Below are 144,179 nucleotides of genomic sequence, written 5' to 3'. Positions count from 1 at the left end.
ACAGTATATATAACATATATTTGGTGTACTTTTTTATATTTTATGTACAGTATGTAATATATATTTACTGTAATTTTTGATAATTTATTTACAGTATATAAAATGTATTTGGTGTACTTTTAGTTAATATTATATGTACAATATATGAAATATATTTACTGTACTTTTTGATATTTTATGTACAGTATAGAAGATATATTTGGTGTCCTTTTGATATTTTATGTAAATTATATAATATATATTTGGTGTAGATTGTGATATTTTACATAGGGTGTGTAAGATATATTTACTGTACTTTTTGATATTTTATTTACAGTAAATAATATACATTTGGTGTAATTTTTGATATTTTATGTACAGTATATTAAATATAATTACTGCAGTTTTTGATACTTTATTTACAGTATATATAACACATATTTGGTGTACTTTTTGATATTTTATGTACACTATGTAATATATATTTACTGTAATTTTTGATATTTTATTTACAGTATATAAAATGTATTTGGTGTACTTTTAGTTAATATTACATGTACAATATACGAAATATATTTACTGTACTTTTTGATATTTTATGTACATTATAGAAGATATATTTGGTGTCCTTTTGTTATTTTATGTAAATTATATATTATATATTTGGTGTAGTTTGTTATATTTTACTTAGGGTGTGTAATGTATATTTACTGTACTTTTTGATATTCTATTTACAGTATATAACATACATTTGGTGTAATATTTGATATTTTATGTACAGTATATTAAATATAATTACTGTAGTTTTTGATATTTTATTTACAGTATATATAACACATATTTGGTGTACTTCTTGATATTTTATGTACATTATGTAATATATATTTACTGTACATTTTGATATTTTATTTTCAGTTTACAAAATGTATTTGGTGTACTTTTAGTTAATAATATATGTACAATATATGAAATATATATACTGTACTTTTTGATATTTTATGTACAATACATAAGATATATTTGGTGTCCTTTTTATATTCTATGTAAATTATATAATATATATTTGGTGTAATTTTTGATATTTTACATAGGGTGTGTAGTATATATTTACTGTCCTTTTTGATATTTTATTTACAGTATTTAATTTATATTTGGTGTAATTTTTGATATTTTATATACAGTACATTGGATATGATTACTGCAGTTTTTGATATTTGCAGTATATATAACACATATTTGGTGTACTTTTTGATATTTTATGTACAGTATGTAATATATATTTACTGTACTTTTTGATATTTTATTTACAGTATATAAAATGTATTTGGTGTACTTTTAGTTAATATTATATGAACAATATTTGAAATATATTTACTGTACTTTTGATATTTTGTGTACAGTATAGAAGATATATTTGGTGTCCTTTTGATATTTTATGTAAATTATATAATATATATTTGGTGTCGTTTTTGATATTTTATATAGGGTGTGTCATATATATTTACTGTACTTTTTGATATATTATTTACAGTCTATAATATACATTTGGTGTAATTTTTGATATATTATGAACTGTATAGTAAATATAAATACTGTAGTTTTTGATAGATTATTTACAGTATATATAACACATATTTGGTGTACTTTTTGATATTTTATGTACAGTATGTAATATATATTTACTGTAATTTTTGATAATTTATTTACAGTATGTAAAATGTATTTGGTGTACTTTAGTTAATATTATATATACAATATATGAAATATATTTACTGTATTTTTCATATTTTTTGTACAGTATAGAAGATATATTTGGTGTCCTTTTGATATTTTATGTAAATTATATAATATATATTTGGTGTAGTTTTTGATATTTTACATAGGGTATGTCATATATATTTACTGTACTTTTTGATATTTTATTTACAGTAAATAATATACATTTGGTGTAATTTTTGATATTTTATGTGCAGTATATTAAATATAATTACTGTAGATTTTTATAGTTTATTTACAGTATATATAACACATATTTGGTGTACTTTTTGATATTTTATGTACAGTATGTAATATATATTTACTGTAATTTTTGATAATTTATTTACAGTATATAAAATGTGGTGTACTTTTAGTTAATATTATATATACAATATATGAAATATATTTACTGTACTTTTTGATATTTTATGTACAGTATAGAAGATATATTTGGTGTCCTTTTGATATATTATGTAAATTATATAATATATATTTGGTGTAGTTTGTGATATTTCATAGGGTGTGTAATGTGTACTTACTGTACTTTTTGATATTTTATTTACAGTATATAATATACATTTGGTGTAATTTTTGATATTTTATGTACAGTATATTAAATATAATTACTGTAGTTTTTGATAGTTTATTTAAAGTATATATAACACATATTTAGTGTACTTTTTGATATTTTCTGTACAGTATGTAATATATATTTACTGTAATTTTGATATTTTATTTTCAGTATAAAAAATGTATTTGGTGTACTTTTAGTTAATAATATATGTACAATGTATGAAATATATATACTGTACTTTTTGATATTTTATGTACAATATATAAGGTATATTTGGTGTCCTTTTTATATTCTATGTAAATTATATAATATATATTTGGTGTAATTTTTGATATTTTACATAGGGTGTGTAGTATATATTTACTGTCCTTTTTGATATTTTATTTACAGTATTTAATGTATATTTGGTGTAATTTTTGATATTTTATATACAGTACATTGGATATGATTACTGTAGTTTTTGATATTTACAGTATATATAACACATATTTGCTGTACTTTTTGATGTTTTATGTACAGTATGTAATATATATTTACTGTAATTTTGATATTTTATTTAGAGTATATAAAATGTATTTGGTGTACTTTTAGTTAATATTATATGTACAATATATGAAATATATTTACTGTACTTTTTGATATTTTGTGTACAGTATAGAAGATATATTTGGTGTCCTTTTGTTATTTTATGTAAATTATATAATATATATTTGGTGTAGTTTTTGATATTTTACATAGGGTGTGTCATATATATTTACTGTACTTTTTGATATTTTATTTACAGTATATAATATACATTTGGTGTAATTTTTGATATTTTATGAACAGTATAGTAAATATAATTACAGTAGTTTTTGATAGTTTATTTACAGTATATATAACACATATTTGGTGTAGTTTTTGATATTTTATGTACAGTATGTAATATATATTTACTGTAATTTTTGATAATTTACTTACAGTATATAAAATGTATTTGGTGTTCTTTTCGTTAATATTATATATACAATATATGAAATATATTTACTGTAATTTTTCATATTTTTTGTACAGTATAGAAGATATAATTTGTGTCCTTTTGATATTTTACGTAAATTATATAATATATATTTGGTGTAGCTTTTGATATTTTACATAGGGTATGTCATATGTATTTACTGTACTTTTTGATATTTTATTTACAGTAAATAATATACATTTGGTGTAAATTTTGATATTTCATGTACAGTATATTAAATATAATTACTGTAGTTTTTTATAGTTTATTTACAGTATTTATAACACATATTTGGTGTACTTTTTGATATTTTATGTACAGTATGTAATATATATTCACTGTACTTTTTGATATTTTATTTACAGTACATGAAATGTATTTGGTGTACTTTTAGTTAATATTATATGTACAATATATGAAATATATTTACTGTACTTTTTGATATTTTATGTACAGTATATAACATATATTTGGTGTCCTTTTGATATTTTATGTGAATTTTATAATATATATTAAGTGTAGTTTTTGATATTTTCCATAGGGTGTGTAATATATATTTACTGTAATTTTTGTTATTTTATTTACAGTAAATATTATACATTTGGTGTAATTTTTGATATTTCAAGTACAGTATATTAAATATAATTACTGTAGTTTTTGATAGTTTATTTACAGTATATATAACACATATTTGGTGTACATTTTGATAATTTATGTACAGTATGTAATATATATTTACTGTAATTTTTGATAATTTATTTACAGTATATAAAATGTATTTGGTGTACTTTTAGTTAATATTATATATACAATATATGAAATATATTTACTGTACATTTTGATATTTTATGTACAGTGTAGAAGATATATTTGGTGTCCTTTTGATATTTTATGTAAATTATATAATATATATTTGGTGTAGTTTGTGATATTTTACATAGGGTGTGTCATATATATTTACTGTACTTTTTGATATTTTATTTACAGTAAATAATATACATTTGGTGTAATTTTTGATATTTTATGTACAGTATATTAAATATAATTAGTGTAGTTTTGATAGTTTATTTACAGTATATATAACACATATTTGGTGTACTTTTTGATATTTTATGTACAGTATGAAATATATATTTACTGTAATTTTTGATAATTTATTTACAGTATATAAAATGTATTTGGTGTACTTTTAGTTAATATTATATGTACAATATATGAAATATATTTACTGTAATTTTTGATATTTTATGTACAGTATATAAGATATATTTGGTGTCCTTTTAATATTTTATGTAAGTTATATAATATATATTTGGTGTAGATTGTGATATTTTACATAGGGAGTGTAATATATATTTACTGTACTTTTTGATATGTTATTTACAGTAAATAATATACATTTGGTTTAATTTTTGATACTTTATGTACAGTATATTAAATATAATTACTGCAGTTTTTGATAGTTTATTTACAGTATATAAAACAGAAATTCGGTGTACTTTTTGATATTTTATGTACAGAATGTAATATAAATTTACTGTACTTTTGATATTTTATTTACAGTATATAAAATGTATTTGGTGTACTTTTAGTTAATATTATATGTACAATATATGAAATATATTTACTGTACATTTTGATATTTCATGTTCAGTATATAAGATATATTTGGTGTCCTTTTGATATTTCATGTAAATTATATAATATATAGTTGGTGGAGTTTGTGATATTTTACATAGGGTGTGTAATATATATTTACTGTACTTTGTGATATTTTATTTACAGTATATAATATACATTTGGTGTAATTTTTGATATTTTATGTACAGTATATTAAATATAATTACTGTAGTTTTTGATAGTTTATTTACAGTATATATTACACATATTTGGTGTACTTTTTGATATTTTATGTACAGTATGTAATATATATTTACATTATTTTTGATATTTTATTTACAGTATATAAAATGTATTTGGTGTACTTTTAGTTAATATTATATGTACAATATAGGAAATATATTTACTGTACATTTTGATATTTTATGTACACTATATAAGATATATTTGGTGTCCTTTTGATATTTCATGTAAATTATATAATATATATTTGGTGTAGATTGTGATATTTTACATAGGGTGTGTAAGATATATTTACTGTACTTTTTGATATTTTATTTACAGTAAATAATATACATTTGGTTTAATTTTTGATATTTTATGTACAGTATATTAAATATAATTACTGCAGTTTTTGATAGTTTATTTACAGTATATATAACACATATTTGGTGTACTTTTTGATATTTTATGTACAGTATGTAATATATATTTACTGTACAATTTGATATTTTATTTACAGTATATAAAATGTATTTGGTGTACTTTTAGTTAATATTATATGTACAATATATGAAATATATTTACTGTACATTTTGATATTTCATGTTCAGTGTATAAGATATATTTGGTGTCCTTTTGATATTTTATGTAAATTATATAATATATATTTGGTGTAGTTTGTGATATTTTACATAGGGTGTGTAATATATATTTACTGTACTTTTTGGTATTTTCTTTACAGTAAATAATATATATTTGGTGTAATATTTGATATTTTTGTACAGTATATTAAATATAATTAGTGTAGTTTTGATAGTTTGTTTACAGTATATATAACACATATTTGGTGTACTTTTTGATATTTTATGTACAGTATGTAATATATATTTACTGTAATTTTTGATAATTTATTTACAGTATATAAAATGTATTTGGTGTACTTTTAGTTAATATTATATATACAATATATGAAATATATTTACTGTATATTTTGATATTTTATGTACAGTATAGAAGATATATTTGGTGTCCTTTTGATATTTTATGTAAATTATATAATATATATTTGGTGAAGTTTGTGATATTTTACATAGGGTGTGTAATATATATTTACTGCACTTTTTGATATTTTATATACAGTATATAAAATGTATTTGGTGTACTTTTAGTTAACATTATATGTACAATATATGAAATATATTTACTGTAATTTTGATATTTTATGTACAGTATATAAGATATATTTGGTGTCCTCTTGATATTTTATGTAAATTATATAATATATATTTGGTGTAGATTGTGATATTTTACATAGGGTGTGTAAGATATATTTACTGTACTTTTTGATATTTTATTTATAGTAAATAATATACATTTGGTGTAATTTTTGATATTTTATGTACAGTATATTAAACATAATTACTGCAGTTTTTGGTAGTTTATTTACAGTATATATAACACATATTTGGTGTACTTTTTGATATTTTATGTACAGAATGTAATATATATTTACTGAAATTTGATATTTTATTCACAGTATATAAAATGTATTTGGTGTACTTTTAGTTAATATTATATGTACAATATAGGAAATATATTTACTGTACATTTTGATATTTCATGTTCAGTATATAAGGTATATTTGGTGTCCTTTTGATATTTTATGTAAATTATATAATATATATTTGGTGTAGATTGTGATATTTTACATAGGGTGTGTAAGATATATTTACTGTACTTTTTGATATTTTATTTACAGTAAATAATATACATTTGGTTTAATTTTTGATATTTTATGTACAGTATATTAAATATAATTACTGCAGTTTTTGATAGTTTATTTACAGTATATAAAACACAAATTTGGTGTACTTTTTGATATTTTATGTACAGAATGTAATATATATTTACTGTACAATTTGATATTTTATTTACAGTATATAAAATGTATTTGGTGTACTTTTAGTTAATATTATATGTACAATATATGAAATATATTTACTGTACATTTTGATATTTCATGTTCAGTGTATAAGATATATTTGGTGTCCTTTTGATATTTTATGTAAATTATATAATATATATTTGGTGTAGTTTGTGATATTTTACATAGGGTGTGTAATATATATTTACTGTACTTTTTGGTATTTTCTTTACAGTAAATAATATATATTTGGTGTAATATTTGATATTTTATGTACAGTATATTAAATATAATTAGTGTAGTTTTGATAGTTTGTTTACAGTATATATAACACATATTTGGTGTACTTTTTGATATTTTATGTACAGTATGTAATATATATTTACTGTAATTTTTGATAATTTATTTACAGTATATAAAATGTATTTGGTGTACTTTTAGTTAATATTATATATACAATATATGAAATATATTTACTGTATATTTTGATATTTTATGTACAGTATAGAAGATATATTTGGTGTCCTTTTGATATTTTATGTAAATTATATAATATATATTTGGTGAAGTTTGTGATATTTTACATAGGGTGTGTAATATATATTTACTGCACTTTTTGATATTTTATATACAGTATATAAAATGTATTTGGTGTACTTTTAGTTAACATTATATGTACAATATATGAAATATATTTACTGTAATTTTGATATTTTATGTACAGTATATAAGATATATTTGGTGTCCTTTTGATATTTTATGTAAATTATATAATATATATTTGGTGTAGATTGTGATATTTTACATAGGGTGTGTAAGATATATTTACTGTACTTTTTGATATTTTATTTATAGTAAATAATATACATTTGGTGTAATTTTTGATATTTTATGTACAGTATATTAAACATAATTACTGCAGTTTTTGGTAGTTTATTTACAGTATATATAACACATATTTGGTGTACTTTTTGATATTTTATGTACAGAATGTAATATATATTTACTGAAATTTGATATTTTATTTACAGTATATAAAATGTATTTGGTGTACTTTTAGTTAATATTATATGTACAATATAGGAAATATATTTACTGTACATTTTGATATTTCATGTTCAGTATATAAGGTATATTTGGTGTCCTTTTGATATTTTATGTAAATTATATAATATATATTTGGTGTAGATTGTGATATTTTACATAGGGTGTGTAAGATATATTTACTGTACTTTTTGATATTTTATTTACAGTAAATAATATACATTTGGTGTAATTTTTGATATTTTATGTACAGTATATTATATATAATTACTGTGGATTTGATAGTTTATTTACAGTATATATTACACATATTTGGTGTACTTTTTGATATTTTATGTACAGTATGTAATATATATTTACTCTACTATTTGATATTTTATTTACAGTATATAAAATGTATTTGGTGTACTTTTAGTTAATATTATATGTACAATATATGAAATATATTTACGGTACATTTTGATATTTTATGTTCAGCATATAAGGTATATATGGTGTCCTTTTGATATTTTATGTAAATTACATAATATAAATTTGGTGTAGATTGTGATATTTTACATAGGGTGTGTAATATATATTTACTGTACATTTTGATATTTCATTTACACTATATAAAATATATTTGGTGTACTTTTAGTTAACATTATATGTACAATATATGAAATATATTTACTGTAATTTTGATATTTTATGTACAGTATATAAGATATATTTGGTGTCCTTTTGATATTTAATGTAAATTATATAATATATATTTGGTGTAGATTGTGATATTTTACATAGGGTGTGTAAGATATATTTACTGTACTTTTTGATATTTTATTTACAGTAAATAATATACATTTGGTTTAATTTTTGATATTTTATGTACAGTATATTAAATATAATTACTGCAGTTTTTGATAGTTTATTTACAGTATATAAAACACAAATTTGGTGTACTTTTTGATATTTTATGTACAGAATGTAATATATATTTACTGTACAATTTGATATTTTATTTACAGTATATAAAATGTATTTGGTGTACTTTTAGTTAATATTATATGTACAATATATGAAATATATTTACTGTACATTTTGATATTTCATGTTCAGTGTATAAGATATATTTGGTGTCCTTTTGATATTTTATGTAAATTATATAATATATATTTGGTGTAGTTTGTGATATTTTACATAGGGTGTGTAATATATATTTACTGTACTTTTTGGTATTTTCTTTACAGTAAATAATATATATTTGGTGTAATATTTGATATTTTATGTACAGTATATTAAATATAATTAGTGTAGTTTTGATAGTTTGTTTACAGTATATATAACACATATTTGGTGTACTTTTTGATATTTTATGTACAGTATGTAATATATATTTACTGTAATTTTTGATAATTTATTTACAGTATATAAAATGTATTTGGTGTACTTTTAGTTAATATTATATATACAATATATGAAATATCTTTACTGTACATTTTGATATTTTATGTACAGTATAGAAGATATATTTGGTGTCCTTTTGATATTTTATGTAAATTATATAATATATATTTGGTGAAGTTTGTGATATTTTACATAGGGTGTGTAATATATATTTACTGTACTTTTTGATATTTTATATACAGTATATAAAATGTATTTGGTGTACTTTTAGTTAAGATTATATGTACAATATATGAAATATATTTACTGTAAATTTGATATTTTATGTACAGTATATAAGATATATTTGGTGTCCTTTTGATATTTTATGTAAATTATATAATATATATTTGGTGTAGATTGTGATATTTTACATAGGGTGTGTAAGATATATTTACTGTACTTTTTGATATTTTATTTACAGTAAATAATATACATTTGGTGTAATTTTTGATATTTTATGTACAGTATATTAAACATAATTACTGCAGTTTTTGGTAGTTAATTTACAGTATATATAACACATATTTGGTGTACTTTTTGATATTTTATGTACAGAATGTAATATATATTTACTGAAATTTGATATTTTATTTACAGTATATAAAATGTATTTGGTGTACTTTTAGTTAATATTATATGTACAATATAGGAAATATATTTACTGTACATTTTGATATTTCATGTTCAGTATATAAGGTATATTTGGTGTCCTTTTGATATTTTATGTAAATTATATAATATATATTTGGTGTAGATTGTGATATTTTACATAGGGTGTGTAAGATATATTTACTGTACTTTTTGATATTTTATTTACAGTAAATAATATACATTTGGTGTAATTTTTGATATTTTATGTACAGTATATTATATATAATTACTGTGGATTTGATAGTTTATTTACAGTATATATTACACATATTTGGTGTACTTTTTGATATTTTATGTACAGTATGTAATATATATTTACTCTACTATTTGATATTTTATTTACAGTATATAAAATGTATTTGGTGTACTTTTAGTTAATATTATATGTACAATATATGAAATATATTTACGGTACATTTTGATATTTTATGTTCAGCATATAAGGTATATATGGTGTCCTTTTGATATTTTATGTAAATTACATAATATAAATTTGGTGTAGATTGTGATATTTTACATAGGGTGTGTAATATATATTTACTGTACATTTTGATATTTTATTTACACTATATAAAATATATTTGGTGTACTTTTAGTTAACATTATATGTACAATATATGAAATATATTTACTGTTATTTTGATATTTTATGTACAGTATATAAGATATATTTGGTGTCCTTTTGATATTTAATGTAAATTATATAATATATATTTGGTGTAGATTGTGATATTTTACATAGGGTGTGTAAGATATATTTACTGTACTTTTTGATATTTTATTTACAGTAAATAATATACATTTGGTTTAATTTTTGATATTTTATGTACAGTATATTAAATATAATTACTGCAGTTTTTGATAGTTTATTTACAGTATATAAAACTCAAATTTGGTGTACTTTTTGATATTTTATGTACAGTATGTAATATATATTTACTGTATTTTTGATATTTTATTTACTGTATATAAAATGTATTTGGTGTACTTTTAGTTAATATTATATGTACAATATAGGAAATATATTTAATGTACATTTTGATATTTTATGTACAGTATAGAAGATATATTTGGTGTCCTTTTGATATTTTATGTAAATTATATAATATATATTTGGTGTAGATTGTGATATTTTACATATGGTGTGTAATATATATTTACTGTACATTTTGATATTTTATTTACACTATATAAAATGTATTTGGTGTACTTTTAGTTAATATTATATGTACAATATATGAAATATATTTACTGTACATTTGATAATTTATGTACAGTATATAAGATATATTTGGTGTCATTTTGATATTTTATGTGAATTTTATAATGTATATTTGGTGTAGTTTTTGATATTTTACATAGGGTGTGTAATATATATTTACTGTAATTTTTGATATTTTATTTACAGTAAATAATATACATTTGGTGTAATTTTTGATATTTTATGTACAGTATATTAAATATAATTAGTGTAGTTTTTGATTGTTTATTTACAGTATATATAACACATATGTGGTGTACTTTTTGATATTCTATGTACAGTATGTAATATATGTTTACTGTAATTTTTGATAATTTATTTACAGTACATAAAATGTATTTGGTGTACTTTTAGTTAATATTATATGTACAATATATGAAATATATTTACTGTAATTTTTGATATTTTATGAACAGTATAGAAGATATATTTGGTGTCCTTTTGATATTTTATGTCAATTATATAATATATATTTGGTGTAGTTTGTGATATTTTACATAGGGTGTGTAATATATATTTACTGTACTTTTTGATATTTTATGTACAGTATATAATAAATATTTGGTGTCCTTTTGATATTTTATGTGAATTTTATAATAGATATTTGGTGTAGTTTTTGATATTTTACATAGGGTGTGTAATATATATTTACTGTAATTTTTGATATTTTATTTACAGTAAATAATATACATTTGTTGTAATTTTTGATATTTTATGTACAGTATATTAAATATAATTACTGTAGTTTTTGATAGTTTATTTACAGCATATATAACACATATTTGGTGTACTTTTTGATATTTTATATACAGTATGTAATATATATTTACTGTAATTTTTGATAATTTATTTACAGTATATAAAATGTATTTGGTGTACTTTTAGTTAATATTATATATACAATATATGAAATATTTTTACTGTACATTTTGTTATTTTATGTACAGTATAGAACATATAATTGGTGTCCTTTTGATATTTTATGTAAATTATATAATATATATTTGGTGAAGTTTGCGATATTTTACATAGGGTGTGTAATATATATTTACTGTACATTATGATATTTTATTTACAGTATATAATATACATTTAGTTTAATTTTTGATATTTTATGTACAGTATATTAAATATAATTACAGTAGTTTCTGATAGTTTTTTTACAGTATATATTACACATATTTGGTGTACTTTTTGATATTTTATGTACAGTATGTAATATATATTTACTGTACTTTTTGATATTTTATTTACTGTATATAAAATGTATTTGGTGTACTTTTAGTTAATATTATATGTACAATATATGAAATATATTTACTGAACATTTCGATATTTTATTTACACTATATAAGATATATTTGGTGTCCTTTTGATATTTTATGTAAATTATAAAACATATATTTGGTGTAGATTGTGATATTTTACATATGGTGTGTTATATATATTTACTGTACATTTTGATATTTTATTTACACTATATAAAATGTATTTGGTATACTTTTAGTTAATATTATATGTACAATATATGAAATATATTTACTGTACATTTGATAATTTATGTACAGTATATAAGATATATTTGGTGTCCTTTTGATATTTTATGTGAATTTTCTAATATATATTTGGTGTTGTTTTTGATATTTTACATAGGGTGTGTAATATATATTTACTGTAATTTTTGATATTTTATTTACGGTAAATAATATACATTTGGTGTAATTTTTGATATTTTATGTACAGTATATTAAATATAATTACTGTAGTTATTGATTGTTTATTTACAGTATATATAACACATATTTGGTGTACTTTTTGATATTTTATGTACAGTATGTAATATATATTTACTGTAATTTTTGATAATTTATTTACAGTATATAAAATGTATTTGGTGTACTTTTAGTTAATATTATATGTACAATATATGAACTATATTTACTGTAATTTTTGATATTTTATGAACAGTATAGAAGATATATTTGGTGTCCTTTTGATATTTTATGTAAATTATAAAATATATATTTGGTGTAGTTTGTGATATTTTACATGGGGTGTGTAATATATATTTAGTGTACTTTTTGATATTTTATTTACAGTATAAAATATACATTTGGTTTCATTTTTGATATTTTATGTACAGTATATTAAATATAATTACTGTAGTTTTTGATAGTTTATTTACAGTATATATAACACATATTTGGTGTACTTTTTGATATTTTCTGTACAGTATGTAATATATATTTACTGTAGTTTTTGATATTTTATTTTCAGTATACAAAATGTATTTGGTGTACTTTTAGTTAATAATATATGTACAATGTATGAAATATATATACTGTACTTTTTGATATTTCATGTTCAGTATATAAGGTATATTTGGTGTCCTTTTGATATATTATGTAAATTATATAATATATATATGGTGTAGTTTCTGATATTTTACATAGGGTATGTAATATATATTTACTGTACTTTTTGATATTTTATTTACAGTAAATAATATATATTTGGTGTAATTTTTGATATTTTATGTACAGTATATTAAATATAATTAGTGTAGTTTTGATAGTTTATTTACAGTATATATAACACATATTTGGTGTACTTTTTCATATTTTATGTACAGTATGTAATATATATTTACTGTACTAATTGATATTTTATTTACAGTATATAAAATGTATTTGGTGTACTTTTAGTTAATATTATATGTACAATACATGAAATATATTTACTGTAATTTTTGATATTTTATGTAAATTATATAATATATATTTGGTGTAGATTGTGATATTTTACATATGGTGTGCAATATATATTTACTGTACTTTTTGATATTTTATTTACAGTAAATAATATACATTTGGTGTAATTTTTGATATTTTATGTACAGTATATTAAATATAATTACTGTAGTATTTTATAGTTTATTTACAGTATATATAACACATATTTGGTGTACTTTTTGATATTTTATGTAGAGTATGTAATATATATTTACTGTACTTTTTGATATTTTATTTACAGTATATAAAATGTATTTGGTGTACTTTTAGTTAATATTATATGTACAATATATGAAATATATTTACTGTACATTTTGATATTTTATGTACAGTATAGAAGATATAATTGGTGTCCTTTTGATATTTTATGTAAATTATATAATTTATATTTGGTGTAGATTGTGATATTTTACATATGGTGTGTAAAATATATTTACTGTACTTTTTGATATTTTATTTACAGTAAACAATATACATTTGGTGTAATTTTTGATATTTTATGTACAGTATATTAAATATAATTACTGCAGTTTTTGATAGTTTATTTACAGTATATATAACACATATTTGGTGTTCTTTTTGTTATTTTATGTACAGAATGTAATATATATTTACTGTACTTTTTGATATTTTATTTACAGTATATAAAATGTATTTGGTGTACTTTTAGTTAATATTATATGTACAATATATGAAATATATTTACTGAAATTTTTGATATTTTATGTACAGTATAGAAGATATATTTGGTGTCCTTTTGATATTTTATGTAAATTACATAATATAAATTTGGTGTAGTTTGTGATATTTTACATAGGGTGTGTCATATATATTTACTGTACTTTTTGATATTTTATTTACAGTATATAATATACATTTGGTGTAATTTTTGATATTTTATGTACAGTATAGTAAATATAATTACTGTAGTTTTTGATAGTTTATTTACAGTATATATTACACACATTTGGAGTACTTTTTGATATTTTATGTACACTATGTAATATATATTTACTGAACTTTTTGATATTTTATTTACAGTATATAAAATGTATTTGGTGTACTTTTAGTTAATATTACATGTACAATATATGAAATATATTTACTGTACTTTTTGATATTTTATGTACAATATATAATATATATTTGGTGTCCTTTTGATATTTTATGTGAATTTTATAATCTATATTTGATGTAGTTTTTGATATTTTCCATAGGGTTTGTAATATATATTTACTGTAATTTTTGATATTTTATTTACTGTAAATAATATACATTTGGTGTAATTTTTGATATTTTATGTACAGTATATTAATATAATTACTGTAGTTTTTGATTGTTTATTTACAGTATATATAACACATATTTGGTGTACTTTTTGATATTTTATGTACAGTATGTAATATATATTTAGTGTAATTGTTGATAATTTATTTACAGTATATAAAATGTATTTGGTGTACTTTTAGTTAATATAATATATACAATATATGAAATATATTTACTGTACTTTTTGATATTTTATGTACAGTATAGAAGATATATTTGGTGTCCTTTTGATATTTTATGTAAATTATATAATATATATTTGGTGTAGTTTGTGATATTTTACATAGGGTGTGTAATTTATATTTACTGTAGTTTTTGATATTTTATTTACAGTATATAATATACATTTGGTGTAATATTTGATATTATATGTACAGTATATTAAATATAATTACTGTAGTTTTTGATAGTTTATTTCCAGTATATATAACACATATTTGGTGTACTTTTTGATATTTTATGTACAGTATGTAATATATATTTACTGTAATTTTTGATAATTTATTTACAGTATACAAAATGTATTTGGTGTACTTTTAGTTAATATTATATGTACAATATATGAAATATATTTACTCTACTTTTTGATATTTTATGTACAGTATAGAAGATATATTTGGTGTCCTTTTAATATTTTATGTAAATTATATAATATATATTTGGTGTAGATTGTGATATTTTACATATGGTGTGCAATATATATTTACTGTACTTTTTGATATTTTATTTACAGTAAATAATATACATTTGGTGTAATTTTTGATATTTTATGTACAGTATATTAAATATAATTACTGTAGTATTTTATAGTTTATTTACAGTATATATAACACATATTTGGTGTACTTTTTGATATTTTATGTAGAGTATGTAATATATATTTACTGTACTTTTTGATATTTTATTTACAGTATATAAAATGTATTTGGTGTACTTTTAGTTAATATTATATGTACAATATATGAAATATATTTACTGTACATTTTGATATTTTATGTACAGTATAGAAGATATATTTGGTGTCCTTTTGATATTTTATGTAAATTATATAATATATACTTGGTGTAGATTGTGATATTTTACATATGGTGTGTAAGATATATTTACTGTACTTTTTGATATTTTATTTACAGTAAACAATATACATTTGGTGTAATTTTTGATATTTTATGTACAGTATATTAAATATAATTACTGCAGTTTTTGATAGTTTATTTAGAGTATATATAACACATATTTGGTGTTATTTTTGTTATTTTATGTACAGAATGTAATATATATTTACTGTACTTTTTGATATTTTATTTACAGTATATAAAATGTATTTGGTGTACTTTTAGTTAATACTATATGTACAATATATGAAATATATTTACTGCAATTTTTGATATTTTATGTACAGTATAGAAGATATATTTGGTGTCCTTTTGATATTTTATGTAAATTACATAATATAAATTTGGTGTAGTTTGTGATATTTTACATAGGGTGTGTAATATATATTTACTGTACTTTTTGATATTTTATTTACAGTATATAATATACATTTGGTGTAATTTTTGATATTTTATGTACAGTATAGTAAATATAATTACTGTAGTTTTTGATAGTTTATTTACAGTATATATTACACATATTTGGAGTACTTTTTGATATTTTATGTACACTATGTAATATATATTTACTGAACTTTTTGATATTTCATTTACAGTATATAAAATGTATTTGGTGTACTTTTAGTTAATATTACATGTACAAAATATGAAATATATTTACTGTACTTTTTGATATTTTATGTACAGTATATAATATATATTTGGTGTCCTTTTGATATTTTATGTGTATTTTATAATCTATATTTGATGTAGATTTTGATATTTTCCATAGGGATTGTAATATATATTTACTGTAATTTTTGACATTTTATTTACAGTAAATAATATACATTTGTTGTAATTTTTGATATTTTATGTACAGTATATTAAATATTATTACTGTAGTTTTTGATTGTTTATTTACAGTATATATAACACATATTTGGTGTACTTTTTGATATTTTATGTACAGTATGTAATATATATTTACTGTAATTGTTGATAATTTATTTACAGTATATAAAATGTATTTGGTGTACTTTTAGTTAATATAATATATACAATATATGAAATATATTTACTGTACTTTTTGATATTTTATGTACAGTATAGAAGGTATATTTGGTGTCCTTTTGATATTTTATATAAATTATATAATAAATATTTGGTGTAGTTTGCGATATTTTACATAGGGTGTGTAATGTATATTTACTGTACTTTTTGATATTTTATTTACAGTATATAATATACATTTGGTGTAATTTTTGATATTTTATGTACAGTATATTAAATATAATTACTGTAGTTTTTGATAGTTTATTTACAGTATATATAACATATATTTGGTGTACTTTTTGATATTTTATGTACAGTATGTAATATATATTTACTGTACATTTTGATATTTTATTTTCAGTATACAAAATGTATTTGGTGTACTTTTAGTTAATAATATATGTACAATGTATGAAATATATATACTGTATTTTTGATATTTTATGTACAATATATAAGATATATTTGGTGTCCTTTTTATATTCTATGTAAATTATATAATATATATTTGGTGTAATTTTTGATATTTTACATAGGGTGTGTAGTATATATTTACTGTCATTTTTGATATTTTATTTACAGTATTTAATTTATATTTGGTGTAATTATTTTATATACAGTACATTGAATATGATTATTGTAGTTTTTGATATTTACAGTATATATAACACATATTTGGTGTACTTTTTGATATTTTATGTACAGTATGTAATATATATTTACTGTGCTTTTTGATAATTTATTTACAGTATATAAGATGTATTTGGTGTACTTTTAGTTAATATTATAAATACAATATATGAAATATATTTACTGTACTTTTTGATGTTTCATGTTCAGTATATAAGGTATATTTGGTGTCCTTTTGATATATTATGTAAATTATATAATATATATGGTGTAGTTTCTGATATCTTACATAGGGTGCATAATATATATTTACTGAAATTTTTGATATTTTATTTACAGTAAATAATATATATTTGTTGTAATTTTTGATATTTTATGTACAGTATATTAAATATAATTAGTGTAGTTTTGATAGTTTATTTACAGTATATATAACACATATTTGGTGTACTTTTTCATATTTTATGTACAGTATTTAATATATATTTACTGTACTATTTGGTATTTTATTTACAATATATAAAATGTATTTGATGTACTTTTAGCTAATATTATATGTACAATATATGAAATATATTTACTGTACATTTTGATATTTTTTGTACAGTATATATGAGATATTTGGTGTCCTTTTTATATTTTATGTAAATTATATAATATATATTTGGTGTAGAATGTGATATTTTACATAGGGTGTGTAAGATATATTTACTGTTCTTTTTGATATTTTATTTACAGTAAATAACGTACATTTGGTGTAATTTTTGATATTTCATGTACAGTATATTTAATATAATTACTGCAGTTTTTGATAGTTTATTTACAGTATATATAACACATATTTGGTGTACTTTTTGATATTTTATGTACAGAATGTAATATATATTTACTGTTCTTTTTGATATATTATTTACAGTATATAAAATGTATTTGGTGTACTTTTATTTAGTATTATATGTACAATATATGAAATATATTTACTGTACTTTTTGATATTTTATGTACAGGATATAAGATATATTTAGTGACCTTTTGATATTTTTTGTAAATTATATAATATATATTTGGTGCAGTTTTTGATATTTTACATCGTGTGTGTCATATATATTCACTGTCTTTTTGAAATTTTATTTACAGTATATAATATACATTTGGTGTAATTTTTGATATTTTATGTACAGTATATTAAATATAATTACTGTAGATTTTGATAGTTTATTTACAGTATATATAACACATATTTGGTGTACTTTTTGATATTTTATGTACAGTATGTAATATATATACACTGTAATTTTTGATATTTTATTTACACTATATAAAATGTATTTGGTGTACTTTTAGTTAATATTATATATACAATATATGAAATATATTTACTGTACTTTTTGATATTTTATGTACAGTATATAAGATATATTTGGTGTCCTTTGGATATTTTATGTAAATTATATAATATATATTTGGTGTAGATTGTGATATTTTACATATGGTGTGCAATATATATTTACTGTATTTTTGATATTTTATTTACAGTAAATAATATACATTTGGTGTAATTTTTGATATTTTATGTACAGTATATTAAATATAATTACTGTAGTATTTTATAGTTTATTTACAGTATATATAACACATATATGGTGTACTTTTTGATATTTTATATAGAGTATGTAATATACATTTACTGTACTTTTTGATATTTTATTTACAGTATATAAAATGTATTTGGTGTACTTTTAGTTAATATTATATGTACAATATATGAAATATATTTACTGTACATTTTGATATTTTATGTACAGTATAGAAGATATATTTGGTGTCCTTTTGATATTTTATGTAAATTATATAATATATATTTGGTGTAGATTGTGATATTTTACATATGGTGTGTAAGATATATTTACTGTACTTTTTGATACTTTATTTACAGTAAACAATATACATTTGGTGTAATTTTTGATATTTTATGTACAGTATATTAAATATAATTACTGCAGTTTTTGATAGTTTATTTACAGAATATATAACACATATTTGGTGTTCTTTTTGTTATTTTATGTACAGAATGTAATATATATTTACTGTACTTTTTGATATTTTATTTACAGTATATAAAATGTATTTGGTGTACTTTTAGTTAATATTATACGTACAATATATGAAATATATTTACTGAAATTTTTGATATTTTATGTACAGTATAGAAGATATATTTGGTGTCCTTTTGATATTTTATGTAAATTACATAATATAAATTTGGTGTAGTTTGTGATATTTTACATAGGGTGTGTAATATATATTTACTGTACTTTTTGATATTTTATTTACAGTATATAAAATGTATTTGGTGTACTTTTAGTTAATATTATATGTACAATATATGAAATATATTTACTGAAATTTTTGATATTTTATGTAGAGTATAGAAGATATATTTGGTGTCCTTTTGATATTTTATGTAAATTATATAATGTATATTTGGTGTAGATTGTGATATTTTACTTATAGTGTGCAATATATATTTACTGTAATTTTTGATATTTTATTTACAGTAAATAATATACATTTGGTGTAATTTTTGATATTTTATGTACAGTATATTAAATATAATTACTGTAGTATTTCATAGTTTATTTACAGTATATATAACACATATTTGGTGTACTTTTTGATATTTTATGTACAGTATGTAATATATATTTACTGTACATTTTGATATTTTATTTACAGTATATAAAATATATTTGGTGTATTTTTACTTAATATTATATGTACCATATATGAAATATATTTACTGTACATTTTGATATTTTTTGTACAGTATATAAGATATAATTCGTGTCCTTTTGATATTTTATGTAAGTTATATAATATATATTTGGTGTAGATTGTGATATTTTACATAGGGTGTGTAAGATATATTTACTGTACTTTTTGATATTTTATTTACAGTAAATAATATACATTTGGTGTAATTTTTGATATTTTATGTACAGTATATTAAATATAATTACTGCAGTTTTTGATAGTTTATTTACAGTATATATAACACATATTTGGTGTACCTTTTGATATTTTATGTAGACTATGTAATATATATTTACTGTAATTTTTCATATATTATTTACAGTATATAAAATGTATTTGGTGTACTTTTAGTTAATATTACATATACAATATATGAAATATATTTACTGCACTTTTTGATATTTTATGTACAGTATAGAAGATATATTTGGTATCCTTTTGTTATTTTATGTAAATTATATAATATATATTTGGTGTAGTTTGTGATATTTTACGTAGGGTGTGTAATGTATATTTACTGTACTTTTTGATATTCTTTTTACAGTATATAATGTACATTTGTTGTAATATTTGATATTTTATGTACAGTATATTAAATATAATTGCTGTAGTTTTTGATAGTTTATTTACAGTATATATAACACATATTTTGTGTACTTTTTGATATTTTATGTACAGTATCTAATATATATTTACTGTACTTGTTGATATTTTATTTTCAGTATACAAAATGTATTTGGTGTACTTTTAGTTAATAATATATGTACAATGTATGAAATATATATACTGTACTTTTTGATATTTTATGTACAATACATAAGATATATTTGGTGTCCTTTTTATATTCTATGTAAATTATATAATATATATTTGATGTAATTTTTGATATTTTACATAGGGTGTGTAGTATATATTTACTGTCCTTTTTGATACTTTATTTACAGTATTTAATTTATATTTGGTGTAATTTTTGATAGTTTATATACAGTACATTGAATATGATTACTGTAGTTTTTGTTATTTACAGTATATATAACACATATTTGGTGTACTTTATGGTATTTTATGTACAGTATGTAATATATATTTACTGTACTTTTTGATATTTTATTTACAGTATATAAAATGTATTTGGTGTACTTTTAGTTAATATTATATGTACAATATATGAAATATATTTACTGAACTTTTGATATTTTGTGTACAGTATAGAAGATATATTTGGTGTCCTTTTGATATTTTATGTAAATTATATAGTATATATTTGGTGTCGTTTTTGATATTTTACATAGGGTGTGTCATATATATTTACTGTACTTTTTGATATTTTATTTACAGTATATAATATACATTTGGTGTAATTTTTGATATTTTATGAACAGTAAAGTAAATATAAATACTGTAGTTTTTGATAGATTATTTACAGTATATATAACACATATTTGGTGTACTTTTTGATATTTTATGTACAGTATGTAATATGTATTTACTGTAATTTTTGATAATTTATTTACAGTATGTAAAATGTATTTGGTGTAATTTTAGTTAATATTATATGTGCAATATATGAAATATATTTACTGTACTTTTTGATATATTTGTACAGTATAGAAGATATATTTGGTGTCCTTTTGGTATTTTATGTAAATTATATAATATATATTTGGTGTAGTTTTTGATATTTTACATAGGGTGTGTAATATATATTTACTGTAATTTTGATATTTATTTCCAGTAAATAATATACATTTGGTGTAATTTTTGATATTTTATGTACAGTATATTAAATATAATTACTGTAGATTTTTATAGTTTATTTACAGTATATATAACACATATTTGGTGTACTTTTTGATACTTTATGTACTGTATGTAACATATATTTACTGTACTTTTTGATATTTTATTTACAGTACATGAAATGTATTTGGTGTACTTTTAGTTAATATTATATGTACAATATATGAAATATATTTACTGTACTTTTTGATATTTTATGTACAGTAGATAATATATATTTGGTGTTCTTTTGATATTTTATGTGAATTTTATAATATATATTTAGTGTAGTTTTTGATATTTTCCATAGGGTGTGTAATGTATATTTACTGTAATTTTTGATATTTTATTTTCAGTAAATAATATACATTTGGTGTAGTTTTTGATATTTTAGGTACAGTATATTAAATATAATTACTGTAGTTTTGATTGTGTATTTACAGTTTATATAACTCATATTTGGTGTACTTTTTGATATTTTATGTACAGTATGTAATATATATTTACTGTAATTTTTGATAATTTATTTACAGTATGTAAAATGTATTTGGTGTACTTTTAGTTAATATTATATATACAATATATGAAATATATTTACTGAATTTTTCGTATTTTTTTACAGTATAGAAGATATATTTGGTGTCCTTTTGATATTTTATGTAAATTATATAATATATATTTGGTGTAGTTTGTGATATTTTACATAGGGTGTGTAATATATATTTACTGTACTTTTTGATATTTTATTTACAGTATATAATATACATTTGGTTTAATTTTTGATATTTTATGAACAGTATAGTAAATATAATTACTGTAGTTTTTGATAGTTTATTTACAGTATATATTACATATATTTGGAGTACTTTTTGATATATTATGTACACTATGTAATATATATTTACTGTATTTTTGATATTTTATTTACAGTATATAAAATGTATTTGGTGTACTTTTAGTTTATATTTCATGTACAATATATGAAATATATTTACTGTACTTTTTGATATTTTATGTACAGTATATAATATATATTTGGTGTCCTTTTTATATTCTATGTAAATTATATAATATATATTTGGTGTAATTTTTGATATTTCACATAGGGTGTGTAGTATATATTTACTGTCCTTTTTGATATTTTATTTACAGTATTTAATTTATATTTGGTGTAATTTTAGATATTTTATATATAGTACATTGAATATGATTACTGTAGTTTTTGTTATTTACAGTATATATAACACATATTTGGTGTACTTTTTGATATTTTATGCACAGTATGTAATATATATTTATTGTACATTTTGATATTTTATTTACAGTATATAAAATGTATTTGGTGTACTTTTAGTTAATATTATATGTGCAATATATGAAATATATTTACTGTACATTTTGATATTTTTTGTACAGTATAGAAGATATATTTGGTGTCCTTTTGGTATTTTATGTAAATTATATAATATATATTTAGTGTAGTTTTTGATATTTTCCACAGGGTGTGTAATATATATTTACTGTAATTTTTGATATTTTATTTACAGTAAATAATATACATTTGGTGTAATTTTTGATATTTTATGTACAGTATATTAACTATATTTACTGTAGTTTTTCATTGTTTATTTACAGTATATAACACACATATTTGGTGTACTTTTTGATATTTTATGTACAGTATGTAATATATATTTACTGTAATTTTTGATAATTTATTTGCAGTATATAAAATGTATTTGGTGTACTTTTAGTTAATATTATATATACAATATATGAAATATATTTACTGTACTTTTTGATATTTTATGTACAGTATAGAAGATATATTTGGTGTCCTTTTGATATTTTATTTAAATTATATAGTATATATTTGGTGTAGTTTGTGATATTTTACATTGGTGTGTAATGTATATTTACTGTACTTTTTGATATTTTATTTACAGTATATAATATACATTTGGTGTAATATTTGATATTTTATGTACAGTATATTAAATATAATTACTGTAGTTTTTGATAGTTTATTTACAGTATATATAACATATATTTGGTGTACTTTTTGATATTTTATGTACAGTATGTAATATATATTTACTGTAATTTTTGATAATTTATTTACAGTATATAAAATGTATTTGGTGTACTTTTAGTTAATATTATATGTACAATATATGAAATATATTTACTGAAATTTTTGATATTTTATGTACAGTATAGAAGATATATTTGGTGTCCTTTTGATATTTTATGTAAATTATATAATATATATTTGGTGTAGATTGTGATATTTTACATAGGGTGTGTAAGATATATTTACTGTACTTTTTGATATTTTATTTACAGTAAATAATATACATTTGGTGTAATTTTTGATATTTTATGTACAGTATATTAAATATAATTACTGCAGTTTTTGATAGTTTATTTACAGTATATATAACACATATTTGGTGTACTTTTTGATATTTTATGTACACTATGTAATATATATTTACTGTAATTTTTGATATTTTATTTACAGTTTGTAAAATGTATTTGGTGTACTTTTAGTTAATATTACATGTACAATATACGAAATATATTTACTGTACATTTTGATATTTTATGTACATTATAGAAGATATATTTGGAGTCCTTTTGTTATTTTATGTAAATTATATATTATATATTTGGTGTAGTTTGTTATATTTTACTTAGGGTGTGTAATGTATATTTACTGTACTTTTTGATATTCTATTTACAGTATATAACATACATTTGGTGTAATATTTGATATTTTATGTACAGTATATTAAATATAATTACTGTAGTTTTTGATATTTTATTTACAGTATATATAACACATATTTGGTGTACTTCTTGATATTTTATGTACATTATGTAATATATATTTACTGTACATTTTGATATTTTATTTTCAGTTTACAAAATGTATTTGGTGTACTTTTAGTTAATAATATATGTACAATATATGAAATATATATACTGTACTTTTTGATATTTTATGTACAATACATAAGATATATTTGGTGTCCTTTTTATATTCTATGTAAATTATATAATATATATTTGGTGTAATTTTTGATATTTTACATAGGGTGTGTAGTATATATTTACTGTCCTTTTTGATATTTTATTTACAGTATTTAATTTATATTTGGTGTAATTTTTGATATTTTATATACAGTACATTGGATATGATTACTGCAGTTTTTGATATTTGCAGTATATATAACACATATTTGGTGTACTTTTTGATATTTTATGTACAGTATGTAATATATATTTACTGTACTTTTTGATATTTTATTTACAGTATATAAAATGTATTTGGTGTACTTTTAGTTAATATTATATGAACAATATTTGAAATATATTTACTGTACTTTTGATATTTTGTGTACAGTATAGAAGATATATTTGGTGTCCTTTTGATATTTTATGTAAATTATATAATATATATTTGGTGTCGTTTTTGATATTTTATATAGGGTGTGTCATATATATTTACTGTACTTTTTGATATATTATTTACAGTCTATAATATACATTTGGTGTAATTTTTGATATTTTATGAACTGTATAGTAAATATAAATACTGTAGTTTTTGAAAGATTATTTACAGTATATATAACACATATTTGGTGTACTTTTTGATATTTTATGTACAGTATGTAATATATATTTACTGTAATTTTTGATAATTTATTTACAGTATGTAAAATGTATTTGGTGTACTTTAGTTAATATTATATATACAATATATGAAATATATTTACTGTATTTTTCATATTTTTTGTACAGTATAGAAGATATATTTGGTGTCCTTTTGATATTTTATGTAAATTATATAATATATATTTGGTGTAGTTTTTGATATTTTACATAGGGTATGTCATATATATTTACTGTACTTTTTGATATTTTATTTACAGTAAATAATATACATTTGGTGTAATTTTTGATATTTTATGTGCAGTATATTAAATATAATTACTGTAGATTTTTATAGTTTATTTACAGTATATATAACACATATTTGGTGTACTTTTTGATATTTTATGTACAGTATGTAATATATATTTATTGTAATTTTTGATAATTTATTTACAGTATATAAAATGTGGTGTACTTTTAGTTAATATTATATATACAATATACGAAATATATTTACTGTACTTTTTGATATTTTATGTACAGTATAGAAGATATATTTGGTGTCCTTTTGATATATTATGTAAATTATATAATATATATTTGGTGTAGTTTGTGATATTTCATAGGGTGTGTAATGTGTACTTACTGTTCTTTTTGATATTTTATTTACAATATATAATATACATTTGGTGTAATTTTTGATATTTTATGTACAGTATATTAAATATAATTACTGTAGTTTTTGATAGTTTATTTAAAGTATATATAACACATATTTAGTGTACTTTTTGATATTTTCTGTACAGTATGTAATATATATTTACTGTAATTTTGATATTTTATTTTCAGTATAAAAAATGTATTTGGTGTACTTTTAGTTAATAATATATGTACAATGTATGAAATATATATACTGTACTTTTTGATATTTTATGTACAATATATAAGGTATATTTGGTGTCCTTTTTATATTCTATGTAAATTATATAATATATATTTGGTGTAATTTTTGATATTTTACATAGGGTGTGTAGTATATATTTACTGTCCTTTTTGATATTTTATTTACAGTATTTAATGTATATTTGGTGTAATTTTTGATATTTTATATACAGTACATTGGATATGATTACTGTAGTTTTTGATATTTACAGTATATATAACACATATTTGCTGTACTTTTTGATGTTTTATGTACAGTATGTAATATATATTTACTGTAATTTTGATATTTTATTTAGAGTATATAAAATGTATTTGGTGTACTTTTAGTTAATATTATATGTACAATATATGAAATATATTTACTGTACTTTTTGATATTTTGTGTACAGTATAGAAGATATATTTGGTGTCCTTTTGTTATTTTATGTAAATTATATAATATAAATTTGGTGTAGTTTTTGATATTTTACATAGGGTGTGTCATATATATTTACTGTACATTTTGATATTTTATTTACAGTATATAATATACATTTGGTGTAATTTTTGATATTTTATGAACAGTATAGTAAATATAATTACTGTAGTTTTTGATAGTTTATTTACAGTATATATAACACATATTTGGTGTAGTTTTTGATATTTTATGTACAGTATGTAATATATATTTACTGTAATTTTTGATAATTTACTTACAGAATATAAAATGTATTTGGTGTTCTTTTCGTTAATATTATATATACAATATATGAAATATATTTACTGTAATTTTTCATATTTTTTGTACAGTATAGAAGATATAATTTGTGTCCTTTTGATATTTTACGTAAATTATATAATATATATTTGGTGTAGCTTTTGATATTTTACATAGGGTATGTCATATGTATTTACTGTACTTTTTGATATTTTATTTACAGTAAATAATATACATTTGGTGTAAATTTTGATATTTCATGTACAGTATATTAAATATAATTACTGTATTTTTTTATAGTTTATTTACAGTATTTATAACACATATTTGGTGTACTTTTTGATATTTTATGTACAGTATGTAATATATATTCACTGTACTTTTTGATATTTTATTTACAGTACATGAAATGTATTTGGTGTACTTTTAGTTAATATTATATGTACAATATATGAAATATATTTACTGTACTTTTTGATATTTTATGTACAGTATATAACATATATTTGGTGTCCTTTTGATATTTTATGTGAATTTTATAATATATATTAAGTGTAGTTTTTGATATTTTCCATAGGGTGTGTAATATATATTTACTGTAATTTTTGTTATTTTATTTACAGTAAATATTATACATTTGGTGTAATTTTTGATATTTTAAGTACAGTATATTAAATATAATTACTGTAGTTTTTGATAGTTTATTTACAGTATATGTAACACATATTTGGTGTACATTTTGATAATTTATGTACAGTATGTAATATATATTTACTGTAATATTTGATAATTTATTTACAGTATATAAAATGTATTTGGTGTACTTTTAGTTAATATTATATATACAATATATGGAATATATTTACTGTACATTTTGATATTTTATGTACAGTGTAGAAGATATATTTGGTGTCCTTTTGATATTTTATGTAAATTATATAATATATATTTGGTGTAGTTTGTGATATTTTACATAGGGTGTGTCATATATATTTACTGTACTTTTTGATATTTTATTTACAGTAAATAATATACATTTGGTGTAATTTTTGATATTTTATGTACAGTATATTAAATATAATTAGTGTAGTTTTGATAGTTTATTTACAGTATATATAACACATATTTGGTGTACTTTTTGATATTTTATGTACAGTATGAAATATATATTTACTGTAATTTTTGATAATTTATTTACAGTATATAAAATGTATTTGGTGTACTTTTAGTTAATATTATATGTACAATATATGAAATATATTTACTGTAATTTTTGATATTTTATGTACAGTATATAAGATATATTTGGTGTCCTTTTTATATTTTATGTAAGTTATATAATATATATTTGGTGTAGATTGTGATATTTTACATAGGGAGTGTAATATATATTTACTGTACTTTTTGATATGTTATTTACAGTAAATAATATACATTTGGTTTAATTTTTGATACTTTATGTACAGTATATTAAATATAATTACTGCAGTTTTTGATAGTTTATTTACAGTATATAAAACAGAAATTTGGTGTACTTTTTGATATTTTATGTACAGAATGTAATATAAATTTACTGTACTTTTGATATTTTATTTACAGTATATAAAATGTATTTGGTGTACTTTTAGTTAATATTATATGTACAATATATGAAATATATTTACTGTACATTTTGATATTTCATGTTCAGTATATAAGATATATTTGGTGTCCTTTTGATATTTCATGTAAATTATATAATATATATTTGGTGGAGTTTGTGATATTTTACATAGGGTGTGTAATATATATTTACTGTACTTTTTGATATTTTATTTACAGTATATAATATACATTTGGTGTAATTTTTGATATTTTATGTACAGTATATTAAATATAATTACTGTAGTTTTTGATAGTTTATTTACAGTATATATTACACATATTTGGTGTACTTTTTGATATTTTATGTACAGTATGTAATATATATTTACATTATTTTTGATATTTTATTTACAGTATATAAAATGTATTTGGTGTACTTTTAGTTAATATTATATGTACAATATAGGAAATATATTTACTGTACATTTTGATATTTTATGTACACTATATAAGATATATTTGGTGTCCTTTTGATATTTTATGTAAATTATATAATATATATTTGGTGTAGATTGTGATATTTTACATAGGGTGTGTAAGATATATTTACTGTACTTTTTGATATTTTATTTACAGTAAATAATATACATTTGGTTTAATTTTTGATATTTTATGTACAGTATATTAAATATAATTACTGCAGTTTTTGATAGTTTATTTACAGTATATAAAACACAAATTTGGTGTACTTTTTGATATTTTATGTACAGAATGTAATATATATTTACTGTACATTTTGATAATTTATTTACAGTATATAAAATGTATTTGGTGTACTTTTAGTTAATATTATATGTACAATATATGAAATATATTTACTGTACATTTTGATATTTGATGTTCAGTATATAAGATATATTTGGTGTCCTTTTGATATTTTATGTAAATCATATAATATATATTTGGTGTAGTTTGTGATATTTTACATAGGGTGTGTAATATATATTTACTGTACTTTTTGGTATTTTCTTTACAGTAAATAATATATATTTGGTGTAATTTTTGATATTTTTTGTACAGTATATTAAATATAATTAGTGTAGTTTTGATAGTTTATTTACAGTATATATAAAACATATTTGGTGTACTTTTTGATATTTTATGTACAGTATGCAATATATATTTACTGTAATTTTTGATAATTTATTTACTGTATATAAAATGTATTTGGTGTACTTTTAGTTAATATTATATGTACAATATATGAAATATATTTACTGTACATTTTGATATTTTATGTACAGTATATAATATATATTTGGTGTCCTTTTGATATTTTATGTAAATTATATAATATATATTTGTTGTAGATTGTGATATTTTACATAGGGTGTGTAATATATATTTACTGTACTTTTTGATATTTTATTCACAGTAAATAATATACATTTGGTTTAATTTTTGATATTTTATGTACAGTATATTAAATATAATTACTGCAGTTTTTGATAGTTTATTTACAGTATATAAAACACAAATTTGGTGTACTTTTTGATATTTTATGTACAGAATGTAATATATATTTACTGTACTTTTGATATTTTATTTACAGTATATAAAATGTATTTGGTGTATTTTTAGTTAATATTATATGTACAATATATGAAATATACTTACTGTACATTTTGATATTTCATGTTCAGTATATAAGATATATTTGGTGTCCTTTTGATATTTTATGTAAATTATATAGTATATATTTGGTGTAGTTTGTGATATTTTACATAGGGTGTGTAATATATATTTACTGTACTTTTTGGTATTTTCTGTACAGTAAATAATATATATTTGGTGTAATTTTTGATATTTTATGTACAGTATATTAAATATAATTAGTGTAGTTTTGATAGTTTATTTACAGTATATATAACACATATTTGGTGTACTTTTTGATATTTTATGTACAATATGTAATATATATTTACTGTAATTTTTGATAATTTATTTACAGTATATAAAATGTATTTGGTGTACTTTTAGTTAATATTATATATACAATATATGAAATATATTTACTGTACATTTTGATATTTTATGTACAGTATAGAAGATATCTTTGGTGTCCTTTTGATATTTTATGTAAATTATATAATATATATTTGGTGAAGTTTGTGATATTTTACATAGGGTGTGTAATATATATTTACTGTACTTTTTGATATTTTATTTACAGTATATAATATACTTTTGGTGTAATTTTTGATATTTTATGTACAGTATATTAAATATAATTAGTGTAGTTTTGATAGTTTATTTACAGTATATATAACACATATTTGGTGTACTTTTTGATATTTTATGTACAGTATGTAATATATGTTTACTGTAATTTTTGATAATGTATTTACAGTATATAAAATGTATTTGGTGTACTTTTAGTTAATATTATATGTACAATATATGAAATATATTTACTGTACTTTTTGATATTTTATGTACATTATATAAGATACATTTGGTGTCCTTTTGATATTTTATGTAAATTAGATGATATATATTTGGTGTAGATTGTGATATTTTACATAGGGTGTGTAATATATATTTACTGTACTTTTTGATATTTTATTTACAGTAAATAATATATATTTGGTTTAATTTTTGATATTTTATGTACAGTATATTAAATATAATTACTGCAGTTTTTGATAGTTTATTTACAGTATATAAAACACAAATTTGGTGTACTTTTTGATATTTTATGTACAGAATGTAATATATATTTACTGTACATTTTGATAATTTATTTACAGTATATGAAATGTATTTGGTGTACTTTTAGTTAATATTATATGTAGAATATATGAAATATATTTACTGTACTTTTTGATATTTTATGTACAGTATATAATCTATATTTGGTGTCCTTTTGATATTTTATGTAAATTATATAATATATATTTGGTGTAGATTGTGATATTTTACATAGGGTGTGTAATATATATTTACTGTACTTTTTGGTATTTTCTTTACAGTAAATAATATATATTTGGTGTAATTTTTGATATTTTATGTACAGTATATTAAATATAATTAGTGTAGTTTTGATAGTTTATTTACAGTATATATAACACATATTTGGTGTACTTTTTGATATTTTATGTACAGTATGTAATATATATTTACTCTAATTTTTGATAATTTATTTACAGTATATAAAATGAATTTGGTGTACTTTTAGTTAATATTATATATACAATATATGAAATATATTTACTGTACATTTTGATATTTTATGTACAGTATAGAAGATATATTTGGTGTCCTTTTGATATTTTATGTAAATTATATAATATATATTTGGTGAAGTTTGTGATATTTTACATAGTGTGTGCAATATATATTTACTGTACTTTTTGATATTTTATTTACAGTATATAATATACATTTGGTGTAATTTTTGATATTTTATGTACAGTATATTAAATATAATTAGTGTAGTTTTGATAGTTTATTTACAGTATATATAACACATATTTGGTGTACTTTTTGATATTTTATGTACAGTATGTAATATATGTTTACTGTAATTTTTGATAATGTATTTACAGTATATAAAATGTATTTGGTGTACTTTTAGTTAATATTATATGTACAATATATGAAATATATTTACTGTACTTTTTGATATTTTATGTACATTATATAAGATATATTTGGTGTCCTTTTGATATTTTATGTAAATTAGATGATATATATTTGGTGTAGATTGTGATATTTTACATAGGGTGTGTAATATATATTTACTGTACTTTTTGATATGTTATTTACAGTAAATAATATATATTTGGTTTAATTTTTGATATTTTATGTACAGTATATTAAATATAATTACTGCAGTTTTTGATAGTTTATTTACAGTATGTAAAACAAAAATTTGGTGTACTTTTTGATATTTTATGTACAGAATGTAATATATATTTACTGTACATTTTGATAATTTATTTACAGTATATGAAATGTATTTGGTGTACTTTTAGTTAATATTATATGTAGAATATATGAAATATATTTACTGTACATTTTGATATTTCATGTTCAGTGTATAAGATATATTTGGTGTCCTTTTGATATTTTATGTAAATTATATAATATATATTTGGTGTAGTTTGTGATATTTTACATAGGGTGTGTAATATATATTTACTGTATTTTTGGTATTTTCTTTACAGTTAATAATATATATTTGGTGTAATTTTTGATATTTTATGTACAGTATATTAAATATAATTAGTGTAGTTTTGATAGTTTATTTACAGTATATATAACACATATTTGGTGTACTTTTTGATATTTTATGTACAGTATGTAATATATATTTACTGTAATTTTTGATAATTTATTTACAGTATATAAAATGAATTTGGTGTACTTTTAGTTAATATTATATATACAATATATGAAATATATTTACTGTACATTTTGATATTTTATGTACAGTATAGAAGATATATTTGGTGTCCTTTTGATATTTTATGTAAATTATATAATATATATTTGGTGAAGTTTGTGATATTTTACATAGGGTGTGTAATATATATTTATTGTACTTTTTGATATTTTATTTACAGTATATAATATACATTTGGTTTAATTTTTTATATTTTATCTACAGTATATTAAATATAATTAGTGTAGTTTTAATAGTTTATTTACAGTATATATAACACATATTTGGTGTACTTTTTGATATTTTTTGTACAGTATGTAATATATATTTACTGTACATTTTGATAATTTATTTACAGTATATGAAATGTATTTGGTGTACTTTTAGTTAATATTATATGTAGAATATATGAAATATATTTACTGTACTTTTTGATATTTTATGTACAGTATATAATCTATATTTGGTGTCCTTTTGATATTTTATGTAAATTATATAATATATATTTGGTGTAGATTGTGATATTTTACATAGGGTGTGTAATATATATTTACTGAACTTTTTGGTATTTTCTTTACAGTAAATGATATATATTTGGTGTAATTTTTGATATTTTATGTACAGTATATTAAATATAATTAGTGTAGTTTTGATAGTTTATTTACAGTATATATAACACATATTTGGTGTACTTTTTGATATTTTATGTACAGTATGTAATATATATTTACTGTAATTTTTGATAATTTATTTACAGTATATAAAATGAATTTGGTGTACTTTTAGTTAATATTATACATACAATATATGAAATATATTTACTGTACATTTTGATATTTTATGTACAGTATAGAAGATATATTTGGTGTCCTTTTGATATTTTATGTAAATTATATAATATATATTTGGTGAAGTTTGTGATATTTTACATAGGGTGTGTAATATATATTTACTGTACTTTTTGATATTTTATTTACAGTATATAATATACATTTGGAGTAATTTTTGATATTTTATATACAGTATATTAAATATAATTAGTGTAGTTTTGATAGTTTATTTACAGTATATATAACACATATTTGGTGTACTTTTTGATATTTTATGTACAGTATGTAATATATGTTTACTGTAATTTTTGATAATGTATTTACAGTATATAAAATGTATTTGGTGTACTTTTAGTTAATATTATATGTACAATATATGAAATATATTTACTGTACATTTTGATATTTTATGTACAGTATATAAGATATAATTGGTGTCCTTTTGATATTTTATGTAAATTAGATGATATATATTTGGTGTAGATGGTGATATTTTACATAGGGTGTGTAATATATATTTACTGTACTTTTTGATATTTTATTTAGAGTAAATAATATACATTTGGTTTAATTTTTGATATTTTATGTACAGTATATTAAATATAATTAGTGTAGTTTTGATAGTTTATTTACAGTATATATAACACATATTTGGTGTACTTTTTGATATTTTATGTACAGTATGTAATATATGTTTACTGTAATTTTTGATAATGTATTTACAGTATATAAAATGTATTTGGTGTACTTTTAGTTAATATTATATATACAATATATGAAATATATTTACTGTACTTTTTGATATTTTATGTACATTATATAAGATATATTTGGTGTCCTTTTGATATTTTATGTAAATTAGATATATATTTGGTGTAGATTGTGATATTTTACATAGGGTGTGTAATATATATTTACTGTACTTTTTGATATTTTATTTACAGTAAATAATATATATTTGGTTTAATTTTTGATATTTTATGTACAGTATATTAAATATAATTACTGCAGTTTTTGATAGTTTATTTACAGTATGTAAAACAAAAATTTGGTGTACTTTTTGATATTTTATGTACAGAATGTAATATATATTTACTGTACATTTTGATAATTTATTTACAGTATATGAAATGTATTTGGTGTACTTTTAGTTAATATTATATGTAGAATATATGAAATATATTTACTGTACATTTTGATATTTCATGTTCAGTATAGAAGATATATTTGGTGTCCTTTTGATATTTTATGTAAATTATATAATATATATTTGGTGTAGTTTGTGATATTTTACATAGGGTGTGTAATATATATTTACTGTATTTTTGGTATTTTCTTTACAGTTAATAATATATATTTGGTGTAATTTTTGATATTTTATGTACAGTATATTAAATATAATTAGTGTAGTTTTGATAGTTTATTTACAGTATATATAACACATATTTGGTGTACTTTTTGATATTTTATGTACAGTATGTAATATATATTTACTGTAATTTTTGATAATTTATTTACAGTATATAAAATGAATTTGGTGTACTTTTAGTTAATATTATATATACAATATATGAAATATATTTACTGTACATTTTGATATTTTATGTACAGTATAGAAGATATATTTGGTGTCCTTTTGATATTTTATGTAAATTATATAATATATATTTGGTGAAGTTTGTGATATTTTACATAGGGTGTGTAATATATATTTATTGTACTTTTTGATATTTTATTTACAGTATATAATATACATTTGGTTTAATTTTTTATATTTTATCTACAGTATATTAAATATAATTAGTGTAGTTTTAATAGTTTATTTACAGTATATATAACACATATTTGGTGTACTTTTTGATATTTTTTGTACAGTATGTAATATATATTTACTGTACATTTTGATAATTTATTTACAGTATATGAAATGTATTTGGTGTACTTTTAGTTAATATTATATGTAGAATATATGAAATATATTTACTGTACTTTTTGATATTTTATGTACAGTATATAATCTATATTTGGTGTCCTTTTGATATTTTATGTAAATTATATAATATATATTTGGTGTAGATTGTGATATTTTACATAGGGTGTGTAATATATATTTACTGAACTTTTTGGTATTTTCTTTACAGTAAATGATATATATTTGGTGTAATTTTTGATATTTTATGTACAGTATATTAAATATAATTAGTGTAGTTTTGATAGTTTATTTACAGTATATATAACACATATTTGGTGTACTTTTTGATATTTTATGTACAGTATGTAATATATATTTACTGTAATTTTTGATAATTTATTTACAGTATATAAAATGAATTTGGTGTACTTTTAGTTAATATTATATATACAATATATGAAATATATTTACTGTACATTTTGATATTTTATGTACAGTATAGAAGATATATTTGGTGTCCTTTTGATATTTTATGTAAATTATATAATATATATTTGGTGAAGTTTGTGATATTTTACATAGGGTGTGTAATATATATTTATTGTACTTTTTGATATTTTATTTACAGTATATAATATACATTTGGTTTAATTTTTTATATTTTATCTACAGTATATTAAATATAATTAGTGTAGTTTTAATAGTTTATTTACAGTATATATAACACATATTTGGTGTACTTTTTGATATTTTTTGTACAGTATGTAATATATATTTACTGTACATTTTGATAATTTATTTACAGTATATGAAATGTATTTGGTGTACTTTTAGTTAATATTATATGTAGAAAATATGAAATATATTTACTGTACTTTTTGATATTTTATGTACAGTATATAATCTATATTTGGTGTCCTTTTGATATTTTATGTAAATTATATAATATATATTTGGTGTAGATTGTGATATTTTACATAGGGTGTGTAATATATATTTACTGAACTTTTTGGTATTTTCTTTACAGTAAATGATATATATTTGGTGTAATTTTTGATATTTTATGTACAGTATATTAAATATAATTAGTGTAGTTTTGATAGTTTATTTACAGTATATATAACACATATTTGGTGTACTTTTTGATATTTTATGTACAGTATGTAATATATATTTACTGTAATTTTTGATAATTTATTTACAGTATATAAAATGAATTTGGTGTACTTTTAGTTAATATTATACATACAATATATGAAATATATTTACTGTACATTTTGATATTTTATGTACAGTATAGAAGATATATTTGGTGTCCTTTTGATATTTTATGTAAATTATATAATATATATTTGGTGAAGTTTGTGATATTTTACATAGGGTGTGTAATATATATTTACTGTACTTTTTGATATTTTATTTACAGTATATAATATACATTTGGAGTAATTTTTGATATTTTATGTACAGTATATTACATATAATTAGTGTAGTTTTGATAGTTTATTTACAGTATATATAACACATATTTGGTGTACTTTTTGATATTTTATGTACAGTATGTAATATATGTTTACTGTAATTTTTGATAATGTATTTACAGTATATAAAATGTATTTGGTGTACTTTTAGTTAATATTATATGTACAATATATGAAATATATTTACTGTACATTTTGATATTTTATGTACAGTATATAAGATATAATTGGTGTCCTTTTGATATTTTATGTAAATTAGATGATATATATTTGGTGTAGATGGTGATATTTTACATAGGGTGTGTAATATATATTTACTGTACTTTTTGATATTTTATTTAGAGTAAATAATATACATTTGGTTTAATTTTTGATATTTTATGTACAGTATATTAAATATAATTACTGCAGTTTTTGATAGTTTATTTACAGTATATAAAACACAAATTTGGTGTACTTTTTGATATTTTATGTACAGAATGTAATATATATTTACTGTACATTTTGATAATTTATTTACAGTATATAAAATGTATTTGGTGTACTTTTAGTTAATATTATATGTACAATATATGAAATATATTTACTGTACATTTTGATATTTGATGTTCAGTATATAAGATATATTTGGTGTCCTTTTGATATTTCATGTAAATCATATAATATATATTTGGTGTAGTATGTGATATTTTACATAGGGTGTGTAATATATATTTACTGTACTTTTTGGTATTTTCTTTACAGTAAATAATATATATTTGGTGTAATTTTTGATATTTTATGTACAGTATATTAAATATAATTAGTGTAGTTTTGATAGTTTATTTACAGTATATATAAAACATATTTGGTGTACTTTTTGATATTTTATGTACAGTATGCAATATATATTTACTGTAATTTTTGATAATTTATTTACTTATATAAAATGTATTTGGTGTACTTTTAGTTAATATTATATGTACAATATATGAAATATATTTACTGTACATTTTGATATTTTATGTACAGTATATAAGATATATTTGGTGTCCTTTTGATATTTTATGTAAATTATATAATATATATTTGTTGTAGATTGTGATATTTTACATAGGGTGTGTAATATATATTTACTGTACTTTTTGATATTTTATTCACAGTAAATAATATACATTTGGTTTAATTTTTGATATTTTATGTACAGTATATTAAATATAATTACTGCAGTTTTTGATAGTTTATTTACAGTATATAAAACACAAATTTGGTGTACTTTTTGATATTTTATGTACAGAATGTAATATATATTTACTGTACTTTTGATATTTTATTTACAGTATATAAAATGTATTTGGTGTATTTTTAGTTAATATTATATGTACAATATATGAAATATATTTACTGTACATTTTGATATTTCATGTTCAGTATATAAGATATATTTGGTGTCCTTTTGATATTTTATGCAAATTATATAGTATATATTTGGTGTAGTTTGTGATATTTTACATAGGGTGTGTAATATATATTTACTGTACTTTTTGGTATTTTCTGTACAGTAAATAATATATATTTGGTGTAATTTTTGATATTTTATGTACAGTATATTAAATATAATTAGTGTAGTTTTGATAGTTTATTTACAGTATATATAACACATATTTGGTGTACTTTTTGATATTTTATGTACAATATGTAATATATATTTACTGTAATTTTTGATAATTTATTTACAGTATATAAAATGTATTTGGTGTACTTTTAGTTAATATTATATATACAATATATGAAATATATTTACTGTACATTTTGATATTTTATGTACAGTATAGAAGATATATTTGGTGTCCTTTTGATATTTTATGTAAATTATATAATATATATTTGGTGAAGTTTGTGATATTTTACATATGGTGTGTAATATATATTTACTGTACTTTTTGATATTTTATTTACAGTATATAATATACATTTGGTGTAATTTTTGATATTTTATGTACAGTATATTAAATATAATTACTGTAGTTTTTGATACTTTATTTACAGTATATATTACACATATTTGGTGTACTTTTTGATAATTTATGTACAGTATGTAATTTATATTTACTGTATTTTTGATATTTTATTTACAGTATATAAAATGTATTTGGTGTACTTTTAGTTAATGTTATGTGTACAATATAGGAAATATATTTACTGTACATTTTCATATTTTATGTACACTATATAAGATATATTTGGTGTCCTTTTCATATTTTATGTAAATTATATAATATATATTTGGTGTAGATTGTGATATTTTACATAGGGTGTGTAAGATATATTTACTGTACTTTTGGATATTTTATTCAGAGTAAATAATATACATTTGGTTTAATTTTTGATATTTTATGTACAGTATATTAAATATAATTACTGCAGTTTTTGATAGTATATTTACAGTATATAAAACACAAATTTGGTGTACTTTTTGATATTTTATGTACAGAATGTAATATATATTTACTGTACATTTTGATAATTTATTTACAGTATATGAAATGTATTTGGTGTACTTTTAGTTAATATTATATGTAGAATATATGAAATATATTTACTGTACATTTTGATATTTCATGTTCAGTATATAAGATATATTTGGTGTCCTTTTGATATTTTATGTAAATTATATAATATATATTTGGTGTAGTTTGTGATATTTTACATAGGGTGTGTAATATATATTTACTGTATTTTTGGTATTTTCTTTACAGTAAATAATATATATTTGGTGTAATTTTTGATATTTTATGTACAGTATATTAAATATAATTAGTGTAGTTTTGATAGTTTATTTACAGTATATATAACACATATTTGGTGTACTTTTTGATATTTTATGTACAGTATGTAATACATATTTACTATAATTTTTGATAATTTATTTACTGTATATAAAATGTATTTGGTGTACTTTTAGTTAATATTATATGTACAATATATGAAATATATTTACTGTACATTTTGATATTTTATGTACAGTATATAAGCTATATTTGGTGTCCTTTTGATATTTTATGTAAATTATATAATATATATTTGGTGCAGATTGTGATATTTTACATAGGGTGTGTAATATATATTTACTGTACTTTTTGGTATTTTCTTTACAGTAAATAATATATATTTGGTGTAATTTTTGATATTTTATGTACAGTATATTAAATATAATTAGTGTGGTTTTGATAGTTTATTTACAGAATATATAACACATATTTGGTATACTTTTTGATATTTTATGTACAGTATGTAATATATATTTACTGTAATATTTGATAATTTATTTACAGTATATAAAATGAATTTGGTGTACTTTTAGTTAATATTATATATACAATATATGAGATATATTTACTGTACATTTTGATATTTTATGTACAGTATATAAGATATATTTGGTGTCCTTTTTATATTTTATGTAAATTATATAATATATATTTGGTGTAGATTGTGATATTTTACATAGGGTGTGTAATATATATTTACTGTACTTTTTGATATTTTATTTACAGTAAATAATATACATTTGGTGTAATTTTTGATATTTTATGTACAGTATATTAAATATAATTACTGCAGTTTTTGATAGTTTATTTACAGTATATAAAACACAAATTTGGTGTACTTTTTGATATTTTATGTACAGAATGTAATATATATTTACTGTACAGTTTGATATTTTATTTACAGTATATAAAATGTATTTGGTGTACTTTTAATTAATATTATATGTACAATATATGAAATATATTTACTGTACATTTTGATATTTCATGTTCTGTATATAAGATATAATTGGTGTCCTTTTGATATTTTATGTAAATTATATAATATATATTTGGTGTAGTTTGTGATATTTTACATAGGGTGTGTAATATATATTTACTGTACTTTTTGGTATTTTCTTTACAGTAAATAATATATATTTGGTGTAATTTTTGATTTTTATGTACAGTATATTAAATATAATTAGTGTAGTTTTGATAGTTTATTTACATTATATATAACACCTATTTGGTGTACTTTTTGATATATTATGTACAGTATGTAATATATATTTACTGTAATTTTTGATAATTTATTTACTGTATATAAAATGTATTTGGTGTACTTTTAGTTAATATTATATGTACAATATAGGAAACATATTTACTGTACATTTTGATATTTTATGTGCAGTATAATATATATATTTGGTGTCCTTTTGATATTTTATGTAAATTATATAATATATATTTGGTGTAGATTGTGATATTTTACATAGGGTGTGTAATATATATTTACTGTACTTTTTGATATTTTATTTACAGTAAATAATATACATTTGGTTTAATTTTTGATATTTTATGTACAGTATATTAAATATAATTACTGCAGTTTTTGATAGTTTATTTACAGTATATAAAACACAAATTTGGTGTACTTTTTGATATTTTATGTACAGAATGTAATATATATTTACTGTACTTTTGATATTTTATTTACAGTATATAAAATGTATTTGGTGTACTTTTAGTTAATATTATATGTACAATATATGAATTATATTTACTGTACATTTTGATATTTCATGTTCAGTATATAAGATATATTTGGTGTCCTTTTGATATTTTATGTAAATTATATAATATATATTTGGTGTAGTTTGTGATATTTTACATAGGGTGTGTAATATATATTTACTGTACTTTTTGGTATTTTCTTTACAGTAAATAATATATATTTGGTGTAATTTTTGATATTTTATGCACAGTATATTAAATATAATTAGTGTAGTTTTGATAGTTTATTTACAGTATATATAACACATATTTGGTGTACTTTTTGATATTTTCTGTACAGTATGTAATATATATTTACTGTAATTTTTGATAATTTATTTACAGTATATAAAATGAATTTGGTGTACTTTTAGTTAATATTATATATACAATATATGAAATATATTTACTGTACATTTTGATATTTTATGTACAGTATAGAAGATATATTTGGTGTCCTTTTGATATTTTATGTAAATTATATAATATATATTTGGTGAAGTTTGTGATATTTTACATAGGGTGTGTAATATATATTTATTGTACTTTTTGATATTTTATTTACAGTATATAATATACATTAGGTGTAATTTTTTATATTTTATCTACAGTATATTTAATATAATTAGTGTAGTTTTAATAGTTTATTTACAGTATATATAACACATATTTGGTGTACTTTTTGATATTTTTTGTACAGTATGTAATATAGATTTACTGTAATTTTTGATAATTTATTTACAGTATATAAAATGTATTTGGTGTACTTTTAGTTAATATTATATGTACAATATATGAAATATATTTACTGTACTTTTTGATATTTTATGTACAGTATATAAGATATATTTGGTGTCCTTTTGATATTTTATGTAAATTATATAATATATATTTGGTGTAGATTGTGATATTTTACATAGGGTGTGTAATATATATTTACTGTACTTTTTGATATTTTATTTACAGTAAATATTATACATTAGGTGTAATTTTTGATATTTTATGTACAGTATATTAAATATAATTACTGCAGTTTTTGATAGTTTATTTACAGTATATAAAACACAAATTTGGTGTACTTTTTGATATTTTATGTACAGAATGTAATATATATTTACTTTACATTTTGATATTTTACTTACAGTATATAAAATGTATTTGGTGTACTTTTAGTTAATATTATATGTACAATATATGAAATATATTTACTGTACATTTTGATATTTCATGTTCATTATATAAGATATATTTGGTGTCCTTTTGATATTTTATGTAAATTATATAATATATATTTGGTGTAGCTTGTGATATTTTACATAGGGTGTGTAATATATATTTACTGTACTTTTTGGTATTTTCTTTACAGTAAATAATATGTATTTGGTGTAATTTTTGATATTTTATGTACAGTATATTAAATATAATTAGTATAGTTTTGATAGTTTATTTACAGTATATATAACACATATTTGGTGTACTTTTTGATATTTTATGTACAGTATGTAATATATATTTACTGTAATTTTTGATAATTTATTTACAGTATATAAAATGTATTTGGTGTACTTTTAGTTAATATTATATATACAATATATGAAATATATTTACTGTACATTTTGATATTTTATGCACAGTATAGAAGATATATTTGGTGTCCTTTTGATATTTTATGTAAATTATATAATATATATTTGCTGAAGTTTGTGATATTTTACATAGGGTGTGTAATATATATTTACTGTTCTTTTTGATATTTTATTTACAGTATATAAAATGTATTTGGTGTACTTTTAGTTAACATTATATGTACAATATATGAAATATATTTACTGTAATTTTGATATATTATGTACAGTATATAAGATATATTTGGTGTCCTTTTGATATTTTATATAAATTATATAATATATATTCGGTGTAGATTGTGATATTTTACATAGGGTGTGTAAGATATATTTACTGTACTTTTTGATATTTTATTTACAGTAAATAATATACATTTGGTGTAATTTTTGATATTTTATGTACAGTATATTAAACATAATTACTGCAGTTTTTGATAGTTTATTTACAGTATATATAACACATATTTGGTGTACTTTTTGATATTTTATGTACAGAATGTAATATATATTTACTGTACTTTTGATATTTTATTTACAGTATATAAAATGTATTTGGTGTACTTTTAGTTAATATTATATGTACAATATATGAAATATATTTACTGTACATTTTGATATTTCATGTTCAGTATATAAGGTATATTTGGTGTCCTTTTGATATTTTATGTAAATTATATAATATATATTTGGTGTAGATTGTGATATTTTACATAGGGTGTGTAAGATATATTTACTGTACTTTTTGATATTTTATTTACAGTAAATAATATACATTTGGTGTAATTTTTGATATTTTATGTACAGTATATTATATATAATTACTGTGGATTTGATAGTTTATTTACAGTATATATTACACATATTTGGTGTACTTTTTGATATTTTATGTACAGTATGCAATATATATTTACTCTACTATTTGATATTTTATTTACAGTATATAAAATGTATTTGGTGTACTTTTAGTTAATATTATATGTACAATATATGAAATATATTTACGGTACATTTTGATATTTTATGTTCAGCATATAAGGTATATATGGTGTCCTTTTGATATTTTATGTAAATTACATAATATAAATTTGGTGTAGATTGTGATATTTTACATAGGGTGTGTAATATATATTTACTGTTCATTTTGATATTTTATTTACACTATATAAAATATATTTGGTTTACTTTTAGTTAACATTATGTGTACAATATATGAAATATATTTACTGTAATTTTGATATTTTATGTACAGTATATAAGATATATTTGGTGTCCTTTTGATATTTTATGTAAATTATATAATATATATTTGGTGTAGATTGTGATATTTTACATAGGGTGTGTAAGATATATTTACTGTACTTTTTGATATTTTATTTACAGTAAATAATATACATTTGGTGTAATTTTTGATATTTTATGTACAGTATATTAAACATAATTACTGCAGTTTTTGATAGTTTATTTACAGTATATATAACACATATTTGGTGTACTTTTTGATATTTTATGTACAGTATATTAAATATAATTAGTGTAGTTTTGATAGTTGGTTTACAGTATATATAACACATATTTGGTGTACTTTTTGATATTTTATGTACAGTATGTATTATATATTTACTGTAGTTTTTGATAATTTATTTACAATATATAAAATGTATTTGGTGTACTTTTAGTTAATATTATATATACAATATATGAAATATATTTACTGTACATTTTGATATTTTATGTACAGTATAGAAGATATATTTGGTGTCCTTTTGATATTTTATGTAAATTATATAATATATATTTGGTGAAGTTTGTGATATTTTACATAGGGTGTCTAATATATATGTACTGTACTTTTTGATATTTTATTTACAGTAAATAGTATACATTTGGTGTAATTTTTGATATTTTTTGTACAGTATATTATATATAATTACTGTGGATTTGATAGTTTATTTACAGTATATATTTCAGATATTTGGTGTACTTTTTGATATTTTATGTACGGTATGTAATATATATTTACTCTACAATTTGATATTTTATTTACAGTATATAAAATGTATTTGGTGTACTTTTAGTTAATATTATATGTACAATATATGAAATATATTTACGGTACATTTTGATATTTTATGTTCAGCATATAAGGTATATATGGTGTCCTTTTGATATTTTATGTAAATTACAAAATATAAATTTGGTGTAGATTGTGATATTTTACATAGGGTGTGTAATATATATTTACTGTACATTTTGATATTTTATTTACACTATATAAAATATATTTGGTTTACTTTTAGTTAACATTATATGTACAATATATGAAATATATTTACTGTAATTTTGATATTTTATGTACAGTATATAAGATATATTTCGTGACCTTTTGATATTTTATGTAAATTATATAATATATATTTGGTGTAGATTGTGATATTTTACATAGGGTGTGTAAGACATATTTACTGTACTTTTTGATATTTTATTTACAGTAAATAATATACATTTGGTTTAATTTTTGATATTTTATGTACAGTATATTAAATATAATTACTGCAGTTTTTGATAGTTTATTTACAGTATATAAAACACAAATTTGGTGTACTTTTTGATACTTTATGTACAGAATGTAATATATATTTACTGTACATTTTGATATTTTATTTACAGTATATAAAATGTATTTGGTGTACTTTTAGTTAATATTATATGTACAATATATGAAATCTATTTACTGTACATTTTGATATTTCATGTTCAGTATATAAGATATATTTGGTGTCCTTTTGATATTTTATGTAAATTATATAATATATATTTGGTGTAGTTTGTGATATTTTACATAGGGTGTGTAATATATATTTACTGTACTTTTTGGTATTTTCTTTACAGTAAATAATATATATTTGGTGTAATTTTTGATATTTTATGTACAGTATATTAAACATAATTACTGCAGTTTTTGATAGTTTATTTACAGTATATATAACACATATTTGGTGTACTTTTTGATATTTTATGTACAGAATGTAATATATATTTACTGTACTTTTGATAAATTATTTACAGTATATAAAATGTATTTGGTGTACTTTTAGTTAATATTATATGTACAATATATGAAATATATTTACTGTACATTTTGATATTTCATGTTCAGTATATAAGGTATATTTGGTGTCCTTTTGATATTTTATGTAAATTATATAATATATATTTTGTGTAGATTGTGATATTTTACATAGGGTGTGTAAGATATATTTACTGTACTTTTTGATATTTTATTTACAGTAAATAATATACATTTGGTGTAATTTTTGATATTTTATGTACAGTATATTATATATAATTACTGTGGATTTGATAGTTTATTTACAGTATATATTACACATATTTGGTGTACTTTTTGATATTTTATGTACAGTATGCAATATATATTTACTCTACTATTTGATATTTTATTTACAGTATATAAAATGTATTTGGTGTACTTTTAGTTAATATTATATGTACAATATATGAAATATATTTACGGTACATTTTGATATTTTATGTTCAGCATATAAGGTATATATGGTGTCCTTTTGATATTTTATGTAAATTACATAATATAAATTTGGTGTAGATTGTGATATTTTACATAGGGTGTGTAATATATATTTACTGTTCATTTTGATATTTTATTTACACTATATAAAATATATTTGGTTTACTTTTAGTTAACATTATATGTACAATATATGAAATATATTTACTGTAATTTTGATATTTTATGTACAGTATAGAAGATATATTTGGTGTCCTTTTGATATTTTATGTAAATTATATAATATATATTTGGTGAAGTTTGTGATATTTTACATAGGGTGTGTAATATATATTTACTGTAATTTTTGATATTTTATTTACAGTATATAAAATGTATTTGGTGTACTTTTAGTTAACATTATATGTACAATATTTGAAATATATTTACTGTAATTTTGATATTTTATGTAGAGTATATAAGATATATTTGGTGTCCTTTTGATATTTTATGTAAATTATATAATATATATTTGGTGTAGATTGTGATATTTTACATAGGGTGTGTAAGATTTATTTACTGTACTTTTTGATATTTTATTTACAGTAAATAATATACATTTGGTGTAATTTTTGATATTTTATGTACAGTATATTAAACATAATTACTGCAGTTTTTGATAGTTTATTTACAGTATATATAACACATATTTGGTGTACTTTTTGATATTTTATGTACATAATGTAATATATATTTACTGTACTTTGATATTTTATTTACAGTATATAAAATGTATTTGGTGTACTTTTAGTTAATATTATATGTACAATATATGAAATATATTTACTGTACATTTTGATATTTCATGTTCAGTATATAAGGTATATTTGGTGTCCTTTTGATATTTTATATAAATTATATAATATATATTTGGTGTAGATTGTGATATTTTACATAGGGTGTGTAAGATATATTTACTGTACTTTTTGATATTTTATTTACAGTAAATAATATACATTTGGTGTAATTTTTGATATTTTATGTACAGTATATTAAATATAATTACTGCAGTTTTTGATAGTTTATTTACAGTATATAAAACACAAATTTGGTGTACTTTTTGATATATTATGTACAGAATGTAATATATATTTACTGTATATTTTGATATTTTATTTACAGTATATAAAATGTATTTGGTGTACTTTTAGTTAATATTATATGTACAATATATGAAATATATTTACTGTACATTTTGATATTTCATGTTCAGTATATAAGATATATTTGGTGTCCTTTTGATATTTTATGTAAATTATATAATATATATTTGGTGTAGATTGTGATATTTTACATAGGGTGTGTAAGATTTATTTACTGTACTTTTTGATATTTTATTTACAGTAAATAATATACATTTGGTGTAATTTTTGATATTTTATGTACAGTATATTAAACATAATTACTGCAGTTTTTGATAGTTTATTTACAGTATATATAACACATATTTGGTGTACTTTTTGATATTTTATGTACAGAATGTAATATATATTTACTGTACTTTGATATTTTATTTACAGTATATAAAATGTATTTGGTGTACTTTTAGTTAATATTATATGTACAATATATGAAATATATTTACTGTACATTTTGATATTTCATGTTCAGTATATAAGGTATATTTGGTGTCCTTTTGATATTTTATATAAATTATATAATATATATTTGGTGTAGATTGTGATATTTTACATAGGGTGTGTAAGATATATTTACTGTACTTTTTGATATTTTATTTACAGTAAATATACATTTGGTGTAATTTTTGATATTTTATGTACAGTATATTAAATATAATTACTGCAGTTTTTGATAGTTTATTTACAGTATATAAAACACAAATTTGGTGTACTTTTTGATATATTATGTACAGAATGTAATATATATTTACTGTATATTTTGATATTTTATTTACAGTATATAAAATGTATTTGGTGTACTTTTAGTTAATATTATATGTACAATATATGAAATATATTTACTGTACATTTTGATATTTCATGTTCAGTATATAAGATATATTTGGTGTCCTTTTGATATTTTATGTAAATTATATAATATATATTTGGTGTAGTTTGTGATATTTTACATAGGGTGTGTAATATATATTTACTGTACTTTTTGGTATTTTCTTTACAGTAAATAATATATATTTGGTGTAATTTTTGATATTTTATGTACAGTATATTAAATATAATTAGTGTAGTTTTGATACTTTATTTACAGTATATATTACACATATTTGGTGTACTTTTTGATATTTTATGTACAGTATGTAATATATATTTACTCTACTATTTGATATTTTATTTACAGTATATAAAATGTATTTGGTGTACTTTTAGTTAATATTATATGTACAATATATGAAATATGTTTACGGTACATTTTGATATTTTATGTTCAGCATATAAGGTATATATGGTGTCCTTTTGATATTTTATATAAATTACATAATATAAACTTGGTGTAGATTGTGATATTTTACATAGGGTGTGTAATATATATTTACTGTACATTTTGATATTTTATTTACACTATATAAAATATATTTGGTGTACTTTTAGTTAACATTATATGTACAATATATGAAATATATTTACTGTAATTTTGATATTTTATGTAGAGTATATAAGATATATTTGGTGTCCTTTTGATATTTTATGTAAATTATATAATATATATTTGGTGTAGATTGTGATATTTTACATAGGGTGTGTAAGATATATTTACAGTACTTTTTGATATTTTATTTACAGTAAATAATATACATTTGGTGTAATTTTTGATATTTTATGTACAGTATATTAAATATAATTACTGCAGTTTTTGATAGTTTATTTACAGTATATAAAACACAAATTTGGTGTACTTTTTGATACTTTATGTACAGAATGTAATATATATTTACTGTACATTTTGATATTTTATTTACAGTATATAAAATGTATTTGGTGTACTTTTAGTTAATATTATATGTACAATATATGAAATATATTTACTGTACATTTTGATATTTCATGTTCAGTATATAAGATATATTTGGTGTCCTTTTGATATTTTATGTAAATCATATAATATATATTTGGTGTAGTTTGTGATATTTTACATAGGGTGTGTAATATATATTTACTGTACTTTTTGGTATTTTCTTTACAGTAAATAATATATATTTGGTGTAATTTTTGATATTTTATGTACAGTATATTAAATATAATTAGTGTAGTTTTGATAGTTTATTTACAGTATATATAACACATATTTGGTGTACTTTTTGATATTTTATGTACAGTATGTAATATATATTTACTGAAATTTTTGATAATTTATTTACAGTATATAAAATGTATTTGGTGTACTTTTAGTTAATATTATATATACAATATATGAAATATATTTACTGTATATTTTGATATTTTATGTACAGTATAGAAGATATATTTGGTGTCCTTTTGATATTTTATGTAAATTATATAATATATATTTGGTGTAGATTGTGATATTTTACATAGGGTGTGTAAGATATATTTACTGTACTTTTTGATATTTTATTTACTGTAAATAATATACATTTGGTGTAATTTTTGATATTTTATGTACAGTATATTAAACATAATTACTGCAGTTTTTGATAGTTTATTTAGAGTATATATAACACATATTTGGTGTACTTTTTGATATTTTATGTACAGAATGTAATATATATTTACTGAAATTTTGATATTTTATTTACAGTATATAAAATGTATTTGGTGTACTTTTAGTTAATATTATATTTACAATATATGAAATATATTTACTGTACATTTTGATATTTCATGTTCAGTATATAAGGTATATTTGGTGTCCTTTTGATATTTTATGTAAATTATATAATATATATTTGGTGTAGATTGTGATATTTTACATAGGGAGTGTAAGATATATTTACTGTACTTTTTGATATTTTATTTACAGTAAATAATATACATTTGGTGTAATTTTTGATATTTTATGTACATTATATTATATATAATTACTGTGGATTTGATAGTTTATTTACAGTATATATTACACATATTTGGTGTACTTTTTGATATTTTATGTACAGTATGTAATATATATTTACTCTACTATTTGATATTTTATTTAGAGTATATAAAATGTATTTGGTGTACTTTTAGTTAATATTATATGTACAATATATGAAATATATTTACGGTACATTTTGATATTTTATGTTCAGCATATAAGGTATATATGGTGTCCTTTTGATATTTTATGTAAATTATATAATATAAATTTGGTGTAGATTGTGATATTTTACATAGGGTGTGTAATATATATTTACTGTACATTTTGATATTTTATTTACACTATATAAAATATATTTGGTTTACTTTTAGTTAACATCATATGTACAATATATGAAATATATTTACTGTAATTTTGATATTTTATGTACAGTATATAAGATATATTTCGTGTCCTTTTGATATTTTATGTAAATTATATAATATATATTTGGTGTAGATTGTGATATTTTACATAGGGTGTGTAAGATATATTTACTGTACTTTTTGATATTTTATTTACAGTAAATAATATACATTTGGTTTAATTTTTGATATTTTATGTACAGTATATTAAATATAATTACTGTAGTTTTTGATAGTTTATTTACAGTATATAAAACACAAATTTGGTGTACTTTTTGATATTTTATGTACAGAATGTAATATATATTTACTGTACATTTTGATATTTTATTTACAGTATATAAAATGTATTTGGTGTAGTTTTAGTTAATATTATATGTACAATATATGAAATCTATTTACTGTACATTTTGATAATTCATGTTCAGTATATAAGATATATTTGGTGTCCTTTTGATATTTTATGTAAATTATATAATATATATTTGGTGTAGTTTGTGATATTTTACATAGGGTGTGTAACATATATTTACTGTACTTTTTGGTATTTTCTTTACAGTAAATAATATATATTTGGTGTAATTTTTGATATTTTATGTACAGTATATTAAATATAATTAGTGTAGTTTTGATAGTTGATTTACAGTATATATAACACATATTTGGTGGACTTTTTGATATTTTATGTACAGTATGTAATATATATTTACTGAAATTTTTGATAATTTATTTACAGTATATAAAATGTATTTTGTGTACTTTTAGTTAATATTATATATACAATATATGAAATATATTTACTGTACATTTTGATATTTTATGTACAGTATAGAAGATATATTTGGTGTCCTTTTTATATTTTATGTAAATTATATAATATATATTTGGTGAAGTATGTGATATTTTACATAGGGTGTGTAATATATATTTACTGTACTTTTTGATATTTTATTTACAGTATATAAAATGTATTTGGTGTACTTTTAGTTAACATTATATGTACAATATTTGAAATATATTTACTGTAATTTTGATATTTTATGTACAGTATATAAGATATATTTGGTGTCCTTTTGATATTTTATGTAAATTATATAATATATATTTGGTGTAGATTGTGATATTTTACATAGGGTGTGTAAGATATATTTACTGTACTTTTTGATATTTTATTTACAGTAAATAATATACATTTGGTGTAATTTTTGATATTTTATGTACAGTATATTAAACATAATTACTGCGGTTTTTGATAGTTTATTTACAGTATATATAACACATATTTGGTGTACTTTTTGATATTTTATGTACAGAATGTAATATATATTTACTGTACTTTTGATATTTTATTTACAGTATATAAAATGTATTTGGTGTACTTTTAGTTAATATTATATGTACAATATATGAAATATATTTACTGTACATTTTGATATTTCATGTTCAGTATATAAGGTATATTTGGTGTCCTTTTGATATTTTATGTAAATTATATAATATATATTTGGTGTAGATTGTGATATTTTACATAGGGTGTGTAAGATATATTTACTGTACTTTTTGATATTTTATTTACAGTAAATAATATACATTTGGTGTAATTTTTGTTATTTTATGTACAGTATCTTATAGATAATTACTGTGGATTTGATAGTTTATTTACAGTATATATTACAGATATTTGGTGTACTTTTTGATATTTTATGTACGGTATGTAATATATATTTACTCTACTATTTGATATTTTATTTACCATATATAAAATGTATTTGGTGTACTTTTAGTTAATATTATATGTACAATATATGAAATATATTTACGGTACATTTTGATATTTTATGTTCAGCATATAAGGTATATATGGTGTCCTTTTGATATTTTATGTAAATTACATTATATAAATTTGGTGTAGATTGTGATATTTTACATAGGGTGTGTAATATATATTTACTGTACATTTTGATATTTTATTTACACTATATAAAATATATTTGGTTTACTTTTAGTTAACATTATATGTACAATACATGAAATATATTTACTGTAATTTTGATATTTTATGTACAGTATATAAGATATATTTGGTGTCCTTTTGATATTTTAGGTAAATTATATAATATATATTTGGTGTAGATTGTGATATTTTACATAGGGTGTGTAAGATATATTTACTGTACTTTTTGATATTTTATTTACAGTAAATAATATACATTTGTTTTAATTTTTGATATTTTATGTACAGTATATTAAATATAATTACTGCAGTTTTTGATAGTTTATTTACAGTATATAAAACACAAATTTGGTGTACTTTTTGATATTTTATGTACAGAATGTAATATATATTTACTGTACATTTTGATATTTTATTTACAGTATATAAAATGTATTTCGTGTACTTTTAGTTAATATTATATGTACAATATATGAAATCTATTTACTGTACATTTTGATATTTCATGTTCAGTATATAAGATATATTTGGTGTCCTTTTGATATTTTATGTAAATTATATAATATATATTTGGTGTTGTTTGTGATATTTTACATAGGGTGTGTAATATATATTTACTGTACTTTTTGGTATTTTCTTTACAGTAAATAATATATATTTGGTGTAATTTTGATATTTTACGGACTGTATATTTAATATAATTAGTGTAGTTTTGATAGTTTATTTACAGTATATATAACACATATTTGGTGTACTTTTTGATATTTTATGTACAGTATGTAATATATATTTACTGTAATTTTTGATAATTTATTTACAATATTTAAAATGTATTTGGTGTACTTTTAGTTAATATTATATAAACAATATATGAAATATATTTACTGTACATTTTGATATTTTATGTACAGTATAGAAGATATATTTGGTGTCCTTTTGATATTTTATGTAAATTATATAATATATATTTGGTGAAGTTTGTGATATTTTACATAGGGTGTGTAATATATATTTACTGTACTTTTTGATATTTTATTTACAGTATATAAAATGTATTTGGTGTACTTTTAGTTAACATTATATGTACAATATTTGAAATATATTTACTGTAATTTTGATATTTTATGTACAGTATATAAGATATATTTGGTGTCCTTTTGATATTTTATGTAAATTATATAATATATATTTGGTGTAGATTGTGATATTTTACATAGGGTGTGTAAGATATATTTACTGTACTTTTTGATATTTTATTTACAGTAAATAATATACATTTGGTGTAATTTTTGATAATTTATGTACAGTATATTAAACATAATTACTGCAGTTTTTGATAGTTTATTTACAGTATATATAACACATATTTGGTGTACTTTTTGATATTTTATGTACAGAATGTAATATATATTTACTGTACTTTTGATATTTTATTTACAGTATATAAAATGTATTTGGTGTACTTTTAGTTAATATTATATGTACAATATATGAAATATATTTACTGTATATTTTGATATTTCATGTTCAGTATATAAGGTATATTTGGTTTCCTTTTGATATTTTATGTAAATTATATAATATATATTTGGTGTAGATTGTGATATTTTACATAGGGTGTGTAAGATATATTTACTGTACTTTTTGATATTTTATTTACAGTAAATAATATACATTTGGTGTAATTTTTGATATTTTATGTACAGTATATTAAACGTAATTACTGCAGTTTTTGATAGTTTATTTACAGTATATATAACACATATTTGGTGTACTTTTTGATATTTTATGTACAGAATGTAATATATATTTACTGTACTTTTGATATTTTATTTACAGTATATAAAATGTATTTGGTGTACTTTTAGTTAATACTATATGTACAATATATGAAATATATTTACTGTACATTTTGATATTTCATGTTCAGTATATAAGGTATATTTGGTGTCCTTTTGATATTTTATGTAAATTATATAATATATATTTGGTGTAGATTGTGATATTTTACATAGGGTGTGTAAGATATATTTACTGTACTTTTTGATATTTTATTTACAGTAAATAATATACATTTGGTTTAATTTTTGATATTTTATGTACAGTATATTAAATATTATTACTGCAGTTTTTGATAGTTTATTTACAGTATATAAAACACAAATTTGGTGTACTTTTTGATATTTTATGTACAGAATGTAATATATATTTACTGTACATTTTGATATTTTATTTACAGTATACAAAATGTATTTGGTGTACTTTTAGTTAATATTATATGTACAATATATGAAATATATTTACTGTACATTTTGATATTTCATGTTCAGTATATAAGATATATTTGGTGTCCTTTTGATATTTTATGTAAATTATATAATATATATTTGGTGTAGTTTGTGATATTTTACATAGGGTGTGAAATATATATTTACTGTACTTTTTGGTATTTTCTTTACAGTAAATAATACATATTTGGTGTAATTTTTGATATTTTATGTACAGTATATTAAATATAATTAGTGTAGTTTTGATAGTTTATTTACAGTATATATAACACATATTTGGTGTACTTTTTGATATTTTATGTACAGTATGTAATATATATTTACTGTAATTTTTGATAATTTATTTACAGTATATAAAATGTATTTGGTGTACTTTTAGTTAATATTATATATACAATATATGAAATATATTTACTGTACATTTTGATATTTTATGTACAGTATAGAAGATATATTTGGTGTCCTTTTGATATTTTATGTAAATTATAAAATATATATTTGGTGAAGTCTGTGATATTTTACATAGGGTGTGTAAGATATATTTACTGTACTTTTTGATATTTTATTTACAGTATATAAAATGTATTTGGTGTACTTTTAGTTAACATTATATGTACAATATATGAAATATATTTACTGTAATTTTGATATATTATATACAGTATATAAGATATATTTGGTGTCCTTTTGATATTTTCTGTAAATTATATAATATATATTTGGTGTAGATTGTCATATTTTACATAGGGTGTGTAAGATATATTTACTGTACTTTTTGATATTTCATTTACAGTAAATAATATACATTTGGTTTAATTTTTGATATTTTATGTACAGTATATTAAATATAATTACTGCAGTTTTTGATAGTTTATTTACAGTATATAAAACACAAATTTGGTGTACTTTTTGATATTTTATGTACAGAATGTAATATATATTTACTGTACATTTTGATATTTTATTTACAGTATATAAAATGTATTTGGTGTACTTTTAGTTAATATTATATGTACAATATATGAAATATATTTACTGTACATTTTGATATTTCATGTTCAGTATATAAGTTATATTTGGTGTCCTTTTGATATTTTATGTAAATTATATAATATATATTTGGTGTAGTTTGTGATATTTTACATAGGTTGTGTAATATATATTTACTGTACTTTTTGGTATTTTCTTTACACTAAATAATATATATTTTGTGTAATTTTTGATATTTTATGTACAGTATATTAAATATAATTAGTGTAGTTTTGATAGTTTATTTACAGTATATATAACACATATTTGGTGTACTTTTTGATATTTTATGTACAGTATGTAATATATATTTACTGTAATTTTTGATAATTTATTTACAATATGTAAAATGTATTTGGTGTACTTTTAGTTAATATTATATATACAATATATGAAATATATTTACTGTACATTTTGATATTTTATGTACAGTATAGAAGATATATTTGGTGTCCTTTTGATATTTTATGTAAATTATATAATATGTATTTGGTGAAGTTTGTAATATTTTACATAGGGTGTGTAATATATATTTACTGTAATTTTTGATATTTTATTTACAGTATATAAAATGTATTTGGTGTACTTTTAGTTAACATTATATGTACAATATTTGAAATATATTTACTGTAATTTTGATATTTTATGTACAGTATATAAGATATATTTGGTGTCCTTTTGATATTTTATGTAAATTATATAATATATATTTGGTGTAGATTGTGATATTTTACATAGGGTGTGTAAGATTTATTTACTGTACTTTTTGATATTTTATTTACAGTAAATAATATACATTTGGTGTAATTTTTGATATTTTATGTACAGTATATTAAACATAATTACTGCAGTTTTTGATAGTTTATTTACAGTATATATAACACATATTTGGTGTACTTTTTGATATTTTATGTACAGAATGTAATATATATTTACTGTACTTTTGATATTTTATTTACAGTATATAAAATGTATTTGGTGTACTTTTAGTTAATATTATATGTACAATATATGAAATATATTTACTGTACATTTTGATATTTCATGTTCAGTATATAAGGTATATTTGGTGTCCTTTTGATATTTTATGTAAATTATATAATATATATTTGGTGTAGATTGTGATATTTTACATAGGGTGTGTAAGATATATTTACTGTACTTTTTGGTATTTTATTTACAGTAAATAATATACATTTGGTGTAATTTTTGATATTTTATGTACAGTATATTAAATATAATTACTGCAGATTTGATAGTTTATTTACAGTATATAAAACACAAATTTGGTGTACTTTTTGATATATTATGTACAGAATGTAATACATATTTACTGTATATTTTGATATTTTATTCACAGTATATAAAATGTATTTGGTGTACTTTTAGTTAATATTATATGTACAATATATGAAATATATTTACTGTACATTTTGATATTTCATGTTCAGTATATAAGATATATTTGGTGTCCTTTTGATATTTTATGTAAATTATATAATATATATTTGGTGTAGTTTGTGATATTTTACATAGGGTGTGTAATATATATTTACTGTACTTTTTGGTATTTTCTTTACAGTAAATAATATATATTTGGTGTAATTTTTGATATTTTATGTACAGTATATTAAATATAATTAGTGTAGTTTTGATACTTTATTTACAGTATATATTACACATATTTGGTGTACTTTTTGATATTTTATGTACAGTATGTAATATATATTTACTCTACTATTTGATATTTTATTTACAGTATATAAAATGTATTTGGTGTACTTTTAGTTAATATTATATGTACAATATATGAAATATATTTACGGTACATTTTGATATTTTATGTTCAGCATATAAGGTATATATGGTGTCCTTTTGATATTTTATGTAAATTACATAATATAAATTTGGTGTAGATTGTGATATTTTACATAGGGTGTGTAATATATATTTACTGTACATTTTGATATTTTATTTACACTATATAAAATATATTTGGTGTACTTTTAGTTAACATTATATGTACAATATATGAAATATATTTACTGTAATTTTGATATTTTATGTACAGTGTATAAGATATATTTGGTGTCCTTTTGATATTTTATGTAAATTATATAATATATATTTGGTGTAGATTGTGATATTTTACATAGGGTGTGTAAGATATATTTACTGTACTTTTTGATATTTTATTTACAGTAAATAATATACATTTGGTGTAATTTTTGATATTTTATGTACAGTATATTAAATATAATTACTGCAGTTTTTGATAGTTTATTTACAGTATATAAAACATAAATTTGGTGTACTTTTTGATATTTTATGTACAGAATGTAATATATATTTACTGTACATTTTGATATTTTATTTACAGTATATAAAATGTATTTGTTGTACTTTTAGTTAATATTATGTGTACAATATATGAAATATATTTACTGTACATTTTGATATTTCATGTTCAGTATATAAGATATATTTGGTGTCCTTTTGATATTTTATGTAAATCATATAATATATATTTGGTGTAGTTTGTGATATTTTACATAGGGTGTGTAATATATATTTACTGTACTTTTTGGTATTTTCTTTACAGTAAATAATACATATTTGGTGTAATTTTTGATATTTTATGTACAGTATATTAAATATAATTAGTGTAGTTTTGATAGTTTATTTACAGTATATATAACACATATTTGGTGTACTTTTTGATATTTTATGTACAGTATGTAATATATATTTACTGTAATTTTTGATAATTTATTTACAGTATATAAAATGTATTTGGTGTACTTTTAGTTAATATTATATATACAATATATGAAATATATTTACTGTACATTTTGATATTTTATGTACAGTATAGAAGATATATTTGGTGTCCTTTTGATATTTTATGTAAATTATATAATATATATTTGGTGAAGTTTGTGATATTTTACATAGGGTGTGTAATATATATTTACTGTACTTTTTGATATTTTATTTACAGTATATAAAATGTATTTGGTGTACTTTTAGTTAACATTATATGTACAATATATGAAATATATTTACTGTAATTTTGATAATTTATGTACAGTATATAAGATATATTTGGTGTCCTTTTGATATTTTATGTAAATTATATAATATATATTTGGTGTAGATTGTGATATGTTACATAGGGTGTGTAAGATATATTTACTGTACTTTTTGATATTTTATTTACTGTAAATAATATACATTTGGTGTAATTTTTGATATTTTATGTACAGTATATTAAACATAATTACTGCAGTTTCTGATAGTTTATTTAGAGTATATATAACACATATTTGGTGTACTTTTTGATATTTTATGTACAGAATGTAATATATATTTACTGAAATTTTGATATTTTATTTACAGTATATAAAATGTATTTGGTGTACTTTTAGTTAATATTATATGTACAATATATGAAATATATTTACTGTACATTTTGATATTTCATGTTCAGTATATAAGGTATATTTGGTGTCCTTTTGATATTTTATGTAAATTATATAATATATATTTGGTGTAGATTGTGATATTTTACATAGGGAGTGTAAGATATATTTACTGTACTTTTTGATATTTTATTTACAGTAAATAATATACATTTGGTGTAATTTTTGATATTTTATGTACATTATATTATATATAATTACTGTGGATTTGATAGTTTATTTACAGTATATATTACACATATTTGGTGTACTTTTTGATATTTTATGTACAGTATGTAATATATATTTACTCTACTATTTGATATTTTATTTAGAGTATATAAAATGTATTTGGTGTACTTTTAGTTAATATTATATGTACAATATATGAAATATATTTACGGTACATTTTGATATTTTATGTTCAGCATATAAGGTATATATGGTGTCCTTTTGATATTTTATGTAAATTACATAATATAAATTTGGTGTAGATTGTGATATTTTACATAGGGTGTGTAATATATATTTACTGTACATTTTGATATTTTATTTACACTATATAAAATATATTTGGTGTACTTTTAGTTAACATTATATGTACAATACATGAAATATATTTACTGTAATTTTGATATTTTATGTACAGTATATAAGATATATTTGGTGTCCTTTTGATATTTTAGGTAAATTATATAATATATATTTGGTGTAGATTGCGATATTTTACATAGGGTGTGTAAGATATATTTACTGTACTTTTTGATAATTTATTTACAGTAAATAATATACATTTGGTTTAATTTTTGATATTTTATGTACAGTATATTAAATATAATTACTGCAGTTTTTGATAGTTTATTTACAGTATATAAAACACAAATTTGGTGTACTTTTTGATATTTTATGTACAGAATGTAATATATATTTACTGTACATTTTGATATTTTATTTACAGTATATAAAATGTATTTGGTGTAGTTTTAGTTAATATTATATGTACAATATATGAAATCTATTTACTGTACATTTTGATATTTCATGTTCAGTATATAAGATATATTTGGTGTCCTTTTGATATTTTATGTAAATTATATAATATATATTTGGTGTAGTTTGTGATATTTTACATAGGGTGTGTAATATATATTTACTGTACTTTTTGGTATTTTCTTTACAGTAAATAATATATATTTGGTGTAATTTTTCATATTTTATGTACAGTATATTAAATATAATTAGTGTAGTTTTGATAGTTGATTTACAGTATATATAACACATATTTGGTGGACTTTTTGATATTTTATGTACAGTATGTAATATATATTTACTGAAATTTTTGATAATTTATTTACAATATATAAAATGTATTTGGTGTACTTTTAGTTAATATTACATATACAATATATGAAATATATTTACTGTACATTTTGATATTTTATGTACAGTATAGAAGATATATTTGGTGTCCTTTTGATATTTTATGTAAATTATATAATATATATTTGGTGAAGTTTGTGATATTTTACATAGGGTGTGTAATATATATTTACTGTACTTTTTGATATTTTATTTACAGTATATAAAATGTATTTGGTGTACTTTTAGTTAACATTATATGTACAATATTTGAAATATATTTACTGTAATTTTGATATTTTATGTACATTATATAAGATATATTTGGTGTCCTTTTGATATTTTATGTAAATTATATAATATATATTTGGTGTAGATTGTGATATTTTCATAGGGTGTGTAAGATATATTTACTGTACTTTTTGATATTTTATTTACAGTAAATAATATACATTTGGTGTAATTTTTGATATTTTATGTACAGTATATTAAACATAATTACTGCAGTTTTTGATAGTTTATTTACAGTATATATAACACATATTTGGTGTACTTTTTGATATTTTATGTACAGAATGTAATATATATTTACTGTACTTTTGATATTTTATTTACAGTATATAAAATGTATTTGGTGTACTTTTAGTTAATATTATAGGTACAATATATGAAATATATTTACTGTACATTTTGATATTTCATGTTCAGTATATAAGGTATATTTGGTGTCCTTTTGATATTTTATGTAAATTATATAATATATATTTGGTGTAGATTGTGATATTTTACATAGGGTGTGTAAGATATATTTACTGTACTTTTTGGTATTTTATTTACAGTAAATAATATACATTTGGTGTAATTTTTGATATTTTATGTACAGTATATTAAATATAATTACTGCAGATTTGATAGTTTATTTACAGTATATAAAACACAAATTTGGTGTACTTTTTGATATATTATGTACAGAATGTAATATATATTTACTGTATATTTTGATATTTTATTCACAGTATATAAAATGTATTTGGTGTACTTTTAGTTAATATTATATGTACAATATATGAAATATATTTACTGTACATTTTGATATTTCATGTTCAGTATATAAGATATATTTGGTGTCCTTTTGATATTTTATGTAAATTATATAATATATATTTGGTGTAGTTTGTGATATTTTACATAGGGTGTGTAATATATATTTACTGTACTTTTTGGTATTTTCTTTACAGTAAATAATATATATTTGGTGTAATTTTTGATATTTTATGTACAGTATATTAAATATAATTAGTGTAGTTTTGATACTTTATTTACAGTATATATTACACATATTTGGTGTACTTTTTGATATTTTATGTACAGTATGTAATATATATTTACTCTACTATTTGATATTTTATTTACAGTATATAAAATGTATTTGGTGTACTTTTAGTTAATATTATATGTACAATATATGAAATATATTTACGGTACATTTTGATATTTTATGTTCAGCATATAAGGTATATATGGTGTCCTTTTGATATTTTATGTAAATTACATAATATAAATTTGGTGTAGATTGTGATATTTTACATAGGGTGTGTAATATATATTTACTGTACATTTTGATATTTTATTTACACTATATAAAATATATTTGGTGTACTTTTAGTTAACATTATATGTACAATATATGAAATATATTTACTGTAATTTTGATATTTTATGTACAGTGTATAAGATATATTTGGTGTCCTTTTGATATTTTATGTAAATTATATAATATATATTTGGTGTAGATTGTGATATTTTACATAGGGTGTGTAAGATATATTTACTGTACTTTTTGATATTTTATTTACAGTAAATAATATACATTTGGTGTAATTTTTGATATTTTATGTACAGTATATTAAATATAATTACTGCAGTTTTTGATAGTTTATTTACAGTATATAAAACATAAATTTGGTGTACTTTTTGATATTTTATGTACAGAATGTAATATATATTTACTGTACATTTTGATATTTTATTTACAGTATATAAAATGTATTTGTTGTACTTTTAGTTAATATTATGTGTACAATATATGAAATATATTTACTGTACATTTTGATATTTCATGTTCAGTATATAAGATATATTTGGTGTCCTTTTGATATTTTATGTAAATCATATAATATATATTTGGTGTAGTTTGTTATATTTTACATAGGGTGTGTAATATATATTTACTGTACTTTTTGGTATTTTCTTTACAGTAAATAATACATATTTGGTGTAATTTTTGATATTTTATGTACAGTATATTAAATATAATTAGTGTAGTTTTGATAGTTTATTTACAGTATATATAACACATATTTGGTGTACTTTTTGATATTTTATGTACAGTATGTAATATATATTTACTGTAATTTTTGATAATTTATTTACAGTATATAAAATGTATTTGGTGTACTTTTAGTTAATATTATATATACAATATATGAAATATATTTACTGTACATTTTGATATTTTATGTACAGTATAGAAGATATATTTGGTGTCCTTTTGATATTTTATGTAAATTATATAATATATATTTGGTGAAGTTTGTGATATTTTACATAGGGTGTGTAATATATATTTACTGTACTTTTTGATATTTTATTTACAGTATATAAAATGTATTTGGTGTACTTTTAGTTAACATTATATGTACAATATATGAAATATATTTACTGTAATTTTGATAATTTATGTACAGTATATAAGATATATTTGGTGTCCTTTTGATATTTTATGTAAATTATATAATATATATTTGGTGTAGATTGTGATATGTTACATAGGGTGTGTAAGATATATTTACTGTACTTTTTGATATTTTATTTACTGTAAATAATATACATTTGGTGTAATTTTTGATATTTTATGTACAGTATATTAAACATAATTACTGCAGTTTCTGATAGTTTATTTAGAGTATATATAACACATATTTGGTGTACTTTTTGATATTTTATGTACAGAATGTAATATATATTTACTGAAATTTTGATATTTTATTTACAGTATATAAAATGTATTTGGTGTACTTTTAGTTAATATTATATGTACAATATATGAAATATATTTACTGTACATTTTGATATTTCATGTTCAGTATATAAGGTATATTTGGTGTCCTTTTGATATTTTATGTAAATTATATAATATATATTTGGTGTAGATTGTGATATTTTACATAGGGAGTGTAAGATATATTTACTGTACTTTTTGATATTTTATTTACAGTAAATAATATACATTTGGTGTAATTTTTGATATTTTATGTACATTATATTATATATAATTACTGTGGATTTGATAGTTTATTTACAGTATATATTACACATATTTGGTGTACTTTTTGATATTTTATGTACAGTATGTAATATATATTTACTCTACTATTTGATATTTTATTTAGAGTATATAAAATGTATTTGGTGTACTTTTAGTTAATATTATATGTACAATATATGAAATATATTTACGGTACATTTTGATATTTTATGTTCAGCATATAAGGTATATATGGTGTCCTTTTGATATTTTATGTAAATTACATAATATAAATTTGGTGTAGATTGTGATATTTTACATAGGGTGTGTAATATATATTTACTGTACATTTTGATATTTTATTTACACTATATAAAATATATTTGGTGTACTTTTAGTTAACATTATATGTACAATACATGAAATATATTTACTGTAATTTTGATATTTTATGTACAGTATATAAGATATATTTGGTGTCCTTTTGATATTTTAGGTAAATTATATAATATATATTTGGTGTAGATTGCGATATTTTACATAGGGTGTGTAAGATATATTTACTGTACTTTTTGATAATTTATTTACAGTAAATAATATACATTTGGTTTAATTTTTGATATTTTATGTACAGTATATTAAATATAATTACTGCAGTTTTTGATAGTTTATTTACAGTATATAAAACACAAATTTGGTGTACTTTTTGATATTTTATGTACAGAATGTAATATATATTTACTGTACATTTTGATATTTTATTTACAGTATATAAAATGTATTTGGTGTAGTTTTAGTTAATATTATATGTACAATATATGAAATCTATTTACTGTACATTTTGATATTTCATGTTCAGTATATAAGATATATTTGGTGTCCTTTTGATATTTTATGTAAATTATATAATATATATTTGGTGTAGTTTGTGATATTTTACATAGGGTGTGTAATATATATTTACTGTACTTTTTGGTATTTTCTTTACAGTAAATAATATATATTTGGTGTAATTTTTCATATTTTATGTACAGTATATTAAATATAATTAGTGTAGTTTTGATAGTTGATTTACAGTATATATAACACATATTTGGTGGACTTTTTGATATTTTATGTACAGTATGTAATATATATTTACTGAAATTTTTGATAATTTATTTACAATATATAAAATGTATTTGGTGTACTTTTAGTTAATATTACATATACAATATATGAAATATATTTACTGTACATTTTGATATTTTATGTACAGTATAGAAGATATATTTGGTGTCCTTTTGATATTTTATGTAAATTATATAATATATATTTGGTGAAGTTTGTGATATTTTACATAGGGTGTGTAATATATATTTACTGTACTTTTTGATATTTTATTTACAGTATATAAAATGTATTTGGTGTACTTTTAGTTAACATTATATGTACAATATTTGAAATATATTTACTGTAATTTTGATATTTTATGTACATTATATAAGATATATTTGGTGTCCTTTTGATATTTTATGTAAATTATATAATATATATTTGGTGTAGATTGTGATATTTTCATAGGGTGTGTAAGATATATTTACTGTACTTTTTGATATTTTATTTACAGTAAATAATATACATTTGGTGTAATTTTTGATATTTTATGTACAGTATATTAAACATAATTACTGCAGTTTTTGATAGTTTATTTACAGTATATATAACACATATTTGGTGTACTTTTTGATATTTTATGTACAGAATGTAATATATATTTACTGTACTTTTGATATTTTATTTACAGTATATAAAATGTATTTGGTGTACTTTTAGTTAATATTATATGTACAATATATGAAATATATTTACTGTACATTTTGATATTTCATGTTCAGTATATAAGGTATAATTGGTGTCCTTTTGATATTTTATGTAAATTATATAATATATATTTGGTGTAGATTGTGATATTTTACATAGGGTGTGTAAGATATATTTACTGTACTTTTTGATATTTTATTTACAGTAAATAATATACATTTGGTGTAATTTTTGATATTTTATGTACAGTATATTATATATAATTACTGTGGATTTGATAGTTTATTTAGAGTATATATTACAGATATTTGGTGTACTTTTTGATATTTTATGTACGGTATGTAATATATATTTACTCTACTATTTGATATTTTATTTAGAGTATATAAAATGTATTTGGTGTACTTTTAGTTAATATTATATGTACAATATATGAAATATATTTACGGTACATTTTGATATTTTATGTTCAGCATATAAGGTATATATGGTGTCCTTTTGATATTTTATGTAAATTGCATAATATAAATTTGGTGTAGATTGTGATATTTTACATAGGGTGTGTAATATATATTTACTGTACATTTTGATATTTTATTTACACTATATAAAATATATTTGGTTTACTTTTAGTTAACATCATATGTACAATATATGAAATATATTTACTGTAATTTTGATATTTTATGTACAGTATATAAGATATATTTCGTGTCCTTTTGATATTTTATGTAAATTATATAATATATATTTGGTGTAGATTGTGATATTTTACATAGGGTGTGTAAGATATATTTACTGTACTTTTTGATATTTTATTTACAGTAAATAATATACATTTGGTTTAATTTTTGATATTTTATGTACAGTATATTAAATATAATTACTGTAGTTTTTGATAGTTTATTTACAGTATATAAAACACAAATTTGTTGTACTTTTTGATATTTTATGTACAGAATGTAATATATATTTACTGTACATTTTGATATTTTATTTACAGTATATAAAATGTATTTGGTGTAGTTTTAGTTAATATTATATGTACAATATATGAAATATATTTACTGTACATTTTGATAATTCATGTTCAGTATATAAGATATATTTGGTGTCCTTTTGATATTTTATGTAAATTATATAATACATATTTGGTGTAGTTTGTGATATTTTACATAGGGTGTGTAACATATATTTACTGTACTTTTTGGTATTTTCTTTACAGTAAATAATATATATTTGGTGTAATTTTTGATATTTTATGTACAGTATATTAAATATAATTAGTGTAGTTTTGATAGTTGATTTACAGTATATATAACACATATTTGGTGGACTTTTTGATATATGTACAGTATGTAATATATATTTACTGAAATTTTTGATAATTTATTTACAATATATAAAATGTATTTGGTGTACTTTTAGTTAATATTATATATACAATATATGAAATATATTTACTGTACATTTTGATATTTTATGTACAGTATAGAAGATATATTTGGTGTCCTTTTTATATTTTATGTAAATTATATAATATATATTTGGTGAAGTTTGTGATATTTTACATAGGGTGTGTAATATATATTTACTGTACTTTTTGATATTTTATTTACAGTATATAAAATGTATTTGGTGTACTTTTAGTTAACATTATATGTACAATATTTGAAATATATTTACTGTAATTTTGATATTTTATGTACAGTATATAAGATATATTTGGTGTCCTTTTGATATTTTATGTAAATTATATAATATATATTTGGTGTAGATTGTGATATTTTACATAGGGTGTGTAAGATATATTTACTGTACTTTTTGATATTTTATTTACAGTAAATAATATACATTTGGTGTAATTTTTGATATTTTATGTACAGTATATTAAACATAATTACTGCAGTTTTTGATAGTTTATTTACAGTATATATAACACATATTTGGTGTACTTTTTGATATTTTATGTACAGAATGTAATATATATTTACTGTACTTTTGATATTTTATTTACAGTATATAAAATGTATTTGGTGTACTTTTAGTTAATATTATATGTACAATATATGAAATATATTTACTGTACATTTTGATATTTCATGTTCAGTATATAAGGTATATTTGGTGTCCTTTTGATATTTTATGTAAATTATATAATATATATTTGGTGTAGATTGTGATATTTTACATAGGGTGTGTAAGATATATTTACTGTACTTTTTGATATTTTATTTACAGTAAATAATATACATTTGGTGTAATTTTTGTTATTTTATGTACAGTATATTATAGATAATTACTGTGGATTTGATAGTTTATTTACAGTATATATTACAGATATTTGGTGTACTTTTTGATATTTTATGTACGGTATGTAATATATATTTACTCTACTATTTGATATTTTATTTACCATATATAAAATGTATTTGGTGTACTTTTAGTTAATATTATATGTACAATATATGAAATATATTTACGGTACATTTTGATATTTTATGTTCAGCATATAAGGTATATATGGTGTCCTTTTGATATTTTATGTAAATTACATTATATAAATTTGGTGTAGATTGTGATATTTTACATAGGGTGTGTAATATATATTTACTGTACACTTTGATATTTTATTTACACTATATAAAATATATTTGGTTTACTTTTAGTTAACATTATATGTACAATACATGAAATATATTTACTGTAATTTTGATATTTTATGTACAGTATATAAGATATATTTGGTGTCCTTTTGGTATTTTAGGTAAATTATATAATATATATTTGGTGTAGATTGTGATATTTTACATAGGGTGTGTAAGATATATTTACTGTACTTTTTGATATTTTATTTACAGTAAATAATATACATTTGGTTTAATTTTTGATATTTTATGTACAGTATATTAAATATAATTACAGCAGTTTTTGATAGTTTATTTACAGTATATATAACACATATTTGGTGTACTTTTTGATATTTTATGTACAGAATGTAATATATATTTACTGTACTTTTGATATTTTATTTACAGTATATAAAATGTATTTGGTGTACTTTTAGTTAATATTATATGTACAATATATGAAATATATTTACTGTACATTTTGATATTTCATGTTCAGTATATAAGGTATATTTGGTGTCCTTTTGATATTTTATGTAAATTATATAATATATATTTGGTGTAGATTGTGATATTTTACATAGGGTGTGTAAGATATATTTACTGTACTTTTTGATATTTTATTTACAGTAAATAATATACATTTGGTGTAATTTTTGTTATTTTATGTACAGTATATTATAGATAATTACTGTGGATTTGATAGTTTATTTACAGTATATATTACAGATATTTGGTGTACTTTTTGATATTTTATGTACGGTATGTAATATATATTTACTCTACTATTTGATATTTTATTTACCATATATAAAATGTATTTGGTGTACTTTTAGTTAATATTATATGTACAATATATGAAATATATTTACGGTACATTTTGATATTTTATGTTCAGCATATAAGGTATATATGGTGTCCTTTTGATATTTTATGTAAATTACATTATATAAACTTGGTGTAGATTGTGATATTTTACATAGGGTGTGTAATATATATTTACTGTACATTTTGATATTTTATTTACACTATATAAAATATATTTGGTTTACTTTTAGTTAACATTATATGTACAATACATGAAATATATTTACTGTAATTTTGATATTTTATGTACAGTATATAAGATATATTTGGTGTCCTTTTGATATTTTAGGTAAATTATATAATATATATTTGGTGTAGATTGTGATATTTTACATAGTGTGTGTAAGATATATTTACTGTACTTTTTGATATTTTATTTACAGTAAATAATATACATTTGGTTTAATTTTTGATATTTTATGTACAGTATATTAAATATAATTACTGCAGTTTTTGATAGTTTATTTACAGTATATAAAACACAAATTTGGTGTACTTTTTGATATTTTATGTACAGAATGTAATATATATTTACTGTACATTTTGATATTTTATTTACAGTATATAAAATGTATTTGGTGTACTTTTAGTTAATATTATATGTACAATATATGAAATATATTTACTGTACATTTTGATATTTCATGTTCAGTATATAAGATATATTTGGTGTCCTTTTGATATTTTATGTAAATTATATAATATATATTTGGTGTAGTTTGTGATATTTTACATAGGTTGTGTAATATATATTTACTGTACTTTTTGGTATTTTCTTTACAGTAAATAATATATATTTGGTGTAATTTTGATATTTTATGTACAGTATATTAAATATAATTAGTGTAGTTTTGGTAGTTTATTTACAGTATATATAACACATATTTGGTGTACTTTTTGATATTTTATGTACAGTATGTAATATATATTTACTGTAATTTTTGATAATTTATTTACAATATTTAAAATGTATTTGGTGTACTTTTAGTTAATATTATATAAACAATATATGAAATATATTTACTGTACATTTTGATATTTTATGTACAGTATAGAAGATATATTTGGTGTCCTTTTGATATTTTATGTAAATTATATAATATATATTTGGTGAAGTTTGTGATATTTTACATAGGGTGTGTAATATATATTTACTGTACTTTTTGATATTTTATTTACAGTATATAAAATGTATTTGGTGTACTTTTAGTTAACATTATATGTACAATATTTGAAATATATTTACTGTAATTTTGATATTTTATGTACAGTATATAAGATATATTTGGTGTCCTTTTGATATTTTATGTAAATTATATAATATATATTTGGTGTAGATTGTGATATTTTACATAGGGTGTGTAAGATATATTTACTGTACTTTTTGATATTTTATTTACAGTAAATAATATACATTTGGTGTAATTTTTGATAATTTATGTACAGTATATTAAACATAATTACTGCAGTTTTTGATAGTTTATTTACAGTATATATAACACATATTTGGTGTACTTTTTGATATTTTATGTACAGAATGTAATATATATTTACTGTACTTTGATATTTTATTTACAGTATATAAAATGTATTTGGTGTACTTTTAGTTAATATTATATGTACAATATATGAAATATATTTACTGTACATTTTGATATTTCATGTTAAGTATATAAGGTATATTTGGTGTCCTTTTGATATTTCATGTAAATTATATAATATATATTTGGTGTAGATTGTGATATTTTACATAGGGTGTGTAAGATATATTTACTGTACTTTTTGATATTTTATTTACAGTAAATAATATACATTTGGTGTAATTTTTGATATTTTATGTACAGTATATTAAACGTAATTACTGCAGTTTTTGATAGTTTATTTACAGTATATATAACACATATTTGGTGTACTTTTTGATATTTTATGTACAGAATGTAATATATATTTACTGTACTTTTGATATTTTATTTACAGTATATAAAATGTATTTGGTGTACTTTTAGTTAATATTATATGTACAATATATGAAATATATTTACTGTACATTTTGATATTTCATGTTCAGTATATAAGGTATATTTGGTGTCCTTTTGATATTTTATGTAAATTATATAATATATATTTGGTGTAGATTGTGATATTTTACATAGGGTGTGTAAGATATATTTACTGTACTTTTTGATATTTTATTTACAGTAAATAATATACATTTGGTTTAATTTTTGATATTTTATGTACAGTATATTAAATATTATTACTGCAGTTTTTGACAGTTTATTTACAGTATATAAAACACAAATTTGGTGTAGTTTTTGATATTTTATGTACAGAATGTAATATATATTTACTGTACATTTTGATATTTTATTTACAGTATATAAAATGTATTTGGTGTACTTTTAGTTAATATTATATGTACAATATATGAAATATATTTACTGTACATTTTGATATATCATGTTCAGTATATAAGATATATTTGGTGTCCTTTTGATATTTTATGTAAATTATATAATATATATTTGGTGTAGTTTGTGATATTTTACATAGGGTGTGTAATATATATTTACTGTACTTTTTGGTATTTTCTTTACAGTAAATAATATATATTTGGTGTAATTTTTGATATTTTATGTACAGTATATTAAATATAATTAGTGTAGTTTTGATAGTTTATTTACAGTATATATAACACATATTTGGTGTACTTTTTGATATTTTATGTACAGTATGTAATATATATTTACTGTAATTTTTGATAATTTATTTACAATATATAAAATGTATTTGGTGTACTTTTAGTTAATATTATATATACAATATATGAAATATATTTACTGTACATTTTGATATTTTATGTACAGTATAGAAGATATATTTGGTGTCCTTTTGATATTTTATGTAAATTATAAAATATATATTTGGTGAAGTCTGTGATATTTTACATAGGGTGTGTAAGATATATTTACTGTACTTTTTGATATTTTATTTACAGTATATAAAATGTATTTGGTGTACTTTTAGTTAACATTATATGTACAATATATGAAATATATTTACTGTAATTTTGATATATTATGTACAGTATATAAGATATATTTGGTGTCCTTTTGATATTTTCTGTAAATTATATAATATATATTTGGTGTAGATTGTCATATTTTACATAGGGTGTGTAAGATATATTTACTGTACTTTTTGATATTTCATTTACAGTAAATAATATACATTTGGTTTAATTTTTGATATTTTATGTACAGTATATTAAATATAATTACTGCAGTTTTTGATAGTTTATTTACAGTATATAAAACACAAATTTGGTGTAGTTTTTGATATTTTATGTACAGAATGTAATATATATTTACTGTACATTTTGATATTTTATTTACAGTATATAAAATGTATTTGGTGTACTTTTAGTTAATATTATATGTACAATATATGAAATATATTTACTGTACATTTTGATATTTCATGTTCAGTATATAAGTTATATTTGGTGTCCTTTTGATATTTTATGTAAATTATATAATATATATTTGGTGTAGTTTGTGATATTTTACATAGGTTGTGTAATATATATTTACTGTACTTTTTGGTATTTTCTTTACAGTAAATAATATATATTTTGTGTAATTTTTGATATTTTATGTACAGTATATTAAATATAATTAGTGTAGTTTTGATAGTTTATTTACAGTATATATAACACATATTTGGTGTACTTTTTGATATTTTATGTACAGTATGTAATATATATTTACTGTAATTTTTGATAATTTATTTACAATATTTAAAATGTATTTGGTGTACTTTTAGTTAATATTATATATACAGTATATGAAATATATTTACTGTACATTTTGATATTTTATGTACAGTATAGAAGATATATTTGGTGTCCTTTTGATATTTTATGTAAATTATATAATATATATTTGGTGAAGTTTGTAATATTTTACATAGGGTGTGTAATATATATTTACTGTAATTTTTGATATTTTATTTACAGTATATAAAATATATTTGGTGTACTTTTAGTTAACATTATATGTACAATATTTGAAATATATTTACTGTAATTTTGATATTTTATGTACAGTATATAAGATATATTTGGTGTCCTTTTGATATTTTATGTAAATTATATAATATATATTTGGTGTAGATTGTGATATTTTACATAGGGTGTGTAAGATTTATTTACTGTACTTTTTGATATTTTATTTACAGTAAATAATATACATTTGGTGTAATTTTTGATATTTTATGTACAGTATATTAAACATAATTACTGCAGTTTTTGATAGTTTATTTACAGTATATATAACACATATTTGGTGTACTTTTTGATATTTTATGTACAGAATGTAATATATATTTACTGTACTTTTGATATTTTATTTACAGTATATAAAATGTATTTGGTGTACTTTTAGTTAATATTATATGTACAATATATGAAATATATTTACTGTACATTTTGATATTTCATGTTCAGTATATAAGGTATATTTGGTGTCCTTTTGATATTTTATGTAAATTATAAAATATATATTTGGTGTAGATTGTGATATTTTACATAGGGTGTGTAAGATATATTTACTGTACTTTTTGGTATTTTATTTACAGTAAATAACATACATTTGGTGTAATTTTTGATATTTTATGTACAGTATATTAAATATAATTACTGCAGATTTGATAGTTTATTTACAGTATATAAAACACAAATTTGGTGTACTTTTTGATATATTATGTACAGAATGTAATATATATTTACTGTATATTTTGATATTTTATTCACAGTATATAAAATGTATTTGGTGTACTTTTAGTTAATATTATATGTACAATATATGAAATATATTTACTGTACATTTTGATATTTCATGTTCAGTATATAAGATATATTTGGTGTCCTTTTGATATTTTATGTAAATTATATAATATATATTTGGTGTAGTTTGTGATATTTTACATAGGGTGTGTAATATATATTTACTGTACTTTTTGGTATTTTCTTTACAGTAAATAATATATATTTGGTGTAATTTTTGATATTTTATGTACAGTATATTAAATATAATTAGTGTAGTTTTGATACTTTATTTACAGTATATATTACACATATTTGGTGTTCTTTTTGATATTTTATGTACAGTATGTAATATATATTTACTCTACTATTTGATATTTTATTTACAGTATATAAAATGTATTTGGTGTACTTTTAGTTAATATTATATGTACAACATATGAAATATATTTACGGTACATTTTGATATTTTATGTTCAGCATATAAGGTATATATGGTGTCCTTTTGATATTTTATGTAAATTACATAATATAAATTTGGTGTAGATTGTGATATTTTACATAGGGTGTGTAATATATATTTACTGTACATTTTGATATTTTATTTACACTATATAAAATATATTTGGTGTACTTTTAGTTAACATTATATGTACAATATATGAAATATATTTACTGTAATTTTGATATTTTATGTACAGTGTATAAGATATATTTGGTGTCCTTTTGATATTTTATGTAAATTATATAATATATATTTGGTGTAGATTGTGATATTTTACATAGGGTGTGTAAGATATATTTACTGTACTTTTTGATATTTTATTTACAGTAAATAATATACATTTGGTGTAATTTTTGATATTTTATGTACAGTATATTAAATATAATTACTGCAGTTTTTGATAGTTTATTTACAGTATATAAAACACAAATTTGGTGTACTTTTTGATATTTTATGTACAGAATGTAATATATATTTACTGTACATTTTGATATTTTATTTACAGTATATAAAATGTATTTGTTGTACTTTTAGTTAATATTATGTGTACAATATATGAAATATATTTACTGTACATTTTGATATTTCATGTTCAGTATATAAGATATATTTGGTGTCCTTTTGATATTTTATGTAAATCATATAATATATATTTGGTGTAGTTTGTGATATTTTACATAGGGTGTGTAATATATATTTACTGTTCTTTTTGGTATTTTCTTTACAGTAAATAATATATATTTGGTGTAATTTTTGATATTTTATGTACAGTATATTAAATATAATTAGTGTAGTTTTGATAGTTTATTTACAGTATATATAACACATATTTGGTGTACTTTTTGATATTTTATGTACAGTATGTAATATATATTTACTGTAATTTTTGATAATTTATTTACAGTATATAAAATGTATTTGGTGTACTTTTAGTTAATATTATATATACAATATATGAAACATATTTACTGTACATTTTGATATTTTATGTACAGTATAGAAGATATATTTGGTGTCCTTTTGATATTTTATGTAAATTATATAATATATATTTGGTGAAGTTTGTGATATTTTACATAGGGTGTGTAATATATATTTACTGTACTTTTTGATATTTTATTTACAGTATATAAAATGTATTTGGTGTACTTTTAGTTAACATTATATGTACAATATATGAAATATATTTACTGTAATTGTGATATTTTATGTACTGTATATAAGATATATTTGGTGTCCTTTTGATATTTTATGTAAATTATATAATATATATTTGGTGTAGATTGTGATATTTTACATAGGGTGTGTAAGATATATTTACTGTACTTTTTGATATTTTATTTACTGTAAATAATATACATTTGGTGTAATTTTTGATATTTTATGTACAGTATATTAAACATAATTACTGCAGTTTTTGATAGTTTATTTACAGTATATATAACACATATTTGGTGTACTTTTTGATATTTTATGTACAGAATGTAATATATATTTACTGAAATTTTGATATTTTATTTACAGTATATAAAATGTATTTGGTGTAGTTTTAGTTAATATTATATGTACAATATATGAAATATATTTACTGTACATTTTGATATTTCATGTTCAGTATATAAGGTATATTTGGTGTCCTTTTGATATTTTATGTAAATTATATAATATATATTTGGTGTAGATTGTGATATTTTACATAGGGAGTGTAAGATATATTTACTGTACTTTTTGATATTTTATTTACAGTAAATAATATACATTTGGTGTAATTTTTGATATTTTATGTACAGTATATTATATATAATTACTGTGGATTTGATAGTTTATTTACAGTATATATTACACATATTTGGTGTACTTTTTGATATTTTATGTACAGTATGTAATATATATTTACTCTACTATTTGATATTTTATTTAGAGTATATAAAATGTATTTGGTGTACTTTTAGTTAATATTATATGTACAATATATGAAATATATTTACGGTACATTTTGATATTTTATGTTCAGCATATAAGGTATATATGGTGTCCTTTTGATATTTTATGTAAATTACATAATATAAATTTGGTGTAGATTGTGATATTTTACATAGGGTGTGTAATATATATTTACTGTACATTTTGATATTTTATTTACACTATATAAAATATATTTGGTGTACTTTTAGTTAACATTATATGTACAATATATGAAATATATTTACTGTAATTTTGATATTTTATGTAGAGTATATAAGATATATTTGGTGTCCTTTTGATATTTTATGTAAATTATATAATATATATTTGGTGTAGATTGTGATATTTTACATAGGGTGTGTAAGATATATTTACTGTACTTTTTGATATTTTATTTACAGTAAATAATATACATTTGGTGTAATTTTTGATATTTTATGTACAGTATATTAAATATAATTACTGCAGTTTTTGATAGTTTATTTACAGTATAGAAAACACAAATTTGGTGTACTTTTTGATATTTTATGTACAGAATGTAATATATATTTACTGTACATTTTGATATTTTATTTACAGTATATAAAATGTATTAGGTGTACTTTTAGTTAATATTATATGTACAATCTATGAAATATATTTACTGTACATTTTGATATTTCATGTTCAGTATATAAGATATATTTGGTGTCCTTTTGATATTTTATGTAAATTATATAATATATATTTGGTGTAGTTTGTGATATTTTACATAGGGTGTGTAATATATATTTACTGTACTTTTTGTTATTTTCTTTACAGTAAATAATATATATTTGGTGTAATTTTGATATTTTATGTACAGTATATTAAATATAATTAGTGTAGTTTTGATAGTTTATTTACAGTATATATAACACATATTTGGTGTACTTTTTGATATTTTATGTACAGTATGTAATATATATTTACTGTAATTTCTGATAATTTATATACAATATATAAAATGAATTTGGTGTACTTTTAGTTAATATTACATATACAATATATGAAATATATTTACTGTACATTTTGATATTTTATGTAAAGTATAGAAGATATATTTGGTGTCCTTTTCATATTTTATGTAAATTATATAATATATATTTGGTGAAGTTTGTGATATTTTACATAGGGTGTGTAATATATATTTACTGTACTTTTTGATATTTTATTTACAGTATATAAAATGTATTTGGTGTACTTTTAGTTAACATTATATGTACAATATTTGAAATATATTTACTGTAATTTTGATATTTTATGTACAGTATATAAGATATATTTGGTGTCCTTTTGATATTTTATGTAAATTATATAATATATATTTGGTGTAGATTGTGATATTTTACATAGGGTGTGTAAGATATATTTACTGTACTTTTTGATATTTTATTTACAGTAAATAATATACATTTGGTGTAATTTTTGATATTTTATGTACAGCATATTATATATAATTACTGTGGATTTGATAGTTTATTTAGAGTATATATTACAGATATTTGGTGTACTTTTTGATATTTTATGTACGGTATGTAATATATATTTACTCTACTATTTGATATTTTATTTACAGTATATAAAATGTATTTGGTGTACTTTTAGTTAATATTATATGTACAATACATGGAATATATTTACGGTACATTTTGATATTTTATGTTCAGCATATAAGGTATATATGGTGTCCTTTTGATATTTTATGTAAATTACATAATATAAATTTGGTGTAGATTGTGATATTTTACATAGGGTGTGTAATATATATTTACTGTACATTTTGATATTTTATTTACACTATATAAAATATATTTGGTTTACTTTTAGTTAACATTATATGTACAATATATGAAATATATTTACTGTAATTTTGATATTTTATGTACAGTATATAAGATATATTTCGTGTCCTTTTGATATTTTATGTAAATTATATAATATATATTTGGTGTAGATTGTGATATTTTACATAGGGTGTGTAAGATATATTTACTGTACTTTTTGATATTTTATTTACAGTATATAAAATGTATTTGGTGTACTTTTAGTTAACATTATATGTACAATATTTGAAATATATTTACTGTAATTTTGATATTTTATGTACAGTATATAAGATATATTTGGTGTCCTTTTGATATTTTATGTAAATTATATAATATATATTTGGTGTAGATTGTGATATTTTACATAGGGTGTGTAAGATTTATTTACTGTACTTTTTGATATTTTATTTACAGTAAATAATATACATTTGGTGTAATTTTTGATATTTTATGTACAGTATATTAAACATAATTACTGCAGTTTTTGATAGTTTATTTACAGTATATATAACACATATTTGGTGTACTTTTTGATATTTTATGTACAGAATGTAATATATATTTACTGTACTTTTGATATTTTATTTACAGTATATAAAATGTATTTGGTGTACTTTTAGTTAATATTATATGTACAATATATGAAATATATTTACTGTACATTTTGATATTTCATGTTCAGTATATAAGGTATATTTGGTGTCCTTTTGATATTTTATGTAAATTATATAATATATATTTGGTGTAGATTGTGATATTTTACATAGGGTGTGTAAGATATATTTACTGTACTTTTTGATATTTTATTTACAGTAAATAATATACATTTGGTGTAATTTTTGATATTTTATGTACAGTATATTAAATATAATTACTGCAGTTTTTGATAGTTTATTTACAGTATAGAAAACACAAATTTGGTGTACTTTTTGATATATTATGTACAGAATGTAATATATATTTACTGTATATTTTGATATTTTATTTACAGTATATAAAATGTATTTGGTGTACTTTTAGTTAATATTATATGTACAATATATGAAATATATTTACTGTACATTTTGATATTTCATGTTCAGTATATAAGATATATTTGGTGTCCTTTTGATATTTTATGTAAATTATATAATATATATTTGGTGTAGTTTGTGATATTTTACATAGGGTTTGTAATATATATTTACTGTACTTTTTGGTATTTTCTTTACAGTAAATAATATATATTTGGTGTAATTTTTGATATTTTATGTACAGTATATTAAATATAATTAGTGTAGTTTTGATACTTTATTTGCAGTATATATTACACATATTTGGTGTACTTTTTGATATTTTATGTACAGTATGTAATATATATTTACTCTACTATTTGATATTTTATTTACAGTATATAAAATGAATTTGGTGTACTTTTAGTTAATATTATATGTACAATATATGAAATATATTTACGGTACATTTTGACATTTTATGTTCAGCATATAAGGTATATATGGTGTCCTTTTGATATTTTATGTAAATTACATAATATAAATTTGGTGTAGATTGTGATATTTTACATAGGGTGTGTAATATATATTTACTGTACATTTTGATATTTTATTTACACTATATAAAATATATTTGGTGTACTTTTAGTTAACCTTATATGTACAATATATGAAATATATTTACTGTAATTTTGATATTTTATGTACAGTATATAAGATATATTTGGTGTCCTTTTGATATTTTATGTAAATCATATAATATATATTTGGTGTAGTTTGTGATATTTTACATAGGGTGTGTAATATATATTTACTGTACTTTTTGGTATTTTCTTTACAGTAAATAATATATATTTGGTGTAATTTTTGATATTTTATGTACAGTATATTAAATATAATTAGTGTAGTTTTGATAGTTTATTTACAGTATATATAACACATATTTGGTGTACTTTTTGATATTTTATGTACAGTATGTAATATATATTTACTGTAATTTTTGATAATTTATTTACACTATATAAAATGTATTTGGTGTACTTTTAGTTAATATAATATATACAATATATGAAATATATTTACTGTACATTTTGATACTTTATGTACAGTATAGAAGATATATTTGGTGTCCTTTTGATATTTTATGTAAATTATATAATATATATTTGGTGAAGTTTGTGATATTTTACATAGGGTGTGTAATATATATTTACTGTACTTTTTGATATTTTATTTACAGTATATAAAATGTATTTGGTGTAATTTCAGTTAACATTATATGTACAATATATGAAATATATTTACTGTAATTTTGATATTTTATGTACAGTATATAAGATATATTTGGTGTCCTTTTGATATTTTATGTAAATTATATAATATATACTTGGTGTAGATTGTGATATTTTACATAGGGTGTGTAAGATATATTTACTGTACTTTTTGATATTTTATTTACTGTAAATAATATACATTTGGTGTAATTTTTGATATTTTATGTACAGTATATTAAACATAATTACTGCAGTTTTTGATAGTTTATTTACAGTATATATAACACATATTTGGTGTACTTTTTGATATTTTATGTACAGAATGTAATATATATTTACTGTACTTTTGATATTTTATTTACAGTATATAAAATGTATTTGGTGTACTTTTAGTTAATATTATATGTACAATATATGAAATATATTTACTGTACATTTTGATATTTCATGTTCAGTATATAAGGTATATTTGGTGTCCTTTTGATATTTTATGTAAATTATATAATATATATTTGGTGTAGATTGTGATATTTTACATAGGGAGTGTAAGATATATTTACTGTACTTTTTGATATTTTATTTACAGTAAATAATATACATTTGGTGTAATTTTTGATATTTTATGTACAGTATATTATATATAATTACTGTGGATTTGATAGTTTATTTACAGTATATATTACACATATTTGGTGTACTTTTTGATATTTTATGTACAGTATGTAATATATATTTACTCTACTATTTGATATTTTATTTAGAGTATATAAAATGTATTTGGTGTACTTTTAGTTAATATTATATGTACAATATATGAAATATATTTACGGTACATTTTGATATTTTATGTTCAGCATATAAGGTATATATGGTGTCCTTTTGATATTTTATGTAAATTACATAATATAAATTTGGTGTAGATTGTGATATTTTACATAGGGTGTGTAATATATATTTACTGTACATTTTGATATTTTATTTACACTATATAAAATATATATGGTGTACTTTTAGTTAACATTATATGTACAATATATGAAATATATTTACTGTAATTTTGATATTTTATGTAGAGTATATAAGATATATTTGGTGTCCTTTTGATATTTTATGTAAATTATATAATATATATTTGGTGTAGATTGTGATATTTTACATAGGGTGTGTAAGATATATTTACTGTACTTTTTGATATTTTATTTACAGTAAATAATATACATTTGGTGTAATTTTTGATATTTTATGTACAGTATATTAAATATAATTACTGCAGTTTTTGATAGTTTATTTACAGTATAGAAAACACAAATTTGGTGTACTTTTTGATATTTTATGTACAGAATGTAATATATATTTACTGTACATTTTGATATTTTATTTACAGTATATAAAATGTATTAGGTGTACTTTTAGTTAATATTATATGTACAATATATGAAATATATTTACTGTACATTTTGATATTTCATGTTCAGTATATAAGATATATTTGGTGTCCTTTTGATATTTTATGTAAATTATATAATATATATTTGGTGTAGTTTGTGATATTTTACATAGGGTGTGTAATATATATTTACTGTACTTTTTGTTATTTTCTTTACAGTAAATAATATATATTTGGTGTAATTTTGATATTTTATGTACAGTATATTAAATATAATTAGTGTAGTTTTGATAGTTTATTTACAGTATATATAACACATATTTGGTGTACTTTTTGATATTTTATGTACAGTATGTAATATATATTTACTGTAATTTTTGATAATTTATATACAATATATAAAATGTATTTGGTGTACTTTTAGTTAATATTACATATACAATATATGAAATATATTTACTGTACATTTTGATATTTTATGTAAAGTATAGAAGATATATTTGGTGTCCTTTTGATATTTTATGTAAATTATATAATATATATTTGGTGAAGTTTGTGATATTTTACATAGGGTGTGTAATATATATTTACTGTACTTTTTGATATTTTATTTACAGTATATAAAATGTATTTGGTGTACTTTTAGTTAACATTATATGTACAATATTTGAAATATATTTACTGTAATTTTGATATTTTATGTACAGTATATAAGATATATTTGGTGTCCTTTTGATATTTTATGTAAATTATATAATATATATTTGGTGTAGATTGTGATATTTTACATAGGGTGTGTAAGATATATTTACTGTACTTTTTGATATTTTATTTACAGTAAATAATATACATTTGGTGTAATTTTTGATAATTTATGTACAGTATATTAAACATAATTACTGCAGTTTTTGATAGTTTATTTACAGTATATATAACACATATTTGGTGTACTTTTTGATATTTTATGTACAGAATGTAATATATATTTACTGTACTTTTGATATTTTATTTACAGTATATAAAATGTATTTGGTGTACTTTTAGTTAATATTATATGTACAATATATGAAATATATTTACTGTACATTTTGATAATTCATGTTCAGTATATAAGGTATATTTGGTGTCCTTTTGATATTTTATGTAAATTATATAATATATATTTGGTGTAGATTGTGATATTTTACATAGGGTGTGTAAGATATATTTACTGTACTTTTTGATATTTTATTTACAGTAAATAATATACATTTGGTGTAATTTTTGATATTTTATGTACAGTATATTATATATAATTACTGTGGATTTGATAGTTTATTTAGAGTATATATTACAGATATTTGGTGTACTTTTTGATATTTTATGTACGGTATGTAATATATATTTACTCTACTATTTGATATTTTATTTACAGTATATAAAATGTATTTGGTGTACTTTTAGTTAATATTATATGTACAATATATGAAATATATTTACGGTACATTTTGATATTTTATGTTCAGCATATAAGGTATATATGGTGTCCTTTTGATATTTTATGTAAATTACATAATATAAATTTGGTGTAGATTGTGATATTTTACATAGGGTGTGTAATATATATTTACTGTACATTTTGATATTTTATTTACACTATATAAAATATATTTGGTTTACTTTTAGTTAACATTATATGTACAATATATGAAATATATTTACTGTAATTTTGATATTTTATGTACATTATATAAGATATATTTCGTGTCCTTTTGATATTTTATGTAAATTATATAATATATATTTGGTGTAGATTGTGATATTTTACATAGGGTGTGTAAGATATATTTACTGTACTTTTTGATATTTTATTTACAGTAAATAATATACATTTGGTTTAATTTTTGATATTTTATGTACAGTATATTAAATATAATTACTGCAGTTTTTGATAGTTTATTTACAGTATATAAAACACAAATTTGGTGTACTTTTTGATATTTTATGTACAGAATGTAATATATATTTACTGTACATTTTGATATTTTATTTACAGTATATAAAATATATTTGGTGTACTTTTAGTTAATATTATATATACAATATATGAAATGTATTTACTGTACATTTTGATATTTCATGTTCACTATATAAGATATATTTGGTGTCCTTTTATATTTTATGCAAATTATATAATATATATTTGGTGAAGTTTGTGATATTTTACATAGGGTGTGTAATATATATTTACTGTACTTTTTGATATTTTATTTACAGTATATAAAATGTATTTGGTGTACTTTTAGTTAACATTATATGTACAATATATGAAATCTATTTACTGTAATTTTGATATTTTATGTACAGTATAGAAGATATATTTGGTGTCCTTTTGATATTTTATGTAAATTATATAATATATATTTGGTGTAGATTGTGATATTTTACATAGGGTGTGTAAGATATATTTACTGTTCTTTTTGATATTTTATTTACAGTAAATAATATACATTTGGTGTAATTTTTGATATTTTATGTACAGTATATTAAACATAATTACTGCAGTTTTTGATAGTTTATTTACAGTATATATAACACATATTTGGTGTACTTTTTGATATTTTATGTACAGAATGTAATATATATTTACTGTATTTTGATATATTATTTACATTATATAAAATGTATTTGGTGTACTTTTAGTTAATATTATATGTACAATATATGAAATATATTTACTGTACATTTTGATATTTCATGTTCAGTATATAAGGTATATTTGGTGTCCTTTTGATATTTTATGTAAATTATATAATATATATTTGGTGTAGTTTGTGATATTTTACATAGGGTGTGTAAGATATATTTACTATAATTTTGATGTTTTATTTACAGTAAATAATATACATTTGGTGTAATTTTTGATATTTTACGTACAGTATATTAAATATAATTACTGCAGTTTTTGATAGTTTATTTACAGTATATATAACACATATTTGGTGTACTTTTTGATATTTTATGTACAGAATGTAATACATATTTACTGTACTTTTGATATTTTATTTACAGTATATAAAATGTATTTGGTGTACTTTTAGTTAATATTATATGTTCAATATATGAAATATATTTACTGTACATTTTGATATTTCATGTTCAGTATATAAGGTATATTTGGTGTCCTTTTGATATTTTATGTAAATTATATAATATATATTTGGTGAAATTTGAGATATTTTACATAGAGTGTGTAATATATATTTACTGTACTTTTTGGTATTTTCTTTACAGTAAATAATATATATTTGGTGTAATTTTTGATATTTTATGTACAGTATATTAAATATAATTAGTGTAGTTTTGATAGTTTATTTACAGTATATATTACACATATTTGGTGTAATTTTTGATATTTTATGGACAGTATGTAATATATATTTACTGTATTTTTGATATTTTATTTACAGTATATAAAATGTATTTGGTGTACTTTTAGTTAATATTATATGTACTATATAGGAAATATATTTACTGTACATTTTGATATTTTATGTACACTATATAAGATATATTTGGTGTCCTTTTGATATTTTATGTAAATTATATAATATATATTTGGTGTAGATTGTGATATTTTACATAGGGAGTGTAAGATATATTTACTGTACTTTTTGATATTTTATTTACAGTAAATAATATACATTTGGTGTAATTTTTGATATTTTATGTACAGTATATTATATATAATTACTGTGGATTTGATAGTTTATTTACAGTATATATAAAACATATTTGGTGTACTTTTTGATATTTAATCTACAGTATGTAATATATATTTACTCTACTATTTGATATTTTATTTAGAGTATATAAAATGTATTTGGTGTACTTTTAGTTAATATTATATGTACAATATATGAAATATATTTACGGTACATTTTGATATTTTATGTTCAGCATATAAGGTATATATGGTGTCCTTTTGATATTTTATGTAAATTACATAATATAAATTTGGTGTAGATTGTGATATTTTACATAGGGTGTGTAATATATATTTACTGTACATTTTGATATTTTATTTACAATATATAATATATATTTGGTGTACTTTTAGTTAACATTATATGTACAATATATGAAATATATTTACTGTAATTTCGATATTTTATGTACAGTATATAAGATATATTTGGTGTCCTTTTGATATTTTATGTAAATTATGTAATATATATTTGGTGTAGATTGTGATATTTTACATAGGGTGTGTAAGATATATTTACTGTACTTTTTGATATTTTATTTACAGTAAATAATATACATTTGGTTTAATTTTTGATATTTTATGTACAGTATATTAAATATAATTACTTCAGTTTTTGATAGTTTATTTACAGTATAGAAAACACAAATTTCGTGTACTTTTTGATATTTTATGAACAGAATGTAATATATATTTACTGTACATTTTGATATTTTATTTACAGTATATAAAATGTATTTGGTGTACTTTTAGTTAATATTATATGTACAATCTATGAAATATATTTACTGTACATTTTGATATTTCATGTTCAGTATATAAGATATATTTGGTGTCCTTTTGATATTTTATGTAAATTATATAATATATATTTGGTGTAGTTTGTGATATTTTACATTGGGTGTGTAATATATATTTACTGTACTTTTTGGTATTTTCTTTACAGTAAATAATATATATTTGGTGTAATTTTTGATATTTTATGTACAGTATATTAAATATAATTACTGCAGTTTTTGATAGTTTATTTACAGTATATATAACACATATTTGGTGTACTTTTTGATATTTTATGTACAGAATGTAATATATATTTACTGTACTTTTGATATTTTATTTACAGTATATAAAATGTATTTGGTGTACTTTTAGTTAATATTATATATAAAATATATGAAATATATTTACTGTACATTTTGATATTTTATGTACAGTATAGAAGATATATTTGGTGTCCTTTTGATATTTTATGTAAATTATATAATATATATTTGGTGATGTTTGTGATATTTTACATAGGGTGTGTAATATATATTTACTGTACTTTTTGATATTTTATTTACAGTATATAAAATGTATTTGGTGTACTTTTAGTTAACATTATATGTACAATATATGAAATATATTTACTGTACTTTTTGATATTTCATGTTCAGTATATAAGATATATTTGGTGTCCTTTTGATATTTTATGTAAATTATATAATATATATTTGGTGTAGTTTGTGATATTTTACATAGGGTGTGTAATATATATTTACTGTACTTTTTGGTATTTTCTTTACAGTAAATAATATATATTTGGTGTAATTTTTGATATTTTATGTAGAGTATATTAAATATAATTAGTGTAGTTTTGATAGTTTATTTACAGTACATATAACACATATTTGGTGTACTTTTTGATATTTTATGTACAGTATGTAATATATATTTACTGTAATTTTTGATAATTTATTTACAGTATATAAAATTTATTTGGTGTACTTTTAGTTAATATTATATATACAATATATGAAATATATTTACTGTACATTTTGATATTTTATGCACAGTATAGAAGATATATTTGGTGTCCTTTTGATATTTTATGTAAATTATATAATATATATTTGGTGAAGTTTGTGATATTTTACATAGGGTGTGTAATATATATTTACTGTACTTTTTGATATTTTATTTACAGTATATAAAATGTATTTGGTGTACTTTTAGTTAATATTATATGTACAATATATGAAATATATTTACTGTACATTTTGATATTTCATATTAAGTATATAAGGTATATTTGGTGTCCTTTTGATATTTTATGTAAATTTTATAATGTATATTTGGTGTAGTTTGTGATATTTTACATAGGGTGTGTACGATATATTTACTGTACTTTTTGATATTTTATTTACAGTAAATAATATACATTTGGTGTAATTTTTGGTATTTTATGTACAGTACATTAAATATAATTACTGCAGTTTTTGATAGTTTATTTACAGTATATATAACACATATTTGGTGTACTTTTTGATATTTTATGTACAGAATGTAATACATATTTACTGTACTTTTGATAATTTATTTACAGTATATAAAATGTATTTGGTGTACTTTTAGTTAATATTATATGTACAATATATGAAATATATTTACTGTACTTTTTGATATTTCATGTTCAGTATATAAGATATATTTGGTGTCCTTTTGATATTTTATGTAAATTATACAATATATATTTGGTGTAGTTTGTGATATTTTACATAGGGTGTGTAATATATATTTACTGTACTTTTTGGTATTTTCTTTACAGTAAATAATATATATTTGGTGTAATTTTTGATATTTTATGTACAGTATATTAAATATAATTAGTGTAGTTTTGATAGTTTATTTACAGTATATATAACACATATTTGGTGTACTTTTTGATATTTTATGTACAGTATGTAATATATATTTACTGTAATTTTTGATAATTCATTTACAGTATATAAAAGGTATTTGGTGTACTTTTAGTTAATATTATATATACAATATATGAAATATATTTACTGTACATTTTGATATTTTATGTACAGTATAGAAGATATATTTGGTGTCCTTTTGATATTTTATGTAAATTATATAATATATATTTGGTGAAGATTGTGATATTTTACATAGGGTGTGTAATATATATTTACTGTACTTTTTGATATTTTATTTACAGTATATAATATACATTTGGTGTAATTTTTGATATTTTATGTACAGTATATTAAATATAATTACTGTAGTTTTTGATAGTTTATTTACAGTATATATTACACACATTTGGTGTACTTTTTGATATTTTATGTACAGTATGTAATATATATTTACTGTATTTTTGATATTTCATTTACAGTATATAAAATGTATTTGGTGTACTTTTAGTTAATATTATATGTACAATATTGGAAATATATTTACTGTAAATTTTGATATTTTATGTACACTATATAAGATATATTTGGTGTCCTTTTGATATTTTATGTAAATTATATAATATATATTTGGTGTAGATTGTGATATTTTACATAGGGTGTGTAAGATATATTTACTGTACTTTTTGATATTTTATTTACAGTAAATAATATACATTTGGTTTAATTTTTGATATTTTATGTACAGTATATTAAATATAATTACTGCAGTTTTTGATAGTTTATTTACAGTATATAAAACACAAATTTGGTGTACTTTTTGATATTTTATGTACAGAATGTAATATATATTTACTGTACATTTTGATATTTTATTTACAGTATATAAAATGTATTTGGTGTACTTTTAGTTAATATTATATGTACAATCTATGAAATATATTTACTGTACATTTTGATATTTCATGTTCAGTATATAAGATATATTTGGTGTCCTTTTGATATTTTATGTAAATTATATAATATATATTTGGTGTAGTTTGTGATATTTTACATAGGGTGTGTAATATATATTTACTGTACTTTTTGGTATTTTCTTTACAGTAAATAATATATATTTGGTGTAATTTTTGATATTTTATGTACAGTATATTAAATAAAATTAGTGTAGTTTTGATACTTTATTTACAGTATATATAACACATATTTGGTGTACTTTTTGATATTTTATGTACAGTATGTAATATATATTTACTGTAATTTTTGATAATTTATTTACAGTATATAAAATGTATTTGGTGTACTTTTAGTTAATATTATATATACAATATATGAAATATATTTACTGTACATTTTGATATTTTATGTACAGTATAGAAGATATATTTGGGGTCCTTTTGATATTTTATGTAAATTATATAATATATATTTGGTGAAGTTTGTGATATTTTACATAAGGTGTGTAATATATATTTACTGTACTTTTTGATATTTTATTTACAATATATAAAATGTATTTGGTGTACTTTTAGTTAACATTATATGCACAATATATGAAATATATTTACTGTAATTTTGATATTTTATGTACAGTATATAAGATATATTTGGTGTCCTTTTGATATTTTATGTAAATTATATAATATATATTTGGTGTAGATTGTGATGTTTTACATAGGGTGTGTAAGATATATTTACTGTAATTTTTGATATTTTATTTAGAGTAAATAATATACATTTGGTGTAATTTTTGATATTTTATGTACAGTATATTAAATATAATTACTGCAGTTTTTGATAGTTTATTTACAGTATCTATAACACATATTTGGTGTACTTTTTGATATTTTATGTACAGAATGTAATATATATTTACTGTACTTTTGATATTTTATTTACAGTATATAAAATGTATTTGGTGTACTTTTAGTTAATATTATATGTACAATATATGAAATATATTTACTGTACATTTTGATATTTCATGTTAAGTATATAAGGTATATATGGTGTCCTTTTGATATTTTATGTAAATTATATAATGTATATTTGGTGTAGTTTGTGATATTTTACATAGGGTGTGTAAGATATATTTACTGTACTTTTTGATATTTTATTTACAGTAAATAATATACATTTGGTGTAATTTTTGATATTTTATGTACAGTATATTAAATATAATTACTGCAGTTTTTGATAGTTTATTTACAGTATAGAAAACACAAATTTGGTGTACTTTTTGATATATTATGTACAGAATGTAATATATATTTACTGTACTTTTGATATTTTATTTACAGTATATAAAATGTATTTGGTGTACTTTTAGTTAATATTATATGTACAATATATGAAATATATTTACTGTACTTTTTGATATTTCATGTTCAGTATATAAGATATATTTGGTGTCCTTTTGATATTTTATGTAAATTATATAATATATATTTGGTGTAGTTTGTGATATTTTACATAGGGTGTGTAATATATATTTACTGTACTTTTTGGTATTTTCTTTACAGTAAATAATATATATTTGGTGTAATTTTTGATATTTTATGTACAGTATATTAAATATAATTAGTGCAGTTTTGATAGTTTATTTACAGTACATATAACAAATATTTGGAGTACTTTTTGATATTTTATGTACAGTATGTAATATATATTTACTGTAATTTTTGATAATTTATTTACAGTATATAAAATTTATTTGGTGTACTTTTAGTTAATATTATATATACAATATATGAAATATATTTACTGTACATTTTGATATTTTATGCACAGTATAGAAGTTATATTTGGTGTCCTTTTGATATTTTATGTAAATTATATAATATATATTTGGTGAAGTTTGTGATATTTTACATAGGGTGTGTAATATATATTTACTGTATTTTTGATATTTTATTTACAGTATATAAAATGTATTTGGTGTACTTTTAGTTAATATTATATGTACAATATATGAAATATATTTACTGTACATTTTGATATTTCAGGTTAAGTATATAAGGTATATTTGGTGTCCTTTTCATATTTTATGTAAATTTTATAATGTATATTTGGTGTAGTTTGTGATATTTTACATAGGGTGTGTAAGATATATTTACTGTACTTTTTGATATTTTATTTACAGTAAATAATATACATTTGGTGTAATTTTTGGTATTTTATGTACAGTATATTAAATATAATTACTGCAGTTTTTGATAGTTTATTTACAGTATATATAACACATATTTGGTGTACTTTTTGATATTTTATGTACAGAATGTAATATATATTTACTGTACTTTTGATAATTTATTTACAGTATATAAAATGTATTTGGTGTACTTTTAGTTAATATTGTATGTACAATATATGAAATATATTTACTGTACTTTTTGATATTTCATGTTCAGTATATAAGATATATTTGGTGTCCTTTTGATATTTTATGTAAATTATATAATATATATTTGGTGTAGATTGTGATATTTTACATAGGGTGTGTAATATATATTTACTGTACTTTTTGATATTTTATTTACAGTAAATAATATACATTTGGTTTAATTTTTGATATTTTATGTACAGTATATTAAATATAATTACTGCAGTTTTTGATAGTTTATTTACAGTATATAAAACACAAATTTGGTGTACTTTTTGATATTTTATGTACAGAATGTAATATATATTTACTGTACATTTTGATATTTTATTTACAGTATATAAAATGTATTTGGTGTAGTTTTAGTTAATATTATATGTACAATATATGAAATCTATTTACTGTACTTTTTGATATTTTATGTACAGTATATAAGATATATTTGGTGTCCTTTTGATATTTTATGTAAATTATATAATATATATTTGGTGTAGATTGTGATATTTTACATAGGGTGTGTAATATATATTTACTGTACTTTTTGATATTTTATTTACAGTAAATAATATACATTTGGTTTAATTTTTGATATTTTTTGTACAGTATATTAAATATAATTACTGCAGTTTTTGATAGTTTATTTACAGTATATAAAACACAAATTTGGTGTACTTTTTGATATTTTATGTACAGAATGTAATATATATTTACTGTACAATTTGATATTTTATTTACAGTATATAAAATGTATTTGGTGTACTTTTAGTTAATATTATATGTACAATATATGAAATCTATTTACTGTACATTTTGATATTTCATGTTCAGTATATAAGATATATTTGGTGTCCTTTTGATATTTTATGTAAATTATATAATATATATTTGGTGTAGTTTGTGATATTTTACATAGGGTGTGTAATATATATTTACTGTACTTTTTGGTATTTTCTTTACAGTAAATAATATATATTTGGTGTAATTTTTGATATTTTATGTACAGTATATTAAATATAATTAGTGTAGTTTTGATACTTTATTTACAGTATATATTACACATATTTGGTGTTCTTTTTGATATTTTATGTACAGTATGTAATATATATTTACTCTACTATTTGATATTTTATTTACAGTATATAAAATGTATTTGGTGTACTTTTAGTTAATATTATATGTACAACATATGAAATATATTTACGGTACATTTTGATATTTTATGTTCAGCATATAAGGTATATATGGTGTCCTTTTGATATTTTATGTAAATTACATAATATAAATTTGGTGTAGATTGTGATATTTTACATAGGGTGTGTAATATATATTTACTGTACATTTTGATATTTTATTTACACTATATAAAATATATTTGGTGTACTTTTAGTTAACATTATATGTACAATATATGAAATATATTTACTGTAATTTTGATATTTTATGTACAGTGTATAAGATATATTTGGTGTCCTTTTGATATTTTATGTAAATTATATAATATATATTTGGTGTAGATTGTGATATTTTACATAGGGTGTGTAAGATATATTTACTGTACTTTTTGATATTTTATTTACAGTAAATAATATACATTTGGTGTAATTTTTGATATTTTATGTACAGTATATTAAATATAATTACTGCAGTTTTTGATAGTTTATTTACAGTATATAAAACACAAATTTGGTGTACTTTTTGATATTTTATGTACAGAATGTAATATATATTTACTGTACATTTTGATATTTTATTTACAGTATATAAAATGTATTTGTTGTACTTTTAGTTAATATTATGTGTACAATATATGAAATATATTTACTGTACATTTTGATATTTCATGTTCAGTATATAAGATATATTTGGTGTCCTTTTGATATTTTATGTAAATCATATAATATATATTTGGTGTAGTTTGTGATATTTTACATAGGGTGTGTAATATATATTTACTGTTCTTTTTGGTATTTTCTTTACAGTAAATAATATATATTTGGTGTAATTTTTGATATTTTATGTACAGTATATTAAATATAATTAGTGTAGTTTTGATAGTTTATTTACAGTATATATAACACATATTTGGTGTACTTTTTGATATTTTATGTACAGTATGTAATATATATTTACTGTAATTTTTGATAATTTATTTACAGTATATAAAATGTATTTGGTGTACTTTTAGTTAATATTATATATACAATATATGAAACATATTTACTGTACATTTTGATATTTTATGTACAGTATAGAAGATATATTTGGTGTCCTTTTGATATTTTATGTAAATTATATAATATATATTTGGTGAAGTTTGTGATATTTTACATAGGGTGTGTAATATATATTTACTGTACTTTTTGATATTTTATTTACAGTATATAAAATGTATTTGGTGTACTTTTAGTTAACATTATATGTACAATATATGAAATATATTTACTGTAATTGTGATATTTTATGTACTGTATATAAGATATATTTGGTGTCCTTTTGATATTTTATGTAAATTATATAATATATATTTGGTGTAGATTGTGATATTTTACATAGGGTGTGTAAGATATATTTACTGTACTTTTTGATATTTTATTTACTGTAAATAATATACATTTGGTGTAATTTTTGATATTTTATGTACAGTATATTAAACATAATTACTGCAGTTTTTGATAGTTTATTTACAGTATATATAACACATATTTGGTGTACTTTTTGATATTTTATGTACAGAATGTAATATATATTTACTGAAATTTTGATATTTTATTTACAGTATATAAAATGTATTTGGTGTAGTTTTAGTTAATATTATATGTACAATATATGAAATATATTTACTGTACATTTTGATATTTCATGTTCAGTATATAAGGTATATTTGGTGTCCTTTTGATATTTTATGTAAATTATATAATATATATTTGGTGTAGATTGTGATATTTTACATAGGGAGTGTAAGATATATTTACTGTACTTTTTGATATTTTATTTACAGTAAATAATATACATTTGGTGTAATTTTTGATATTTTATGTACAGTATATTATATATAATTACTGTGGATTTGATAGTTTATTTACAGTATATATTACACATATTTGGTGTACTTTTTGATATTTTATGTACAGTATGTAATATATATTTACTCTACTATTTGATATTTTATTTAGAGTATATAAAATGTATTTGGTGTACTTTTAGTTAATATTATATGTACAATATATGAAATATATTTACGGTACATTTTGATATTTTATGTTCAGCATATAAGGTATATATGGTGTCCTTTTGATATTTTATGTAAATTACATAATATAAATTTGGTGTAGATTGTGATATTTTACATAGGGTGTGTAATATATATTTACTGTACATTTTGATATTTTATTTACACTATATAAAATATATTTGGTGTACTTTTAGTTAACATTATATGTACAATATATGAAATATATTTACTGTAATTTTGATATTTTATGTAGAGTATATAAGATATATTTGGTGTCCTTTTGATATTTTATGTAAATTATATAATATATATTTGGTGTAGATTGTGATATTTTACATAGGGTGTGTAAGATATATTTACTGTACTTTTTGATATTTTATTTACAGTAAATAATATACATTTGGTGTAATTTTTGATATTTTATGTACAGTATATTAAATATAATTACTGCAGTTTTTGATAGTTTATTTACAGTATAGAAAACACAAATTTGGTGTACTTTTTGATATTTTATGTACAGAATGTAATATATATTTACTGTACATTTTGATATTTTATTTACAGTATATAAAATGTATTAGGTGTACTTTTAGTTAATATTATATGTACAATCTATGAAATATATTTACTGTACATTTTGATATTTCATGTTCAGTATATAAGATATATTTGGTGTCCTTTTGATATTTTATGTAAATTATATAATATATATTTGGTGTAGTTTGTGATATTTTACATAGGGTGTGTAATATATATTTACTGTACTTTTTGTTATTTTCTTTACAGTAAATAATATATATTTGGTGTAATTTTGATATTTTATGTACAGTATATTAAATATAATTAGTGTAGTTTTGATAGTTTATTTACAGTATATATAACACATATTTGGTGTACTTTTTGATATTTTATGTACAGTATGTAATATATATTTACTGTAATTTCTGATAATTTATATACAATATATAAAATGAATTTGGTGTACTTTTAGTTAATATTACATATACAATATATGAAATATATTTACTGTACATTTTGATATTTTATGTAAAGTATAGAAGATATATTTGGTGTCCTTTTCATATTTTATGTAAATTATATAATATATATTTGGTGAAGTTTGTGATATTTTACATAGGGTGTGTAATATATATTTACTGTACTTTTTGATATTTTATTTACAGTATATAAAATGTATTTGGTGTACTTTTAGTTAACATTATATGTACAATATTTGAAATATATTTACTGTAATTTTGATATTTTATGTACAGTATATAAGATATATTTGGTGTCCTTTTGATATTTTATGTAAATTATATAATATATATTTGGTGTAGATTGTGATATTTTACATAGGGTGTGTAAGATATATTTACTGTACTTTTTGATATTTTATTTACAGTAAATAATATACATTTGGTGTAATTTTTGATATTTTATGTACAGCATATTATATATAATTACTGTGGATTTGATAGTTTATTTAGAGTATATATTACAGATATTTGGTGTACTTTTTGATATTTTATGTACGGTATGTAATATATATTTACTCTACTATTTGATATTTTATTTACAGTATATAAAATGTATTTGGTGTACTTTTAGTTAATATTATATGTACAATACATGGAATATATTTACGGTACATTTTGATATTTTATGTTCAGCATATAAGGTATATATGGTGTCCTTTTGATATTTTATGTAAATTACATAATATAAATTTGGTGTAGATTGTGATATTTTACATAGGGTGTGTAATATATATTTACTGTACATTTTGATATTTTATTTACACTATATAAAATATATTTGGTTTACTTTTAGTTAACATTATATGTACAATATATGAAATATATTTACTGTAATTTTGATATTTTATGTACAGTATATAAGATATATTTCGTGTCCTTTTGATATTTTATGTAAATTATATAATATATATTTGGTGTAGATTGTGATATTTTACATAGGGTGTGTAAGATATATTTACTGTACTTTTTGATATTTTATTTACAGTATATAAAATGTATTTGGTGTACTTTTAGTTAACATTATATGTACAATATTTGAAATATATTTACTGTAATTTTGATATTTTATGTACAGTATATAAGATATATTTGGTGTCCTTTTGATATTTTATGTAAATTATATAATATATATTTGGTGTAGATTGTGATATTTTACATAGGGTGTGTAAGATTTATTTACTGTACTTTTTGATATTTTATTTACAGTAAATAATATACATTTGGTGTAATTTTTGATATTTTATGTACAGTATATTAAACATAATTACTGCAGTTTTTGATAGTTTATTTACAGTATATATAACACATATTTGGTGTACTTTTTGATATTTTATGTACAGAATGTAATATATATTTACTGTACTTTTGATATTTTATTTACAGTATATAAAATGTATTTGGTGTACTTTTAGTTAATATTATATGTACAATATATGAAATATATTTACTGTACATTTTGATATTTCATGTTCAGTATATAAGGTATATTTGGTGTCCTTTTGATATTTTATGTAAATTATATAATATATATTTGGTGTAGATTGTGATATTTTACATAGGGTGTGTAAGATATATTTACTGTACTTTTTGATATTTTATTTACAGTAAATAATATACATTTGGTGTAATTTTTGATATTTTATGTACAGTATATTAAATATAATTACTGCAGTTTTTGATAGTTTATTTACAGTATAGAAAACACAAATTTGGTGTACTTTTTGATATATTATGTACAGAATGTAATATATATTTACTGTATATTTTGATATTTTATTTACAGTATATAAAATGTATTTGGTGTACTTTTAGTTAATATTATATGTACAATATATGAAATATATTTACTGTACATTTTGATATTTCATGTTCAGTATATAAGATATATTTGGTGTCCTTTTGATATTTTATGTAAATTATATAATATATATTTGGTGTAGTTTGTGATATTTTACATAGGGTTTGTAATATATATTTACTGTACTTTTTGGTATTTTCTTTACAGTAAATAATATATATTTGGTGTAATTTTTGATATTTTATGTACAGTATATTAAATATAATTAGTGTAGTTTTGATACTTTATTTGCAGTATATATTACACATATTTGGTGTACTTTTTGATATTTTATGTACAGTATGTAATATATATTTACTCTACTATTTGATATTTTATTTACAGTATATAAAATGAATTTGGTGTACTTTTAGTTAATATTATATGTACAATATATGAAATATATTTACGGTACATTTTGACATTTTATGTTCAGCATATAAGGTATATATGGTGTCCTTTTGATATTTTATGTAAATTACATAATATAAATTTGGTGTAGATTGTGATATTTTACATAGGGTGTGTAATATATATTTACTGTACATTTTGATATTTTATTTACACTATATAAAATATATTTGGTGTACTTTTAGTTAACCTTATATGTACAATATATGAAATATATTTACTGTAATTTTGATATTTTATGTACAGTATATAAGATATATTTGGTGTCCTTTTGATATTTTATGTAAATCATATAATATATATTTGGTGTAGTTTGTGATATTTTACATAGGGTGTGTAATATATATTTACTGTACTTTTTGGTATTTTCTTTACAGTAAATAATATATATTTGGTGTAATTTTTGATATTTTATGTACAGTATATTAAATATAATTAGTGTAGTTTTGATAGTTTATTTACAGTATATATAACACATATTTGGTGTACTTTTTGATATTTTATGTACAGTATGTAATATATATTTACTGTAATTTTTGATAATTTATTTACACTATATAAAATGTATTTGGTGTACTTTTAGTTAATATAATATATACAATATATGAAATATATTTACTGTACATTTTGATACTTTATGTACAGTATAGAAGATATATTTGGTGTCCTTTTGATATTTTATGTAAATTATATAATATATATTTGGTGAAGTTTGTGATATTTTACATAGGGTGTGTAATATATATTTACTGTACTTTTTGATATTTTATTTACAGTATATAAAATGTATTTGGTGTAATTTCAGTTAACATTATATGTACAATATATGAAATATATTTACTGTAATTTTGATATTTTATGTACAGTATATAAGATATATTTGGTGTCCTTTTGATATTTTATGTAAATTATATAATATATACTTGGTGTAGATTGTGATATTTTACATAGGGTGTGTAAGATATATTTACTGTACTTTTTGATATTTTATTTACTGTAAATAATATACATTTGGTGTAATTTTTGATATTTTATGTACAGTATATTAAACATAATTACTGCAGTTTTTGATAGTTTATTTACAGTATATATAACACATATTTGGTGTACTTTTTGATATTTTATGTACAGAATGTAATATATATTTACTGTACTTTTGATATTTTATTTACAGTATATAAAATGTATTTGGTGTACTTTTAGTTAATATTATATGTACAATATATGAAATATATTTACTGTACATTTTGATATTTCATGTTCAGTATATAAGGTATATTTGGTGTCCTTTTGATATTTTATGTAAATTATATAATATATATTTGGTGTAGATTGTGATATTTTACATAGGGAGTGTAAGATATATTTACTGTACTTTTTGATATTTTATTTACAGTAAATAATATACATTTGGTGTAATTTTTGATATTTTATGTACAGTATATTATATATAATTACTGTGGATTTGATAGTTTATTTACAGTATATATTACACATATTTGGTGTACTTTTTGATATTTTATGTACAGTATGTAATATATATTTACTCTACTATTTGATATTTTATTTAGAGTATATAAAATGTATTTGGTGTACTTTTAGTTAATATTATATGTACAATATATGAAATATATTTACGGTACATTTTGATATTTTATGTTCAGCATATAAGGTATATATGGTGTCCTTTTGATATTTTATGTAAATTACATAATATAAATTTGGTGTAGATTGTGATATTTTACATAGGGTGTGTAATATATATTTACTGTACATTTTGATATTTTATTTACACTATATAAAATATATATGGTGTACTTTTAGTTAACATTATATGTACAATATATGAAATATATTTACTGTAATTTTGATATTTTATGTAGAGTATATAAGATATATTTGGTGTCCTTTTGATATTTTATGTAAATTATATAATATATATTTGGTGTAGATTGTGATATTTTACATAGGGTGTGTAAGATATATTTACTGTACTTTTTGATATTTTATTTACAGTAAATAATATACATTTGGTGTAATTTTTGATATTTTATGTACAGTATATTAAATATAATTACTGCAGTTTTTGATAGTTTATTTACAGTATAGAAAACACAAATTTGGTGTACTTTTTGATATTTTATGTACAGAATGTAATATATATTTACTGTACATTTTGATATTTTATTTACAGTATATAAAATGTATTAGGTGTACTTTTAGTTAATATTATATGTACAATATATGAAATATATTTACTGTACATTTTGATATTTCATGTTCAGTATATAAGATATATTTGGTGTCCTTTTGATATTTTATGTAAATTATATAATATATATTTGGTGTAGTTTGTGATATTTTACATAGGGTGTGTAATATATATTTACTGTACTTTTTGTTATTTTCTTTACAGTAAATAATATATATTTGGTGTAATTTTGATATTTTATGTACAGTATATTAAATATAATTAGTGTAGTTTTGATAGTTTATTTACAGTATATATAACACATATTTGGTGTACTTTTTGATATTTTATGTACAGTATGTAATATATATTTACTGTAATTTTTGATAATTTATATACAATATATAAAATGTATTTGGTGTACTTTTAGTTAATATTACATATACAATATATGAAATATATTTACTGTACATTTTGATATTTTATGTAAAGTATAGAAGATATATTTGGTGTCCTTTTGATATTTTATGTAAATTATATAATATATATTTGGTGAAGTTTGTGATATTTTACATAGGGTGTGTAATATATATTTACTGTACTTTTTGATATTTTATTTACAGTATATAAAATGTATTTGGTGTACTTTTAGTTAACATTATATGTACAATATTTGAAATATATTTACTGTAATTTTGATATTTTATGTACAGTATATAAGATATATTTGGTGTCCTTTTGATATTTTATGTAAATTATATAATATATATTTGGTGTAGATTGTGATATTTTACATAGGGTGTGTAAGATATATTTACTGTACTTTTTGATATTTTATTTACAGTAAATAATATACATTTGGTGTAATTTTTGATAATTTATGTACAGTATATTAAACATAATTACTGCAGTTTTTGATAGTTTATTTACAGTATATATAACACATATTTGGTGTACTTTTTGATATTTTATGTACAGAATGTAATATATATTTACTGTACTTTTGATATTTTATTTACAGTATATAAAATGTATTTGGTGTACTTTTAGTTAATATTATATGTACAATATATGAAATATATTTACTGTACATTTTGATAATTCATGTTCAGTATATAAGGTATATTTGGTGTCCTTTTGATATTTTATGTAAATTATATAATATATATTTGGTGTAGATTGTGATATTTTACATAGGGTGTGTAAGATATATTTACTGTACTTTTTGATATTTTATTTACAGTAAATAATATACATTTGGTGTAATTTTTGATATTTTATGTACAGTATATTATATATAATTACTGTGGATTTGATAGTTTATTTAGAGTATATATTACAGATATTTGGTGTACTTTTTGATATTTTATGTACGGTATGTAATATATATTTACTCTACTATTTGATATTTTATTTACAGTATATAAAATGTATTTGGTGTACTTTTAGTTAATATTATATGTACAATATATGAAATATATTTACGGTACATTTTGATATTTTATGTTCAGCATATAAGGTATATATGGTGTCCTTTTGATATTTTATGTAAATTACATAATATAAATTTGGTGTAGATTGTGATATTTTACATAGGGTGTGTAATATATATTTACTGTACATTTTGATATTTTATTTACACTATATAAAATATATTTGGTTTACTTTTAGTTAACATTATATGTACAATATATGAAATATATTTACTGTAATTTTGATATTTTATGTACATTATATAAGATATATTTCGTGTCCTTTTGATATTTTATGTAAATTATATAATATATATTTGGTGTAGATTGTGATATTTTACATAGGGTGTGTAAGATATATTTACTGTACTTTTTGATATTTTATTTACAGTAAATAATATACATTTGGTTTAATTTTTGATATTTTATGTACAGTATATTAAATATAATTACTGCAGTTTTTGATAGTTTATTTACAGTATATAAAACACAAATTTGGTGTACTTTTTGATATTTTATGTACAGAATGTAATATATATTTACTGTACATTTTGATATTTTATTTACAGTATATAAAATATATTTGGTGTACTTTTAGTTAATATTATATATACAATATATGAAATGTATTTACTGTACATTTTGATATTTCATGTTCACTATATAAGATATATTTGGTGTCCTTTTATATTTTATGCAAATTATATAATATATATTTGGTGAAGTTTGTGATATTTTACATAGGGTGTGTAATATATATTTACTGTACTTTTTGATATTTTATTTACAGTATATAAAATGTATTTGGTGTACTTTTAGTTAACATTATATGTACAATATATGAAATCTATTTACTGTAATTTTGATATTTTATGTACAGTATAGAAGATATATTTGGTGTCCTTTTGATATTTTATGTAAATTATATAATATATATTTGGTGTAGATTGTGATATTTTACATAGGGTGTGTAAGATATATTTACTGTTCTTTTTGATATTTTATTTACAGTAAATAATATACATTTGGTGTAATTTTTGATATTTTATGTACAGTATATTAAACATAATTACTGCAGTTTTTGATAGTTTATTTACAGTATATATAACACATATTTGGTGTACTTTTTGATATTTTATGTACAGAATGTAATATATATTTACTGTATTTTGATATATTATTTACATTATATAAAATGTATTTGGTGTACTTTTAGTTAATATTATATGTACAATATATGAAATATATTTACTGTACATTTTGATATTTCATGTTCAGTATATAAGGTATATTTGGTGTCCTTTTGATATTTTATGTAAATTATATAATATATATTTGGTGTAGTTTGTGATATTTTACATAGGGTGTGTAAGATATATTTACTATAATTTTGATGTTTTATTTACAGTAAATAATATACATTTGGTGTAATTTTTGATATTTTACGTACAGTATATTAAATATAATTACTGCAGTTTTTGATAGTTTATTTACAGTATATATAACACATATTTGGTGTACTTTTTGATATTTTATGTACAGAATGTAATACATATTTACTGTACTTTTGATATTTTATTTACAGTATATAAAATGTATTTGGTGTACTTTTAGTTAATATTATATGTTCAATATATGAAATATATTTACTGTACATTTTGATATTTCATGTTCAGTATATAAGGTATATTTGGTGTCCTTTTGATATTTTATGTAAATTATATAATATATATTTGGTGAAATTTGAGATATTTTACATAGAGTGTGTAATATATATTTACTGTACTTTTTGGTATTTTCTTTACAGTAAATAATATATATTTGGTGTAATTTTTGATATTTTATGTACAGTATATTAAATATAATTAGTGTAGTTTTGATAGTTTATTTACAGTATATATTACACATATTTGGTGTAATTTTTGATATTTTATGGACAGTATGTAATATATATTTACTGTATTTTTGATATTTTATTTACAGTATATAAAATGTATTTGGTGTACTTTTAGTTAATATTATATGTACTATATAGGAAATATATTTACTGTACATTTTGATATTTTATGTACACTATATAAGATATATTTGGTGTCCTTTTGATATTTTATGTAAATTATATAATATATATTTGGTGTAGATTGTGATATTTTACATAGGGAGTGTAAGATATATTTACTGTACTTTTTGATATTTTATTTACAGTAAATAATATACATTTGGTGTAATTTTTGATATTTTATGTACAGTATATTATATATAATTACTGTGGATTTGATAGTTTATTTACAGTATATATAAAACATATTTGGTGTACTTTTTGATATTTAATCTACAGTATGTAATATATATTTACTCTACTATTTGATATTTTATTTAGAGTATATAAAATGTATTTGGTGTACTTTTAGTTAATATTATATGTACAATATATGAAATATATTTACGGTACATTTTGATATTTTATGTTCAGCATATAAGGTATATATGGTGTCCTTTTGATATTTTATGTAAATTACATAATATAAATTTGGTGTAGATTGTGATATTTTACATAGGGTGTGTAATATATATTTACTGTACATTTTGATATTTTATTTACAATATATAATATATATTTGGTGTACTTTTAGTTAACATTATATGTACAATATATGAAATATATTTACTGTAATTTCGATATTTTATGTACAGTATATAAGATATATTTGGTGTCCTTTTGATATTTTATGTAAATTATGTAATATATATTTGGTGTAGATTGTGATATTTTACATAGGGTGTGTAAGATATATTTACTGTACTTTTTGATATTTTATTTACAGTAAATAATATACATTTGGTTTAATTTTTGATATTTTATGTACAGTATATTAAATATAATTACTTCAGTTTTTGATAGTTTATTTACAGTATAGAAAACACAAATTTCGTGTACTTTTTGATATTTTATGAACAGAATGTAATATATATTTACTGTACATTTTGATATTTTATTTACAGTATATAAAATGTATTTGGTGTACTTTTAGTTAATATTATATGTACAATCTATGAAATATATTTACTGTACATTTTGATATTTCATGTTCAGTATATAAGATATATTTGGTGTCCTTTTGATATTTTATGTAAATTATATAATATATATTTGGTGTAGTTTGTGATATTTTACATTGGGTGTGTAATATATATTTACTGTACTTTTTGGTATTTTCTTTACAGTAAATAATATATATTTGGTGTAATTTTTGATATTTTATGTACAGTATATTAAATATAATTACTGCAGTTTTTGATAGTTTATTTACAGTATATATAACACATATTTGGTGTACTTTTTGATATTTTATGTACAGAATGTAATATATATTTACTGTACTTTTGATATTTTATTTACAGTATATAAAATGTATTTGGTGTACTTTTAGTTAATATTATATATAAAATATATGAAATATATTTACTGTACATTTTGATATTTTATGTACAGTATAGAAGATATATTTGGTGTCCTTTTGATATTTTATGTAAATTATATAATATATATTTGGTGATGTTTGTGATATTTTACATAGGGTGTGTAATATATATTTACTGTACTTTTTGATATTTTATTTACAGTATATAAAATGTATTTGGTGTACTTTTAGTTAACATTATATGTACAATATATGAAATATATTTACTGTACTTTTTGATATTTCATGTTCAGTATATAAGATATATTTGGTGTCCTTTTGATATTTTATGTAAATTATATAATATATATTTGGTGTAGTTTGTGATATTTTACATAGGGTGTGTAATATATATTTACTGTACTTTTTGGTATTTTCTTTACAGTAAATAATATATATTTGGTGTAATTTTTGATATTTTATGTAGAGTATATTAAATATAATTAGTGTAGTTTTGATAGTTTATTTACAGTACATATAACACATATTTGGTGTACTTTTTGATATTTTATGTACAGTATGTAATATATATTTACTGTAATTTTTGATAATTTATTTACAGTATATAAAATTTATTTGGTGTACTTTTAGTTAATATTATATATACAATATATGAAATATATTTACTGTACATTTTGATATTTTATGCACAGTATAGAAGATATATTTGGTGTCCTTTTGATATTTTATGTAAATTATATAATATATATTTGGTGAAGTTTGTGATATTTTACATAGGGTGTGTAATATATATTTACTGTACTTTTTGATATTTTATTTACAGTATATAAAATGTATTTGGTGTACTTTTAGTTAATATTATATGTACAATATATGAAATATATTTACTGTACATTTTGATATTTCATATTAAGTATATAAGGTATATTTGGTGTCCTTTTGATATTTTATGTAAATTTTATAATGTATATTTGGTGTAGTTTGTGATATTTTACATAGGGTGTGTACGATATATTTACTGTACTTTTTGATATTTTATTTACAGTAAATAATATACATTTGGTGTAATTTTTGGTATTTTATGTACAGTACATTAAATATAATTACTGCAGTTTTTGATAGTTTATTTACAGTATATATAACACATATTTGGTGTACTTTTTGATATTTTATGTACAGAATGTAATACATATTTACTGTACTTTTGATAATTTATTTACAGTATATAAAATGTATTTGGTGTACTTTTAGTTAATATTATATGTACAATATATGAAATATATTTACTGTACTTTTTGATATTTCATGTTCAGTATATAAGATATATTTGGTGTCCTTTTGATATTTTATGTAAATTATACAATATATATTTGGTGTAGTTTGTGATATTTTACATAGGGTGTGTAATATATATTTACTGTACTTTTTGGTATTTTCTTTACAGTAAATAATATATATTTGGTGTAATTTTTGATATTTTATGTACAGTATATTAAATATAATTAGTGTAGTTTTGATAGTTTATTTACAGTATATATAACACATATTTGGTGTACTTTTTGATATTTTATGTACAGTATGTAATATATATTTACTGTAATTTTTGATAATTCATTTACAGTATATAAAAGGTATTTGGTGTACTTTTAGTTAATATTATATATACAATATATGAAATATATTTACTGTACATTTTGATATTTTATGTACAGTATAGAAGATATATTTGGTGTCCTTTTGATATTTTATGTAAATTATATAATATATATTTGGTGAAGATTGTGATATTTTACATAGGGTGTGTAATATATATTTACTGTACTTTTTGATATTTTATTTACAGTATATAATATACATTTGGTGTAATTTTTGATATTTTATGTACAGTATATTAAATATAATTACTGTAGTTTTTGATAGTTTATTTACAGTATATATTACACACATTTGGTGTACTTTTTGATATTTTATGTACAGTATGTAATATATATTTACTGTATTTTTGATATTTCATTTACAGTATATAAAATGTATTTGGTGTACTTTTAGTTAATATTATATGTACAATATTGGAAATATATTTACTGTAAATTTTGATATTTTATGTACACTATATAAGATATATTTGGTGTCCTTTTGATATTTTATGTAAATTATATAATATATATTTGGTGTAGATTGTGATATTTTACATAGGGTGTGTAAGATATATTTACTGTACTTTTTGATATTTTATTTACAGTAAATAATATACATTTGGTTTAATTTTTGATATTTTATGTACAGTATATTAAATATAATTACTGCAGTTTTTGATAGTTTATTTACAGTATATAAAACACAAATTTGGTGTACTTTTTGATATTTTATGTACAGAATGTAATATATATTTACTGTACATTTTGATATTTTATTTACAGTATATAAAATGTATTTGGTGTACTTTTAGTTAATATTATATGTACAATCTATGAAATATATTTACTGTACATTTTGATATTTCATGTTCAGTATATAAGATATATTTGGTGTCCTTTTGATATTTTATGTAAATTATATAATATATATTTGGTGTAGTTTGTGATATTTTACATAGGGTGTGTAATATATATTTACTGTACTTTTTGGTATTTTCTTTACAGTAAATAATATATATTTGGTGTAATTTTTGATATTTTATGTACAGTATATTAAATAAAATTAGTGTAGTTTTGATACTTTATTTACAGTATATATAACACATATTTGGTGTACTTTTTGATATTTTATGTACAGTATGTAATATATATTTACTGTAATTTTTGATAATTTATTTACAGTATATAAAATGTATTTGGTGTACTTTTAGTTAATATTATATATACAATATATGAAATATATTTACTGTACATTTTGATATTTTATGTACAGTATAGAAGATATATTTGGGGTCCTTTTGATATTTTATGTAAATTATATAATATATATTTGGTGAAGTTTGTGATATTTTACATAAGGTGTGTAATATATATTTACTGTACTTTTTGATATTTTATTTACAATATATAAAATGTATTTGGTGTACTTTTAGTTAACATTATATGCACAATATATGAAATATATTTACTGTAATTTTGATATTTTATGTACAGTATATAAGATATATTTGGTGTCCTTTTGATATTTTATGTAAATTATATAATATATATTTGGTGTAGATTGTGATGTTTTACATAGGGTGTGTAAGATATATTTACTGTAATTTTTGATATTTTATTTAGAGTAAATAATATACATTTGGTGTAATTTTTGATATTTTATGTACAGTATATTAAATATAATTACTGCAGTTTTTGATAGTTTATTTACAGTATCTATAACACATATTTGGTGTACTTTTTGATATTTTATGTACAGAATGTAATATATATTTACTGTACTTTTGATATTTTATTTACAGTATATAAAATGTATTTGGTGTACTTTTAGTTAATATTATATGTACAATATATGAAATATATTTACTGTACATTTTGATATTTCATGTTAAGTATATAAGGTATATATGGTGTCCTTTTGATATTTTATGTAAATTATATAATGTATATTTGGTGTAGTTTGTGATATTTTACATAGGGTGTGTAAGATATATTTACTGTACTTTTTGATATTTTATTTACAGTAAATAATATACATTTGGTGTAATTTTTGATATTTTATGTACAGTATATTAAATATAATTACTGCAGTTTTTGATAGTTTATTTACAGTATAGAAAACACAAATTTGGTGTACTTTTTGATATATTATGTACAGAATGTAATATATATTTACTGTACTTTTGATATTTTATTTACAGTATATAAAATGTATTTGGTGTACTTTTAGTTAATATTATATGTACAATATATGAAATATATTTACTGTACTTTTTGATATTTCATGTTCAGTATATAAGATATATTTGGTGTCCTTTTGATATTTTATGTAAATTATATAATATATATTTGGTGTAGTTTGTGATATTTTACATAGGGTGTGTAATATATATTTACTGTACTTTTTGGTATTTTCTTTACAGTAAATAATATATATTTGGTGTAATTTTTGATATTTTATGTACAGTATATTAAATATAATTAGTGCAGTTTTGATAGTTTATTTACAGTACATATAACAAATATTTGGAGTACTTTTTGATATTTTATGTACAGTATGTAATATATATTTACTGTAATTTTTGATAATTTATTTACAGTATATAAAATTTATTTGGTGTACTTTTAGTTAATATTATATATACAATATATGAAATATATTTACTGTACATTTTGATATTTTATGCACAGTATAGAAGTTATATTTGGTGTCCTTTTGATATTTTATGTAAATTATATAATATATATTTGGTGAAGTTTGTGATATTTTACATAGGGTGTGTAATATATATTTACTGTATTTTTGATATTTTATTTACAGTATATAAAATGTATTTGGTGTACTTTTAGTTAATATTATATGTACAATATATGAAATATATTTACTGTACATTTTGATATTTCAGGTTAAGTATATAAGGTATATTTGGTGTCCTTTTCATATTTTATGTAAATTTTATAATGTATATTTGGTGTAGTTTGTGATATTTTACATAGGGTGTGTAAGATATATTTACTGTACTTTTTGATATTTTATTTACAGTAAATAATATACATTTGGTGTAATTTTTGGTATTTTATGTACAGTATATTAAATATAATTACTGCAGTTTTTGATAGTTTATTTACAGTATATATAACACATATTTGGTGTACTTTTTGATATTTTATGTACAGAATGTAATATATATTTACTGTACTTTTGATAATTTATTTACAGTATATAAAATGTATTTGGTGTACTTTTAGTTAATATTGTATGTACAATATATGAAATATATTTACTGTACTTTTTGATATTTCATGTTCAGTATATAAGATATATTTGGTGTCCTTTTGATATTTTATGTAAATTATATAATATATATTTGGTGTAGATTGTGATATTTTACATAGGGTGTGTAATATATATTTACTGTACTTTTTGATATTTTATTTACAGTAAATAATATACATTTGGTTTAATTTTTGATATTTTATGTACAGTATATTAAATATAATTACTGCAGTTTTTGATAGTTTATTTACAGTATATAAAACACAAATTTGGTGTACTTTTTGATATTTTATGTACAGAATGTAATATATATTTACTGTACATTTTGATATTTTATTTACAGTATATAAAATGTATTTGGTGTAGTTTTAGTTAATATTATATGTACAATATATGAAATCTATTTACTGTACTTTTTGATATTTTATGTACAGTATATAAGATATATTTGGTGTCCTTTTGATATTTTATGTAAATTATATAATATATATTTGGTGTAGATTGTGATATTTTACATAGGGTGTGTAATATATATTTACTGTACTTTTTGATATTTTATTTACAGTAAATAATATACATTTGGTTTAATTTTTGATATTTTTTGTACAGTATATTAAATATAATTACTGCAGTTTTTGATAGTTTATTTACAGTATATAAAACACAAATTTGGTGTACTTTTTGATATTTTATGTACAGAATGTAATATATATTTACTGTACAATTTGATATTTTATTTACAGTATATAAAATGTATTTGGTGTACTTTTAGTTAATATTATATGTACAATATATGAAATCTATTTACTGTACATTTTGATATTTCATGTTCAGTATATAAGATATATTTGGTGTCCTTTTGATATTTTATGTAAATTATACAATATATATTTGGTGTAGTTTGTGATATTTTACATTGGGTGTGTAATATATATTTACTGTACTTTTTGGTATTTTCTTTACAGTAAATAATATATATTTGGTGTAATTTTTGATATTTTATGTACAGTATATTAAATATAATTAGTGCAGTTTTGATAGTTTATTTACAGTACATATAACAAATATTTGGAGTACTTTTTGATATTTTATGTACAGTATGTAATATATATTTACTGTAATTTTTGATAATTTATTTACAGTATATAAAACGTATTTGGTGTACTTTTAGTTAATATTATATATACAATATATGAAATATATTTACTGTACATTTTGATATTTTATGTACAGTATAGAAGATATATTTGGGGTCCTTTTGATATTTTATGTAAATTATATAATATATATTTGGTGAAGATTGTGATATTTTACATAGGGTGTGTAATATATATTTACTGTACTTTTTGATATTTTATTTACAGTATATAAAATGTATTTGGTGTACTTTTAGTTAACATTATATGCACAATATATGAAATATATTTACTGTAATTTTGATATTTTATGTACAGTATATAAGATATATTTGGTGTCCTTTTGATATTTTATGTAAATTATATAATATATATTTGGTGTAGATTGTGATGTTTTACATAGGGTGTGTAAGATATATTTACTGTAATTTTTGATATTTTATTTACAGTAAATAATATACATTTGGTGTAATTTTTGATATTTTATGTACAGTATATTAAATATAATTACTGCAGTTTTTGATAGTTTATTTACAGTATCTATAACACATATTTGGTGTACTTTTTGATATTTTATGTACAGAATGTAATATATATTTACTGTACTTTTGATATTTTATTTACAGTATATAAAATGTATTTGGTGTACTTTTAGTTAATATTATATGTACAATATATGAAATATATTTACTGTACATTTTGATATTTCATGTTAAGTATATAAGGTATATATGGTGTCCTTTTGATATTTTATGTAAATTATATAATGTATATTTGGTGTAGTTTGTGATATTTTACATAGGGTGTGTAAGATATATTTACTGTACTTTTTGATATTTTATTTACAGTAAATAATATACATTTGGTGTACTTTTTGATATTTTATGTACAGTATATTAAATATAATTACTGCAGTTTTTGATAGTTTATTTACAGTATATATAACACATATTTGGTGTACTTTTTGATATTTTATGTACAGAATGTAATATATATTTACTGTACTTTTGATATTTTATTTACAGTATATAAAATGTATTTGGTGTACTTTTAGTTAATATTATATGTACAATATATGAAATATATTTACTGTACTTTTTGATATTTCATGTTCAGTATATAAGATATATTTGGTGTCCTTTTGATATTTTATGTAAATTATATAATATATATTTGGTGTAGTTTGTGATATTTTACATAGGGTGTGTAATATATATTTACTGTACTTTTTGATATTTTATTTACAGTATATAAAATGTATTTGGTGTCCTTTTAGTTAATATTATATATACAATATATGAAATATATTTACTGTACATTTTGATATTTTATGCACAGTATAGAAGATATATTTGGTGTCCTTTTGATATTTTATGTAAATTATATAATATATATTTGGTGAAGTCTGTGATATTTTACATAGGGTGTGTAATATATATTTACTGTACTTTTTGATATTTTATTTACAGTATATAAAATGTATTTGGTGTACTTTTAGTTAATATTATATGTACAATATATGAAATATATTTACTGTACATTTTGATATTTCATGTTAAGTATATAAGGTATATTTGGTGTCCTTTTGATATTTTATGTAAATTTTATAATGTATATTTGGTGTAGTTTGTGATATTTTACATAGGGTGTGTAAGATATATTTACTGTACTTTTTGATATTTTATTTACAGTAAATAATATACATTTGGTGTAATTTTTGGTATTTTATGTACAGTACATTAAATATAATTACTGCAGTTTTTGATAGTTTATTTACAGTATATATAACACATATTTGGTGTACTTTTTGATATTTTATGTACAGAATGTAATATATATTTACTGTACTTTTGATAATTTATTTACAGTATATAAAATGTATTTGGTGTACTTTTAGTTAATATTATATATACAATATATGAAATATATTTACTGTACTTTTTGATATTTCATGTTCAGTATATAAGATATATTTGGTGTCCTTTTGATATTTTATGTAAATTATATAATATATATTTGGTGTAGATTGTGATATTTTACATAGGGTGTTTAATATATATTTACTGTACTTTTTGATATTTTATTTACAGTAAATAATATACATTTGGTTTAATTTTTGATATTTTATGTACAGTATATTAAATATAATTACTGCAGTTTTTGATAGTTTATTTACAGTATATAAAACACAAATTTGGTGTACTTTTTGATATTTTATGTACAGAATGTAATATATATTTACTGTACATTTTGATATTTTATTTACAGTATATAAAATGTATTTGGTGTACTTTTAGTTAATATTATATGTACAATATATGAAATCTATTTACTGTACATTTTGATATTTCATGTTCAGTATATAAGATATATTTGGTGTCCTTTTGATATTTTATGTAAATTATACAATATATATTTGGTGTAGTTTGTGATATTTTACATAGGGTGTGTAATATATATTTACTGTACTTTTTGGTATTTTCTTTACAGTAAATAATATATATTTGGTGTAATTTTTGATATTTTATGTACAGTATATTAAATATAATTAGTGTAGTTTTGATAGTTTATTTACGGTATATATAACACATATTTGGTGTACTTTTTGATATTTTATGTACAGTATGTAATATATATTTAGTGTAATTTTTGATAATTCATTTACAGTATATAAAAGGTATTTGGTGTACTTTTAGTTAATATTATATATACAATATATGAAATATATTTACTGTACATTTTGATATTTTATGTACAGTATAGAAGATATATTTGGTGTCCTTTTGATATTTTATGTAAATTATATAATATATATTTGGTGAAGATTGTGATATTTTACATAGGGTGTGTAATATATATTTACTGTATTTTTGATATTTTATTTACAGTATATAATATACATTTGGTGTAATTTTTGATATTTTATGTACAGTATATTAAATATAATTACTGTAGTTTTTGATAGTTTATTTACAGTATATATTACACACATTTGGTGTACTTTTTGATATTTTATGTACAGCATGTAATATATATTTACTGTATTTTTGATATTTTATTTACAGTATATAAAATGTATTTGGTGTACTTTTAGTTAATATTATATGTACAATATTGGAAATATATTTACTGTAAATTTTGATATTTTATGTACACTATATAAGATATATTTGGTGTCCTTTTGATATTTTATGTAAATTATATAATATATATTTGGTGTAGATTGTGATATTTTACATAGGGTGTGTAAGATATATTTACTGTACTTTTTGATATTTTATTTACAGTAAATAATATACATTTGGTTTAATTTTTGATATTTTATGTACAGTATATTAAATATAATTACTGCAGTTTTTGATAGTTTATTTACAGTATATAAAACACAAATTTGGTGTACTTTTTGATATTTTATGTACAGAATGTAATATATATTTACTGTACATTTTGATATTTTATTTACAGTATATAAAATGTATTTGGTGTACTTTTAGTTAATATTATATGTACAATCTATGAAATATATTTACTGTACCTTTTGATATTTCATGTTCAGTATATAAGATATATTTGGTGTCCTTTTGATATTTTATGTAAATTATATAATATATATTAGGTGTAGTTTGTGATATTTTACATAGGGTGTGTAATATATATTTACTGTACTTTTTGGTATTTTCTTTACAGTAAATAATATATATTTGGTATAATTTTTGATATTTTATGTACAGTATATTAAATATAATTAGTGTAGTTTTGATACTTAATTTACAGTATATATAACACATATTTGGTGTACTTTTTGATATTTTATGTACAGTATGTAATATATATTTACTGTAATTTTTGATAATTTATTTACAGTATATAAAATGTATTTGGTGTACTTTTAGTTAATATTATATATACAATATATGAAATATATTTACTGTACATTTTGATATTTTATGTACAGTATAGAAGATATATTTGGTGTCCTTTTGATATTTTATGTAAATTATATAATATATATTTGGTGAAGTTTGTGATATTTTACATAGGGTGTGTAATATATATTTACTGTACTTTTTGATATTTTATTTACAGTATATAATATACATTTGGTGTAATTTTTGATATTTTATGTACAGTATATTAAATATAATTAGTGTAGTTTTGATAGTTTATTTACAGTATATATAACACATATTTGGTGTACTTTTTGATATTTTATGTACAGTATGTAATATATGTTTACTGTAATTTTTGATAATGTATTTACAGTATATAAAATGTATTTGGTGTACTTTTAGTTAATATTATATGTACAATATATGAAATACATTTACTGTACTTTTTGATATTTTATGTAGAGTATATAAGATATATTTGGTGTCCTTTTGATATTTTATGTCAATTATATGATATATATTTGGTGTAGATTGTGATATTTTACATAGGGTGTGTAATATATATTTACTGTACTTTTTGATATTTTATTTACAGTAAATAATATACATTTGGTTTAATTTTTGATATTTTATGTACAGTATATTAAATATAATTACTGCAGTTTTTGATAGTTTATTTAGAGTATATAAAACACAAATTTGGTGTACTTTTTGATATTTTATGTACAGAATGTAATATATATTTACTGTACATTTTGATATTTTATTTACAGTATATAAAATGTATTTGGTGTACTTTTAGTTAATATTATATGTACAATATATGAAATATATTTACTGTACATTTTGATATTTCATGTTCAGTATATAAGATATATTTGGTGTCCTTTTGATATTTTATATAAATTATATAATATATATTTGGTGTAGTTTGTGATATTTTACCTAGGGTGTGTAATATATATTTACTGTACTTTTTGGTATTTTCTTTACAGTAAATAATATATATTTGGTGTAATTTTTGATATTTTATGTACAGTATATTAAATATAATTATTGTAGTTTTGATAGTTTATTTACAGTATATATAACACATATTTGGTGTACTTTTTGATATTTTATGTACAGTATGCAATATATATTTACTGTAATTTTTGATAATTTATTTACTGTATATAAAATGTATTTGGTGTACTTTTAGTTAATATTATATGTACAATATATGAAATATATTTACTGTACTTTTTGATATTTTATATACAGTATATAATATATATTTGGTGTCCTTTTGATATTTTATGTAAATTATATAATATATATTTGTTGTAGATTGTGATATTTTACATAGGGTGTGTAATATATATTTACTGTACTTTTGATATTTTATTCACAGTAAATAATATACATTTGGTTTAATTTTTGATATTTTATGTACAGTATATTAAATATAATTACTGCAGTTTTTGATAGTTTATTTACAGTATATAAAACACAAATTTGGTGTACTTTTTGATATTTTATGTACAGAATGTAATATATATTTACTGTACTTTTGATATTTTATTTACAGTATATAAAATGTATTTGGTGTAGTTTTAGTTAATATTATATGTACAATATATGAAATATATTTACTGTACATTTTGATATTTCATGTGCAGTATATAAGATATGTTTGGTGTCCTTTTGATATTTTATGTAAATTATATAATATATATTTGGTGTAGTTTGTGATATTTTACCTAGGGTGTGTAATATATATTTACTGTACTTTTTGGTATTTTCTGTAGAGTAAATAATATATACTTGGTGTAATTTTTGATATTTTATGTACAGTATATTAAATATAATTAGTGTAGTTTTGATACTTAATTTACAGTATATATAACACATATTTGGTGTACTTTTTGATATTTTATGTACAGTATGTAATATATATTTACTGTAATTTTTGATAATTTATTTACAGTATATAAAATGTATTTGGTGTACTTTTAGTTAATATTATATATACAATATATGAAATATATTTACTGTACATTTTGATATTTTATGTACAGTATAGAAGATATATTTGGTGTCCTTTTGATATTTTATGTAAATTATATAGTATATATTTGGTGAAGTTTGTGATATTTTACATAGGGTGTGTAATATATATTTACTGTACTTTTTGATATTTTATTTACAGTATATAATATACATTTGGTGTAATTTTTGATATTTTATGTACAGTATATTAAATATAATTAGTGTAGTTTTGATAGTTTATTTACAGTATATATAACACATATTTGGTGTACTTTTTGATATTTTATGTACAGTATGTAATATATGTTTACTGTAATTTTTGATAATGTATTTACAGTATATAAAATGTATTTGGTGTACTTTTAGTTAATATTATATGTACAATATATGAAATACATTTACTGTACTTTTTGATATTTTATGTAGAGTATATAAGATATATTTGGTGTCCTTTTGATATTTTATGTAAATTATATGATATATATTTGGTGTAGATTGTGATATTTTACATAGGGTGTGTAATATATATTTACTGTACTTTTTGATATTTTATTTACAGTAAATAATATACATTTGGTATAATTTTTGATATTTTATGTACAGTATATTAAATATAATTACTGCAGTTTTTGATAGTTTATTTAGAGTATATAAAACAGAAATTTGGTGTACTTTTTGATATTTTATGTACAGAATGTAATATATATTTACTGTACATTTTGATATTTTATTTACAGTATATAAAATGTATTTGGTGTACTTTTAGTTAATATTATATGTACAATATATGAAATATATTTACTGTACATTTTGATATTTCATGTTCAGTATATAAGATATATTTGGTGTCCTTTTGATATTTTATATAAATTATATAATATATATTTGGTGTAGTTTGTGATATTTTACCTAGGGTGTGTAATATATATTTACTGTACTTTTTGGTATTTTCTTTACAGTAAATAATATATATTTGGTGTAATTTTTGATATTTTATGTACAGTATATTAAATATAATTATTGTAGTTTTGATAGTTTATTTACAGTATATATAACACATATTTGGTGTACTTTTTGATATTTTATGTACAGTATGCAATATATATTTACTGTAATTTTTGATAATTTATTTACTGTATATAAAATGTATTTGGTGTACTTTTAGTTAATATTATATGTACAATATATGAAATATATTTACTGTACATTTTGATATTTTATATACAGTATATAATATATATTTGGTGTCCTTTTGATATTTTATGTAAATTATATAATATATATTTGTTGTAGATTGTGATATTTTACATAGGGTGTGTAATATATATTTACTGTACTTTTGATATTTTATTCACAGTAAATAATATACATTTGGTTTAATTTTTGATATTTTATGTACAGTATATTAAATATAATTACTGCAGTTTTTGATAGTTTATTTACAGTATATAAAACACAAATTTGGTGTACTTTTTGATATTTTATGTACAGAATGTAATATATATTTACTGTACTTTTGATATTTTATTTACAGTATATAAAATGTATTTGGTGTAGTTTTAGTTAATATTATATGTACAATATATGAAATATATTTACTGTACATTTTGATATTTCATGTGCAGTATATAAGATATGTTTGGTGTCCTTTTGATATTTTATGTAAATTATATTATATATATTTGGTGCAGTTTGTGATATTTTACCTAGGGTGTGTAATATATATTTACTGTACTTTTTGGTATTTTCTGTAGAGTAAATAATATATACTTGGTGTAATTTTTGATATTTTATGTACAGTATATTAAATATAATTAGTGTAGTTTTGATAGTTTATTTACAGTATATATAACACATATTTGGTGTATTTTTGATATTTTATGTACAATATGTAATATATATTTACTGTAATTTTTGATAATTTATTTACAGTATATAAAATGTATTTGGTGTACTTTTAGTTAATATTATATATACAATATATGAAATATATTTACTGTACATTTTGATATTTTATGTACAGTATAGAAGATATATTTGGTGTCCTTTTGATATTTTATGTAAATTATATAATATATATTTGGTGAAGATTGTGATATTTTACATAGGGTGTGTAATATATATTTACTGTACTTTTTGATATTTTATTAACAGTATATAATATACATTTGGTGTAATTTTTGATATTTTATGTACAGTATATTAAATATAATTACTGTAGTTTTTGATAGTTTATTTACAGTATATATTACACACATTTGGTGTACTTTTTGATATTTTATGTACAGTATGTAATATATATTTACTGTATTTTTGATATTTTATTTACAGTATATAAAATGTATTTGGTGTACTTTTAGTTAATATTATTTGTACAATATTGGAAATATATTTACTGTAAATTTTGATATTTTATGTACAGTATAGAAGATATATTTGGTGTCCTTTTGATATTTTATGTAAATTATATAATATATATTTGGTGAAGTTTGTGATATTTTACATAGGGTGTGTAATATATATTTACTGTAGTTTTTGATATTTTATTTACAGTAAATAATATACATTTGGTTTAATTTTTGATATTTTATGTACAGTATATTAAATATAATTACTGTAGTTTTTGATAGTTTATTTACAGTATATAAAACACAAATTTGGTGTACTTTTTGATATTTTATGTACAGAATGTAATATATATTTACTGTACATTTTGATAATTTATTTACAGTATATAAAATGTATTTGGTGTACTTTTAGTTAATATTATAAGTATAATATATGAAATATATTTACTGTACATTTTGATATTTCATGTTCAGTATATAAGATATATTTGGTGTCCTTTTGATATTTTATGTAAATTATATAATATATATTTGGTGTAGTTTGTGATATTTTACATAGGGTGTGTAATATATATTTACTGTACTTTTTGGTATTTTCTTTACAGTAAATAATATATATTTGGTGTAATTTTTGATATTTTATGTACAGTATATTAAATATAATTAGTGTAGTTTTGATACTTTATTTACAGTATATATAACACATATTTGGTGTACTTTTTGATATTTTATGTACAGTATGTAATATATATTTACTGTAATTTTTGATAATTTATTTACAGTATATAAAATGTATTTGGTGTACTTTTAGTTAATATTATATATACAATATATGAAATATATTTACTGTACATTTTGATATTTTATGTACAGTATAGAAGATATATTTGGTGTCCTTTTGATATTTTATGTAAATTATATAATATATATTTGGTGAAGTTTGTGATATTTTACATAGGGTGTGTAATATATATTTACTGTACTTTTTGATATTTTATTTACAGTAAATAATATACATTTGGTTTAATTTTTGATATTTTATGTACAGTATATTAAATATAATTACTGCAGTTTTTGATAGTTTATTTACAGTATATAAAACACAAATTTGGTGTACTTTTTGATATTTTATGTACAGAATGTAATATATATTTACTGTACATTTTGATAATTTATTTACAGTATATAAAATGTATTTGGTGTACTTTTAGTTAATATTATAAGTATAATATATGAAATATATTTACTGTACATTTTGATATTTCATGTTCAGTATATAAGATATATTTGGTGTCCTTTTGATATTTTATGTAAATTATATAATATATATTTGGTGTAGTTTGTGATATTTTACATAGGGTGTGTAATATATATTTACTGTACTTTTTGGTATTTTCTTTACAGTAAATAATATATATTTGGTGTAATTTTTGATATTTTATGTACAGTATATTAAATATAATTAGTGTAGTTTTGATACTTTATTTACAGTATATATAACACATATTTGGTGTACTTTTTGATATTTTATGTACAGTATGTAATATATATTTACTGTAATTTTTGATAATTTATTTACAGTATATAAAATGTATTTGGTGTACTTTTAGTTAATATTATATATACAATATATGAAATATATTTACTGTACATTTTGATATTTTATGTACAGTATAGAAGATATATTTGGTGTCCTTTTGATATTTTATGTAAATTATATAATATATATTTGGTGAAGTTTGTGATATTTTACATAGGGTGTGTAATATATATTTACTGTATTTTTGATATTTTATTTACAGTATATAAAATGTATTTGGTGTACTTTTAGTTAATATTATATGTACAGTATATGAAATATATTTACTGTACATTTTGATATTTCAGGTTAAGTATATAAGGTATATTTGGTGTCCTTTTCATATTTTATGTAAATTTTATAATGTATATTTGGTGTAGTTTGTGATATTTTACATAGGGTGTGTAAGATATATTTACTGTACTTTTTGATATTTTATTTACAGTAAATAATATACATTTGGTGTAATTTTTGGTATTTTATGTACAGTACATTAAATATAATTACTGCAGTTTTTGATAGTTTATTTACAGTATATATAACACATATTTGGTGTACTTTTTGATATTTTATGTACAGAATGTAATATATATTTACTGTACTTTTGATAATTTATTTACAGTATATAAAATGTATTTGGTGTACTTTTAGTTAATATTGTATGTACAATATATGAAATATATTTACTGTACTTTTTGATATTTCATGTTCAGTATATAAGATATATTTGGTGTCCTTTTGATATTTTATGTAAATTATATAATATATATTTGGTGTAGATTGTGATATTTTACATAGGGTGTGTAATATATATTTACTGTACTTTTTGATATTTTATTTACAGTAAATAATATACATTTGGTTTAATTTTTGATATTTTATGTACAGTATATTAAATATAATTACTGCAGTTTTTGATAGTTTATTTACAGTATATAAAACACAAATTTGGTGTACTTTTTGATATTTTATGTACAGAATGTAATATATATTTACTGTACATTTTGATATTTTATTTACAGTATATAAAATGTATTTGGTGTAGTTTTAGTTAATATTATATGTACAATATATGAAATATATTTACTGTACATTTTGATATTTCATGTTCAGTATATAAGCTATATTTGGTGTCCTTTTGATATTTTATGTAAATTATATAATATATATTTGGTGTAGTTTGTGATATTTTACATAGGGTGTGTAAGATATATTTACTATACTTTTTGATATTTTATTTACAGTAAATAATATACATTTGGTGTAATTTTTGATATTTTACGTACAGTATATTAAATATAATTACTGCAGTTTTTGATAGTTTATTTACAGTATATATAACACATATTTGGTGTACTTTTTGATACTTTATGTACAGAATGTAATACATATTTACTGTACTTTTGATATTTTATTTACAGTATATAAAATGTATTTGGTGTACTTTTAGTTAATATTATATGTTCAATATATGAAATATATTTACTGTACATTTTGATATTTCATGTTCAGTATATAAGGTATATTTGGTGTCCTTTTGATATTTTATGTAAATTATATAATATATATTTGGTGAAATTTGAGATATTTTACATAGAGTGTGTAATATATATTTACTGTACTTTTTGGTATTTTCTTTACAGTAAATAATATATATTTGGTGTAATTTTTGATATTTTATGTACAGTATATTAAATATAATTAGTGTAGTTTTGATAGTTTATTTACAGTATATATTACACATATTTGGTGTAATTTTTGATATTTTATGGACAGTATGTAATATATATTTACTGTATTTTTGATATTTTATTTACAGTATATAAAATGTATTTGGTGTACTTTTAGTTAATATTATATGTACTATATAGGAAATATATTTACTGTACATTTTGATATTTTATGTACACTATATAAGATATATTTGGTGTCCTATTGATATTTTATGTAAATTATATAATATATATTTGGTGTAGATTGTGATATTTTACATAGGGAGTGTAAGATATATTTACTGTACTTTTTGATATTTTATTTACAGTAAATAATATACATTTGGTGTAATTTTTGATATTTTATGTACAGTATATTATATATAATTACTGTGGATTTGATAGTTTATTTACAGTATATATAAAACATATTTGGTGTACTTTTTGATATTTAATCTACAGTATGTAATATATATTTACTCTACTATTTGATATTTTATTTAGAGTATATAAAATGTATTTGGTGTACTTTTAGTTAATATTATATGTACAATATATGAAATATATTTACGGTACATTTTGATATTTTATGTTCAGCATATAAGGTATATATGGTGTCCTTTTGATATTTTATGTAAATTACATAATATAAATTTGGTGTAGATTGTGATATTTTACATAGGGTGTGTAATATATATTTACTGTACATTTTGATATTTTATTTACAATATATAATATATATTTGGTGTACTTTTAGTTAACATTATATGTACAATATATGAAATATATTTACTGTAATTTCGATATTTTATGTACAGTATATAAGATATATTTGGTGTCCTTTTGATATTTTATGTAAATTATATAATATATATTTGGTGTAGATTGTGATATTTTACATAGGGTGTGTAAGATATATTTACTGTACTTTTTGATATTTTATTTACAGTAAATAATATACATTTGGTTTAATTTTTGATATTTTATGTACAGTATATTAAATATAATTACTTCAGTTTTTGATAGTTTATTTACAGTATAGAAAACACAAATTTCGTGTACTTTTTGATATTTTATGAACAGAATGTAATATATATTTACTGTACATTTTGATATTTTATTTACAGTATATAAAATGTATTTGGTGTACTTTTAGTTAATATTATATGTACAATCTATGAAATATATTTACTGTACATTTTGATATTTCATGTTCAGTATATAAGATATATTTGGTGTCCTTTTGATATTTTATGTAAATTATATAATATATATTTGGTGTAGTTTGTGATATTTTACATTGGGTGTGTAATATATATTTACTGTACTTTTTGGTATTTTCTTTACAGTAAATAATATATATTTGGTGTAATTTTTGATATTTTATGTACAGTATATTAAATATAATTACTGCAGTTTTTGATAGTTTATTTACAGTATATATAACACATATTTGGTGTACTTTTTGATATTTTATGTACAGAATGTAATATATATTTACTGTACTTTTGATATTTTATTTACAGTATATAAAATGTATTTGGTGTACTTTTAGTTAATATTATATATAAAATATATGAAATATATTTACTGTACATTTTGATATTTTATGTACAGTATAGAAGATATATTTGGTGTCCTTTTGATATTTTACGTAAATTATATAATATATATTTGGTGATGTTTGTGATATTTTACATAGGGTGTGTAATATATATTTACTGTACTTTTTGATATTTTATTTACAGTATATAAAATGTATTTGGTGTACTTTTAGTTAACATTATATGTACAATATATGAAATATATTTACTGTACTTTTTGATATTTCATGTTCAGTATATAAGATATATTTGGTGTCCTTTTGATATTTTATGTAAATTATATAATATATATTTGGTGTAGTTTGTGATATTTTACATAGGGTGTGTAATATATATTTACTGTACTTTTTGGTATTTTCTTTACAGTAAATAATATATATTTGGTGTAATTTTTGATATTTTATGTAGAGTATATTAAATATAATTAGTGTAGTTTTGATAGTTTATTTACAGTACATATAACACATATTTGGTGTACTTTTTGATATTTTATGTACAGTATGTAATATATATTTACTGTAATTTTTGATAATTTATTTACAGTATATAAAATTTATTTGGTGTACTTTTAGTTAATATTATATATACAATATATGAAATATATTTACTGTACATTTTGATATTTTATGCACAGTATAGAAGATATATTTGGTGTCCTTTTGATATTTTATGTAAATTATATAATATATATTTGGTGAAGTTTGTGATATTTTACATAGGGTGTGTAATATATATTTACTGTACTTTTTGATATTTTATTTACAGTATATAAAATGTATTTGGTGTACTTTTAGTTAATATTATATGTACAATATATGAAATATATTTACTGTACATTTTGATATTTCATATTAAGTATATAAGGTATATTTGGTGTCCTTTTGATATTTTATGTAAATTTTATAATGTATATTTGGTGTAGTTTGTGATATTTTACATAGGGTGTGTAAGATATATTTACTGTACTTTTTGATATTTTATTTACAGTAAATAATATACATTTGGTGTAATTTTTGGTATTTTATGTACAGTATATTAAATATAATTACTGCAGTTTTTGATAGTTTATTTACAGTATATATAACACATATTTGGTGTACTTTTTGATATTTTATGTACAGAATGTAATATATATTTACTGTACTTTTGATAATTTATTTACAGTATATAAAATGTATTTGGTGTACTTTTAGTTAATATTGTATGTACAATATATGAAATATATTTACTGTACTTTTTGATATTTCATGTTCAGTATATAAGATATATTTGGTGTCCTTTTGATATTTTATGTAAATTATATAATATATATTTGGTGTAGATTGTGATATTTTACATAGGGTGTGTAATATATATTTACTGTACTTTTTGATATTTTATTTACAGTAAATAATATACATTTGGTTTAATTTTTGATATTTTATGTACAGTATATTAAATATAATTACTGCAGTTTTTGATAGTTTATTTACAGTATATAAAACACAAATTTGGTGTACTTTTTGATATTTTATGTACAGAATGTAATATATATTTACTGTACATTTTGATATTTTATTTACAGTATATAAAATGTATTTGGTGTAGTTTTAGTTAATATTATATGTACAATATATGAAATCTATTTACTGTACTTTTTGATATTTTATGTACAGTATATAAGATATATTTGGTGTCCTTTTGATATTTTATGTAAATTATATAATATATATTTGGTGTAGATTGTGATATTTTACATAGGGTGTGTAATATATATTTACTGTACTTTTTGATATTTTATTTACAGTAAATAATATACATTTGGTTTAATTTTTGATACTTTTTGTACAGTATATTAAATATAATTACTGCAGTTTTTGATAGTTTATTTACAGTATATAAAACACAAATTTGGTGTACTTTTTGATATTTTATGTACAGAATGTAATATATATTTACTGTACATTTTGATATTTTATTTAGAGTATATAAAATGTATTTGGTGTACTTTTAGTTAATATTATATGTACAATATATGAAATCTATTTACTGTACATTTTGATATTTCATGTTCAGTATATAAGATATATTTGGTGTCCTTTTGATATTTTATGTAAATTATACAATATATATTTGGTGTAGTTTGTGATATTTTACATTGGGTGTGTAATATATATTTACTGTACTTTTTGGTATTTTCTTTACAGTAAATAATATATATTTGGTGTAATTTTTGATATTTTATGTACAGTATATTAAATATAATTAGTGTAGTTTTGATAGTTTATTTACAGTATATATAACACATATTTGGTGTACTTTTTGATATTTTATGTACAGTATGTAATATATATTTACTGTAATTTTTGATAATTCATTTACAGTATATGAAAGGTATTTGGTGTACTTTTAGTTAATATTATATATACAATATATGAAATATATTTACTGTACATTTTGATATTTTATGTACAGTATAGAAGATATATTTGGTGTCCTTTTGATATTTTATGTAAATTATATAATATATATTTGGTGAAGATTGTGATATTTTACATAGGGTGTTTAATATATATTTACTGTACTTTTTGATATTTTATTTACAGTATATAATATACATTTGGTGTAATTTTTGATATTTTATGTACAGTATATTAAATATAATTACTGTAGTTTTTGATAGTTTATTTACAGTATATATTACACTCATTTGGTGTACTTTTTGATATTTTATGTACAGTATGTAATATATATTTACTGTATTTTTGATATTTTATTTACAGTATATAAAATGTATTTGGTGTACTTTTAGTTAATATTATATGTACAATATTGGAAATATATTTACTGTAAATTTTGATATTTTATGTACACTATATAAGATATATTTGGTGTCCTTTTGATATTTTATGTAAATTATATAATATATATTTGGTGTAGATTGTGATATTTTACATAGGGTGTGTAAGATATATTTACTGTACTTTTTGATATTTTATTTACAGTAAATAATATACATTTGGTTTAATTTTTGATATTTTATGTACAGTATATTAAATATAATTACTGCAGTTTTTGATAGTTTATTTACAGTATATAAAACACAAATTTGGTGTACTTTTGATATTTTATGTACAGAATGTAATATATATTTACTGTACATTTTGATATTTTATTTACAGTATATAAAATGTATTTGGTGTACTTTTAGTTAATATTATATGTACAATCTATGAAATATATTTACTGTACATTTTGATATTTCATGTTCAGTATATAAGATATATTTGGTGTCCTTTTGATATTTTATGTAAATTATATAATATATATTTGGTGTAGTTTGTGATATTTTACATAGGGTGTGTAATATATATTTACTGTACTTTTTGGTATTTTCTTTACAGTAAATAATATATATTTGGTGTAATTTTTGATATTTTATGTACAGTATATTAAATATAATTAGTGTAGTTTTGATAGTTTATTTACAGTATATATAACACATATTTGGTGTACTTTTTGATATTTTATGTACAGTATGTAATATATATTTACTGTAATTTTTGATAATTTATTTACAGTATATAAAACGTATTTGGTGTACTTTTAGTTAATATTATATATACAATATATGAAATATATTTACTGTACATTTTGATATTTTATGTACAGTATAGAAGATATATTTGGGGTCCTTTTGATATTTTATGTAAATTATATAATATATATTTGGTGAAGATTGTGATATTTTACATAGGGTGTGTAATATATATTTACTGTACTTTTTGATATTTTATTTACAGTATATAAAATGTATTTGGTGTACTTTTATGTAACATTATATGCACAATATATGAAATATATTTACTGTAATTTTGATATTTTATGTACAGTATATAAGATATATTTGGTGTCCTTTTGATATTTTATGTAAATTATATAATATATATTTGGTGTAGATTGTGATGTTTTACATAGGGTGTGTAAGATATATTTACTGTAATTTTTGATATTTTATTTACAGTAAATAATATACATTTGGTGTAATTTTTGATATTTTATGTACAGTATATTAAATATAATTACTGCAGTTTTTGATAGTTTATTTACAGTATCTATAACACATATTTGGTGTACTTTTTGATATTTTATGTACAGAATGTAATATATATTTACTGTACTTTTGATATTTTATTTACAGTATATAAAATGTATTTGGTGTACTTTTAGTTAATATTATATGTACAATATATGAAATATATTTACTGTACATTTTGATATTTCATGTTAAGTATATAAGGTATATATGGTGTCCTTTTGATATTTTATGTAAATTATATAATGTATATTTGGTGTAGTTTGTGATATTTTACATAGGGTGTGTAAGATATATTTACTGTACTTTTTGATATTTTATTTACAGTAAATAATATACATTTGGTGTACTTTTTGATATTTTATGTACAGTATATTAAATATAATTACTGCAGTTTTTGATAGTTTATTTACAGTATATATAACACATATTTGGTGTACTTTTTGATATTTTATGTACAGAATGCAATATATATTTACTGTACTTTTGATATTTTATTTACAGTATATAAAATGTATTTGGTGTACTTTTAGTTAATATTATATGTACAATATATGAAATATATTTACTGTACTTTTTGATATTTCATGTTCAGTATATAAGATATATTTGGTGTCCTTTTGATATTTTATGTAAATTATATAATATATATTTGGTGTAGTTTGTGATATTTTACATAGGGTGTGTAATATATATTTACTGTACTTTTTGATATTTTATTTACAGTATATAAAATGTATTTGGTGTCCTTTTAGTTAATATTATATATACAATATATGAAATATATTTACTGTACATTTTGATATTTTATGCACAGTATAGAAGATATATTTGTTGTCCTTTTGATATTTTATGTAAATTATATAATATATATTTGGTGAGGTTTGTGATATTTTACATAGGGTGTGTAATATATATTTACTGTACTTTTTGATATTTTATTTACAGTATATAAAATGTATTTGGTGTACTTTTAGTTAATATTATATGTACAATATATGAAATATATTTACTGTACATTTTGATATTTCATGTTAAGTATATAAGGTATATTTGGTGTCCTTTTGATATTTTATGTAAATTTTATAATGTATATTTGGTGTAGTTTGTGATATTTTACATAGGGTGTGTAAGATATATTTACTGTACTTTTTGATATTTTATTTACAGTAAATAATATACATTTGGTGTAATTTTTGGTATTTTATGTACAGTACATTAAATATAATTACTGCAGTTTTTGATAGTTTATTTACAGTATATATAACACATATTTGGTGTACTTTTTGATATTTTATGTACAGAATGTAATATATATTTACTGTACTTTTTGATATTTTATTTACAGTATATAAAATGTATTTGGTGTACTTTTAGTTAATATTATATGTACAATATATGAAATCTATTTACTGTACATTTTGATATTTCATGTTCAGTATATAAGATATATTTGGTGTCCTTTTGATATTTTATGTAAATTATACAATATATATTTGGTGTAGTTTGTGATATTTTACATAGGGTGTGTAATATATATTTACTGTACTTTTTGGTATTTTCTTTACAGTAAATAATATATATTTGGTGTAATTTTTGATATTTTATGTACAGTATATTAAATATAATTAGTGTAGTTTTGATAGTTTATTTACGGTATATATAACACATATTTGGTGTACTTTTTGATATTTTATGTACAGTATGTAATATATATTTACTGTAATTTTTGATAATTCATTTACAGTATATAAAAGGTATTTGGTGTACTTTTAGTTAATATTATATATACAATATATGAAATATACTTACTGTACATTTTGATATTTTATGTACAGTATAGAAGATATATTTGGTGTCCTTTTGATATTTTATGTAAATTATATAATATATATTTGGTGAAGATTGTGATATTTTACATAGGGTGTGTAATATATATTTACTGTATTTTTGATATTTTATTTACAGTATATAATATACATTTGGTGTAATTTTTGATATTTTATGTACAGTATATTAAATATAATTACTGTAGTTTTTGATAGTTTATTTACAGTATATATTACACACATTTGGTGTACTTTTTGATATTTTATGTACAGCATGTAATATATATTTACTGTATTTTTGATATTTTATTTACAGTATATAAAATGTATCTGGTGTACTTTTAGTTAATATTATATGTACAATATTGGAAATATATTTACTGTAAATTTTGATATTTTATGTACACTATATAAGATATATTTGGTGTCCTTTTGATATTTTATGTAAATTATATAATATATATTTGGTGTAGATTGTGATATTTTACATAGGGTGTGTAAGATATATTTACTGTACTTTTTGATATTTTATTTACAGTAAATAATATACATTTGGTTTAATTTTTGATATTTTATGTACAGTATATTAAATATAATTACTGCAGTTTTTGATAGTTTATTTACAGTATATAAAACACAAATTTGGTGTACTTTTTGATATTTTATGTACAGAATGTAATATATATTTACTGTACATTTTGATATTTTATTTACAGTATATAAAATGTATTTGGTGTACTTTTAGTTAATATTATATGTACAATCTATGAAATATATTTACTGTACCTTTTGATATTTCATGTTCAGTATATAAGATATATTTGGTGTCCTTTTGATATTTTATGTAAATTATATAATATATATTAGGTGTAGTTTGTGATATTTTACATAGGGTGTGTAATATATATTTACTGTACTTTTTGGTATTTTCTTTACAGTAAATAATATATATTTGGTGTAATTTTTGATATTTTATGTACAGTATATTAAATATAATTAGTGTAGTTTTGATACTTAATTTACAGTATATATAACACATATTTGGTGTACTTTTTGATATTTTATGTACAGTATGTAATATATATTTACTGTAATTTTTGATAATTTATTTACAGTATATAAAATGTATTTGGTGTACTTTTAGTTAATATTATATATACAATATATGAAATATATTTACTGTACATTTTGATATTTTATGTACAGTATAGAAGATATATTTGGTGTCCTTTTGATATTTTATGTAAATTATATAATATATATTTGGTGAAGTTTGTGATATTTTACATAGGGTGTGTAATATATATTTACTGTACTTTTTGATATTTTATTTACAGTATATAATATACATTTGGTGTAATTTTTGATATTTTATGTACAGTATATTAAATATAATTAGTGTAGTTTTGATAGTTTATTTACAGTATATATAACACATATTTGGTGTACTTTTTGATATTTTATGTACAGTATGTAATATATGTTTACTGTAATTTTTGATAATGTATTTACAGTATATAAAATGTATTTGGTGTACTTTTAGTTAATATTATATGTACAATATATGAAATACATTTACTGTACTTTTTGATATTTTATGTAGAGTATATAAGATATATTTGGTGTCCTTTTGATATTTTATGTCAATTATATGATATATATTTGGTGTAGATTGTGATATTTTACATAGGGTGTGTAATATATATTTACTGTACTTTTTGATATTTTATTTACAGTAAATAATATACATTTGGTTTAATTTTTGATATTTTATGTACAGTATATTAAATATAATTACTGCAGTTTTTGATAGTTTATTTAGAGTATATAAAACACAAATTTGGTGTACTTTTTGATATTTTATGTACAGAATGTAATATATATTTACTGTACATTTTGATATTTTATTTACAGTATATAAAATGTATTTGGTGTACTTTTAGTTAATATTATATGTACAATATATGAAATATATTTACTGTACATTTTGATATTTCATGTTCAGTATATAAGATATATTTGGTGTCCTTTTGATATTTTATATAAATTATATAATATATATTTGGTGTAGTTTGTGATATTTTACCTAGGGTGTGTAATATATATTTACTGTACTTTTTGGTATTTTCTTTACAGTAAATAATATATATTTGGTGTAATTTTTGATATTTTATGTACAGTATATTAAATATAATTATTGTAGTTTTGATAGTTTATTTACAGTATATATAACACATATTTGGTGTACTTTTTGATATTTTATGTACAGTATGCAATATATATTTACTGTAATTTTTGATAATTTATTTACTGTATATAAAATGTATTTGGTGTACTTTTAGTTAATATTATATGTACAATATATGAAATATATTTACTGTACTTTTTGATATTTTATATACAGTATATAATATATATTTGGTGTCCTTTTGATATTTTATGTAAATTATATAATATATATTTGTTGTAGATTGTGATATTTTACATAGGGTGTGTAATATATATTTACTGTACTTTTGATATTTTATTCACAGTAAATAATATACATTTGGTTTAATTTTTGATATTTTATGTACAGTATATTAAATATAATTACTGCAGTTTTTGATAGTTTATTTACAGTATATAAAACACAAATTTGGTGTACTTTTTGATATTTTATGTACAGAATGTAATATATATTTACTGTACTTTTGATATTTTATTTACAGTATATAAAATGTATTTGGTGTAGTTTTAGTTAATATTATATGTACAATATATGAAATATATTTACTGTACATTTTGATATTTCATGTGCAGTATATAAGATATGTTTGGTGTCCTTTTGATATTTTATGTAAATTATATAATATATATTTGGTGTAGTTTGTGATATTTTACCTAGGGTGTGTAATATATATTTACTGTACTTTTTGGTATTTTCTGTAGAGTAAATAATATATACTTGGTGTAATTTTTGATATTTTATGTACAGTATATTAAATATAATTAGTGTAGTTTTGATACTTAATTTACAGTATATATAACACATATTTGGTGTACTTTTTGATATTTTATGTACAGTATGTAATATATATTTACTGTAATTTTTGATAATTTATTTACAGTATATAAAATGTATTTGGTGTACTTTTAGTTAATATTATATATACAATATATGAAATATATTTACTGTACATTTTGATATTTTATGTACAGTATAGAAGATATATTTGGTGTCCTTTTGATATTTTATGTAAATTATATAATATATATTTGGTGAAGTTTGTGATATTTTACATAGGGTGTGTAATATATATTTACTGTACTTTTTGATATTTTATTTACAGTATATAATATACATTTGGTGTAATTTTTGATATTTTATGTACAGTATATTAAATATAATTAGTGTAGTTTTGATAGTTTATTTACAGTATATATAACACATATTTGGTGTACTTTTTGATATTTTATGTACAGTATGTAATATATGTTTACTGTAATTTTTGATAATGTATTTACAGTATATAAAATGTATTTGGTGTACTTTTAGTTAATATTATATGTACAATATATGAAATACATTTACTGTACTTTTTGATATTTTATGTACAGTATATAAGATATATTTGGTGTCCTTTTGATATTTTATGTAAATTATATGATATATATTTGGTGTAGATTGTGATATTTTACATAGGGTGTGTAATATATATTTACTGTACTTTTTGATATTTTATTTACAGTAAATAATATACATTTGGTTTAATTTTTGATATTTTATGTACAGTATATTAAATATAATTACTGTAGTTTTTGATAGTTTATTTACAGTATATATTACACACATTTGGTGTACTTTTTGATATTTTATGTACAGTATGTAATATATATTTACTGTATTTTTGATATTTTATTTACAGTATATAAAATGTATTTGGTGTACTTTTAGTTAATATTATATGTACAATATATGAAATATATTTACTGTACATTTTGATATTTCATGTGCAGTATATAAGATATGTTTGGTGTCCTTTTGATATTTTATGTAAATTATACAATATATATTTGGTGTAGTTTGTGATATTTTACCTAGGGTGTGTAATATATATTTACTGTACTTTTTGGTATTTTCTGTACAGTAAATAATATATATTTGGTGTAATTTTTGATATTTTATGTACAGTATATTAAATATAATTAGTGTAGTTTTGATAGTTTATTTACAGTATATATAACACATATTTGGTTTATTTTTGATATTTTATGTACAATATGTAATATATATTTACTGTAATTTTTGATAATTTATTTACAGTATATAAAGTGTATTTGGTGTACTTTTAGTTAATATTATATATACAATTTATGAAATATATTTACTGTACATTTTGATATTTTATGTACAGTATAGAAGATATATTTGGTGTCCTTTTGATATTTTATGTAAATTATATAATATATATTTGGTGAAGTTTGTGATATTTTACATAGGGTGTGTAATATATATTTACTGTACTTTTTGATATTTTTTTTACAGTATATAATATACATTTGGTGTAATTTTTGATATTATATGTACAGTATATTAAATATAATTACTGTAGTTTTTGATACTTTATTTACAGTATATATTACACATATTTGGTGTACTTTTTGATAATTTATGTACAGTATGTAATTTATATTTACTGTATTTTTGATAGTTTATTTACAGTACATAAAATGTATTTGGTGTACTTTTAGTTAATGATATATGTACAATATAGGAAATATATTTACTGTACATTTTGATATTTTATGTACACTATATAAGATATATTTGGTGTCCTTTTGATATTTTATGTAAATTATATAATATATATTTGGTGTAGATTGTGATATTTTACATAGGGTGTGTAAGATATATTTACTGTACTTTTTGATATTTTATTCAGAGTAAATAATATACATTTGGTTTAATTTTTGATATTTTATGTACAGTATATAAACTATAATTACTGCAGTTTTTGATAGTTTATTTACAGTATATAAAACACAAATTTGGTGTACTTTTTGATATTTTATGTACAGAATGTAATATATATTTACTGTACATTTTGATATTTTATTTACAGTATATAAAATGTATTTGGTGTACTTTTAGTTAATATTATATGTACAATATATGAAATATATTTACTGTACATTTTGATATTTCATGTTCAGTATATAAGATATATTTGGTGTCCTTTTTATATTTTATGTAAATTATATAATATATATTTGGTGTAGTTTGTGATATTTTACATAGGGTGTGTAATATATATTTACTGTACTTTTTGGTATTTTCTTTACAGTAAATAATATATATTTGGTGTAATTTTTGATATTTTATGTACTGTATATTAAATATAATTAGTGTAGTTTTGATACTTTATTTACAGTATATATAACACATATTTGGTGTACTTTTTGATATTTTATGTACAGTATGTAATATATATTTACTGTAATTTTTGATAATTTATTTACAGTATATAAAATGTATTTGGTGTACTTTTAGTTAATATTATATATACAATATATGAAATATATTTACTGTACATTTTGATATTTTATGTACAGTATAGAAGATATATTTTTTGTCCTTTTCATATTTTATGTAAATTATATAATATATATTTGGTGAAGTTTGTGATATTTTACATAGGGTGTGTAATATATATTTACTGTACTTTTTGATATTTTATTTACTGTATATAAAATGTATTTGGTGTACTTTTAGTTAACATTATATGCACAATATCTGAAATATATTTACTGTAATTTTGATATTTTATGTACAGTATATAAGATATATTTGGTGTCCTTTTGATATTTTATGTAAATTATATAATATATATTTGGTGTAGATTGTGATATTTTACATAGGGTGTGTAATATATATTTACTGTACTTTTTGATATTTTATTTACAGTAAATAATATACATTTGGTTTAATTTTTGATATTTTATGTACAGTATATTAAATATAATTACTGCAGTTTTTGATAGTTTATTTACAGTATATAAAACACAAATTTGGTGTACTTTTTGATATTTTATGTACAGAATGTAATATATATTTACTGTACATTTTGATATTTTATTTACAGTATATAAAATGTATTTGGTGTACTTTTAGTTAATATTATATGTACAATCTATGAAATCTATTTACTGTACATTTTGATATTTCATGTTCAGTATATAAGATATATTTGGTGTCCTTTTGATATTTTATGTAAATTACACAATATATATTTGGTGTAGTTTGTGATATTTTACATAGGGTGTGTAATATATATTTACTGTACTTTTTGGTATTTTCTTTACAGTAAATAATATATATTTGGTGTAATTTTTGATATTTTATGTACAGTATATTAAATATAATTAGTGTAGTTTTGATAGTTTATTTACAGTATATATAACACATATTTGGTGTACTTTTTGATATTTTATGTACAGTATGTAATATATATTTACTGTAATTTTTGATAATTCATTTACAGTATATAAAAGGTATTTGGTGTACTTTCAGTTAATATTATATATACAATATATGAAATATATTTACTGTACATTTTGATATTTTATGTACAGTATAGAAGATATATTTGGTGTCCTTTTGATATTTTATGTAAATTATATAATATATATTTGGTGAAGATTGTGATATTTTACATAGGGTGTGTAATATATATTTACTGTACTTTTTGATATTTTATTTACAGTATATAATATACATTTGGTGTAATTTTTGATATTTTATGTACAGTATGTTAAATATAATTACTGCAGTTTTTGATAGTTTATTTAGAGTATATAAAACACAAATTTGGTGTACTTTTTGATATTTTATGTACAGAATGTAATATATATTTAGTGTACATTTTGATATTTTATTTACAGTATATAAAATGTATTTGGTGTACTTTTAGTTAATATTATATGTACAATACATGAAATATATTTACTGTACATTTTGATATTTCATGTTCAGTATATAAGATATATTTGGTGTCCTTTTGATATTTTATGTAAATTATATAATATATATTTGGTGTATTTTGTGATATTTTACCTAGGGTGTGTAATATATATTTACTGTACTTTTTGGTATTTTCTTTACAGTAAATAATATATATTTGGTGTAATTTTTGATATTTTATGTACAGTATATTAAATATAATTATTGTAGTTTTGATAGTTTATTTACAGTATATATAACACATATTTGGTGTACTTTTTGATATTTTATGTACAGTATGCAATATATATTTACTGTAATTTTTGATAATTTATTTACTGTATATAAAATGTATTTGGTGTACTTTTAATTAATATTATATGTACAATATATGAAATATATTTACTGTACATTTTGATATTTTATGTACAGTATATAATATATATTTGGTGTCCTTTTGATATTTTATGTAAATTATATAATATATATTTGTTGTAGATTGTGATATTTTACATAGTGTGTGTAATATATATTTACTGTACTTTTTGATATTTTATTCACAGTAAATAATATACATTTGGTTTAATTTTTGATATTTTATGTACAGTATATTAAATATAATTACTGCAGTTTTTGATAGTTTATTTACAGTATATAAAACACAAATTTGGTGTACTTTTTGATATTTTATGTACAGAATGTAATATATATTTACTGTACTTTTGATATTTTATTTACAGTATATAAAATGTATTTGGTGTACTTTTAGTTAATATTATATGTACAATATATGAAATATATTTACTGTACATTTTGATATTTCATGTGCAGTATATAAGATATGTTTGGTGTCCTTTTGATATTTTATGTAAATTATATAATATATATTTGGTGTAGTTTGTGATATTTTACCTAGGGTGTGTAATATATATTTACTGTACTTTTTGGTATTTTCTGTACAGTAAATAATATATATTTGGTGTAATTTTTGATATTTTATGTACAGTATATTAAATATAATTAGTGTAGTTTTGATAGTTTATTTACAGTATATATAACACATATTTGGTGTATTTTTGATATTTTATGTACAATATGTAATATATATTTACTGTAATTTTTGATAATTTATTTACAGTATATAAAATGTATTTGGTGTACTTTTAGTTAATATTATATATACAATATATGAAATATATTTACTGTACATTTTGATATTTTATGTACAGTATAGAAGATATATTTGGTGTCCTTTTGATATTTTATGTAAATTATGTAATATATATTTGGTGAAGTTTGTGATATTTTACATAGGGTGTGTAATATATATTTACTGTACTTTTTGATATTTTATTTACAGTATATAATATACATTTGGTGTAATTTTTGATATTTTATGTACAGTATATTAAATATAATTACTGTAGTTTTTGATACTTTATTTACAGTATATATTACACATATTTGGTGTACTTTTTGATAATTTATGTACAGTATGTAATTTATATTTACTGTATTTTTGATAGTTTATTTACAGTACATAAAATGTATTTGGTGTACTTTTAGTTAATGATATATGTACAATATAGGAAATATATTTACTGTACATTTTGATATTTTATGTACACTATATAAGATATATTTGGTGTCCTTTTGATATTTTATGTAAATTATATAATATATATTTGGTGTAGATTGTGATATTTTACATAGGGTGTGTAAGATATATTTACTGTTCTTTTTGATATTTTATTTACAGTAAATAATATACATTTGGTGTAATTTTTGATATTTTATGTACAGTATATTAAACATAATTACTGCAGTTTTTGATAGTTTATTTACAGTATATATAACACATATTTGGTGTACTTTTTGATATTTTATGTACAGAATGTAATATATATTTACTGTATTTTGATATATTATTTACATTATATAAAATGTATTTGGTGTACTTTTAGTTAATATTATATGTACAATATATGAAATATATTTACTGTACATTTTGATATTTCATGTTCAGTATATAAGGTATATTTGGTGTCCTTTTGATATTTTATGTAAATTATATAATATATATTTGGTGTAGTTTGTGATATTTTACATAGGGTGTGTAAGATATATTTACTATTCTTTTTGATATTTTATTTACAGTAAATAATATACATTTGGTGTAATTTTTGATATTTTACGTACAGTATATTAAATATAATTACTGCAGTTTTTGATAGTTTATTTACAGTATATATAACACATATTTGGTGTACTTTTTGATATTTTATGTACAGAATGTAATACATATTTACTGTACTTTTGATATTTTATTTACAGTATATAAAATGTATTTGGTGTACTTTTAGTTAATATTATATGTTCAATATATGAAATATATTTACTGTACATTTTGATATTTCATGTTCAGTATATAAGGTATATTTGGTGTCCTTTTGATATTTTATGTAAATTATATAATATATATTTGGTGAAATTTGTGATATTTTACATAGAGTTTGTAATATATATTTACTGTACTTTTTGGTATTTTCTTTACAGTAAATAATATATATTTGGTGTAATTTTTGATATTTTATGTACAGTATATTAAATATAATTAGTGTAGTTTTGATAGTTTATTTACAGTATATATTACACATATTTGGTGTAATTTTTGATATTTTATGGACAGTATGTAATATATATTTACTGTATTTTTGATATTTTATTTACAGTATATAAAATGTATTTGGTGTACTTTTAGTTAATATTATATGTACTATATAGGAAATATATTTACTGTACATTTTGATATTTTATGTACACTATATAAGATATATTTGGTGTCCTTTTGATATTTTATGTAAATTATATAATATATATTTGGTGTAGATTGTGATATTTTACATAGGGAGTGTAAGATATATTTACTGTACTTTTTGATATTTTATTTACAGTAAATAATATACATTTGGTGTAATTTTTGATATTTTATGTACAGTATATTATATATAATTACTGTGGATTTGATAGTTTATTTACAGTATATATAAAACATATTTGGTGTACTTTTTGATATTTAATCTACAGTATGTAATATATATTTACTCTACTATTTGATATTTTATTTAGAGTATATAAAATGTATTTGGTGTACTTTTAGTTAATATTATATGTACAATATATGAAATATATTTACGGTACATTTTGATATTTTATGTTCAGCATATAAGGTATATATGGTGTCCTTTTGATATTTTATGTAAATTACATAATATAAATTTGGTGTAGATTGTGATATTTTACATAGGGTGTGTAATATATATTTACTGTACATTTTGATATTTTATTTACAATATATAATATATATTTGGTGTACTTTTAGTTAACATTATATGTACAATATATGAAATATATTTACTGTAATTTCGATATTTTATGTACAGTATATAAGATATATTTGGTGTCCTTTTGATATTTTATGTAAATTATATAATATATATTTGGTGTAGATTGTGATATTTTACATAGGGTGTGTAAGATATATTTACTGTACTTTTTGATATTTTATTTACAGTAAAAAATATACATTTGGTTTAATTTTTGATATTTTATGTACAGTATATTAAATATAATTACTTCAGTTTTTGATAGTTTATTTACAGTATAGAAAACACAAATTTCGTGTACTTTTTGATATTTTATGAACAGAATGTAATATATATTTACTGTATATTTTGATATTTTATTTACAGTATATAAAATGTATTTGGTGTACTTTTAGTTAATATTATATGTACAATCTATGAAATATATTTACTGTACATTTTGATATTTCATGTTCAGTATATAAGATATATTTGGTGTCCTTTTGATATTTTATGTAAATTATATAATATATATTTGGTGAAGTTTGTGATATTTTACATAGGGTGTGTAATATATATTTACTGTACTTTTTGATATTTTATTTACAGTATATAAAATGTATTTGGTGTACTTTTAGTTAACATTATATGCACAATATATGAAATATATTTACTGTAATTTTGATATTTTATGTACAGTATATAAGATATATTTGGTGTCCTTTTGATATTTTATGTAAATTATATAATATATATTTGGTGTAGATTGTGATGTTTTACATAGGGTGTGTAAGATATATTTACTGTACTTTTTGATATTTTATTTACAGTAAATAATATACATTTGGTGTAATTTTTGATATTTTATGTACAGTATATTAAATATAATTACTGCAGTTTTTGATAGTTTATTTACAGTATATAAAACACAAATTTGGTGTACTTTTTGATATATTATGTACAGAATGTAATATATATTTACTGTGCATTTTGATATTTTATTTACAGTATATAAAATGTATTTGGTGTAGTTTTAGTTAATATTATATGTACAATATATGAAATCTATTTACTGTACTTTTTGATATTTTATGTACAGTATATAAGAT

The sequence above is a fragment of the Pan paniscus genome, chromosome 15 (assembly GCF_029289425.2).
Source record: "Pan paniscus chromosome 15, NHGRI_mPanPan1-v2.0_pri, whole genome shotgun sequence".
Taxonomy (NCBI): domain Eukaryota; kingdom Metazoa; phylum Chordata; class Mammalia; order Primates; family Hominidae; genus Pan; species Pan paniscus.
Note: the sequence above shows the minus strand (reverse complement) of the source record.